The sequence below is a fragment of the Pseudophryne corroboree genome, chromosome 9 (genome assembly GCF_028390025.1).
Source record: "Pseudophryne corroboree isolate aPseCor3 chromosome 9, aPseCor3.hap2, whole genome shotgun sequence".
NCBI classification, from domain to species: domain Eukaryota; kingdom Metazoa; phylum Chordata; class Amphibia; order Anura; family Myobatrachidae; genus Pseudophryne; species Pseudophryne corroboree.
This window is the reverse complement of record NC_086452.1, coordinates 118,186,926-118,331,104: the sequence shown is the minus strand read 5'-3', so window position 1 is coordinate 118,331,104 and position 144,179 is coordinate 118,186,926.

Genomic DNA, 144,179 nt, shown 5'->3' with positions numbered 1-144,179 from the left:
GCCAGTATTTACCCTGCACAGAAACAAAATAACCCACCCAAATCTAACTCTCTCTGCACATGTTACATGTGCCCCACCTGCAGTGCACATGGGGGGTAATTCCAAGTTGATCGCAGCAGGAATTTTTTTTTTAGCAGTTGGGCAAAACCATGTGCACTGCAGGGGGGGCAGATATAACATTTGCAGAGAGAGTTAGATTTGGGTGGGTTATTTTGTTTCTGTGAAGGGTAAATACTGGCTGCTTTACTTTTACACTGCAATTTAGATTGCAGATTTAACTCACCACACCCAAATCTCTCTCTCTCTGCACATGTTATATCTGTCCCCCCTGCAGTGCACATGGTTTTGCCCATCTGCTAAAAAATTTCCTGCTGCGATCAACTTGGAATTACCCCCATGGTTTTGCCCAACTGCTAATAAATTTGCTGCTACGATCAACTCTGAATTACCCCCAAAGATGCATCATCAGTCACAGATGCTTCCATAATCCATCCTATTGTCGTGGCTGCAGAAAATAAGACACCAGAGCCACCGTCACTGCCTATGGGATCGGAGACGCAGGCTGAGACACTCCACGAAAATGGCCCGGACACGCCTGCGTTTCTACTGCCACTCCCCATTACCTCCTCCAGGCTCTTCTAGGCTATCAATCACTGCGAGCGACACTGCTAAGGTACCTTGGCACGTGCACAATGCGACTTAGACGTATGCATGGTTTACCGATAATCGCTCAACTCCGTAAATATCAGCATTGATATTGATTGATGAATAGAGGCATCTTTGACATTATTTGCATGTTTCAGGCTATACAGTAAAAATTCTATTATACCTATATTTTCTGCACACAACAAACATATAATTCATTGACTCTTTAGCAAATTATTATTAGGATCTTTCTCCGCCAGAGAGGTCACAAACCTCCAGTGACACTTTTCTATTGCATCTTGCAAACGAGCAATGTGCCGTGATCAGATTATATGCATTATCCAGTTCGGTCAGGGATAGGACAGGATGGATGCTCCTGCTGAGATTGTGATGACAGTCATTCTTAGAAACAAGCATTTATTACCATGACATCACCAATATATGCAAAGGCTTCTGGTCTAGGGGCCCTCAGGACATAGCAACGGCATCAAGAGGCACCCAACCAGTTAATACCTTTTTTATTCCTGTATCAGCAGATAGGGGAATCTGTGATCCCTGCTGTTAATGTACATCTGAATTGATGGATTAGCTGTCTTTGCATCCTACAAGCAGCAGTAAGGTCTTGCAGTTTTGCTTCCCGATATGATGACAACTAATCATTCAGAAGACGGCTATGCCAGCATTCAGTGGTCATGGTTTCAGATGTTTTGAGAAAGCAAATCACAACTGTAGATTCACCTAGTGCCTTCTTTTAGTCATAGATGTACTGTTGTTTCTCTTATGCATTACATCAGTGTAGGGCAGGTAGTTATCAAACAATGCAAACCTCCCAACATGACCCTCTCCAGGAGGGATACAATGCTCTGTTCTGGACTTCCCTCTTAATGTATGATTACCGGCACCTGTTTTGAACAGGTTAATGGATAAGAAAGGTGTGGCAGCACAGGTGATGGCAATCATATATTAAGAGGGAGGTCCAGAAACAGAGCATTCCGTCCCTCCTGGAGAGGGTCATGTTGGGAGGTATGCAATGGGCTGCAGCAGGAAGACTTGTTTCAGCCTATAAATTATGAGGCCCATTTGCCGTACACAGAGTGGCCGGTTTATTAGTTTAACCTGCTATTTCCATGTAAAAGACTGCTCAATCAATGACTACATGTGCACAATGCTATTTCATACCTCCCAACATGACCCTCTCCAAGAGGGACAGAATGCTCTGCTCCTGGACTTCCCTCTTAATGTATGATTGCATCACCTGTGCTGTAACACCTTTCTTATCCATTCACCTGTTCAAAACAGGTGCCGGCAATCGCACATTAAGAGAAAAGTCCAGAAGCAGAGCATTCTGTCCCTCCTGGAGAGGGTCATGTTGGGAGGTATGCTATTTAAAGGATGCTGGTAAAAACGGGTCAGGTGTGGGCCTGTAATCACTATTCAGGGTGTGCTACACAGAAAAGTGCATGGTGCGATAGAAGCAGGTGTGAAGGTACAGTAGGAGCAGGGGTAAAGGTGCGATTGGTGCAGGGGTAAAGGTGCGATAGGGGCAGTGGTGGAGGTACAATAGGAGCAGGGGTGAAGGTACAATAGGAGCAGGGGTAAAGGTGCGATAGGTGCAGGGGTGAAGGTGCAATAGGAGCAGGGGTGAAGGTACGATAGGAGCAGGGGTAAAGGTACAATAGGAGCAGGGGTAAAGGTGCAATAGGGACAGGAGTGAAGGTGCCAGCCAGAGCCCCTCTCCTTCCTGCTATGGCACCTTGTCTGCAGGTTATTGGTAGAATGATCAAGAGCTCAGTTGCTTCGATCGGTCTCGCTTCGGGAACTTAGGACACACCATTGGACCTAGGAGCAACCCTATGGCTGACCATCGCAACTGAGATGCCGGGCCACAAGTAGTGTGTCCGAAGACACAGCCGCTGACAGTGACAGGCCCCCAAAACGGTTGTGACACGCCTGCGTTTTATTCACCACTCCCCCAAACAATTCCTGGATGTCTTTCAAGCTGCGTCAGTAATGTGCAAGACCATCGCAGCACATGTGCAGTGCAGCTTTCGACGCATGTGCAGGCCACAAAACTTCGGTCATTTGAGAATGAATCTAAATGGTACCCATCTTTTGAATCAGGCCCTTGGTGTGGTAGTTGGCCCATTTTCACTAGCACAGTGAGGATTTGCATATGAAAAAGTAATGTGTCCCTAAAGAGTGTACCCCCACCCACAATGCTGAACCAATGGGTCTTTCCGATGCACTATATTCAGTCACCTAATAACCGAATGCAATGACAATGCGCAGTACCTTGTCAGGATGGGGTATGGCAGTCAACAAATCTAAAGGATTCCATTCCTGCAACTGATAAACAAGACGTTGTAGAAGAACACCAACACGGCATACTGGAGAACTGGAAAAACAATCCCAGTCTTATATAAGATCCTTTATCCTTCTGTTTCACAATGCTGGGAGGATTGGCCTATGGCTATAACCACACAGTCCTATGGATCTAATGCTATTCATTGCAGACTGGAGTGGTGGAAGTGTAACAGTGTGCCAAGATTAGGAGACTACATACAGGGACTCTGCCACTGAGCAGGTGCAAAATAAAATAAAAGGTAATTTTGTGTTCTGTAGCCAAGAAAGGCACTGGAATACTACAACCCATTATGACCTGCACACTGCACATAGGGTCAGATTCAAAGATGTATGCAAACCTAACATAAGCCATTCGGGGGCGGTGAAGGAGCAGCGATGGCTGGCGTTCCACAAAACAGGTGTGTTGGCCCTGTGTTCTGGGCATGCTGAAGCCATTGGCTGCGCCCTTTGACACACACACCTTCACTGGCCCCAACTGTGTGATAACACCAGCCATCATGAGTAACCCCAGGGTTACTCAGCTGACCAATGTTCATGCAGATGATTCAATACCGCATCTTCAGGCGCAGCAACAGTTCACAGAAACCAGCAGGTGTCTATTTGTGTCGGGTACAAAATTCGGCCAGTCACAATCCCGACAGAAGACTGACAGCAGGATCCCAATGGCCAGAATCCCAACACATTCCGTTGAGTATTTTCAACCTACTCCCAATCGTTTCCCTAATCCACACCACCCACAGCCTAACCCTAACCCCCCCCACAGCCTAACCCTAACCTCCCCCTCCCCGCAGCCTAACCCTAACCGCCCCCTCTCGCAGCCTAACTCTAACCGTCCCCTCTTACAGCTTAACCCTAACCCCCCCCACAGCCTAACCCTAACCGCCCCCTCTCGCAGCCTAACCCTAACCATCCCCCCACAGCCTAACTCTAACCTCCCCCTCTCGCAGCCTAACCCTAACCATCCCCCCACAGCATAACTCTAACCTCCCCCTCTCGCAGCCTAACCCTAACCATCCCCCCACAGCCTAACTCTAACCGTCCCCTCTTACAGCCTAACCCTAACCATCCCCCCACAGCCTAACTCTAACCTCCCCCTCTCGCAGCCTAACCCTAACCATCCCCCCACAGCCTAACTCTAACCTCCCCCTCTCGCAGCCTAACCCTAACCATCCCCCCACAGCCTAACTCTAACCGTCCCCTCTTACAGCCTAACCCTAACCGCCCCCCCCGCAGCCTAACCCTAACCTCCCCCTCTCGCAGCCTAACCCTAACCATCCCCCCACAGCCTAACTCTAACCGTCCCCTCTTACAGCCTAACCGTAACCGTCCCTCCCCACAGTCTAACCCTAACCCCCCCCTCCCCGCAGCCTAACCCTAACCTCCCCCTCCCCGCAGCCTAACCCTAACCGCCCCCTCTCGCAGCCTAACTCTAACCGTCCCCTCTTACAGCCTAACCCTAACCTTCCCTCCCCACAGCCTAACCCTAACCTCCCTCACCCCTGCAGCACAAGTCTTAATGCCTGTATACAAAGGTGTCTCTCCCCTTCCGGCGCTGATCCCTATGGATTTTCGGAGTAATGGAGCCCTTAATCTGGAAGGTGTTACTCTAGATGTATGGTTAAGTACATCAATTGTCAGAGTGGGTGGTTAAAAGTTGTGTTTATTACAAAACAATAACAGCACATATAAAAACATATACACATATGACAAAATAAAAATAGAACTGACTATGTGGGAAAAAGGAATCGTGCCCGTGGAGCCGCAGGTATGGAATGGCAGGGTACCCTGGGAAAATACCCTGCTTGTGGCTCCCAGTGTCTGTTTCCCAATCTCAGCAGAATCAGTCCTAAGGAGTCCGTATGAAGATGATGGCACCACAGGGTAATTTCAACGCATTTCGGGACAACCTGGTCCCTTCCTCAAGGCTGTAATTGATGTAAGTAACCATACATCTACAGTGATAACACCGTCCAGATTAAGGGCTCTATTACTCAGAAAATCCATAGGGATCAGCACTGGAAGGGGAGAGTCACCTTTGTATACTCGCTTTTGTCTATTGGGAGCATTTATAAGGAAGCTCCAGTACTCTCCCTGGCTTGCTAAAGATCCACTATACCACGCAGTGCTTCACTCCATCTTTTCTGTTTGCTAGTTTTAATTAGAGATGTGCACTTGAAATTTTTCGGGTTTTGTGTTTTGGTTTTGGGTTCGGTTCCGCGGCCGTGTTTTGGGTTCGACCGCGTTTTGGCAAAACCTCACCGAATTTTTTTTGTCGGATTCGGTTGTGTTTTGGATTCAGGTGTTTTTTTAAAAAAACACTAAAAAACAGCTTAAATCATAGAATTTGGGGGTCATTTTGATCCCAAAGTATTATTAACCTCAAAAACCATAATTTCCACTCATTTTCAGTCTATTCTGAACACCTCACACCTCACAATATTATTTTTAGTCCTAAAATTTGCACCGAGGTCGCTGGATGACTAAGCTAAGCGACCCTAGTGGCCGACACAAACACCTGGCCCATCTAGGAGTGGCACTGCAGTGTCACGCAGGATGGCCCTTCCAAAAAACACTCCCCAAACAGCACATGACGCAAAGAAAAAAAGAGGCGCAATGAGGTAGCTGTGTGAGTAAGATAAGCGACCCTAGTGGCCGACACAAACACCTGGCCCATCTAGGAGTGGCACTGCAGTGTCACGCAGGATGGCCCTTCCAAAAAACACTCCCCAAACAGCACATGACGCAAAGAAAAAAAGAGGCGCAATGAGGTAGCTGTGTGAGTAAGCTAAGCGACCCTAGTGGCCGACACAAACACCTGGCCCATCTAGGAGTGGCACTGCAGTGTCACGCAGGATGGCCCTTCCAAAAAACACTCCCCAAACAGCACATGACGCAAAGAAAAAAAGAGGCGCAATGAGGTAGCTGTGTGAGTAAGCTAAGCGACCCTAGTGGCCGACATAAACAACTGGCCCATCTAGGAGTGTCACTGCAGTGTCACGCAGGATGGCCCTTCCAAAAAACACTCCCCAAACAGCACATGACGCAAAGAAAAAAAGAGGCGCAATGAGGTAGCTGTATGAGTAAGCTAAGCGACCCTAGTGGCCGACACAAACACCTGGCCCATCTAGGAGTGGCACTGCAGTGTCACGCAGGATGGCCCTTCCAAAAAACACTCCCCAAACAGCACATGACGCAAAGAAAAAAAGAGGCGCAATGAGGTAGCTGTGTGAGTAAGATAAGCGACCCTAGTGGCCGACACAAACACCTGGCCCATCTAGGAGTGGCACTGCAGTGTCACGCAGGATGGCCCTTCCAAAAAACACTCCCCAAACAGCACATGACACACAGAAAAAAAGAGGCGCAATGAGGTAGCTGTGTGAGTAAGCTAAGCGACCCTAGTGGCCGACACAAACACCTGGCACATCTAGGAGTGGCACTGCAGTGTCACGCAGGATGGCCCTTCCAAAAAACACTCCCCAAACAGCACATGACGCAAAGAAAAAAAGAGGCGCAATGAGGTAGCTGTGTGAGTAAGCTAAGCGACCCTAGTGGCCGACACAAACACCTGGCCCATCTAGGAGTGGCACTGCAGTGTCACGCAGGATGGCCCTTCCAAAAAACACTCCTCAAACAGCACATGACGCAAAGAAAAAAAGAGGCGCAATGAGGTAGCTGTGTGAGTAAGCTAAGCGACCCTAGTGGCCGACACAAACACCCGGCCCATCTAGGAGTGGCACTGCAGTGTCACGCAGGATGGCCCTGCCAAAAAACACTCCCCAAACAGCACATGACGCAAAGAAAAAAAGAGGCGCAATGAGGTAGCTGTGTGAGTAAGCTAAGCGACCCTAGTGGCCGACACAAACACCTGGCCCATCTAGGAGTGGCACTGCAGTGTCACGCAGGATGGCCCTTCCAAAAAACACTCCCCAAACAGCACATGACGCAAAGAAAAAAAGAAGCGCAATGAGGTAGCTGTGTGAGTAAGCTAAGCGACCCTAGTGGCCGACATAAACAACTGGCCCATCTAGGAGTGGCACTGCAGTGTCACGCAGGATGGCCCTTCCAAAAAACACTCCCCAAACAGCACATGACGCAAAGAAAAAAAGAGGCGCAATGAGGTAGCTGTGTGAGTAAGATAAGCGACCCTAGTGGCCGACACAAACACCTGGCCCATCTAGGAGTGGCACTGCAGTGTCACGCAGGATGGCCCTTCCAAAAAACACTCCCCAAACAGCACATGACACACAGAAAAAAAGAGGCGCAATGAGGTAGCTGTGTGAGTAAGCTAAGCGACCCTAGTGGCCGACACAAACACCTGGCCCATCTAGGAGTGGCACTGCAGTGTCACGCAGGATGGCCCTTCCAAAAAACACTCCCCAAACAGCACATGACGCAAAGAAAAAAAGAGGCGCAATGAGGTAGCTGTGTGAGTAAGCTAAGCGACCCTAGTGGCCGACACAAACACCTGGCCCATCTAGTAGTGGCACTGCAGTGTCACGCAGGATGGCCCTTCCAAAAAACACTCCCCAAACAGCACATGACGCAAAGAAAAAAAGAGGCGCAATGAGGTAGCTGTGTGAGTAAGCTAAGCGACCCTAGTGGCCGACACAAACACCTGGCCCATCTAGGAGTGGCACTGCAGTGTCACGCAGGATGGCCCTTCCAAAAAACACTCCCCAAACAGCACATGACGCAAAGAAAAAAAGAGGCGCAATGAGGTAGCTGTGTGAGTAAGCTAAGCGACCCTAGTGGCCGACACAAACACCTGGCCCATCTAGGAGTGGCACTGCAGTGTCACGCAGGATGGCCCTTCCAAAAAACACTCCCCAAACAGCACATGACGCAAAGAAAAAAAGAGGCGCAATGAGGTAGCTGTGTGAGTAAGATAAGCGACCCTAGTGGCCGACACAAACACCTGGCCCATCTAGGAGTGGCACTGCAGTGTCACGCAGGATGGCCCTTCCAAAAAACACTCCCCAAACAGCACATGACGCAAAGAAAAAAAGAGGCGCAATGAGGTAGCTGTGTGAGTAAGCTAAGCGACCCTAGTGGCCGACACAAACACCTGGCCCATCTAGGAGTGGCACTGCAGTGTCACGCAGGATGGCCCTTCCAAAAAACACTCCCCAAACAGCACATGACGCAAAGAAAAAAAGAGGCGCAATGAGGTAGCTGTGTGAGTAAGCTAAGCGACCCTAGTGGCCGACACAAACACCTGGCCCATCTAGGAGTGGCACTGCAGTGTCACGCAGGATGGCCCTTCCAAAAAACACTCCCCAAACAGCACATGACGCAAAGAAAAAAAGAGGCGCAATGAGGTAGCTGTGTGAGTAAGATAAGCGACCCTAGTGGCCGACACAAACACCTGGCCCATCTAGGAGTGGCACTGCAGTGTCACGCAGGATGGCCCTTCAAAAAAATACTCCCCAAACAGCACATGACGCAAAGAAAAATGAAAGAAAAAAGAGGTGCAAGATGGAATTGTCCTTGGGCCCTCCCACCCACCCTTATGTTGTATAAACAGGACATGCACACTTTAACCAACCCATCATTTCAGTGACAGGGTCTGCCACACGACTGTGACTGAAATGACGGGTTGGTTTGGACCCCCACCAAAAAAGAAGCAATTAATCTCTCCTTGCACAAACTGGCTCTACAGAGGCAAGATGTCCACCTCATCATCATCCTCCGATATATCACCGTGTACATCCCCCTCCTCACAGATTATCAATTCGTCCCCACTGGAATCCACCATATCAGCTCCCTGTGTACTTTGTGGAGGCAATTGCTGCTGGTCAATGTCTCCACGGAGGAATTGATTATAATTCATTTTAATGAACATCATCTTCTCCACATTTTCTGGAAGTAACCTCGTACGCCGATTGCTGACAAGGTGAGCGGCGGCACTAAACACTCTTTCGGAGTACACACTTGTGGGAGGGCAACTTAGGTAGAATAAAGCCAGTTTGTGCAAGGGCCTCCAAATTGCCTCTTTTTCCTGCCAGTATAAGTACGGACTGTCTGACGTGCCTACTTGGATGCGGTCACTCATATAATCCTCCACCATTCTTTCAATGGGGAGAGAATCATATGCAGTGACAGTAGACGACATGTCCGTAATCATTGTCAGGTCCTTCAGTCCGGACCAGATGTCAGCATCAGCAGTCGCTCCAGACTGCCCTGCATCACCGCCAGCGGGTGGGCTCGGAATTCTGAGCCTTTTCCTCGCACCCCCAGTTGCGGGAGAATGTGAGGGAGGAGATGTTGACAGGTCGCGTTCCGCTTGCCTTGACAATTTTCTCACCAGCAGGTCTTTGAACCCCAGCAGACTTGTGTGTGCCGGAAAGAGAGATCCAAGCTAGGTTTTAAATCTAGGATCGAGCACGGTGGCCAAAATGTAGTGCTCTGATTTCAACAGATTGACCACCCGTGAATCCTTGTTAAGCGAATTAAGGGCTCCATCCACAAGTCCCACATGCCTAGCGGAATCGCTCTGTGTTAGCTCCTCCTTCAATGTCTCCAGCTTCTTCTGCAAAAGCCTGATGAGGGGAATGACCTGACTGGCAGTGTCTGAACTGACTTCACGTGTGGCAAGTTCAAAAGGTTGCAGAACCTTGCACAACGTTGAAATCATTCTCCACTGCGCTTGAGACAGGTGCATTCCACCTCCTATATCGTGCTCAATTGTATAGGCTTGAATGGCCTTTTGCTGCTCCTCCAACCTCTAAAGCATATATAGGGTTGAATTCCACCTCGTTACCACTTCTTGCTTCAGATGATGGCAGGGCAGGTTCAGGCGTTTTTGGTGGTGCTCCAGTCTTCTGTACGTGGTGCCTGTGCGCCGAAAGTGTCCCGCAATTCTTCTGGCCACCGACAGCATCTCTTGCACGCCCCTCTCGTTTTTAAAAAAATTCTGCACCACCAAATTCAAGGTATGTGCAAAACATGGGACGTGCTGGAATTTGCCCATATTTAATGCACACACAATATTGCTGGCGTTGTCCGATGCCACAAATCCACAGGAGAGTCCAATTGGGGTAAGCCATTCCGCGATGATCTTCCTCAGTTGCCGTAAGAGGTTTTCAGCTGTGTGCGTATTCTGGAAACCGGTGATACAAAGCGTAGCCTGCCTAGGAAAGAGTTGGCGTTTGCGAGATGCTGCTACTGGTGCCGCCGCTGCTGTTCTTGCGGCGGGAGTCCATACATCTACCCAGTGGGCTGTCACAGTCATATAGTCCTGAGCCTACCCTGCTCCACTTGTCCACATGTCCGTGGTTAAGTGGACATTGGGTACAACTGCATTTTTTAGGACACTGGTGAGTCTTTTTCTGACGTCCGTGTACATTCTCGGTATCGCCTGCCTAGAGAAGTGGAACCTAGATGGTATTTGGTAACGGGGGCACACTACCTCAAGAAATTGTCTAGTTCCCTGTGAACTAACGGCGGATACCGGACGCACGTCTAACACCAACATAGTTGTCAAGGCCTCAGTTATCCGCTTTGCAACAGGATGACTGCTGTGATATTTCATCTTCCTCGCAAAGGACTGTTGGACAGTCAATTGCTTGGTGGAAGTAGTAAAAGTGGGCTTACGACTTCCCCTCTGGGATGACCATCGACTCCCAGCAGCAACAACAGCAGCGCCAGCAGCAGTAGGCGTTACACGCAAGGATGCATCGGAGGAATCCCAGGCAGGAGAGGACTCGTCAGAATTGCCAGTGACATGGCCTGCAGGACTATTGGCATTCCTGGCGAAGGAGGAAATTGACACTGAGGGAGTTGATGGGGTGGTTTGCGTGAGCTTGGTTACAAGAGGACGGGATTTACTGGTCAGTGGACTGCTTCCGCTGTCGCCCAAAGTTTTTGAACTTGTCACTGACTTATTATGAATGCGCTGCAGGTGACGTATAAGGGAGGATGTTCCGAGGTGGTTAACGTCCTTACCCCTACTTATTACAGCTTGACAAAGGCAACACACGGCTTGACAAATGTTGTCCGCATTTCTGGTGAAATACTTCCACACCGAAGAGCTGATTTTTTTGGTATTTTCACCAGGCATGTCAATGGCCATATTCCTCCCACGGACAACAGGTGTCTCCCCGGGTGCCTGACTTAAACAAACCACCTCACCATCAGAATCCTCCTTGTCAATTTCCTCCCCAGCGCCAGCAACACCCATATCCTCCTCATCCTGGTGTACTTCAACACTGACATCTTCAATCTGACTATCAGGAACTGGACTGCGGGTGCTCCTTCCAGCACTTGCAGGGGGCGTGCAAATGGTGGAAGGCGCATGCTCTTCACGTCCAGTGTTGGGAAGGTCAGGCATCGCAACCGACACAATTGGACTCTCCTTGTGGATTTGGGATTTCGAAGAACGCACAGTTCTTTGCTGTGCTTTTGCCAGCTTGAGTCTTTTCATTTTTCTAGCGAGAGGCTGAGTGCTTCCATCCTCATGTGAAGCTGAACCACTAGCCATGAACATAGGCCAGGGCCTCAGCCGTTCCTTGCCACTCTGTGTGGTAAATGGCATATTGGCAAGTTTACGCTTCTCCTCCGACAATTTTATTTTAGATTTTGGAGTCCTTTTTTTACTGATATTTGGTGTTTTGGATTTTACATGCTCTGTACTATGACATTGGGCATCGGCCTTGGCAGACGACGTTGCTGGCATTTCATCGTCTCGGCCATGACTAGTGGCAGCAGCTTCAGCACGAGGTGGAAGTGGATCTTGATCTTTCCCTATTTTTGGAACCTCAACATTTTTGTTCTCCATATTTTAATAGGCACAACTAAAAGGCACCTCAGGTAAACAATGGAGATGGATGGATACTAGTATACTTATGGATGGACGAGCGACTGCCAACACAGAGGTAGCTACAGCCGTGGACTACCGTACTGTGTCTGCTGCTAATATAGACTGGATGATAATGAGATAAAAATAAAATATATATATATATCACACTAGTACTGCAGCCGGACAGGTATATATATATATTATGTAATGACGGACCTGCTGGACACTGTCTGTAAGCACTGCAGACTCCTAAAGTAAGCTACTAGTATCAAGAAGATAGAAAAAAAAACCACGGGTAGGTGGTATACAATTATGGATGGACCAGCGACTGCCGACACAGAGGTAGCTACAGCCGTGGACTACCGTACTGTGTCTGCTGCTAATATAGACTGGATGATAATGAGATAAAAATAAAATATATATATATATATATATATATATATATCACACTAGTACTGCAGCCGGACAGGTATATATATATTATGTAATGACGGACCTGCTGGACACTGTCTGTCAGCACTGCAGACTCCTAAAGTAAGCTACTAGTATCAAGAAGATAGAAAAAAAAACCACGGGTAGGTGGTATATGTCACAACTGAGGGCCTGAGCTGACGGGAGGCAGCCTCAGTTGTAGGGGCTGAGATGTAACGGAACCTGGGGGGTTGTATCAGACCCCTAGACATGTAAGTAACATGTAGAATAACTGCCCGAAGGCGTGACCACGACAACCAGGATAAAAGTCAATGATGTTTATTATGACAAACTCCGTAACACAGCAGCAGTAAAGGAAACATAAAAGTCAACAGAGGATAAATACAATTCCTGGGTACTACAGGGTGGCAAGGGCCACAGGCACTGGTAGTGTGAGACAGTTCTTATAATCTTCTAGTTGGAAAGTCCTTACCAGGCCTGACTGTAGCAATGGAGAGAACCCAGGATCGTACCAGCTGGTGTTCCAGGAAAGGCTGGGCTGCTGAAGATAAAACGGCTGCTGTGGATACTGGCTGGAACCAGACTGTTGTTGGTACGGAGTGGATACTGGCTGGAACCAGTTAAATAATAAACGAACTTGAGAGCGATGAAATAATAATACCGGTGGAGAGTGGTAAACTGCAGAAAGGACACCGGCCCTTTAAGAGAAGCTGTACACTGCTGGAAGCTGGGCTGGAAGCAGGTGATTGATAATGAAGTTTGGAGTTTGAGAGCGGTGAAATAATAATACCGGTGGAGAGTGGTAAACTGCAGAAAGGACACCGGCCCTTTAAGAGAAGCTGTACACTGCTGGAAGCTGGGCTGGAAGCAGGTGATTGTTGTAACTGGAAACAGGTGAGTCCAGAATGGATCGGAGAGTCAGGCTACACCGCAGATGGAATGCTGGTGCGGGTCTCTATAGCAGAAGTCTGGAGACAGGAGCTGGAACCTGGAAGACAACCACAGGAGACAAACTGGAACTAGGTTAGACAACCAAAGCACTGACGCCTTCCTTGCTCAGGCACAGCTTACTTATACCTGCAGCAAGGAAGGGGTTGGCTAGGCAATTATGCAAATCAACAATACAGACAGCAGATTGGTGGAAATGATCAGATGACAAAATCCAAGATGGCTGCGCCCATGCAGACACTTGGAGGGAAGTTTGGTTTGTAATCCATGTGAGAATTGAAACAGTAATGGCGACGCCGGCCACAGGAGACAGGAGACGCCAGACTGACAAGCGCACATTTAACCACGCGGGCACAGCGGAGGCCGCGGCTGATGAAATCACCACTCTGACATCCTGCATGTGGAAACTCAGGAACAGCGGGATCCGGTCCTGGAACGCTGAGCCAGCCTTAGGAGGCATCTGAAGGGTAAGTAATGGCGTCCAGATACCCGGATCGTGACAGCACCCCCCCCTTTAGGAGTGGCCCCAGGACACTTCTTAGGCTTTAAAGGAAACTTTGCGTGGAAATTTCGGACCAAGGCAGGAGCATGGACGTCTGAGGCATTGGTCCAAGAGCGTTCTTCAGGACCATAGCCCTTCCAGTCAATGAGGTATTGTAACTGACCGTAACGGAAACGTGAGTCCAAAATCTTGGCCACCTCGTACTCGACTCCCCGTTGAGTCTGAACTTTGGGAGCTGGAGGAAGTGCGGAATGAAACCGATTCAGGATCAGCGGTTTCAACAAAGAAACATGAAATGTCCTGGGTATTTTCAAGAAGGATGGTAACTGTAACCTGTAGCTAACAGGATTGATGACTTGTTCAATCTTGAAGGGTCCGATGTAGCGAGGTGCAAATTTCATGCTGGGAACTCTCAACCTCAAATTCTTCGTGGACAGCCACACACGATCACCCATCTTGAGAGCAGGAACCGCTCTACGCTTCCTATCGGCAAACTTCTTATACCTGAATGAGGCTTTAAGCAGGGCTGCGCGGACGTTCCTCCAGTTATTTGAAAACTGACGCAAGGTGACATCCACTGCTGGAACAGAAGTTGCGGGAAGCGGTTGGAATTCTGGGACTTTAGGGTGGAATCCATAATTAATGAAGAATGGTGTAGAAGAAGATGAGGAATGGTATTGATTGTTGTGGCTGAACTCGGCCCAAGGAAGGAGTTGAACCCAGTCATCTTGAGAGGAAGACACATATATATACGGAGGAAGGCCTCCAAGTCCTGATTCACCCTCTCGGTTTGACCATTGGTCTGAGGATGGTAAGCCGTGGAAAACTTTAACTTGACTTGGAGGGCTTGACACAAACTTCGCCAAAATTTGGCTACAAATTGTACTCCACGATCCGAGATGATCTCTTCAGGAAGACCGTGAAGTCGGAAGATCTCTTGTATAAACACTTGAGCCAACTTGGAAGCTGACGGAAGACCGGTGAGAGGGATGAAATGTGCCATCTTGGTGAACCGGTCAACTACCACCCAGATGGTATTAAACTTGTTGCAGATAGGTAGATCGGAAACAAAGTCCATCGACAAATGGGTCCAAGGTCGACGGGGAACAGATAATGGAACCAGTTGCCCCGCAGGCGACTGGCGGGAGACTATGTGTTGGGCACACTTTGGGCAGGAGGCAATAAATTCCATAACGTCCTTCTTCAGAGTTGGCCACCAGTAGGACCTAGAAATAAATTCAAGGGTTTTCTGAATGCCTGTATGTCCAGCAAAACGGGAAGCATGGGCCCAATGCATGAGCTTCTTCCTTAGAACTGGCTTAACAAAACTTTTCCCTGGTGGAGGCGTAGAGTCCATCCCTACCGTGGAGAATGCCAACGGATTAATAATAGGATGCTTGTCTGCAGACTCGGACTCATTTTCTTGCTCCCATGAGCGGGAAAGGGCATCGGCCTTACGATTCTGAGAACCCGGACAGAACTGGAGTTTAAAGTCAAACCTAGAGAAGAAAAGTGCCCATCTGGCCTGACGAGGATTCAGACATTGTGCGCCTTTGAGATATAAAAGATTTTTGTGGTCGGTAAGTATGGTGATTGAGTGGGAAGCTCCCTCCAACAGGTATCTCCACTCCTCCAGAGCGAGCTTGATGGCTAGCAACTCCTGATCGCCAATGGCATAGTTGCGCTCAGCTGGGGAGAACTTCCGGGAGAAGAAACTGCAAGGATGTAGATGTCCATCTTTGGCCCTCTGGGATAACACTGCTCCTACTCCAACGGAGGAGGCATCTACCTCTAAGATAAAAGGAGAGTCGGTGTCGGGCTGTTTCAGAACTGGTGCAGAGATGAACCGTTGCTTCAGAAGGTGAAAGGCCTGTGTAGCTTCCACGGACCACTTGGACGGATTAGCACCTTTCTTGGTTAATGCAGTGATAGGCGCCACAATGGTGGAAAAGTCTCGTATAAATTTTCTATAATAATTGGCGAACCCTAAGAACCTCTGGACCCCTTTGAGGCTTAAGGGTATAGGCCAATTCTGGATTGCTTGGAGTTTCTCAGGATCCATCTCTAGTCCGGAACCGGACACAATGTAACCTAGAAACGGAATGGTTTTAACTTCAAACACACACTTCTCCAATTTACAATAGAGGTGATTGACACGGAGACGGGAAAGAACCTCTTTTACCCAGAAACGATGATCTTCGAGATTATTAGCAAAGATGAGGATGTCGTCTAGATAAACCACGACATGGCGGTACAAGATGTCCCTGAAAATCTCATTCACGAAGTGCTGGAAGACTGCTGGAGCGTTGCTCAATCCGAAGGGCATGACGAGGTACTCATAATGTCCGTCACGGGTGTTAAAGGCGGTCTTCCACTCGTCATCCTCACGGATTCGGATGAGATTGTAGGCACCCCTCAAGTCCAGCTTTGTGAAAATGGTTGCACCACTAACTCTATCAAAGAGCTCGGTAATCAGGGGTAAAGGGTATCGGTTCTTGACGGTAATGTCGTTCAGACCTCTGTAGTCGATGCACGGACGCAGACCACCGTCTTTCTTCTTAACGAAGAAGAAGCCTGCGCCGGCTGGAGAAGAAGATGGTCGGATGAAACCCTTCGCCAGGTTCTCTTTGATGTACTCTTCCATGGAGTGTGTCTCAGGCAGAGACAACGGATAAGTTCGGCCTCGCGGTGGAACCTTCCCTGGAATGAGGTCGATTGGGCAGTCCCATTCTCTATGAGGAGGAAGGATATCAGCAGAGGCTTTACTGAACACGTCCGTGAAGTCTTTATATGGAGGAGGCGGAACATCAGATGACCTGGGGAAGGAAGAACAAACAGGAAGAACTTTGGCTAAACAAGTCTCAGCACAGGAGGGACCCCATGCCAGTATTTGCGTAGTCGTCCAGTCAATTGATGGGTTGTGGAGACGGAGCCATGGAAGGCCTAAAACCACTGGATGTGTGGCTCTTGGAATCACTAAAAAAGAAATATACTCAGAATGAAGAACTCCCACTCTCAGACGAACTGGAAGAGTCCTTAAGGAAATGACTGCGTCAAAAATCTTGCTGCCATCCACGGCAGTCAAAGAGATGGACGAGGACAGTCTCTCGGTGGGTAGGGACCACCGTTTAACATAAGCTTCGGTTATGAAATTCCCAGCTGCTCCGGAATCAAGGAGGGCAATGACGTTCCTGTAACGTTGAGCAATTTGGAGCGACACTGGGAGGTTACAGTCATGAGGAGATGGAGAGGAGATCATTACTCCTAGCCGGCCCTCTCCTTGGCGAGCTAGGATCTGGAGTTTCCCGGACGTTTGGGACAGGCCTTGATAGTGTGCGACGGAGCTGCACAGTAGAGACAGAGAGACTCAGAGAGACGTCTTCGGCGCTCAGCGGGAGATAGACGGGAACGACTAATTTGCATAGGCTCATCCTTGGATGGAGATGGTTGACGAGGAGGAGGAGCAGAAGATTTAGGAGTAGATGATCTTCCTCGCTCGGTTGCTCTCTCTCTGAAACGTAGATCAACCTTCGTGCAAAGAGAAATTAGCTCATCCAACTTAGAGGGCAAGTCTCTGGTAGCTAACTCATCCTTGATGCGTTCTGATAAGCCATGCCAGAATGCAGCATACAGGGCCTCGTCGTTCCATGCCAGTTCGGATGCCAGGATTTTAAACTGTATAAGATACTGTCCCACAGTACGTGTTCCCTGGCGTAAACGGAGAATCTCAGATGAAGCAGATGTTATCCGGCCTGGCTCGTCGAAGATGCGCCTGAATGTAGCTACAAAGTCAGTATAGGAGGATAGCAGGGGATCAGACTTCTCCCATAAAGGTGATGCCCAGTCAAGGGCTGAGCCACTGAGAAGGGAGATGATATAGGCAATTTTGGTACGGTCACTGAAGAAATTGCCAGGTAGAAGCTCAAAGTGGATTTCACATTGATTGAGAAATCCCCTGCAGAACCTTGGAGATCCATCAAATTTTGCTGGCGTTGGAAGATGAAGATGTGGACTGGAAATGGGTAAGGTGGGTGGGGTTACAGCTGGTGTCACTGTAGTGGACGCACCGGACGTGCCAGGTCCACGGAGGGTCGTTTGAATCCCATCCAGCCGTGTAGAGAGATCCTGGAGACAGCGGATGATGTGGCCCTGTGCAGCCTCCTGATGTTCAAGTCGGGCTGCCAGTTCTTGCATCGGCCTGGTCGCTTGATCCTGGTCTCCGGCTGGATTCATTAGGTCAGTGCTTACTGTCACAACTGAGGGCCTGAGCTGACGGGAGGCAGCCTCAGTTGTAGGGGCTGAGATGTAACGGAACCTGGGAGGTTGTATCAGACCCCTAGACATGTAAGTAACATGTAGAATAACTGCCCGAAGGCGTGACCACGACAACCAGGATAAAAGTCAATGATGTTTATTATGACAAACTCCGTAACACAGCAGCAGTAAAGGAAACATAAAAGTCAACAGAGGATAAATACAATTCCTGGGTACTACAGGGTGGCAAGGGCCACAGGCACTGGTAGTGTGAGACAGTTCTTATAATCTTCTAGTTGGAAAGTCCTTACCAGGCCTGACTGTAGCAATGGAGAGAACCCAGGATCGTACCAGCTGGTGTTCCAGGAAAGGCTGGGCTGCTGAAGATAAAACGGCTGCTGTGGATACTGGATGGAACCAGACTGTTGTTGGTACGGAGTGGATACTGGCTGGAACCAGTTAAATAATAAACGAACTTGAGAGCGATGAAATAATAATACCGGTGGAGAGTGGTAAACTGCAGAAAGGACACCGGCCCTTTAAGAGAAGCTGTACACTGCTGGAAGCTGGGCTGGAAGCAGGTGATTGATAATAAAGTTTGGAGTTTGAGAGCGGTGAAATAATAATACCGGTGGAGAGTGGTAAACTGCAGAAAGGACACCGGCCCTTTAAGAGAAGCTGTACACTGCTGGAAGCTGGGCTGGAAGCAGGTGATTGATAATGAAGTTTGGAGTTTGAGAGCGGTGAAATAATAATACCGGTGGAGAGTGGTAAACTGCAGAAAGGACACCGGCCCTTTAAGAGAAGCTGTACACTGCTGGAAGCTGGGCTGGAAGCAGGTGATTGTTGTAACTGGAAACAGGTGAGTCCAGAATGGATCGGAGAGTCAGGCTACACCGCAGATGGAATGCTGGTGCGGGTCTCTATAGCAGAAGTCTGGAGACAGGAGCTGGAACCTGGAAGACAACCACAGGAGAGAGACAAACTGGAACTAGGTTAGACAACCAAAGCACTGACGCCTTCCTTGCTCAGGCACAGCTTACTTATACCTGCAGCAAGGAAGGGGTTGGCTAGGCAATTATGCAAATCAACAATACAGACAGCAGATTGGTGGAAATGATCAGATGACAAAATCCAAGATGGCTGCACCCATGCAGACACTTGGAGGGAAGTTTGGTTTGTAATCCATGTGAGAATTGAAACAGTAATGGCGACGCCGGCCACAGGAGACGCCAGACTGACAAGCGCACATTTAACCACGCGGGCACAGCGGAGGCCGCGGCTGATGAAATCACCACTCTGACATTCTGCATGTGGAAACTCAGGAACAGCGGGATCCGGTCCTGGAACGCTGAGCCAGCCTTAGGAGGCATCTGAAGGGTAAGTAATGGCGTCCAGATACCCGGATCGTGACAGTATACAATTATGGATGGACCAGCGACTGCCGACACAGAGGTAGCTACAGCCGTGGACTACCGCACTGTGTCTGCTGCTAATATAGACTGGATGATAATGAGATAAAAATAAAATATATATATATATCACACTAGTACTGCAGCCGGACAGGTATATATATATTATGTAATGACGGACCTGCTGGACACTGTCTGTCAGCACTGCAGACTCCTAAAGTAAGCTACTAGTATCAAGAAGATAGAAAAAAAAACCACGGGTAGGTGGTATACAATTATGGATGGACCAGCGACTGCCGACACAGAGGTAGCTACAGCCGTGGACTACCGTACTGTGTCTGCTGCTAATATAGACTGGATGATAATGAGATAAAAATAAAATATATATATATATCACACTAGTACTGCAGCCGGACAGGTATATATATATATTATGTAATGACGGACCTGCTGGACACTGTCTGTCAGCACTGCAGACTCCTAAAGTAAGCTACTAGTATCAAGAAGATAGAAAAAAAAAACCCACGGGTAGGTGGTATACAATTATGGATGGACGAGCGACTGCCGACACAGAGGTAGCTACAGCCGTGGACTACCGTACTGTGTCTGCTGCTAATATAGACTGGATGATAATGAGATAAAATTAAAATATATATATATATCACACTAGTACAGCAGCCGGACAGGTATATATTATGTAATGACGGACCTGCTGGACACTGTCTGTCAGACTCAGCACTGCAGACTCCTAAAGTAAGCTACTAGTATCAAGAAGATAGAAAAAAAAAAAAACCACGGGTAGGTGGTATACAATTATGGATGGACGAGCGACTGCCGACACAGAGGTAGCTACAGCCGTGGACTACCGTACTGTGTCTGCTGCTAATATAGACTGGATGATAATGAGATAAAATTAAAATATATATATATATATATCACACTAGTACTGCAGCCGGACAGGTATATATTATGTAATGACGGACCTGCTGGACACTGTCTGTCAGACTCAGCACTGCAGACTCCTAAAGTAAGCTACTAGTATCAAGAAGATAGAAAAAAAAAAAAACCACGGGTAGGTGGTATACAATTATGGATGGGCGAGCGACTGCCGACACAGAGGTAGCTACAGCCGTGGACTACCGTACTGTGTCTGCTGCTAAGATAGACTGGATGATAATGAGATAAAATTAAAATATATATATATATCACACTAGTACTGCAGCCGGACAGGTATATATTATGTAATGACGGACCTGCTGGACACTGTCTGCAGAATGCGTTTATAAAAAAACACACCACACGACGAGTGTTTAACTTTTTCAGGCAGACAATCACAATATACTGGTGGTCAGCAGACAATCACAATACTGGTGGTCAGTGGTCACTGGTCAGTCACACTGGCAGTGGCACTCTGGCAGCAAAAGTGTGCACTGTACTTAAAATATGTACTCCTGCTATAACTGCTCCCCAGTCTCCTCCACAATTAAACTGTGTGAGCAGTGAGCACTCAGCACAGTCAGATAATGATATACAGTATTACATATGATGCAGCACACTGGGCTGAGCACAGATATGGTATGTGACTGTGTCACACTGTGTATCGTTTTTTTTCAGGCAGAGAACGGATTAATTAAACTGGTGGTCACTGGTCACACTATCAGCAGCAAGTAGTACTCCTCCTAATAATATGCTCCCCAAAATTTGTGTCTCTCTCTAGTACTCTAGTCTAAACGGAGAGGACGCCAGACACGTCCTCTCCCTATCAATCTCAATGCACGTGTGAAAATGGCGGCGACGCGCGGCTCCTTATATAGAATCCGAGTCTCGCGATAGAATACGAGCCTCGCGAGAATCCGACAGCGGGATGATGACGTTCGGGCGCGCTCGGGTTAACCTGAAGTTCGGGTGGGTTCGGATTCCGAGGAACCGAACCCGCTCATCTCTAGTTTTAATGCCTCCCTGCTGCATCCTAACCCTAACCTCCCTCACCCCCTTGAGCCTAGTCCTAAATTCCCCGACCACCATAATGTAGCCCTAACCTCCCCCACCACAGCACGCTAGCCCAAACCTCCCCCATCGCCGCAGCCTAACCCTAACCTCCCCCACCCCCACAGCCTAACCCTAACCTTCTCCACCCCTGCAGCCTAACACTAACCTCCCCCATCTCCGCAGCCTAACCCTAACCTCCCCCACCCCCGCAGCCTAACCCTAACCTCTCCCACCCCCACAGCCTAACCCTAACCTCCCCCACCCCTGCAGCCTAACCCTAACCTTCTCCACCCCTGCAGCCTAACACTAACCTCTCCCATCTCCGCAGCCTAACCCTAACCTCCCCCACCCCCGCAGCCTAACCCTAACCTTCTCCACCCCTGCAGCCTAACACTAACCTCCCCCATCTCCGCAGCCTAACCCTAACCTCCCCCACCCCCGCAGCCGAACCCTAACCTCTCCCACCCCCACAGCCTAACCCTAACCTCCCCCACCCCTGCAGCCTAACACTAACCTCCCCCATCTCCGCAGCCTAACCCTAACCTCCCCCACCCCAGCAGCCTAACCCTAACCTCCCCCACCCCCGCAGCCTAACCCTAACCTTCTCCACCCCCGCAGCCTAACCCTAACCTCCCCCACCTAACCCTAACCTTCTCCACCCCCACAGCCAGGGCCGGATTAACAATGGGGCTGATGGAGCTGCAGCTCCAAGCCCACGCTCCAAACAGGCCCCCAGCATCTGCAGATCTCTGTGCTGCAGTAGATAGGAAAAATAATTTCCTTCCTCTGCAGCCTGCAGCATTCCAGGCCCCGCCCCCTCCAGCCTCATTCCTCCCCCTCCAACCCTGCTGCGGCGCCTGTGAATCACATGCGCCACCAGCCAAAATTATATCTGAATACGATGGCGGCGCAGCAGAAGCGCACACGTCGCACAGTGACTAGCTGCCTACCCACGCGTAAGACATCGCGCCATGACATCACAAAAGTGCCACCCGCCACCACCGAGCACAGACTCATCAGCACAGTGACAGCACAGGGCAGCCAATGCACTGCAGTGTCATCCATCTGTGCTGCTCCGTGAAGGCGGCCAGACATCTCTTCCTCCTGACTGCAGTGAGCCAGTGACTGCGATGAGGCTTCAGACTGTCAGACCTACTGTACCTGTTGACTGCGGCCCTGTCCTGTAAGTTATACAATATGCTGGACTGGGGCACTGTTTATTAAAGATGCAGTTTTTATTTATTTATTTATTTATTTATGTGTATATATATATATATATATATATATATATAGTAATTTAATGTTTTTTTCAAGATATGATATTTGTATGTGCAAATATAAACATAAATAATAAAATATATATAAATGTATATCTATATATACAGTGTGTATATATATATATATATATATATATATATATATATACGTATCCAACGGCGGCACTCGAGACTCGAATAAAGACAACTTCACGCAGCTTTAGGGCCTAAGGCTGCGTGAAGTTGTCTTTATTTGAGTCTCGAGTGCCGCAGTTGGATACGTATGTTGCATACAGCCGTGCAGGCTGTGTTGTGGAGGGCCCTGGGCGCAGTAAGAATTGGTTATTCCAGTGGAGTGCCGGAGCTGGGAATTATTTATATCTGTGTGTCGACGTGGGGTGGTTTGTATATATACAGTGGCCAAGGTGAGGGAAGCAGGGGGAGTGAGTATTGCTGGGAGTGAAAGAACTCCAGGTTGAGCAAGGGAGGGAGAGTGTGAGAGGTGCTGAGGCTATGTGATGGAAGCATGCAGTGAGAAATGCAGGGAGTGAGAAGTAAGCAGGCCATGAGATGGTAGCAGGGAGTGAGAGGACCAGGGGTTGAGCAAGGGAGGGAGAGTGTGAGAGGTGCTGAGGCTATGTGATGGAAGCAGGCAGTGAGAAATACAGGGAGTGAGAAGTAAGCAGGCCATGAGAGGGTAGCAGGGAGTGAGAGGACCAGGGGTTGAGCAAGGGAGGGAGAGTGTGAGAGGTGCTGAGGCTATGTGATGGAAGCAGGCAGTGAGAAATGCAGGGAGTGAGAAGTAAGCAGACCATGAGAGGGTAGCAGGGAGTGAGAGGACCAGGGTTTGAGCAGGGGATAGAGAGTGTGAGAGGTGCTGAGGCTATGTGATGGAAGCAGGCAGTGAGAAATGCAGGGAGTGTGAGGTAATAAGCAGGCCATGAGAGGGTAGTATGGAGTGAGAGGGCCAGGGTTTGAGCAGGGGATAGAGAGCGTGAGAGGTGCTGAGGCTGTGTGAGCGAAGCAGATAGTGAGAGGACCAGGGGTTGAGTAAGGGATGAAAAGTGTGAGAGTTGCAGGGACTGAGTGAGGGAAGCATTGGGTGAGAGGGTAAAAGGTGTTGAGAGAGGGATGGAAGAAGTGAGAGGTGTAAGGGCACAAGAACAGCGTGTGTGTGTGTGGAAGTGGGGTGGAGTGTATATATACAGTGCCCAAAGTGGGGCGGTCTGTATATATACAGTGGCCAAAGTGAGGGAAGCAGGGGGAGTGAGATTCACTGAGGTTGAAAGAACCCCGGGTTGTGCATGGGATGGAGAGTGCGAGAGGTGCAGACGCTGGGTGAGGGAATCAGGGAATTAGAAATGCAGGAGGTGAGAGGAAAGCAGGGAATGAGGAGACTGGGCCTTGAGCAAGGGATAGAGATAGAGAGAGGTGCAGGGGCTATGTGATGGAAGCAGGCAGTGAGAAATGCAGAGAGTGAGAGGTAAGCAGGCCATGAGAGGGTAGCAGGGAGTGAGGAGACTAGGGGTTGAGGAGGGGATAGAGAGTGTGAGAGGTGCAGAGGCTTAGTGAGGGAAGCAAGGAATGAGAAAAGCTTGTGGTGAGAGGTACGCAGGTCTTAAAAGGGTAGCAGGGAATGAGGGGACCTGGGGTTGAGCAAGGGATAGAGAGCGTGAGAGGTGCTGAGGCTGTGTGATGGAAGCAGGGAGTGAGAGGACCAGGGGTTGAGTAAGGGATGAAGGGTTGAAGAACTTATCCCATCATTGGTGTAAATGAACTAAGGGCATAATTCAGACCTGATCGCAGCAGCAAATTTGTTAGCGAATGGGCAAAATCATGTGCACTGCGGGTGTGGCAGATATAACGTGCAGAGAGAGTTAGATTTGGGTGGAGTATATTGTTTCTGTGCAGGGTAAATACCGGCTGCTTTTATTACACTGCAATTTAGATTTAAGTTTGAACACCCCCCCCCACCCAAATCTAACTCTCTCTGCACATGTTACATATGCCCCACCTGCAGTGCACATGGTTTTGCCCAACTGCTAACACATTTGCTGCTGCGATCAACTCTGAATTACCCCCATGGTTTTGTCCATTTGCTAACAAATTTGCTGCTGCGATCAGTTCTGAATTTGGCTCTGAGTGAGGGAAGCATTGGGTGAGAGGGTAGCAGGTGATAAGAGAGGGATGGAAGAAGTGAGAGGTGTAAGGGAGCAAGGAGAGCGTGTGTGGAGTGATATAGTTACCTTGGATGAAGATATTGGCACATAAGGAGAGTGACAGACAAAAGAAATAGGTAAGGGAAAGAGGAAGAGACATGGAAAACAGAGAGCAGTGAACAAAGGGGGTAATTCTGAGTTGATCGCAGCAGGAACTTTGTTAGCAGTTGGGCAAAACCATGTGCACTGCAGGGGAGGCAGATTTAACATGTGCAGAGAGAGTTAGATTTGGGTGGGGTGTGTTCAATCTGCAATCTAAATTGCAGTGTAAAAATAAAGCAGCCAGTATTTACCCTGCACAGAAACAAAATAACTCACCCAAATCTAACTCTCTCTGCAAATGTTATATCTGCCCCCCCCCCCTGCAGTGCACATGGTTTTGCCCAACTGCTAAAAAATTTCCTGCTGCGATCAACTTGGAATTACCCCCAAAGGGTAGATGTTAAAGATACTGGGGGTAATTCTGAGTTGATCGCAGCAGGATTTTTGTTAGCAGTTGGCCAAAACCATGGCCCTCATTCCGAGTTGTTCGCTCGGTATTTTTCATCGCATCGCAGTGAAAATCCGCTTAGTACGCATGCGCAATGTTCGCACTGCGACTGCGCCAAGTAACTTTACTATGATGAAAGTATTTTTACTCACGGCTTTTTCTTCGCTCCGGCGATCGTAATGTGATTGACAGGAAATGGGTGTTACTGGGCGGAAACACGGCGTTTCAGGGGCGTGTGGCTGAAAACGCTACCGTTTCCGGAAAAAACGCAGGAGTGGCCGGGGAAACGGTGGGAGTGCCTGGGCGAACGCTGGGTGTGTTTGTGACGTCAACCAGGAACGACAAGCACTGAAATGATCGCACAGGCAGAGTAAGTCTGGAGCTACTCTGAAACTGCTAAGTAGTTAGTAATCGCAATATTGCGAATACATCGGTCGCAATTTTAAGAAGCTAAGATTCACTCCCAGTAGGCGGCGGCTTAGCGTGTGTAACTCTGCTAAATTCGCCTTGCGACCGATCAACTCGGAATGAGGGCCCATGTGCACTGCAGGGGAGGCAGATATAACATGTGCAGAAAGAGTTAGATTTGGGTGGGTTATTTGTTTCTGTGCAGGGTAAATACTGGCTGCTTTATTTTTAAACTGCAATTTAGATTGCAGATTGAACACACCACACCCAAATCTAACTCTCTCTACACGTTATATCTGCCTCCCCTGCAGTGCACATAGGGGGTCATTCCGAGTTGTTCGCTCGGTAAAAATCTTCGCATCGCAGCGATTTTCAGCTTAATGCGCATGCGCAATGTCCGCACTGCGACTGCGCCAAGTAAATTTGCTATGCAGTTAGGAATTTTACTCACGGCTTTTTCTTCGTTCTGGCGATCGTAATGTGATTGACAGGAAATGGGTGTTACTGGGCGGAAACAGGCCGTTTTATGGGCGTGTGGGAAAAAACGCTACCGTTTCCGGAAAAAACGCAGGAGTGGGCAGAGAAACGGGGGAGTGTCTGGGCGAACGCTGGGTGTGTTTGTGACGTCAAACCAGGAACGACAAGCACTGAAATGATCGCAGATGCCGAGTAAGTCTGGAGCTACTCAGAAACTGCTACGAGGTGTGTAATCGCAATATTGCGAATACTTCGTTCGCAATTTTAAGATGCTAAGATTCACTCCCAGTAGGCGGCGGCTTAGCATGAGCAAATCTGCTAAAATCCGCTTGCGAGCGAACAACTCGGAATGACCCCCATAGTTTTGCCCAACTGCTAACAAAAATCCTGCTGCGATCAACTCAGAATTACCCACTGTAGGAACATTTGAGACATTTTGGAAAGATGAAAACAGCGAAAAGCTAACATGTTTTAAATATAACACATACTGCTAAAAAGCATCTAAAATGAATACTGTGTTTTTAAAACACCTAAGCCCCCCCGCTGTTTTATTAAAATTTCCACAGCTCCACCTCTAAATTCCTACATCGAGCACTATATATATATATATATATATATATATATACACACTGCTCAAAAAAATAAAGGGAACACTAAAATAACACATCCTAGATCTGAACGAATGAAATATTTTTATTAAATACTTTGTTCTTTACATAGTTGAATGTGCTGACAACAAAATCACACAAAAATGATCAATGGAAATCAAATTTATTAACTCATGGAGATCTGAATTTGGAGTCACCCTCAAAATTAAAGTGGAAAAACACACTACAGGCTGATCCAACTTTTATGTAATGTCCTTAAAACAAGTCAAAATGAGGCTCAGTAGTGTCTGTGGCCTCCTCGTGCCTGTATGACCTCCCTACAACGCCTGGGCATGCTCCTGATGAGGTGGCGGATAGTCTCCTGAGGGATCTCATCCCAGACCTGGGCTAAAGCATCCGCCACTCCTGGACAGTCTGTGGTGCAACGTGGCATTGGTGGATGGAGCGAGACATGATGTCCCAGATGTGCTCAATTGGATTCAGGTCTGGGGAACGGGCGGGCCAGTCCTTAGCATCAATGCCTTCGTCTTGCAGGAACTGCTGACACACTCCAGCCACATGAGGTCTAGCACTGTCTTGCATTAGGAGGAACCCAGGGCCAACCGCACCAGCATATGGTCTCACAAGGGGTCTGAGGATCTCATCTCGGTACCTAATGGCAGTCAGGCTACCTCTGGCGAGCACATGGAGGGCTGTGCGGCCCCCCAAAGAAATGCCACCCCACACCATTACTGACCCACTGCCAAACCGGTCATGCTGGAGGATGTTGCAGGCAGCAGAACGTTTTCCTTGGCATCTCCAGACTCTGTCACGTCTGTCACATGTGCTCAGTGAGAACCTGCTTTCATCTGTGAAGAGCACAGGGCGCCAGTGGCGAATTTGCCAATCTTGGTGTTCTCTGGCAAATGCCAAACGTCCTGCACGGTGTTGGGCTGTAAGCACAACCCCCACCTGTGGGCGTCGGGCCCTCATACCACCCTCATGGAGTCTGTTTCTGATTGTTTGAGTAGACATGCACATTTGTGGCTTGCTGGAGGTCATTTTGCAGGGCTCTGGCAGTGCTCCTCCTGTTCCTCCTTGCACAAAGGCGGAGGTAGCGGTCCTGCTGCTGGGTTGTTGCCCTCCTACGGCCTCCTCCATGACTCCTGATGTACTGGCCTGTGTCCTGGTAGCACCTCCATGCTCTGGACACTACACTGACAGACACAGCAAACCTTCCTGCCACAGGTCGCATTGATGTGCCATCCTGGATGAGCTGCACTACCTGAGCCACTTGTGTGGGTTTTAGGGAGGTCATACAGGCACGTGGAGGCCACACACACTACTGAGCCTCATTTTGACTTGTTTTAAGGACATTACATCAAAGTTGGATCAGCCTATAGTGTGTTTTTCCACTTTAATTTTGAGGGTGACTCCAAATCCAGACCTCCATGGGTTAATAAATTTGATTTCCATTGATAATTTTTGTGTGATTTTGTTGTCAGCACATTCAACTATGTAAAGAACAAAGTATTTAATAAGAATATTTAATTCATTCAGAACTAGGATGTGTTATTTTAGTGTTCCCTTTACTTTTTTTGAGCAGTGTATATATATATATATATATGCTCTGTGATGCAGAGGGGAGGGAGATTGAGTTGGTTGAAGGTAGGTGGGTAGCCATCCATTCCATGGTGCTAGCCACCTCCCACGGCACATACCACACCCCACAGCACTGGTCACTCCCCCATATTAATAATTACACCCCCGCCAGGCTGGTCATGCCCCTTGCGGCGGTGCGTGATAGGCCCATTATAATTTTCATCTCCAGGCCCATGAGGACCTTAATCTGGCACTGCCTGCCCACAGCCTAAACCCCCCCCCCCCCCCCCCCTAGTGCCTAAACCTATCCCCAACCCCTGTACTTACCTCTGGGAAAATTGGTATTCTGACCATCTGGATCCCGCTGTCTGTATATTAGCTGTATTCCATCTATTTATACAAGATGCCTCCTGTCACTTTAGCATATTATAGCACAGCTGCTGCATACAAAGAAGCAGCGGATCCATCTCTGAATCAGGCCCATAATTGTGATGTCATTTTGGAATGTTAAATAATATTCTGCAGTAAATATTAACATAAAAGCTTAAACATACATAAAAATAAAACGCACAGAAAAACAAAACTCACACTGGACAATAATGACTATTGCAAAAAATAAATAATAGGGACATTTAAAGAGGTGTGGGACTGCTGCTGCTGCTGCCATTCAGGGTGCTAGGTCTGTTTCCAGCTTGCTATATAGAAAAGTGCACGGCGCTTCCTTAGGATGCGTCCTGAGCCCATCTTCCTGCTCCCCACGCCTGCTGTATCCACATGATGTCACAAGGGGTGGGCGGGTGCCAGCCCAGAGACCTTCTGCGTCCTCCTATGGCACTGTGTGTGCCAGCTAATTTCCAGCAACTATGTTAGAATTGACTGGCATCCATTAACTGCACACCTTTCAGTCTATATGGAGGTAATTCAGAGTTGATTGCAGCAGCAAACTTGTTAGCAGTTGGGCAAAACCATGTGCACTGCAGGGAGGGGAGGGGGGCAGATATAACATGTGCAGTGAGAGTTAGATTTGGGTGGGTTATTTTGTTTCTGTGCAGGGTAAATACTGACTGCTTTATTTTTACACTGCAATTTAGATTTCAGCTTAAACATACCCCACCCAACTCTAACTCTCTCTGCACATGTTATATCTGCCCCCCCCCCCCCTGCAGTGCACATGGTTTTGCCCAACTGCTGCTGCGATCAACTCGGAATTACCCCCATGGTTTTGCCCATCTGCTAACAAATTTGCTGCTGCGATCAGGTCTGAATTACCCCCTATGCTTTAGTAGCCTGAAGATATTTGGAGAGGTAATAGGGGACAACATGACTATTAGGTAGCTGTACATTATGACATGCCTACACAAGAAAAAAGGGGGGCTCAGGATTCTAAATTCAGTATATAGAGACAGACGCTTGTTACATTTCCAGGTCACTACTAAAATAAAAGAAACACGGTTATACTGCTTTCAGACCAAAGTTTGGGGTCCAGCCTGGGTTACTGAACACGGTTTGATGCCGTGTCCAGCTGCTTGAAACTGTGTTCACACTGCAGGCTGGATCCAGGTTATTGCCGGGTTGTGCCTTTGCCGGAGGTTGGAGATGACTTCATCTCCAAGCGTTGGTGACCTGACTCTGCATATTTTTAGTGTGACCCGAGACAGATCACCCACGTTGCATTTTCTCACTGAAGATTACTTGGGTCCAGGGCCATCCTAACAAATTGGTACACTGGCCAACTGCCCAGGGCGCCACAATTGTAGGGTGGGTGGTGGTCACACAATCAGAGCTGCGAGGCAGCATTCTGTACCTGTCTCCGAGCCTACAGCCAGACAGTGAATGCCTACAGCATGCTGATTGGTGGATACGCTGGAGCTATCTACCAATCAGAGTGCTGACAGCCATTCACTTTATGGCTGCATGTGGATAAATGGCACAGAACTGCGGGGGAAGGGGGGGGGGGGCATCTTATGATTTTTTTTTGTGTTAGCCCTTTGACACCAAGCCAGGACCCAGGTTGCCCTGGCAATATCCTGGCTCGGGGGCTTGGTCTACTTGGGCACCAAGCAGATTGAAAGCAAGTTCTGGGCCACAAATGTAGATCATCCCAGCATGGTCCTAATCATGCATGAAAATGCTGAGCTCTCCTGGTTGCCTACAATTATAGCTAGTATATACATGAGAGGAGACCTGAAAAAGAGGTTATTGTGGGGTTATTGTTTGGGAGTGTTTGGCAGGAGCTTCTGTAACCAACACAGCTCAACTTGTTAATGTTCCATGACCTGTGGTGTCTGTGGAGCTAAAGGGAAACAATGTGATAAAGTCTATATTCCAGGGTCGTGATATCCATGCAGGGGCGGATTGGGATGGAAAACCAGCCTGGGAAATTTATGGAAGCAGCCCTAATAAGAGTGCAGTATGATGAGGGGGTATGGTCTGTTGAGGAGGGTGCAATCCCTCCTCATAGGGCCTGATTGTACGCAATTGTGCCTTCTGTGCGTCTTTTGCTGTAGTTGTGTCTGAGATCAGGGCAGATTGGGAACTAAAACTGGCCCTGTAAACATTTTTAGTAGTGGCTCAACATGGGTAGCAAAAGGAGTATAACATACCGTGTAGCTATGGCAGCCTCACTGGATGGCAGAGTTCTTGTAGTGCAGAGATGGAATAACAGAATGAATGGGGACAATGTAGTGTACTGAGTGTAGTAGACTGCCTTTCATGTGGGGGGTGGGGCCACATGACAACATGCTAGCCCCACAGACACGTCAGCCTACCAGGAATCTTCCTGGTGAGCCCTATGGCCAATCCACCCCTGGTACTATATACCTGCCTGCAGCTGAATGCATTATGATGTCCCTGTGGTACTGTCTAGCTTTCTGCAGCTGAATGCATTGTGATGTCTATATTCCAGGGTCTGCAGCTGAATGTATTGTGATGTCACAAAGGTACTGTCTAGCTGCCTGCAGCTAAATGCAATGTGATGTCACAGAGGTCATTTCTAACTACCTGCAGCTGAATGCACTGGTACTTTCTAGATGCCTGCAGCTGAATCCATTGTGATGTAACAGTGTACTATCTAGCTGCCTGCAGCTGAATGCATTGTGATGTCCAAGTGGTACTTTATAGCTGCCTGCAGCTGAATGCATTGTGATGTCACAGAGGTACTGTCTAGCTTGCCTGCAGCTGAATGCATTGTAATGTCACAGAGGTACAATGGTTCTCCGAGATCCGAACCCCCCCGAACTGCACCTATTTTACACGGTTCCGAGGCAGCCTCGGATCTTCCCGCCTTGCTCGGTTAACCCGAATGCGCCCGAACGTCATCATCCCGCTGTCAGATTCTCGCAAGATTCGTATTCTATATAAAGAGCCGCGCATCGCCGCCATGTTCACTCGTGCCCTGGAGATTGAATGGAGAGGACGTGGCTGCGTTCTCTCTCTGAAAAGCTCCGTATCTGTGCTCAGTGTGTTGCAAATATTTGTGCTCGGTGTGCTGCAAATATCTGTGTCAAGTATACTATCTCTGTGCTGCATTATTGTGAGCAATATATAGTAGGACAGTGCAGCATTTTGGTGACCAGCAGTATACATATAGTACAGTACAGTAGGCCATTGCTGTATCTTGCAGCTCTGTGTCACTTCTAGTATCCTGATCAGTGCTCAATATCTGCTGCATTGTTGTGACCAGTATGTATACTGTACTGTGCAACGTGTGTTATATACCTGGTGATTTTATACATCCTGTAATCTGTACTGAGCGATGTGTGAGATACACCTGGGGATTATACACCCTGTATACTGTACTGTGCAACGTTTGTGATACACCTGGTGATTATACACCCTGTATACTGTACTGAGCGATGTGTGAGATACACCTTGGTATTATACACCCTATATACTGTACTGTGTGATGTGTGAGATACAGCTGGGGATTGTACACCCTATATACTGTACTGTGTGATGTGTGAGATACACCTGGGGATTATACATCCTGTAATCTGTACTGAGCGATGTGTGAGATACACTTTGGGATTATACACCCTATATACTGTACTGTGTGATGTGTGAGATACACCTGGGGATTGTACACCCTATATACTGTACTGTGCGATGTGTGAGATACACCTAGGGATTATACACCCTATATTATTATTATTATTATTATTATTATCCTTTATTTATATGGCGCCACAAGGGTTCCGCAGCGCCCAATTACAGAGTAGACAAATAATCAAACAGGAAAACAGCAACTTACAGGTGATGACAGTATAGGACAAGTACAGGGTAAATAAACATAGTTACATCAGCAGATGACACTGGAATAAGTATCAGGTGGCAGAAGACTGCTGGATGTGGTACAGTTGAAGATTATTAAAGTAAGACGAAGGATAAGCACATGAGGGAAGAGGGCCCTGCTCGTGAGAGCTTACAATCTAAAGGGGAGGGGTAGACAGACATGGGTGACACAGATGGGGTACATAGAGAACGTGGAACAGAGGGTTAGGATGAGATTTGGCTGGGTTTGGTAAAGAAATGCACCCCCAGAAGGCACAAGTTAATACTTAACATTGCAACATTGTACTGGGTTATGCAGGAGAAAATTAAAAATAAGGGAAAATAAAAATTAAAAAAAATAATCGATAACTTCTACCGCTTTCAAAAAGGTCAATGAAAGTTGAAATAATGGACAACTACCTCATGGAAGCCAGACACAGTATACCAAACAGTACTTAGCAGAGTTAGGAATGAGTGCTATGAAATACAGTAACATTTTGTCATAATATTTCAGAAACTGCATGGCTGGTCTCTTGCACTCTTTTGCTCTAATAAACCACCTGCTTTAGGATTTATATTCAAAAACATTATGTCTCCATAATCCCAAAAACATCAGTCTTCTTGGAAAGTGGTTTGTTCCTTTGTAAGGGAAAGAGAACAAACGTTCTCAAACAACGGTTTCTCAATTTCTTTTTCCTCTGGGAAGGGATTGTGGATTCGCAGGAATATCTGAGCATTTCTGTAATCAGAAAGCAGCGACTTTCTACAAATGTTTACGAATAATTCCAGTGATTTTGTCATTTTCTTCCAGTGATTTGGACCAATAATACCATTGATTAGAACGAATAATTCCAGTGATTTTGTCATTTTCTTCCAGTGATTTGGACCAATAATACCATTGATTAGAACAAATAATTCCAGTAATTTTGTCATTTCCTTCCAGTGATTTGGACCAATAATACCATTGATTAGAACGAATAATTCCAGTGATTTTGTCATTTTCTTCCAGTGATTTGGACCAATAATACCACTGATTAGAATGAATAATTCCTGTGATATTGAGGTGTTTGTGTCGCTTAGCTTAGCCGTCCAGCGACCACAGTGCACCTCTTTTTCTCTTTTCTTTGCATCATGTGCTGTTTGGGGCCAATTTTTTTAAGTGCCATCCTGTCTGATACTGCAGTGCCACTCCTAGATGGGCCAGGTGTTTGTGCCGCTCTCTTGGGTCGCTTTGCTTAGTCATCCAGCGACCTCGGTGCAAATTTTAGGACTAAAAATAGTATTGTGAGGTGTGAGGTGTTCAGAATAGACTGGAAATGAGTAGAAATTGTGGTTATTGAGGTTAATAATACTATATTCTATGATTTAAGCTGTTTTTGAGGGGTTTTCGAAAAAAAACACCCGAATCCAAAACACACCTGAATCCGACAAAAAATTTTCAGGGAGGTTTTGCCAAAACGCATCCGAATCCAAAACACGGCCGTGGAACCGAATCCAAAACCAAAACACAAAACCCGAAAAATTTCCGGTGCACATCTCTAGTGTATACAGTGTTTGGCTGTCTGTGTATATGCGACTGTATATGTGACTGTGTTTACAGTATCGGTTGTCTGTGTATATGTGATAGTGTGTATAATGTATGTGACTGTATATATGGTACTGTGTACTTTATGTGTGTCTGTATGTGTGCATATGGGGCTGTCTGCGTATATGATATTGCGTGTGTGATTGTTTGTGTATATGTGGCTATGTGTGTGGCTGTGTATGTAAATTTGGCTATTTATAAGTGTGTCAGTGTGCGTTTGCATACGTGGCTGTATGTGAACAGGGGGCGGTGGCACACCATAGTCTATTTTGCCTCCAAGCATCTAGATTGAATATACGCTGCTGGTTTAGATCCCTGCAGATAAATGCATTACCTATCACAGTGGTACTGTCTAGCTGCCTGCAGCTGAATGCATTCTGATGTCACAAAGGTACTGCTTAGCTGGCTGCAGCTCAATGCATTGTGATGTCACAGTGGTACTGTTTAGCTGCCTGCAGCTGAATGCATTGTGATGTCACATTGGGAATTATGAAGTCACAGAGGTTCTGTCCAGCTGCCTGCAGCTGAATGCATTGTAATGTCACAGTGGTACTGTCTAGCTGCCTGCAGCTGAATGCATTGTGATGGAACAGTGATACATATGAAGTCACAGAGGTACTGTCTATCTGCCTGCAGCTGAATGCATTGTGATGTCATAGAGGTGCTGCCTGCAGCTGAATGCATTGTGATGTCACATTGGGAATTATGAAGTCACAGAGGTTCTGTCCAGCTGCCTGCAGCTGAATGCATTGTAATGTCACAGTGGTACTGTCTAGCTGCCTGCAGCTGAACAGATTGTGATGTCACAATGGTACTGTCTAGCTTCCTGCATCTGAATGCATTGTGATGTTACAGTGGTACTTATGAAATCACAGAGGTTCTGTCCAGCTACCTGCAGCTGAATGCACTGTGATGTCACAGATGTGCTGTCTAGCTGCCTGCAGCTGAATGCATTGTGATCTCACACTGGTACTGTCTAGCTGCTTGCAGATGAATGTATTGTGATGTCACAGAGGTGCTGTGCCTGCAGCTGAATGCATTGTCATGTCACAGTGGTACTGTCTAGCTGCCTGTAGCTGAATGCATTTTAATATCACAGCAGTACTGTTTAGCTGTCTTCAGCTGAATGCATTGTGATGCCACTGTGGTACTGTCAAGCTGCCTGTGCATTGTGATGTCACAGTGGTACTGTCTAGCTGCCTGCAGCTGAATTCATTGTGATGTCCCAGTGGTACTGTCTAGATGCCTGCAGCTGAATGCATTGTGATGTCACTGTGGTACTGTCTAGCTGCCTGCAGCTGAATGCATTGTGATGTCACAGAGGTGCTGTGCCTGCAGCTGAATGCATTGTGATGTCACAGATGTGCTGTCTAGCTGCCTGCAGCTGAATGAATTGTGATGTCACTGTGGTACTGTCTAGCTGCCTGCAGCTGAATGCATTGTGATGTCACAGAGGTGCTGTGCCTGCAGCTGAATGCATTGTGATGTCACAGAGGTGCTGTGCCTGCAGCTGAATGCATTGTGATGTCACAGATGTGCTGTTTAGCTGCCTGCAGCTGAATGCATTGTGATGTCACAGTGGTACTTTCTAGCTGCCTGCAGCTGAAAGCATGTGATGTCACAGTGGTACTTATGAAGTCACAGAGGTTCTGTCCAGCTGCCTGCAGTTGAATGCATTGTGAAGTTACAGAGGTACTGTCTAGGTTTCTGCAGCTGAATGCATTGTTAAGTTAGAGAGGTACTCAGCGGAGGATTGGGATGGAAAACCAGCCTGGAAATTTAAGGAAGCAGCCCTAATGGGGGTGGGGGTGTTGGGGAAGGGGGGTGGAATCCCTCCTAATAGGGCCCGATTGTATGCAATTGGTCCTTCTGTGCGTCTTTTGCTGCAGTTTTGTCAGAGTCCAGGGGCAGATTGGGAACTAAAAGTGACCCTGATATTTTTTGCAGAAGTGGCCTGACATGGGCAGCACAGGAGTTATAACATATCGTGTAGCCATGGCGGCATCAATTGATGGTAGAGTTGCTGTATTGCAGAGATGGAATAACAGGATGAATGGGGACAATGCACTGTACCGAGGGCCTAATTCAAGGTTGATAGCAAAACAATATTTTCCTCTAATTGGCAAAACCATGTGCACTGCAGGTGGGGCTGATATAATATGTGCAGAGAGAGTTAGATTTGGGTGGGGTGTGTTCAAACGGAAGCCTAAATTGCATTGTAAGTGTAAAAATAAATCAGTCAGTATTTATCCTGCACAGAAACAATATACCCACCCAAATCTAACTCTCTCTGCACATGTTATAGAGGAAAATGTTGTTTTGCAATCAACCTTGAATTAGGCCGAGTGAGGTGGGCTGCCTGTCATGTGGGTGGGTGGGGCCACATGACAACACACAAAACAGGTCCCACAGACACATCAGCCTACCAGGAATCTTCCTGGTGAGCCCTATGGCCAATTCGCTCCTGTAACTATCCATGCATATACAAGGCAATACAGGGCCGATCATTTGCTGCAAATTTCAGCCTTCTGCTGCCCAGGGCACAAGGCTGATTGGGTGACATGGTTTCTGAATTGTGGAATACCAGGATAGGAGCCTGAATATGTGGGAGTTGCCACACTTGTTCTGCTGCTAGTTTCCTCCTTGCACATCATGATGTCACAATCACTTAGGGAAAGGGAGGGGGTCAGCGCAGGCCGGGTGCCTGTCCTGGTCTCTGAAGTGCTTTGTATGCCACTGTAACCACTATATCATAGCTGGATTGCAGTGCATAGAACACTTACCACCCCTGGCAATGTGCATATGCAACGTCAGCAGTGCAAAGATAACAACAAATGGGTTATGGGGCAGTAGGAGACGATGTCATAGTCAGATGAATTGGCAGACGCAGATCGGAACTGCATGGAGCTTGATGCAGTTATGATAAGCTGGGTGGTGGCGGGGAAGTGACTCGAGTCAGCGGGCATGACAGGGAACGAGAACCAGGGTTGCTCAGAAGTCCTATGGTGCAGCCATTGGTTCGATGGTGCACCTTAGAGCTGCAGCCGATGGATGTCTCAATAAACAGCCCATCCGCTGCAGCATTAGCTTAATTTCACATTAATAAAAGTCGCATCTGCTACTGTAATGGTTAGCATACTAAGGTCATGGGTTCTCACCACGGCCTTAACTGTGTAGAGTTTGTATATTCTCCATGTGCTTGCGTGGGTTACCTCCGGGTACTCCAGTTTCCTCCCACTAGGTTAATCGGCTCCTGACGAAAACAAAAAAATCATAAACCCTAGTGTGTAAGTGTGTGTATGTACATGTGTTTAGGGCAGACTAGATGGGACAAGTGGATCTTTCCTGCTGTCAGATTCGATGTTTCTATGTTACTGCTTAGTGTTCATCTCTGTATCAGGCCCTTTGCAACTGCATCTCTTTCCTGATTGGTTGAGAGTCTTCCAGGTTTGATGAATATGACACTGATGTTATCATTACGCCATGTTCTTATATCCAGGTATGAACTCAATAGCACTATTCTGTAACATTCTGGAACAAGGGGTTGTTGTATCAGCAGTGAAACGAGTATTCCAGTCCAGAGGTTGCCTATAGCAACCAATCAGTATTGAGGTAGCATTTATAAAATACACTATATAAAATGATAGGATGCAGCTGATCAGTTGCTATGGATAACTTCTCCACTGGTCCAATTTTCTATTATTTTCACTGCTTCGTACATCAATCAGGCAACAGATCGGTGACTTTCCTTGTGGAATAATGGTTGTGCATTCCTCCTGCACAATTCCACACAAAGGTTGACAGAATCAATGTTAGGATGCATACAGGCCATACTGGTCATACGTGGTGGCCCAACATCCTATTAGATAACTTTATCCACGTTTCCATTGTATCTGCACTGCCCATAGAAGTCAAGCCATTATACAACCAAAAGTTGTATTGATGTTCATAATGTATAACAACCCAGTATAACATTTCTTGCATTGCGAGGCCTGTATAGGCAGCTGCAGTGATTACAACATATTTAATTTGATGATTCATCATTTGTTAAGTTAATCCCTTGATTAGTACACAGAGCTTTGTTAACTGTTGTATTAAGATGTGCATGCGTTTTAACATACATTGGGGGTCATTCAGACCCGATCGCACGCTGCATTTTCTTGCTGCCGTGCGATCGGGTCTGAACAGCGCATGCGTGTGGTCCGCAATGCGCAGGCGCAGTGGCCGTCGGCAACGGCTGTCGCCGGGGAGCGACGGACTGTACGAAGAAAGCGTTCGCATCGGCGAACGCAAAAGAATGACAGGAGGAGGCCGTCTGGGGGTATCAACTCATTGTTTTCAGGGAGTGTCCAGAAAAACGCAGGCGTGCCAGGCTGTTTCCAGGGAGGGTTCCTGACGTCAGCAACATCCCGGATCGTCGCAGCGGCTGAGTAAGTTCTGGGCTGTGCAGAAACTGCACAAACTTTTGTTTGTGCAGCTCTCTGCACAGCCATTCGCACCCCTGCACTGCGATTGCCCCCTCCCCTGTAGGCGGCGATTACCTGGTCGCAGCGGTGCAAAAAACAGCCTGCGTGCGACCAGGTCTGAATTACCCCCAATATCAGGCATACTGTGAAAATGCACTAGGAAAAATGTCTTTCTTTGGCATTGTTTTTGTAAATGTCCCTCTTTGTTCATTAACCTAACGAAGTATATTTCAATCATATTTAATTAACTTAAAAACAAAGTAAAAGAGTGTTTACAAATATATGTATACAAATCACCATATTGTGATAGAACTGACACATTTGTATGTACTCTCATTATCACAGTGAAAGTTATTCATCTTTGTACTGCTAAGAAAAACTAAAACAAATATTTTACAAACATGCTTTAGTTAAACAATAAAGCATTATTTTTTGCAATTATTTTCCTGAGATGGCATTACAAAGAGGTACAGGGCAAAGGTTTCACCATTTTGGGCAGCACAGTTGGTGCTCCATTGTTAGGGTCTGGGTCATCTGCAGCAGCGGTGAGTATGTTGTGTTGTGTGGGCAGAGGTGTAGCTAGGCGCCATGGTGCCCGGAGCAAGGGTATGTTTTGGCGCCCCCCTCCCCTGTACTGAATTGGGGGCCTAGCCAGCATGTGGTGGCATGTTACATTTGAAAAGAAACAATATTTAAAAATCCTAAGTTGGTGACAGGGCCAGTTCTAGACCATGTGGCGCTGAGGGTGAAAGTTGCCTTTGGGTGCCCCCCATGTTTAAAATAGGGTCAGTGCGTACCAAATGCTTACAACAACATATAGGGGCATGGCAGTATGGACGGTGTAATGGTTATTAGGATTACTGCCTCACAGCACTATAAAGAAGGTGGGCAGAACTCCGGCATGTGCCGGCTGTCAGTGTCTTCTGCTGTCACCTCTGGCCTGCCCTGTTCTCTACCTAGTCTCTGAGTCAGTATGCTTCTCCTCCTCCTGCTCTGTGGCTGCCAGTACAGTGGCCCATGGGAATGGGAATGGCGGGCAACAGCGCGCCCTCTAAATTTTTCGGCACCCGGAGCCTCCCTCGCTACACCCTTGTGTGTGAGTGTGTGAGCCCACTGCTGTGCAATGTCATCCCCCCAGAGCCAGCCTCTGGGAGAACTACATCTCCCAGCAGCCCTTGAGCCTCCCAGCAGCACTCCCCAGCGGCAAGATGGAGGGGAGACCGCCGGGAGCCACGGAGACCAAAGGATAGCACCAGTCAAGTATCTTTTTTTTACTTTTCACACGCCGCAAGATTTTCAATGTTTTTTATTGGATGCCACGTGTATTAGGAGCACTCACACACTATAAACCAAAACTGGGCGCAAGGTTTTATACCTCACTAAACCTCGCGCCCAATTGAATTCCCCTCAGAGTGTGTAGGTGTATGCTGTATGTGGATATTGTATCATTGCTATCTATTTGTTGTTATACAAGAACATACCTCCCAACTGTCCCGATTCCAGAGGGACAGTTCCGCTGTTCAGACCCGCATGTAAGCCGCAGTGTCCAGCGGGAAAGAAGGGGCAGGTTGCGAGAGCCTGTGATCACCGCTTCTCCGCTTTGCAAGAATTGTTTGTTATACAGAAAGTGCCTCTGTAGGCAGTTGTTCAGCATGCCTGCAACTAGTAAAGACACACTTATGCAGCTCTCCAGAGTCCTGTGGTGATTTACACACAGACCACTTTACAGAGTGTTTTGCTTTTAATACGACTGCCTTTTTAGGGTTAAACACGGCGAGAAGCAGCAGCCATTTATAGCCCCAATCTCAGTTATAACCGTATTCTATATACCATCTCATGTGAAGGCCTTTATGTACTGGTGCCATCTTAGTTCGGGTGGCCTGTTATGTGTCATCTCTTTACAGGAAGCCACTGAGATGTAGTCTGCCATATATACGACAAAACTCCTACAGCCAAGAGTCCTTGGGAGCAACCGTGTGCTCAGTGGTGTCCAGGTTTCCCGCTCATTGAGCCCATGTTCTGAAACAAGATAGGATAATTCATATCCAAACTGACCAGGCTGACAGCCTAAATATTCACAAAGGTGTTACCTGGCAGGCTGTCCACATTTAACAGTATAGTAAAAGAAAGGTCCATAAAGCCACCTCTCTCCCAGAAGAACGTCATTACACTGTCGGTAGCCACTGCCAGGCTGTGCCTCTGTTGTTGCGTGGGCCGGGAATATGTATTAGCAACTATCCAGGGAATGCCTGGCTTGTGTTGACAGTCATCTGGTTGCTATGAAGCCAGCTGTCATGGTTACCTGAGTACAACAGATGAGACTGCCTGGAGGTGGTGTGGTTTGAGAGCAGGGAGGGGGAGAGAATGACTGCTGGGCTGTCAATGGAAAAAGCGATATGGCTTGTCACGGGGAGGGATAGTTTTTACTGATCTACTCTTGGAAGAAGAGTTGCTCAATGGTCTCCCTAGTAACAGAGCTTCTATTTTCAACCACTGATATCTTTACTATTAGGACCCATGAGTGCTTTTCTACACGCTTCCAGTTATTTCATGACAGACATTAAAGGGTCATTTTGCTGTAATTTCCTGCAATGCACAAAGCATTAGAACAGTCATAATGTTCTAGATTGTGAGCTCTGAAAATCAGGATATTTATGCAGCTCTGATTCTCTGTGATATTTCTGTATCTGTGGATGATTTATTGCTCACATACAACATCATGGTTAATGAGAGAGGAGCTGTATAATTTACTTGGTTCTCAGCTCCACTGCAGACATGTGTTCATCCTTGATTCAGCGCAAGGGTCTATGTAATAAGGCAATATAGAACAGCACATTGGGGGTCATTCTGACCCGATCACAAGCTGCAGTTTTTCGCAGCGTAGCGATCGGGTCAGAACTGCGCATGTGCCGGCGCCGCAGTGCACCGGCGCATGGCCGCCCGTCGCTGCGCTACGATCGCCTCTGCCTGATTGACAGGCAGAGGCGGTAGATGGGCAGGAGGGGACGAAATGGCGGCGCTTGGCCGCCATTTCGAGGGCGTGGTCCGGCCAACACAGGCATGGCCGGACCGTGTGGACAGTGGCCCGCAGCGGCTGCGTGACGTCACACACAGCCGCTGCGGGCCGGGGAGCGATGAGTAGCTCCCGGCCAGCACGCTAAAGCTGCGCTGGCCGGGAGCTACTCTTGAAGTGCAAAGGCATCGCCGCTGTGCAATGCCTTTGCACTTCTGCGAGGGGGGGCCGGACTGACATGCGGGGCGGGCTAGCCCTGTGCTGGGCGTCCCCCCGCATGTCAGGGAAGAAGATCGTAGCTGTGCTAAATTTAGCACAGCTACGATCAACTCAGAATGACCCCATTATTTCCACTCTTTCCCCTATATTTGTGGAGGCCATTTGTCTTACAACTAGTTTGTGCCCCATCCTTTTACCCCAATTACTTGTTGAGTGTGCGACCCTTCTCCTTGGAAGGATGCGGCCGCAAGATGATTGACAGCAGCGGGCATTCGCAGTGCGGCGTCGCAGCATTGGGGGGCGGGGTGGTACGGGACGAATGGGGGCATGCTATGACTACGTGATGTCACACACAGCCGCTCCAATTTAAAAAATGGTGGCCGACCGCCTGACAGCACAGCTAGGCTTTGCTGCCAGGGGTTGACCTCAGTTTGATGGTAGGCAGCCCGTCACACATGCTGGACTGCCTTGCCCTGTGCGGCCCCCAGCATGTGAGGAGATGGACGTAGATCTGTCTGCGTATGCAGCGATCTGCATCCATCTCTGAATCAGGTCCTGTGTGTCTGTGCTCGGAACATTACATTGTAAACCCCACTGGGGAAGGCAGATGCCTGATGTACTCTCATTGTGCAATGCCACAGAACATGTTGGCGCTATACAAATAAAATAATAATATACAGCTTTAGACTGCACATAAAAGTGTGTATATTGCCATTACTCATGTGTCCTTTTTACGCACATTGGGGGTAATTCCAAGTTGATCGCAGCAGGAAATTTTTTAGCAGTTGGGCAAAACCATGTGCACTGCAGGGGGGGGGGCAGATATAACATATGCAGAGAGAGTTAGATTTGGGTGGGTTATTTTATTTCTGTGCAGGGTAAATACTGGCTGCTTTATTTTTACACTGCAATTTAGATTGCAGATTGAACACACCCCACCCAAATCTATCTCTCTCTGCACATGTTATATCTGCCCCCCCTGCAGTGCACATGGTTTTGCCCAACTGCTAAAAAATTTCCTGCTGCGATCAACTTGGAATTACCCCCATTGTGAATGCTAGGAGTGTTTCGTTACAGATACTAGAATCTTGTTTTGCTGCATGTCTTGCTGTCTGTGCTGCAGATTGTATCTTTGTGGCAGTAAAGAGGTCACCTGTTTATGTTCTATGTTAATAGGTTCATATTGGACTTTGTTCACAGTGGCTAGAGAGAGATAATGACATGTGTCAGCCAAGTGCACAAGATACAGCACATTGTAAGCAGATGGGAGGAGTTTTACAGAGAACACTAGTTATAGGCTCACTCCAAACTGTTGTGTGCTTATAAGTGTCACAATCACAAACCCTCCTCCAAGTCTCATTCCTTCACCCTATTGGAATAAACCTCTGCTGTGAGTTTTCGGAAAGGGTCCAAAGTACATACTGTATTCTCACCTTTGTGTTTTATTGCTAGGTCATCATACTTCAAAAGCAATGTACACTCTTCCATAAACATCTTAGTGATAATTGGTGGACCCCTTTCTTTGAAAGTAAAGCATTCACAAGCATAACCAGAAATAACGACACTGAGACTTGAATTTGGCAGAAAATTGCTAGCTATTTATTTGTCCCTAACCATTGGGAAACCTGTAATAAAAGAGATTAATTTAATATGCCGCTCCAGCTGGCATATGGTGGCGGCCCAAAAGAACGGCTCCTTAATCTAAATTAACTTAAATAACTAAATCCTATAAATTTACTAAAAGCTTACCATAAACCGGTAATAGGTGACAACTCAACCCCCACAGTGACTACCCACCGCTCCTGGGTGCCCTGCCGCTGCCTTCCCGGATGGGTGGTCAAGCGGCCATAAGTCGATGGAGGTGAGTGCACCTAAACCACAACAAACTGTAAAACACTACAGTTTTCTCTAACATACGAAACTGCCGTTCTTTTCCGCCAATAAATAGCCAACGATAAAACAGCCAACAACTTAAAGCCACAGCACCACGTGCCACTATTTCCAACTACCAGGGCGGGTGGGTGGGAAACCGAGTCACCAAGAGACTTAAAATGGCTTCACCTTCCCTATATATATCAAGCCCTCCCCCTCAAAGGCTGTACTTTCCTTACAGCTAGGTCCACCCCTCCCCAGATGTTTAACCCTTTCCTCTCCTATGCAGTCAATACTCTCTTCTAAACATCTTAGTGATAATTGGTGGACCCCTTTCTTTGAAAGTAAAGCATTCACAAGCATAACCAGAAATAACGACACTGAGACTTGAATTTGGCAGAAAATTGCTAGCTATTTATTTGTCCCTAACCATTGGGAAACCTGTAATAAAAGAGATTAATTTAATATGCCGCTCCAGCTGGCATATGGTGGCGGCCCAAAAGAACGGCTCCTTAATCTAAATTAACTTAAATAACTAAATCCTATAAATTTACTAAAAGCTTACCATAAACCGGTAATAGGTGACAACTCAACCCCCACAGTGACTACCCACCGCTCCTGGGTGCCCTGCCGCTGCCTTCCCGGATGGGTGGTCAAGCGGCCATAAGTCGATGGAGGTGAGTGCACCTAAACCACAACAAACTGTAAAACACTACAGTTTTCTCTAACATACGAAACTGCCGTTCTTTTCCGCCAACAGCGAAAGACTCATCTCCAAAAATCTTTCGCACCGCCACCATAAACCTACCCTAACTCCTGCAAAGCGAAACCTAGATCCTCCAGAAACAACATCATCCCCTCATTGGATAGATGTACTCCATCGCGCCGGAAAAGGTGGCTGTCTCTGAACCGTATCCTCGGGTGGCGAACCACCCTCCCACCGTGGGACAGCACCCACTTTGCCACAGCTCCGTTCACCTTTTTCCGGGCCTCATCAATCCGGCGACCATCCGCCACACCCCTCCAACACAATCTCGGCACCATCATGGAAAAAACCAACACACAATTGGTCCATTGCGCGGTCACACTTGCCAGATCCTGTATCATGGCCCACCGCAGCTCCAAGGATGTCCTCTTCCCCAAGTCGTTGCCACCTAGATGGACAACCAAAACCCTAGAGACTCCATGCTCTCTGGCCTGACTCACTAACTTACTCCTCAGCTCACCCCACATCATTCCTCGCCAGCCGAGCCATCTGACACCCTGAGATCCAAACAATGCCTGAGACCCTTCCGAGGCCACAAACCTGGCCGCCCAGTAAATGTAAGAGTGGCCAACCACCCAAATGGGCAAACAGTCTTCGAACCATCCTGAAGGGAAAAAAGAGGGGTAGAATTGATTACTAAGAGGCTTATTTAATGTTTATACTGAAGGATCTGCCAAAAAGAAAAACTTTAGATCTCGCCATTGCAGCAGTCACGGCCTAGCCGACTGCACCATGTTTCGTTGCCAATTTTAAACGCAATTAAAGACACAAAGGGGGAAATCAAATAAAACAAACGAAATAAAAAAAGGGGGGGGGGTATAAAACGGGAAACACATGTAATAACTCAGCTGGAGGTGAACGTAAAGACCTGCTGAGGGACTCTGATTAGACCAAATTAGCCGAATTATAGATTAGAATTCAGTCCGTCAAGTCAGGCAAAAAATCGCAAATAACTCCAGACCCCCGCCGCCGGCTCATGCCAGCAACGGCGAGTAGCTAATCCCTGAGTAGGATAACAAAAAACGGGGGAACAAACATTAACAAACGCACAAATTCATGAAAACACAGAACTGAAACAGCATAACGAATTGCAATTAACAATGCCCCCAGCGCCGGGCGCCCTCTCAAGTGACAGGGCGAATATATCGCTTATAACTGGACGACTTCCATCGCCCTACCGCCTGGATCTCAGTTCTGGAGAAACCCGCCGCAGCTGCCGACGTCGCCGCGCCTATCCGAAAGGAATGGGTACCGAAAGCAGCAGGCGAGAGGCCCAAGCCCGTCAGACAGCGACCCAGCATCCACCGGAACTGGTATTTTGTGACTGGCAGCCCGTCATAGTGCAATAGCCATGACCCCTCCTTAGCGGGTCGTACTCCCAGATATTGCATTGCCAGACCCACTGGGCAAACGCTTACCTCTAGCGCCGGAACCATCGTAACCCAGCGCCCTCTGCCCACTTGATCCGTCTTGGATCGCCGCAATCTGCACAGCAAGGACCTCTCACCCACTACTACGTCCCCGACCAGCATGCGCGATTCCGACCTCTTGGAAGGCGCTACCAATTCTGAAACTCGAAAAGCCCCGTGGTAAGCCATAGAGAAGGCTAAACGGAACAAAAGCGCCTCAAACCTGGACGACGCTATTCGCCCCACTGCCTCGATGACGGCCGGCAACAAAGCCGCATCGATGGGCCGCCTACTATCCGGCGGTGTCGGCGCAACTCGCGCCCACCCTTTCATAGCCTTCCGTAAAACCTCACTTTTTGTTACATCCGGGACGCCTCGCAGCTTGCAGAAGAATGAGACGCCAGCTAAGTACCGGGCCACCACCGCTCGCGACCTACCCGAAACGTAGAGCTGCCACATAAAAGAGAGCATCAGCCGATGCTTGCTCTTACCTTGATGTTGACGACTCTGAACAAACGCCTCCCACTCGCTCCATGCTTGTCCGTACGCCTTGAGCGTGGCCGGCGCTACAGACCGCAACGCTAGACCTTCCAATCCGGCCCGATCACCTGCCAAACATAATCAGGACAGTGAAAACCCTGCTTTTCGGCCTCGGGTGCCAAAACCCAAAACCTCTCCCACTGTCCCCGCGACAATGCATCTGCGATTTCGTTTTCCAAGCCGGGAACATGCTGCGCCCGGAACCATAGATTCCTACGCAAGCATGTCAAAAGCAAGTGCCCAAGCACCCTCAGAACCACTAGCGATTTCGCCCTCTGGTTATTAATCGCATGCACTACGCCCAGATTGTCGCATCTAAACACTATGCTGCGATTAGCCAACCGGTCTCCCCAAACTTCCAGGGCTACCATAATGGGAAAAAGTTCCAGTAGCAACAGATCCCTTGTAAGACCCTCCCTATGCCAGCTTTCTGGCCAAGATGCCACACACCACGATCCCTCCAAAAAACAACCAAATCCATAGGCACCTGCGGCATCGGTAAACAGCTGCAATCGGTCGCTGCCTACGGCTGGTGCTTGCCATATGCTCACACCGTTGAAATCCTCCAGGAACGACGCCCATACGGCCAGATCCCTTTTTAATTCAGAGGACAATCGAACGAAATGATGAGGCCTGGCACACCCCGCCGTTGCCCTTTCGAGCTTCCGGCAGAAAACCCTGCCCATCGGAATTACCCGACAAGCAAAGTTAAGCATGCCCAGCAAGGACTGCGCCTGACGCAGCGTGACCTTACGCGAGCCTTTGAACCGGCAAATGGTTTCGCGGAGCTTCGACACTTTGTCCTGAGGCAAGCGACACTCCCCCGCCACTGTGTCGATTTCAATCCCCAAGAACGATAAACAGGAGTCAGGACCTTCCGTTTTGTCCTCGGCTACAGAAACACCGAAGTGGTAAAAGAGAGCCTGGGTGCTAAACAACAAATCGGCGCACCTCGTGTCGTTCGCCGGACCTGCGCATAGGAAATCGTCGAGGTAATGTGCAACCCCGTGGCCGCCTGACGTCGACTCCACACACCAATGAAGAAAAGTGCTAAAGCGCTCGAAAAATGAGCATGAAACGGAACATCCCATCGGCAGACATTTGTCGATGAAATACTCCGTCCCAATCCGGAAACCCATGAAGCGGAATGAGGCAGGATGCAATGGCAATAATCTAAAGGCTGACTCAACATCGATCTTAGCCATGAGGGCCCCGCTCCCGTAGCTGCGGACCATCTCTAGCGCCTCGTCAAATGACTGATACACCACCGAGCAAAAGGCCGGTGGTATTGCGTCGTTGACCGAAGCCCCCGGCGGGTAAGACAGATGCTGTATGAGTCGAAAAGCGCCCGGGGACTTCTTCGGAACCACCCCGACCGGGGAGATGACCAAGTCATCCACCGGGGGTGATCTAAAAGGCCCCCCCATCCTGCCCAACCTGATCTCCTTATCTACTTTCTCCCGCAGGACGGTAGGCAATGCCCGTGCTGACTGGAGATTTCTCTGCGCCCGCACTGATACCTCGCTTGCAACAGGCAAGCGAAAACCAAACTTAAAACCGTCTAACAAAAACTTAGCATCATCTCTATTTGGATACATATGCAGCCATTTGCCCATCGTTGCCAACTTAACTGGCGTTGGGGCTCTGCTGAGCGGTCCCGCTCGCGGTCTGCTTAGAGTAAGGCTGCTTCCCCTTGCTTCCCTGTCGCCCCCCTTTGAAACAGGAGGAGGCTGGGTGGGCTCCCCCACAATGGTGGCAGGAGTGACGAAACCGACACTGCTTGCCATAGGAACATGTTCCGCTGTTAAATGCGAAGCATTTCCCCCGAGTGGCAGACCGCCCGCCCCCGCGAGCGGCCAACCCGCCTGTCCTGGCCATTCCTCCGTCCGCGGCCGCCCCCTGGGCTGATGACCCCGCGCGACGCACCCCTGTCCCCTGTTTCTGGGGCTCCGCCTCTTGTTGTGACGCCCGGGTCACCTTGAGCCAGACCTCCACGTCTTTGAAACCAAAATCCATAACCCGCAGCCCATCCTGTTTCTCCCGAAACTCTTGGTCGTACTGGCGCCATTCCGAGCCTGCGGACGTGCGCTGCATGTCATGCACTAGATGAAGGTACCGGATGATTTTCATGTGTTCTTCCGGCCTATCCTCCAAATAGCATGCCGCAAACACCCAAAAACCGGCCAGCCAATTATCAAAAGACCGGAAAGCTTCAGTGCCCATGCCTGTCTTAGCGGCCGCCGCTTTGTAATCCCTCTTCATGGCCCTCGTCAAGACGAATAAGTCCACGAAGTCACCCCTACATATTTTCTTGCGGCAGCTATCTCGCAGCCCCCTCATAACTGCGGTGTATTCGCAGCGCACTACTCCCGGCAGATCGCGCCGCTTCTTTGCCCTACGCTCCTCTACACTCATTCGCCTGCGTCGCTTGCGCCTCTTCTGCTGCCTTGCCGCTCTTTTGGCAAGTTTCTCGGCCTCCTTCCTTGCCCTAGCAGTGCTATCCGCGTCGGACGCCTGCGACGCTAAAGAAGAGGAGGACGCGGAGGAAGAAGAGCTTCGCGAACTCGAGCTAGTGGTGGAAACCGATATAGATTGCACCAACTCACCGGATGCTATCGACCTCTCCGACCCGGATCCTTCGTTATCCTCCAGCCAATCCTCGTCCGCCACGGAGTCCGCCCCATCTCTTTCGCTTCGGTCCTCTGTGGAAGACAAAACAGAAGAGGGCCCGGCCCACGCTTGTGGCGCACGCCGGGCACCCCGTGCGGAATGCGCGGTGACTGTGCGCCCCCGCTCCCTTTCTGGTCCCAGCTCAAGCTCCGCCGCGGCGGCCCCCAGCTCTCGGCAGGCCCGTGCTATTCGCTGTGCCGCTGATGCTCTACGGTCGCCAGACCCTCTGCGTCCCGCAGACTGGCCCCCATCCCGCGCGGCGCGACGCCCGGAACCGCCGCCCGATGGGTGGCCGGTCCTTGGTTGGGCGCGAGCCCGCGCCCGCTGACTGCTTGATGCGCCCCGGGGACCCTGTTCGTCGTGCTCTAAGCCGAAAGCAAGGGCACCCCTGACGGCTCTGCCACTCTCAATTGCAGAGCCTGCTTCCTCCCTTTCTGGGGAAGCAGAAAAATCCCCTGACCCCGCGGAGGACCCACTGTCGGGCTCAGCGGCCCGTGCCGCGGCCCTGCGGCCGCTGACCCACTCCCTGTCTTCCAGCCTACCGCGGGGCCTGCTGTGACCCGCGGTATCTACGGGGAACTGCTGCCCCCCCGTGCGTGCTCTCCCGCGTGCCACCGGGCCCGCGGAGGGCGCACCCGCCCGCTGGCCCCGGCCATCCCTTGCCGCTGGTGCTGCACCCCTACTGCCCCTTGTCGCCACCATGCGCCCAGCGTCGCCAACTTGAGGCGTACGCTGCACCCCCCTCATGTGTTCCCTCCCCCTGCCGTTTGCCGGCATACGGGGAGAAGGAACGGGTGATACGTCTGCAGGGGGCTCTGCTGCGCGCGCACGTGTGCGGCCTGCAGCTTGCGGAACGAGCGTGGGCGCGCGCGCGCCTCGGGCGCGCGTCCCACGTCCTCCCGGCAACGGCCTGCCGCCATGCTCTTCCTCTTCGGCCGCCGCGCGGGCTTCCTGCATAGGCCCCGCGCGGCGACCGCCTGCTCCCGCACCAGCCCTCTCCCCCCGCCCGGCACGAACCCTCGGCCGCGGCGAGGAAGGAGAGGTGCTTTCCGCCGCTGCCGGGCGCTCACCGTAGCGCGCATGCGCGCGCCCGCGGGCGCCCGACCTGCTCCCGGGTACGGCGGCTCCCGGAGGGGACGGCCGCCGCCCGCTGGTCCTCGGGTGGCTTGAAGGGACGACCGGTCCCCCACGCCACCCTCGTCCTGCCGAAATGCTCCTGGCCCCCGGCGGCGAGCCCGCCCGGCCCCCGCTGCCTACGGCCGTGGGTGTAGAGGCCCTAGAGGACGGAGCCCCGTCCCTCAGGCCACCCACCGCCTCCTCAGGGCCCGCTCGGACATCCGAGCTGTTGAAACGAGCCGGGGCCCTTAACACTCGCCGGGGCCTAGCAGCCATGTCAGCAGGCAGACCAGGTGAGAGGTATAGATAGGGGGGGAGAGCAGCCACGGATTCTGAATAAACAATGTGCAAGCAAGAGACAAGGGAAACAACAGTTATTGCTGGCACTGCAGCACTCACCAAACCGAGTCACCAAGAGACTTAAAATGGCTTCACCTTCCCTATATATATCAAGCCCTCCCCCTCAAAGGCTGTACTTTCCTTACAGCTAGGTCCACCCCTCCCCAGATGTTTAACCCTTTCCTCTCCTATGCAGTCAATACTCTCTTCTTCTGCTTTATATTTCTGCTAGAATTATTATCTTTTATTTATGTTATGCTTATGCTACTCACGTAGCTTTTTACAACCCTAGAATGTCTTCATACACACAGTTTCTGCTTCGGTGAATACTACAATCTGTATTCCCTAACCCAGGCACACAGACCAGGGCCAATGTAATCTGAGGCAAACTAACCTATCAGCATACGTCCCAACTGTCCCGAATTTCGCTGGACAGTCCGTTTTTTGGGGGGCTGTCCCGCTGTCCCACCCGCGGGCTGCAGTGTCCCGTGGTCGGAGCAGGGGGGGGGGGGGGCAGTTGGGTTGGCTTCTGTTACTGCTGCTCTGCTTAGCGCTGCTGTATGGAAGCAGGAAAAAAGCTCTTTCGTTAATGATAGATAACAGGAGCTGTATTTCACATACACAATGAGTTAAACCTTAAAATCCGTTGTTAAATGGCCCCATACATTTAAATGGTTGGCAATGGGTGACTGGCAGGCCCACCTATGCTGCATAATGGGTAATCCTATCCTGCTCATAGTGGCAGTGCAAAACCCTTTAGTCTAGAATGCAGTCTTTAATGGGCAGGTGCGAACGAATGGGATCAGTGTTGTTTCCATTACCGCATTATTGTTTTCCCCACTTGAGCTAAGGCCTCAGAATTTCCTGATCACCCCAGTCTTTCATCATGGACAGGACAGGAGAAACATCATCCAAACAGATTGTGATAATTTTTTTTAAACAATACTCATCAAATGCAATATTAGCATTCATCTAACACACATGTTAAAAGTAATTTATTTGTATACCTGTGTACAGCAGGGGTAGGCCCATGATGATGTGTTTGCCTTGTCATGTCTCCTGCACCTCCCACCTGGTTGCATCTATGGGATTCTGCCGGAGTCTCATAAATCAGTATGCCTATTGGAGCTTGGCCTATGGGCTACCTATCGTCATAGAGGAATCTTAGGCTCAATCTCAGGAAGCTGGATTGTGAGCATGCACAGTGGACCTCATTCAGATCCAATTGTTGCGCTGAGAAAAGCAAAGTACCGATTATCGTATTATGCGCATAAGCAGGACCTGTTCTGCGCTTCTGTGTGACCGCATCCTGTGACACAGTATGGGGCGGGGAGGGGGCGGCAATGGCCTGAAAAGGAAGTGTGTCATCGCTGTTTAGGGAGAGGGAAGAAGTCAGGGATCTATGTCTTTGCACGGAGATTTCCTGGCCTCTGCGACGGGCGGCTTGCATGCCACCATGGGTTCCACAAGCCGCCCGTTGGCTTCCATGTAAGCAGCAGCAATAGGCACTCCAACCATATCTAAACCAGACCCAGTGTCTTCTTAGGACTTTTGCTGAAGACTTCACAATAGGGAAAGTGCTTTGCCGGGACAGCCTTCGGCAAGTCTAGTATGATAGATAAAATCTGAGCTGCGAATTCAATTGTTATTTATCAGGTGAAAGCCTCATAAATAGGCTTCTTTGTACAGTGTGCTTTGATAGAGTTACAGTCACTACATAAGATAAACCTTCCCCCGCTTTCACAGCTTATTCCCAAATATGGTCATTGGTGCTAAACTGAAACATTTTGATATGTTCTGAATGCTACATGCAGTTCATTTATATAAGGGCAATTGTATTTTAGGCTAAATGGTGTTGAAGGGATGCGACTAGTAGTCCAGTTTTAATTAGTGCAGTAATTATAGTGGCACATGTGGAACAAGGACTGGTAATCCCACAACATGGGTGGTAGTTGTCGTCTATTTGAGACAGTGCTCTACTCAATACCAGCATAGTACACAGCATAATGTACTGACTGTAATAACACTATTTATTTTATAAATGAAATACATATGTTGTCAGATATATGTAATGGACACTTCTGCATCCCGTTTCCTGGCAGAGAGAACTGCAACATCTGGAAATGTGGAAACCACAAAAATGCAATTATCATACACATAGTATAGATCCTGCTACGAGAAATCTGCTGTGGCTGCCAATGAATTGAGAGTAGGGGAGCGTCCTGGTGCCCTGTGGTCTCCTAAAGAAACCACTAGAACATCAAAGGTAATTCTGTAAAACTGCATGCTATATGGGGGCCTACTCATCAACCTTATCTACCAATTTATAATATACTTAATGCAGGAGATATCACAGATATGTTCTGCATTAGTTAATATTTATTGAGGGAAGTGTCTAGTATGCAAAATACACATTACATCATAACAAAACTCTGTCCTAAACAGAATAGGAGTGTACCCATGGAGGAGGGAGATGGGCTTGTTCTATGTTGGCAGGTGTACTATAAACTTATTATTTGGACTCACTATCGGGCGGCTTATGGCACCCATGCCATGCAAGCCGCCTCTTGCAGAGGCCAGGAAACCTACCTGGCCTCTTCCCTCTCCCTAAACTGTGGCAACACGCCTCTGTTTTCGCAAACGGAGGCCATTGTCGCCCCCTCGCCGCCCCATAGATGGCAGCAGATTGTCAAACGTGGATAGTATGCTTCCGATCTGCGTTCTGCGTCGAAGGACCCATTTGTGCATCGGTACTTTGGGTGCAGCTCCAACCACATCTGAATCAGGCCCACTGTGCATTGCACTTCTAGTCCACAACATCATGGAGGCTCCATGATGGAAGGCAAGGCTGGGGTAATTTGTAATGATGGCCATTGGTTTGTTCCAATGGTCGATGGTTTCGCAATTGATGGTGGAGCTCTGCTGCTTCCCTAGCATCGATGGCAATGATCTGATGGTGGCAAGCAAATTTATTTTGTTGGCATAGTGCTAAGCTCCGCATCCACTGTCCTCCGCCTTCCTTCATTAATTGGACTTCCGCATTCATGTGTCCCATAGTAGTGATGCCCAAATTGCTGATGGTTTTCTTTCAATGGTTTCCCAACACCAATGGTGCCCATCCTTAGTAATTTGTTGAGAGACTTCCCTGGAATCAAATGGCTTAGTGCATTATAGGCGTTAGTGATGGAGTGAGAAGGGCAGCATCCTTCCCTACCCCCCCTTCCCCCACCCACCCATGACCTGCACACCCTGGCGAGTGCTATCCTGGCCAACAAATAGCTACGGAGGCTTATATATGAATGGAGGCTTGGTATTGACATGTTCCTTACTTAGACCGTCATTGAACCTCATCATTCAGGATACTTAGCTATCCTACTAATGGGCTACAGGACTGGTGCTGTTCCTGAAGCTCCAGACTCACTATGGAGAGTATAAGGTCTGCCCTCCCACACAGCGAGTTAGTTCTAGTGATGAGCGGATTCGGTTTTACTCGGTTTTACTCGGTTCTCAAAACCAAATCTTATTGGCTATCCAAAACACATGACATCAGTGAGCCAATAAGATTCGGTTTTGAGAACCGAGTAAAACCGAGTAAAACCGAATCCGCTCATCACTAGTTAGTTCCCCAGACTGTGACGTCTGTTACCTATCAGTGTTACGCATTTATAGTTCTTTAACCATATTCAAAAATATAAATCAACTGAATTGCAAAACATGCACCAAACTGTCTGCCCTGGTTGAACACATTTTAGTCTGCTGAATAGTCGATTGAAGTTAAATTCTACAAATATTTAACTTCATTTTACTGCTTTCAAAACAAATACTGGGTTTTAGCCACATTAAATAAAGGTTCAAATGTAATACAGGGTGAGTCTCCCTTATCCAAAATGCTTGGGACCAGAGGTATTTTGGATATCGTATTTTTCCGTATTTTGGAATAATTAGATACCATAATGAGATATCATGGTGATGGGACCCAAATCTAAGCACAGAATGCACTTATGTTATATATCCACCTTATACACACAGCCTGAAGGTAATTTTAGCCAATATTTTTTATAACTTTGTGCATTAAACAAAGTGTGTCTACATTCACACAATTCATTTATGTTTCTTATACACACAGCCTGAAGGTCATTTAATACAAAATTTTTAATAACTTTGTGTGTTAAACAAAGTTTGTGTACATTGAGCCATCAAAAACAAAGGTTTCATTGTCTCACTCTCACTCAAAAAAGTCTGTATTTTGGAATATTCCGTATTTTGGAATATTTGGATATGGGATACTCAACCTGTAGTTATATTTTGTGTAGATTAAAGAACTGCATTTATTTTAGATAAACATTATGGGGGTCATTCCGAGGTGTTCGCTCGCAAGCTGCTTTTAGCAGCTTTGCACACGCTAAGCCGCCGCCTACTGGGAGTGAATCTTAGCTTATCAAAATTGCGAACGAAAGATTAGCAAAATAGCGAATAGACACCTCGTAGCAGTTTCTGAGTAGCTCCACACTTACTCGGCATCTGCGATCAGTTCAGTGCTTGTCGTTCCTGGTTTGACGTCACAAACACACCCAGCGTTCGCCCAGACACTCCTCCGTTTCTCCAGCCACTCCCGCGTTTTCCCCAGAAACTGTAGCGTTTTTTCACACACTCCCATAAAACGGCCTGTTTCCGCCCAGAAACACCCACTTCCTGTCAATCACATTACGATCACCAGAACGAAGAAAAAACCTCGTAATGCCGTGAGTAAAATACCTAACTGCATAGCAAATTTACTTGGCGCAGTCGCACTGCGGACATTGCGCATGCGCATTAGCGACTAATCGCTCCGTTGCGAGAAAAATATAACAAGCGAACAACTCGGAATGACCCCCTATATTCAATCTGCCAAAGCTTTATAACCAATGTCAATGATTTTGATTCATGTTAACGAGATCACAGAATGGAAATACTATACTACTACAATGTATAAGCTACTGTATCACACATTTAACAATATTACATTTAATAAAGGACCACTAGAACTATTACTTCTTTCCAGAGCACTGAGATAACGGACATAACGATGCCCTGTACCCACACTGTGCCTTGTAAATGCCTGCAGACAGTTCTGTGTTTGATGGGGTGTACTATGTTATACCAACGCTTGGGATCCCGGCGCCCAGCATACTGGCGTCGGGATCCCGAGCGCCGGCATGCCGGCAGCGGGGCGAACGCAAAAGAGCCCCTTGCAGGTACGCTATTTATTCTCCCTCCAGGGGTGTCGCGGACCCCAAGAGCGAGAATAGTTGTCGGTATGGCGGCTGTTGGGATCTCGGCATCGGTATGCTGAGTGCTGGGATCCCGACAGCCGGCATATCGAACGCCTCCCGTTTGATGAGGGTGTAGTTATGTGACCGCCGGTCACAATACCGACACCTACATCCCAGCGCATCAAAATCCCGACAGTCGACTAGCAGGGACTATTCCCACTCTACCACGACACCCATAGAGTGGAAATAGAACCTGTGGCGAGCGCAGCCCACCACCGAGCCCGCAGCGTGGCAAGCGCAGCGAGCCTGCAAGGAGCTGTGTTGCACTGGCCTCCCCCTCACCGGCATTCTAATCCCCAGGATCCCGGCGTCGGTATGGTGACCGGCGGGATCCCAAGCGCCGGTCACCCATACCCAACCCCATGTGCCTGATTAACATAACTATTGTATATATGTGTATTTAATGACAAATAATTATTTGCAATCTACAATGTATCAACTTATAGAGTTCCATATTTCCCCAGATATGTAAAGTCCCTGATTTTCAGTGCTTGGTTCTAGGCAGTGCAACTGGGGCAGTAGACCCGGCGCTCTCACACAAAAGGGGCACTGACAAACTAATTAGCATCCCTGCCATGTTCCACCTGCTGCCCCTAATCATGGTGCAGAAGCTTGGTGTGTTCTATGCCCATTGCTTGCACTCAGACAGAGTTGAGCAGTCTTAATTGCAAGCAATGTTTGCCCAAAAGTCTTGTGTGTGGGCCGTGTGGTGTAAACAATGCTACAGGTTAAGCAAACACTTTGGACAATGAAGCTTTTGTGTATACTTAGTACTTTTTTAAGATGACCTCTAGGAAATCTGGAGTAGTATGAGTTGGAGACGTGGAGGGTGTAGCACTGTGAATTACTGCCCCCTCTCCCAGCACCTTGAGCAGAGGGGTCACAATGATGTCATTCATTGCAGAAGTGAGTTAAATCCAGGTGGGTTGTCTACTCTTCCAGGAGCTCAGGAGAACGCTTCCAAATTTGAGAGTGTTCTGCACATTCCATGAGAGTAGATGAACATATTTAGTGACACGGGCCCCCTGTTGCTACGGGGCCCCCAAAAATTTAAAACTGGCCTTGTCAGTAGTAGCCTTGGTGTTTTATCACTGCTTTATAAGGCAGAACTTACTTTCAATACTTTAGTTGCTAAGATACAGTTCTTTATCTTTCCTTAACATTTACAAGTTTAAATGTATTATGTATAAAATATAATGATATTATCGTTATGTCCACTAGTCGCACAAGTTAGATATTTGTCGTGCAGAATACCCATATAGATTGTTTCATGCGCAATAGAGTCACCTGTTCAACCACAGTGTTCCTGGATAGAGTGTAAGCTCACGTGCAGCACCCTCTTACCTCTCTCTCTGTGTTTATACCCAGTCTCGTTTTATTACAGTGTTTGCTTCCTTGCTTCCAGTTGTAAAGTGCAACTGAATATTCCAGACTATATAAATAAATGTTAAGACTAGTAATAAAAATAATATCATTCCAAATGTTGGCAAGTATCGGACTCCCTGATTAAACAAAGACCTACACACACAGTGCTGTCTGGCAATGAATGGGTGATATACACGTCAGCTTGAGCTCCTGCCTGCATTCCATTTGTCCAGAAAACAGGGTGGGAACACATGACCCCAGAAAACCTTCCAGGGAGGAGAGGTCTGTAACAGAGAGGAGTGGGCTGTAGCAGAGAGACACACACATGGACAGCCAGAACAAACAGGAAACAGGTAATGAAGGAAGGAAGGGAGGGCACAGCCAATAAAGGAGGAGCCGGGAGTTTTTTTTTTTTTTTTCCTGCAGGGTTAAAATTGAAACCAAATAAATTGCAGCCAGAAGTCAGACACAAAGGATCCGGCTGTGAATGTGTGTAACAGAGGTCTGATTGTGCTCAGCTGCTTCTCAGGCTACAAGGGTTGGGGGTGAGGGAGGAAAGGCGGCTGCTGGTGAAATCATTAAACACAAACTTATGTAAAGAAAGTGCGTATATGCCATTCATAATGTGGTTTCAACTTTTTTCAATTGTACGTAGTTTATATCAAGTTTAGATTGATACATTTAACAAGTTTTCACGCGCAAACATTTTGTATATCCCCTGATTGTTTTTTACTGCCTTTATCTTGCAGTTTCAGCATTATAATATGTGTTTATTGCTGGATATGCAATTGGCAAATTGCATTTTTGTTCTAAGTGGTAGAAAAAAACGCCTACCTATGCCAAGGGCGGATTAAGGTTTGTGGGGGGACCAAGGGCAACTAACTTTAGGGGCACCCTACCAATAACATTGTCAATAAGATATACTGGCGATGTTATTTAAAAGTATAATGTGTAAAAACTCCCATCACCATAAATGTACCATAAATGTATTTGTAGTGGCCCAGTTCATGTTATGCAACAAAGAAACCCCAGTTCACATATGCCACAATTCCCCCCCAATGTGTGGGGGCCCCCGTCTGCTCTGTTGTTAATCCGCCCCTGCTTAGCTCTCTCCCTTCCCCCCCCCCCCCTCCATCCAGAAAACATGGCAGCCATATGTGCGGTTGTATACTGTATTTTTGTAAACTTGCTTTAGGTGAAATTGCATGCTAATGGCTATATAATAAAATTACTCAAAGGTGCATAACTGCACTAAAATCATAGCAGATGTTAAAAACGCTCACTTTGCATTAGTACTAGTATTATTATTATTATTATTATTATAAGTCTAAAGCATACTTGGTAGGTATTTGAGAGATTTGGTAGTCTTCAGGATGTTGGTAACTGTAAACAACCCTCAATAATGCTAGAGCTTCAAAACTGCAAACTCACTATACCAACAGCAGCATCCCATCTTCTGGAATCAAGGCAGCAAGTCCGCTCGCCATGCATCGGGCCCGGTGTCTCACTTTACTTGCCACAGGTTCTATTCCCACTCGGTTGGCGGCATGGACCCACCAACCGAGTGGAAATACCGAGCGTTTGTCTGGATTTCGGGCGCTGATATTTCACTGGCTGACGGGATTCCAGCGTTGGTCTCCTGAACACCAGGATCCCGACAGCCGGTAGGTATATTGATTGCATCCCCTGGGGACCTGGAGAGTGTTTCTCGTATCTATACAGGTATTGGACAAAATAAATGATAGAATACCATTTAGAAGGTTATTGGGCCTGTAGGCATACTGAGCCTCCTTCCTGGTGGTGGTCCACGTGAAACACTGTCTTAAGGTGCATACACACACTGAGATTTTAACTAAGAGCCAATTTTGACTATGCAATTTCCCTCGAACTCCCCGCAGCCCAGAACCACCGATATTGACCATATACAATTTTGACTATACTAGAAATTAGATTGTACATAATATAGTCAAAATTGCCTTGCCTGCACATTTTAATTTTTCTTGCGATACCGACCCCACGGGATCGCGCATCGGTATCGCAAGCTGTATACACATCGTGCGATATGTGCTAACTTTTCTTACGATTTTGACTATATAGTCAAAATCGGAAGCACACATCGCATCGTGTGTATGTACCCTAGGACAATGGGGCTGATTTATCAATGAGTTTTATCATATGCAACCAGTTTTAAAAATGGTGCTCCAGCCAATAAGCTCTTAACTGTCAAGTGTTTGACAAATGACAGTTGGAAGCTGATTGTCAGGAGCACCATTCATCATACACAAGTTTTAAAACTATGATAAAACTCATTGATAAATCAGCCCTATAGTTCTAAAGTACCCCATGAATGCTCGGTGGTGATTAGATCTGCTGATTTAGAAGGCAGTAAGATACTGCATAGGGATAAAACCAGTATCATGCCCATCTAGCTGGTGGATGTGGGAATTGCTCAACTGCCATGGCAAATTTTGATTGGTAAATTGCAAAATGACAAATAGATTTTCAAATATGTTATAGTGTACATATGATGCACCAAGGTTCTTTCTAAAGCAAAGATTACACTCCGTGAGTTAATTGTAAGTTTACATGAATGCCCACCCCCACCCCCTTCCTTCCCTGATCCTTAACACCACACACCCACACCCACACACATATGCTTATCTAAATGTAAAAACCCAATTGTTTTTAGGAAAGATCTGCCTCCTTTTATAATCTGGTCAAATGAGAAACATTCTCCATGCATTGCTAATAACCATAGGCTGACATATATATGGCTGGCTGATGGAGTGTTGTAATGCAGCAATACACTCTGCCACTTAGTTATGATGTGCTTGAAATGTGTTGGCTAAATGTAGTACAGCGGAGAGTGGTATCCGGATGATAGATCTACAATGTCTAGGTAGACACTCAATAGGTCGACTCCCTATGGTCAATATGCATGAGGTCGACAGGTACAAAAGGTCGACAGTCACAGGCGTATCTAGAGAGGTGGGGACCCGTGTGCAATCTCCGTGTGTGGGCGCCCTCCGCCCCCGTAGCCGGCACTGCCGCTGTTAGCACTCTGACCACTGAGACTCTGGCACAGTACCAGAGTCTACAGCGCATGCGCAGGGGTGGTCTTCTGTATGCCGACTGACGGGATCCCGGCGCACAGTATACCGGCGCCGGGATCCCGACAGCCGGCATACCGACACTTATTCTCCCTCGTGGGGGTCCACGACCCCCCTGGAGGGAGAATAAAATAGTGTGACGCGCAAAGCGTGGCGAGCGCAGCGAGCCCGCAAGGGGCTCATTTGCGCTCTCCACACTGTCGGTAAGCCGGCGGTCGGGCTCCCGACGCCGGTATGCTGGTCGCCGGGAGCCCGACCGCCGGCATATCGTAGTGAACCCCATGCACAGGACTCCGAAAAGTGGCCGCCGCGCCATATTTTTGGAGTCCTGCGCATGCGCTGTAGACTCTGGCACTGTGCCAGAGTCTCCAGTGCTCAGTGCGCTATCAGCGGCGGTGCCGGCTACGGGAGAGGAGGGGGCGCACACACGGTCACCGATGGACGTCGGAAAGGTAAGTATAGAAGAAATGGGTGCAGTGTGTGCGGTGTGGGCCCCCTCTGCACCCAGTGGCCCATGTGCACTGCACACACTGCACTCATTATAGATACACCACTGTCGACAGTGCTTGAAGTCAACAGGTACAAAAGGTCGATAGATACAAAAGAAAGACCTGACAGTGGTCGACACCAAAAGGTTTTTTTGGTTTTTCACATGTTTTTCCAACATTTGCTTGATTTACTATAGACATGGACATCTATTGGAAATAGTAACCTGTGGCGAGTGCCACAGTAGCGGAGCGAAACTACCTTGCCAGAAGTGCGGCGAGAAAAGTGAGCCTGCGAGGGTACACATTTGTACTGATGGTGATCACATAACATGGACTTTACAAGATGTTGTTTAAAACCCCCCACAAAACGTGTGTCGACTATTTTTGTGTAGACCATTGACATGTTGACAGTTTCACTGTTGGTGTTTAGTACCTGTTGACCTAAACCACTGTGTCAAAGTCGAAAAATATTGTAATACATATCCCTTGTACTAACCCCTCATGCACATGCACACTGCTCGTGCACCCGGTCCCCCATGCGTACACATATCCGCAAGTTGCGTAAGAGACGCTCCGGCGACTCGTGCGCATGATATGTGTATTTACGGCGGAGTTTGTGAGCGTGCAGCGTGCGACTCGAACATAGCATATTTAACCCAAATAGTGCATTTTGTAGATATAGTTCCCTTAGATCATGTCAGCGAGTAATGTTAGTTTAAACAGTTCCTGGACAGAGAGATTCATCTTTGCATGATAGGAAGGGTCAGATGAAGGTTGGTAGGTGATGTCTAGTATCCAGCTGTAGGGTATTTTAAGGGTAACATTCCGGTGTTAGGAAAAGATCGCTTGCTCCTGCGTATAGTTATGTACAGAAGTAGGTTATGAACATTAACTGTATTTGCTGTAAATTACACATGCGGCGGGAATCCAGAGGATACCTCCCACCAGAGCAGTTGGGAAAGGACATCGCCTACCTGTTCAAATCCACCTATGACCTTTGCTGTAGTGTAGAGACACATCCCTGTGTCCAATGAACAATGAGATTACAGTGACCATTGTATTGTGAATGTATGTTGTGTATAAAAAGACCACTGTTGCCTGGCCAGACACAAGACTCTGAAGGCTTTCTCCCTGATAGCTGAGGACTGGTCCAGGATGCGCTTGCGAACGATTCCCCACGTATGTATATTCTCTGTAGCCATTATTCTCTATTATTCTGTTTAGATTTCCTTGTTAGCCTGTAGTGTATAACTTGTATCTGTTTACCCCTTTTCTCTGAATAATCCACTGCGGTGTTAGAGCCCAGTGGTTTACCACAAACCGGTGTTGTGTTTTCACTTTCCTGCAAAGGGCTTTCTTAGCGTCTTAATCGCTATAAGGTGTATAAGCATTGTTAAGGTTTTAAGGTATCACATCGTTGCAGTACTAGGCTGCTAAGGTTTAAAGTATAAGCACATCCTTACACTGTTTCATTACTTAAGGTTTACTGTATATCACTCTGTGTGCATCCGCGCCGCGTGTACGTTGAAACCACGCACAGCGTCTGATACGCTACGAGCGTATCAATACGGTACTCAGTACGCCAATAGCGTGCTTAGTACGAAGCGTGAATCCGTGTGCGTACGTGTCGCTCGTGCGTCGCGCCCACGGCACAGCGTCTGATACGCTAAGTGCGTATCCATACGGTACTCAGTACGCAAATAGCGTACTTAGTACGTAGTGTGTGTAATAAGTCTAGCGGCCATAGCGGCTCCACGGTAATAGCGAGTCTAGCGGTATAGCTTTATGTTTTAAGATAATATTAGACATTATCAACTGTCAACCTTTTATCTGTCTACCTTTTGTACCTGTCAACCTAATGCATGTCAACCAGATGTTGTCGGCCTATTGACTGTCTACCTAGACACTGTAGCTCTATTATACCACACCCCGGAGAGCATGGTGTTTATGGCGTAAGGTCTGGCATTGGCTAGTGGGGAATATGTGAGGCTTTTTATTGCTTACGTCGCTCCATCACTCTTGTGTTAAACTATGTTAATACTGTTCACTATTCTTTATTAAAGCAAATATAAAAGGTGTTCCAGCTTGTAAGATTCATACTGGTATATGTAAAAATAACCATAGCAAGACACAATCTGTGATGTTTGTACCTTGTGTACATTCAAAGTGCACAATGCGTCAAAATTAATTGAAATCAGGCCCATTGTATTTATTTAGACAGAGAACGGTTGGGAACTGCAAATCAGTCATAATTTCCCTGATTACCCTATGGATCGCCAATCAGACCTGGCCAGCGATTGGTTGTGGTCAGCAGATCTGCGGTGTCGGCCGCGCCGGGGGCTTTACTTTTTCATCATTGTGTCTGTGTACTACTCACTTGCCTCAACTACCTCATCCGTATCACACCTGCATCTGTGCCATCTTACTACATTTTCTAAAGCTTCTAAAAATGGAAAGTGGGGGTGTTGCCCATAGCAACCAATCAGATTATGTTTTTCATGTCTCTTGCATTCTTGAAAATGATAAACAGAATTGAACTGGTTGCGGCAACACCATCATTTTTCTTACACCCTACCTAGAATGAGAAATACTAAGCTACAGCCACCTGAACAGGGACGATTTGTCACCACAGCGTCGCCATGCAAACATAGGTTACATTACAAACAATATAATTGTATTATTTTGAAGTCTTGACTGGTATCCTCTTCACTTGGTCATTTAACCCTCTCTTGTTTGTTGTAAATGAATATGTGATTAGGTAACAATGATATTACAGCAGGGAATAGCAATATTTTATTAAATGTACTTGTGAAATGTAATATTGTCACAGGATTAGTGAAGGATACTGTTGTTATTTTTTGAAAAAAAATTATATGTACAAGTGAAATCATTTACAATCCTCTAGTGTCAACACTGTTCTCTGTCTGTGCTGTAAGACACGGTAGGGGGGCTCACCTTATTTCTCTTTCCCCCACTATGAAATAAGTGGGATATTCAGCCGACTGTAAGGTTGCTGTTCCCAGCAAGTGGCACAGCTCGGTGTTTGGAGATTTAAACTGGAAGGAATCCAAGAGGCATTTCTATACCTCAGGCATTATTTCAGCAAACACCACTATCTCACCTGCTTCCAGGCTGAAGTTAACATTTCCATGGTAACTTAACACCCACCATCTCTCCCTGATCACCTACTAATCTGCGGCAACACTGCTTGTAGAGTTTTATTTCCTGAAAAGAAGGGGTTCATTTATCCACGTCTCCCGCCAGGCAGACATATTATAGAAGGGGATTTGTCACATTAGGACATTTGTTTTTTACCCTTTTGCAATGATTGTGCAAGTGGGAGATTTTGTGGTTAACCACTGACGTCTAATAACGGGAACATCTAAAAACGGAAGATCCAAAAGACCTTTTTTATTTTTGTTTTTTTTGAATGGATTATGAGGGATGATTTTAGCTATTTTTGGGGGGTGAAATTAAGAGTTTCAAGTTGGGAGTTGTTTTTTTTTGTACATGCTTTAAGGTTACAAAGTTATGTGCCCTGGAATTCCCAGACTTGCAGGTTGAAAAATCATCAATGACACTACACACATGCGCCAGATGTGTGACACAGGGAACTCCTCACCATAGACACCTCAGTTACTTGTAAGTCATATTCTTATTGTTTTCTTCCTTGTTTCTTCCTGTAACTTCGGAGCATGACTCCCAACCCCCTTAAGACAATGGCAGAGCTGTAGAGAGAGACCAGTGTCATCAGAACCAGTGAGCCAGGGAGATGAGGGAATCCTGCACTCCTCTGGCTTCCTGGATATGGGCCTTTTCTGTCAAGTTATGATTCATCACAGGAGTATACAAGGCAAAACCCATACCATGGCATAAGTGCAATAAGAGGTTGGGGGAAGAAGGGAAAGTCATCACTGCGGAGCCCTGGAAGGGAGGTGGGAGCCCATACTACAGGGAAGGGAGTAAGAGCTCTTCAAGAGGTGGAGAGTCCCCGTATCAGAGAACCTGAAGTTACTGAAAGTGGGAGTCCCCACAAACCAGAGACTGCTAAAGAGGGGAGAGTCCCCACATATCAGACAGACACTGCTAAAAACGTAAGAACCCCCACATACTAGAGACTACTGAAGAGGGGAGAGCCCCAACATACTAGAGACTACTAAGTAGTGGGGACAGGTTAGTCACCACCTACCAGATACTACTAAAGAGGGGAAAATCCCCACATACCACAAAGAAACTGCTAAAGAGGTAAAACCCCAAACATACTAGAGACTACTAAAGAGGGGAGAGCCCAAACATACTAGAGACTACTAAAGAGGGGATAGTCCCCAGGGTGGAGATAGCCCACATACCAGAAAGAGTGGAGATAGCCCACATACCAGACAGAGACTGCTAAAGAGGTAAGAGCCCCAACATACTAGAGACTACTGAAGAGGGGAGAGATCCGACATACTAGAGACTACTAAGTGGTGGGGACAGGTGAGTCCCTACCTACCAGGGACTACAAAAGAGGAGAGAATCCCCACATACCACACAGAGACTGTTAAACAGGGTGAAAGCCCTGACATACTAGAGACGACTAAGGAGGAGAGAGCCCTGACATACTAGAGACAACTAAGTGGTGGGGACAGGTGAGTCCCTACCTACCGGGGAGAGTCCCTGCCTTCCAGAGACTACTAAAGAGGGGAGAATCCACACATAGACTGCTAAAGAGGTAAGAGCCCGATATACTAAAGACTACTAAAGAGGGGACAACCCCAGCATACTAGAGACTACTAAATAGGGGAGAGTTCCCACCTACCAGAGACTACTAAAGAGTGGAGAGAGGCAACATTACCAGAGATTACTAAAGAGGGGAAAACTAAAGAGGTAGAGAGCCCACATACCAGAGACTACCAAAGATGGAGGGGGGGGGGGATCCACATACCAGAGACTACTAAAGAGTGGAAAGAGGCGACATTACCAGAGATTACTAAAGAGGGGAAAACTAAAGAGGTAGAGAGCCCACATACCAGAGACTACCAAAAATGGGGGGGGGGGGGGGAATCCACATACCAGAGACTACTAAAGAGGGGTAGAGTCCCCACATGCCAGAAATTACTAAAGACAGGAGGGTCCTCACCTGCCAGAGACTACTAAAGAGGGGACAGTGCCCACAGATCAGAGACTAAAGACGGGAGAGTACTCACATATCAGTGATTACTAAAGAGGGGAATGTCCCTACATACAAGAGATCACTAAAGAGGGGGAGAGTCCCCACATATCAGAGACCACTAAAGAGGGGAGAGTGTCCATATATCAGAGACTTAGTGATCACTAAAGAGGGGAGAGTCCTCACCTACCAGAGGCTACTAAAGAGGGGACAGTGCCCACATATCAAAGACTACTAAAGACAGGAGAGTATTCACATATCAGTGATTACTAAAGAGGGGAATGTCCCTACATACAAGAGATTACTAAAGAGAGGGAAAGTCCCCACATACCAGAGACCACTAAAGAGGGGAGAGTGCCCACATGTCAGAGACTACTAAAGAGGGAGAGTCCCTACATACAAGCGATTACTAAAGAGGGGACAGTCCATACATACCAGAGACTACTAAAGAGGGAAGAGTCCCTACATACAAGAGATTACCAAAGAGGGGAGAGTCCTCATTTACCACAGACTAATAAAGTGGGGAGAGTGCTCACATATCAGAGACTATTAAAGAGGGGGAGAATCCCAACATACCAGAGACTACTAAAAAAGGGGGAGAGTCCCCATGCACAATGGGGGTCATTCCGAGTTGATCACACGTAGCAACTTTTTGCTGCCTGTGCGATTAACTAGATGCCACCTATGGGGGCAGTGTATTTCTGCATAGCAGGGCTGCGAATGCTTGTGCAGCCCTGCTATGCAAAAAAAGTTTCCTGTAAAACAAGACCAGGGTAAGAGTTACTTACCGTGTGCGATCGATCCAGCGATGCAGGTCCCGGAATTGACGTCAGACATCTGCCCCCCAATCGACTGGACACACCTGCATTGGACTCACCACTCCCCGAAAATAGTGAGTTGCCGACCGGATCCGCCTTCCTCCTGTCAATCTTCTTGCGGTCGCAGCTGCAACTGCTTTTTTCGCTAGCGGCGTCACTGCGTGGCGACGGCCGTCGCCTGCCAACGACGCGTCTGCGCAATGCTGCCGCCGCGCATGCGCAGTTCCGACCCGATCGCACGGCTGCAAAGAAACGCAGCGTGCGATCGGGTTGGAATGACCCCCAAAAGCTCTAAGGGCAGTTGATGGAAGTCACTGTTGGGATAGTTGAGTGAGACACGGTGATGGTGGAGTAAAGAGGTGATGTTCAAGATTATTACAGTATGTGCCCTTTAATGATATGTTGATAAGCAGCTTTCTGGAGTGATGGTTATTTTTGTAACCTTAAGTCATGCTGGAGGAAGAAGCAATAAAGAGTTTATTTTGTAATGAAAGATCGTCTGGCGTCCAAATTATTCCAACATCATTTTGTTCTGCACTGTATTTGTCACATTCTCTACCTATATCAACAATTGTGCTTTGTGACTTTCCTATTAAATCTGCCTGAGCGTGCACTCCTTGTACACTGGGCAGTGGGCACCCGCACTTATAAGCATCCCGGGTCAGAGGAAAGTAATGGAGAAGAGGTTTACTACCAACACAGCACCTCACATTAAGGCAGATGTATTAACCTGGAGAAGGGATAAAGCAGTGATAAGCACAAGGTGATAACACACCTGCCAGTCATTACGGATTTGAAAAATGACAGTAGCTGACTGGCTGGTGCATTATCACCTTGCACTTTATCACCGCTTTATCCCTTCTCCAGGCTTAATACATCTGCCCCAATATGTGCACCATGACAGGGCCTTACAAAGTGGCACCCATTGTGGGGCTAAAACCCTGATCCTGACTCGGATGCGCAGACTGGGAACATCAGCTGCTTGTGCCAATATCACAACTGCTACTACCTATCCATCAGGTCCAAAGACAGAAATATTGTCATTTGTTCTCAACTCTGAATGAGCCCAAATAAGTTTAAACTTTAGGCCATGAAAATCGATCAAAGACGCCCTTTGATCTGTAACCATATGGATGCATGTGCAGCTGACTAGGATGCGCAGCCTGGAAACATCGGCTGCTTGCTCCAATGTCACAACTGTGACCACCTCTACATCAGACCCTTACTGGGTTACTGTGAGATGCGCACATCTTAAGATACATGGGGGGTCATTCAGACCTGATTGCGGTTTTGCTTTTTTGCTCAGCAGCGATCTGGTATGAACTGCGCATGCTTAGGCAACGCAATGTGCAGGTGCGAGGTCCCCCAAGCAAATGGGAGTGTAGGACAGCGGCGGGATGGCCAAAGAAAGTGATCGCACCGGCGATCGCAAGAAGATTGACAGGAAGAGGCCGTTTGTGGGTGTCAACTGACCGTTTCCTAGGAATCTCTGGAGAAATGCAGGCGTGTCCAGCCGTTTGAAGGGAGGGTTCCTGACGTCAGCTCCGGGCCGGATCATCGCACTGGAAGAGTAAGTCCTGAGCTGTGCAGAGACTGCACAAACTTTTGTTTGTGCAGCTCTCTGCACATGCATTCGCACTCCTGCACAGCAATTCCCCCCTCCCCCTGTAGGCGGCGACTACATGGTCGCAGCAGTGCAAAGAACGCCTGCTTGCGACCAGGTCTGAATTAGGCCCATGAAACGCAAACTTGTTAGAATATGGCCGCATCAAGATAGGCTTTAAATGTTCCTTGATGTGGCCCCATACTATATACTCCAATCGTCATCAATTTTATGATGACCGCCATTTTAAATGGATATAAAAAAAGAAAGTAAACTTTAAAAGTAGGGTGACAGCAGGGGGTTGACTCTGAATCGGACATAGCCATGTCTTTATATTAATGCAGTGGTTGGCATCTTAGACCACAGGTGTCCACTTGGCACACTTGAGTGATGAGTGTTGAGACAGACTATTAGTTCATTAGTAAGTTAGTTAGTTAGTTAACTACCAGGGTAGCAGGGGTAGCTGCTGTCAGGCCCACGAGTAGCTGCTATTTGTGCTGCTCCAGGCACTGCTTATCAAAAGTAGAATAGTATGCTGTATGAGGTAAGAAGAGGAAGCTGAATGAACACGCTGCTGGGTGATTGCCTACACTGCAAAGCACTTGAAGCCCTAAACTGTAGATGTTCCCTTTTCTCTGAGCAGGAAGTGCAGATCAGCATGGGGAGAAGCAGCAGACAGCAGGGCAGTTTGCAGTGAGGACGATGACGAATTCATCATGTTAACATAATATACTGAACCCAGCAATACAACACGATCAGCCAGATAGACAGTTAAGTCAAATAACATCTGTCACGTGCTAGACTCTCTTCTTTCCTGCTGTCTCTCCAGTTTGTCCCAGAGGTCCGTAAGGCTCTGCCAGTGTCAGGTCTCCCAACATTGTGCTGCACAGTCTGTCTCCACACCGGAGTTCTCTCAAAAAACGGCATATGGGCGCCACCATATGGAACCCAGTCACCTGTTCACTTTCAGCCAGCCAGAGTGCCACATCTGCTGAGCTGACCGCAGTGTCCAATCAGAGGACAGCAATCCCTATAAAAGGGTCTACTGGTGCACTAGCCAGTTGTTCGTACAATGTTGATCTTTCAGACGCCAACTTGGTCTCTTGCAGTCTGCAGGATACTCAGTTTCTCCTGCCTAGTCATTGCCGTCAGCATTCCAGTTCCAGTCCGATTCAGTCATCCGGTTCCAGTCCGGTCCAGCATTCTGGTTCCAGTCCCGTTCAGTATTACAGTTCTGCATCTGGTTCCAGCCAGGTTCAGTCATCCAGGTCCAGTCCAGCCCAGCATTCCGGTTCCAGTCCGGTTCAGTCATCTAGTTCCAGTCCAGTTCAGTCACTTCCAGTTCCTGTCCTGCCACGCATTCCGGTTCGAATCCGGTTCAGCACTCTGTTTCAGTCATCCGGTTCTAGTCTGGCTCAGCATTCTGGTTCCAGTCCAGTCCGGCTCAGTTATCCAGTTCCAACTCAACTCAGCATTCTGGATTCAGTCCTGTCCAGCAATACGGTTCCAGTCCGGTCAGTCTCAGTCCGCCACTCAGCGTAAAGTGGATTCCAGTTTCAGTCCCGTCCAGCAATACGGTTCCCAACTGGTCCAGTGTAGCTGGTCCCAGTCCGGCATCCAGACACAATTGCGTCTTGCTGAAAGAGCAATCAGGATTACGGGCGTCGGTATTTTGACGCTGGCATTGACCTCTGTCGAGATTTAGACGCCGGTCATATGACGTCCATTTCAACTGCCGGGATCCCGTCCTTCAGTAAATTAACTACATTCCCGATCTGCATTACCAACACCAGCCCCAGGAGCAAACGCAGTATTTGTAGTGGGGATGTTCCTCCTGTGAGCGGACTTGTGAGTTTGTGTGTGTGTGTATATATATATATATATATATATATACACACACACACATATATATATACACATACACATAATTTAGAAACACATATACATATACAACTACATGGAACATATATACACAAACACTCACATATCATGCATACATATACACAAACACACACACACACACACACACATAAAATACAAACATATACACACAAACACACATTGTGGCGGTGGTTTCTTTTTCATAGGGTCTGATTCTGAGTTGGATGTAGTAACAGTCTTCCTTGTGTCTATTGCTGCAGTTGCATCTGTGACTTTATGCTAATGACACTACAGTGCACTTCCCTGGTGTACATCCGTGCTTCCAAATATGCAAGGATTGAGATGCCCACTTTCAGTGTCTACAGATGCTGCAATCATTCGTTCTGCGTCTTTAGACACCACCATCGATCGCACCATTGATACTTTAATCAGCCCTATGCTAGGTGTAGATCATCCAAGTATGGCCTCCAATGTAAACAATTCAACGTCTCTATATGCAACCACTTTCAGCAACACACCCACACTACATTATACGTTACATCTGTGTCTGATTAGCCAACGCCCTGTAACCGCACAGGAATGCCCAACACATTTCTAATACACTTCTTGGTGCATGTGTCTGATTCTGTACTGTATCTCTGTACAAACACCATCGCAGTACATGAATGCTCTGTGCAACTCATACGCAAGCGCAGATGAAAAACATTGCACAAGAAAAAAATAAAATACATCTGCCCCCACAGGAAAAAACACACACATTGGCCCCCACAGAGAACAATAAAACTAATTGCCCCCCACAGGGAAAAAATAAATAAAATGTATAATATAGCTTTTTGTATTACAATTCGTTTCAAATTTCTACTGCTGTTTGAAAGACCCAGAGACACCAATAGGTTTTATCATTCTTGGCTGTAACATCTATATATATATTAATTAATTTATTAACATTTATGTAGCACTAGCATATTCCATTGCACTTTCTTTCAAAGTTGGGCAGGGATGGATGGGAACTGAAAGTGTCCCTGGAAAAATTTGCAGAAGTGGCCTAATATGGGCCGTGTAACCATGGCGGCAGAACCCCCCTTACAAGTCAACATTAAAACAGGCCCCACATGCGCATCGGCCCACAGAGAATCTTCCCTGTAGGACCTATGGACAATCCGCCCCTTAACTCATACACACATACATATAAACACAAACATAAACTTATAATGACTTAATGGGATGTTTTCCACCTGGGCTAAAGTAATCCACCTGGGCTAAAGTAATAAGTGGAATAACCCAGGGTTCCGTGCTGGGGCCACTATTGTTTAACATATTTATAAATGATCTATGAGAAGGACTGGAAAGCACAGTGTCAATTTTTGAAGATGATACTAAAATATGGGGTGTGCTTCATAGGGTCGACCACACTTAGGTCGATAGTGTCTAGATCAACTACTATTGGTTGACAGTAACTAAGTCGACACACAAAATAGGTTGACATGAGCAAGATCGACATGACAAAAGGTCGACATGAGTTTTTTTTTTTTAAATTGTCTCGTTTTCTTCGTAGAGTGACTGGGAACCCCAATTAGTGCACCGTGTCCTCTCGCATGGCTCGCTTCACTCGCCATGCTTCGGGCAAGGTGCCTTGCTCCACTACCGCTGCGCTCGACACAGGTTACCGCTCCCAATTGTAGTCCATGTGGATCGTAAAGTATGAAAAAAATAAAAAAATAAAAAAATTGTGAAAAACTCATGTCGACCTTTTGTCATGTTGACCTAGTGACTATGTAGACCTAGAAACCCTGTCGACATAATGCATGTCGACAATAGTGGTCGACTTAATGGCTGTCGACCTAAGTATGGTCGACCTAGAACGGATACCAAAATATGTAGGGTAATCAATTCAGATGTGGATGTGGAGTCTCTACAGAGCGACTTATTTAAACTGAAAGTTTGGGCAATGTGGAGTATGAGGTTTAATGTGGAAAAATGTAAAGTTATGCACTTTGGGACTAAGAATACACATGCACCTACCAACTCAGATAAAAAAATCAGTGGATATAGCCTTTAACCAGAATAGAATAGGGAATATAATATAATTCATGTTGAACCTGATGGACAACTTGTCTTTTTTCAACCTCATCAACTATGTTACTACTGGCGGAACTCCGGTTGCCGGCCATGGGTCCATGGCAAGTTCAAAAACAAAATTGGTTTGTCAGGGGATTGGGAAGGGGGGGGGGGGTTCTGGGTACTCTGAACCCCCCTGCGTGAGCTTTTGACAGCTAGACAGACTTCACTTTAGTTCTTCTAATATTCATTTATCTTCAGAGCCATCTGCACCCAGCTGTTCTCCTGAGCATTCAGCTACTTACCCTCAAGATGAGCAGGGAACTGTGTTGGAAGAGCACCAGGACCAGGCTCAGTAGGGACATTCATCAGTCTTGAGTGTGCTCCCCACATTCTCATACCCACCCGTACTAGGGCCCTCATTCCAAGTTGTTTGCTCGCTAGCCGCTTTTCGCAGCAGTGCACGCGCTAAGCCGCTGCCCTCTGGGAGGGAATCTTAGCTTAGCTGAATTGCGAACAAAGTATTCGCAATATTGCGAAAAGATTTTTCTTTGCAGTTTCTGAGTAGCTCGAGACTTAATCTTCCAGTGCGATCAGTTCAGTGCTTGTCGTTCCTGGTTTGACGTCACAAACACACCCAGCGTTCGCCCAGACACTCCTCCGTTTCTCCAGCCACTCCCACGTTTTTCCAAGAAACGGCAGCGTTTTTTCACACACACCCATAAAACGGCCAGTTTCCGCCCAGAAACACCCACTTCCTGTCAATCACACTACGATCACCAGAACGATGAAAAAACCTCGTATTGCCGTGAGTAAAATACCAAACTTCTTAGCAAATTTACTTGGCGCAGCTGCAGTGCGAACATTGCGCATGCGCAGTTAGCGAAAAATCGCACCGATGCGAAGGAAAATAATGAGCAAACAACTCGGAATGAGGGCCTATGATCTTAGCAAAATAATGTTATCCCAATTTCCTTCGGCCACTGGTTACCTGCAATTTGTTTTATTTCCTCCCTGTTTTTTTCTTTTTTCTCTTCCACCTCCACTGATTGCACATCCTGCCATTGTGCCCTACATACAGGGTACATCATACTACTACACAAGTGTCAGTTTTCACATACATGCACTGGGCCCTTGTATGGCTCACCTCCCACAGTGTAACTTTCGAAGTGCGCCCAACATGGCTGCCTCATCTGGTACGCTTGTGGATGGGATGAAAAATACATAGACCTGGTGGTTTTGTTGGAACCCTACTCTGAACTTTAGGACTCTGAAATCACCCCCATTTTGTGTCATATCTTCTAAGGGAAGACTATTCCACCCTGGGTAATCCTAAACTGTGCGTCCAAGATGGCTACCGCACCTGGTACCTTGTGAGGGTGGAATAAACAACCCTTGGAAGTTTTTACCCAAAATGCCTACACCAATCATGCATTATGCTTCTGTGTGCTTAAGGTTTTCTTTTATATCTGTGTGGCTTATCCATTGCTGTATTACTTAAATCTTCTGTATTATGTGCATTGTTTTTGATGTCTACAAAGCGCCTTGAGTCCTGTTGGAGAAAGAGCGCTATATAAATAGAATTATTATTATTATAATTATCATTACTTCTCTCCATGCGTAGGAATCTATTAAGCCACCTACTGTAGCTTCCTGTGTGTAGCCTCTAGCCCAGCTCCTAGCACCCAACCCTAACTGGGTACAGACAAATCCTCGAGCTTGACAAGTTCCTACAGCTATCATGAAACCTTAATCTTTAATCTTAATGTTTAATCTTTCTCTGGGATCCTCAAATGTTTAGATTTTTATTTACATCATTGCTGAATGTGTAGTGCTGTAATGCTTTTTAAGCAGATGTTTTCTTTTACACTAGTTCTTATCATTTGATTGTAAGCTTGTGAGCAGGACCCTCATACCTCTTTAGCTGTCAGTTACAGTATTATCCAGTTTTGTTTTATTGCTGATTTGTTTCCAATTGTAAAGCGCAGCGGAATATGCTGGCGCTATATAAATACATGTAAATAAACATGATATCATATGAACAGACTAAAGGGCCCAATAGACTACAGCGACATGTCTGACCCTCATGTCGCATAAGATTTCCCTTGAACCGCCCGGGCGGCAGGGTCGCATAAGATACATCGTATGCGGTCCTTTTGCATACGATGTATCTTATGCGATCCCAGCCATGCCTACGGGAACCGACATATCACGAGTGCAGCACTAACGATCTAGGGGATCTGATCCAATGCTCTTGGTACAGCACATCGGATCGGATGTAAAACACATCCAATTTGCCACTTTTCATCCGATTTATCGTCCCAAAAGGTCAAAATCAGATGAAATCGGGCATTATCGTTGTAGTGTATGGGGCCCTTTAGCGTTTCTGTTTGATTGATTGTCGTCCTCACCCGATACAGGGAGCAAGTTTCATTTTTTCACATGTTGCAATTATTTGTATATCATTCTACTTGCCATTATTGGTATTAATGCGAATTAAATGGGACATGAGAAGCCTTTACTGAGATATCCATTGTGTGAATTAGAAAATAGATTAATACAGTAGAGTAACCTAGTGAAAATAAAATGCTCTGTTTCATAAGAATAAAATCAAGCTGTCCACAATCCACATACTTATTTATCTAGAGAGGGAGGTCTGTCGCTTCTTGCTAAGTGCTGATTTCCATTTACTACTGCGGCTTGCTTCTTCCTCCACATTTGCAGCTGTGGTTTCCCTCTTATCTCTGAGATCACAGACAGAGCAGGAAGAGTGGGTTGAAATTAGACAATTGCCGTAAACATGTGTGTGTATATTTGTGACGTGTTTCTTCAGTGGCGATACTACTGGCTGGCAAAGGCGGATTTGTATGATTATTTGAGGCTGCAGAGGGACTCTCTCAGGGGCAAATGCAGGATTTGTGAGGGGGGGATTATATATATATCTATATATATATCTATATATATATATATATATATATATATATAGCCGAAACGGGCGTTGGGAGCTGTAACTGGGTTGGATGTACATCCCCAGTTTGGACTTTATACGTGAGGTGACATAATATGCCTTGATATGCTACTGCTAAATATGCTGATTTTGCACAGCTTTGCACATATGTCGTGAATGACATTAAATATGGATTAAAGGAGTTCTGTTTTCGTCTTACACATAGCTCCTGCTGGAGCCTTATGGTGTATATGTTTTATATATATATATATATATATATATAAATAAAATGTTGAAGATTTTTGCACAGTTTTGCACATATGTCGTGGATGACATTAAATATGGTTTATAGGAGTGCTGGTATATACAGTATACATATATATATACAGATGGAGCCCTGCTCATCTATCCCTCTAATAGGATTAACTGAGCCAGTGTTGTCGGACTTAATCCCCTGCTGTAATGACTTAATCCCCTGTGCTAATAAGCCTTGGTGCACCATGGTGCAGCAGAGAAGGCTAGATGAGCGAGGCTCCATCTGTATATAGTAGAAAAAATAGGATTTTAATTACATACCAGCAGGTGTTAAAGTAAGCCGAAACGGGGCAGAACTGCTTTCCGTCAGTTCCACTTGGAGACGGAACGCAGTTCCGCCTCCTCCGGCTCACCTCACCCGATGTGTGCCAGCGCCGCACAGGGAGATGCTGGGCGCCCGCTGAGATTTTGTTACCAGCGGCATCCGGCTCTCCCTGCATAGCGGAAGCCGGTGGCAGGAGCTCAGTACTGAGCTCCGGCTTCCGGCTCAGTGCGCACTATGAGAGAAACGTCATGACGTCTCTCTCATAGTGCTGTGGAGCCAGATGCCAGGAGATCACAGCGGTCGGACGTGAGGTTTGGTAAGTATGGTGGATTTAAAACAAAACATGTGTTACTATTTGCAGCGCGGCTACAGGTGGCTAACCACTGGGGGCAATCTACAGGGGGCAAGCTACAGGGGGATAATCACAGGGGGGCAAGGTAAGCTACAGCGGGATAACCACAGGGGGCAATCTACTGGGGGCAAGCTACAGGGAGCAAGCTACTGGGGGCAATCTACTGGGGGCTATACTACAAGGGGGCATTACTCCTTGGGGCAAACTACTGTGGGCAAACTACATGGGGATAAACTACTGGGGGCTAAACTACTGGGGGCTAAACTATTGGGGGCATTACTTCAGAGGGGCTAAACTACAGGGGGCTAATCTGCAAGGGGGCATTACTACTGGGGGCATAACTACAGGGGCTAAACTACTTGGGGATACTGATTGACCAAACTGAAGGTCCTCAGAGGCCAACGTATCGAACTTGTAGAACTTAGCAAACGTGTTCAAACCAGACCAAGTAGCTGCTCGGCAGAGCTGTAAGGCCGAGACACCCCGGGCAGCTGCCCAGGAAGAACCCACCGTCTTAGTAGAGTGGGCATGTACAGATCAAGGAACCGGCAAGTCTGCTGTATAGTAAGCATGCTGGATAGTAAGCTTGATCCAGCGAGCAATAGACTGCTTGGAAGCAGGACACCCAATTTTATTGGGATCATAGAGTACAAACAGCGAGTACGATTTTCTGTGACGAGCTGTCCGTTTGGCATAAATTTTCAAAGCCCGCACAACATCCAGGGACTTTGAAGTGAAGTGGAAGAGGTGTCAGTAAGCACCGGAACCACAATAGGTTGATATGAAACACAGACACCACCTTTGGAAGAAATTGCTGACGAGTTCTGAGTTCAGCTCTATCTTCATGAAAAATGAAATAGGGGCTCTTGTGAGACAACGCCCCCAATTCCGACACACGTCTTGCCGAAGCTAAGGCCAGCAATGTAACGGACTTCCACGTAAGTAACTTTACATCAACTTCCTGTAAAGGCTCAAACCATTCAGATTGTAGAAACTGCAATACCACGTTGAGATCCCAAGGTGCCATGGGAGGCACAAAGGGCGGCTGTATGTGCATAACCCCTTTCAAGAATGTCTGAACCTCAGGGAGGGATGCCAACTGTCTTTGTAAGAAAATGGACAAGGCCAAGATCTGGACCTTTCAGGAACCCAGGCGTAGGCCCACATCCACTCCTGACTGCAGAAAAAGCAGAAAACGACCCAGCTGAAATTCCACCGTAGGGAATTTCCTGTTTTCACACCAAGACACATAAGTACTCCAAATCCGGTGGTAATGTTTAGACGTTACCCATTTTCTGGCTTGGATCAGGGTAGGAATTACCCTGTCCGGAATGCCTTTCCGGGCTAAAATTTGATGCTCAACCGCCATGCCGTCAAACATAGCTACGGTAAGTCTTGATAGACGAACGGCCCCTGTTGCAGAAGATCCTCTCGAAGAGGTAGAGGCCACGGATCCGCCAGCAGCATGTCCAGGAGATCTGCGTACCAAGCCCTTCTTGGCCAATCCGGAGCAATGAGAATTGCGTGAACCTTTTCTCTTTTTATTCTTTTGAGAATTCTTGGGATCAGTGGAAGTGGTGGAAACACATACACCAACTGGTAAACCCATGGAGTCACCAGAGTGTCCACCGCCACTGCCTGTGGGTCTCTCGACCTGGAACAATACCACCTGAGTTTCTTGTTGAGACGAGAGGCCATCATGTCGATTTGTGGAATTCCACACTGACGTGTTAAGCACCCGAACACCTCCGGGTGAAGACCCCACTCTCCTGGGTGGAGGTCGTGTCTGCTGAGGAAATCTGCTTCCCAGTTGTCTACTCCCGGAATGAAGTCCGCCGACAACGCCACAGCGTGTTTTTCTGCCCAGAGGAGAATCCGTGTTGCCTCTGACATTGCTGCTCTGCTCTTCGTTCAGCCCTGTCCGTTTATGTACATTACTGCCATCACATTGTCCGACTGAACCTGGATTGCCTGATCTTGAAGAAGATGGGCTGCCTGCAGAAGGGTGTTGTATATGGCCCTTAGTTCCAGAATGTTGATTGGAAGAATGGTTTCCTGATTTGACCATTTTCCTTGGAAGTGTGCCCCCTGGGTGACTGCTCCCCAACCTCTGAGGCTTGCGTCTGTGGTTAGCAGAATCCAATTTTGAATCCCAAACCTTTGGCCCTTGGTCAGGTGAGAAGTCTGGAGCCACCACAGAAGAGAAATCCTGGCTTTTGGTGACAGATGAATCCTCTGGTGCATGTGTAAATGCGATCCGGACCATTTGTCCAACAGGTCCAGCTGGAAGGGTTTTGCGTGAAACCTTCCATACTGCAGTGCCTCGTAAGCGGCTACCATCTTTCCCAGAAGGCGAATGCAGAGATGCACCGATATCCTGGTGTGTTTTAGAACATCCCGCACCATTGACTGGATCACCACTGCCTTTTCCAATGGAAGGAACACCTTCTGTTATGTACCTCCGTATCCAGTATCATCCTCAGGAACGGAAGCCTCCGAGTTGGTTCCAAGTGAGATTTTGGTAGGTTCAGAATCCACCCGTGATCCTGGAGTAGTCGAGTTGAGAGGGCAATGTCATCCAATAACCGCTCCCTGGATGGTGCTTTTATCAGCAGATTGTCCTGGTACGGAATAATGTTCACTCCCCATTTGCGGAGGAGAAACATCATCTCCGCCATTACCTTGGTGAACACCCTCGGAACCGTGGAGAGGCCAAAGGGCAGAGCCTGGAACTAATAGTGACAGTCCTGTAAGGCAAATCTGAGATAAACCTGATGAGGCAGCCAGATCGGGATATGAAGGTATGCATCCTTGATATCCAGAGACACCAAGAATTTCCCTTCCTCCAGACTAGAGACCACAGCTCTCAGATACTTCATCTTGAATTTGAACACCCGTAAGTACTAGTTCAACGACTTGAGGTTGAAAATGGGTCTCACCGAACCGTCCGGTTTCGGTACCACAAACAGGTTGGAATAATAACCCCTGGACCGTAGCTGAGGTGGAACTGGAACAATGACCTGAGTCTGTACCAGTTTGTGAATTGCATCCTGTAAATTTATACTTGCCTCCTGAGAAGCTGGTAAGCCTGACTTGAAGAATCTGCGAGGTGGAAGTTCCTGAAACTCCAGTCTGTACCCCTGGGCTCAGTATTCTAATACTGCCCCCCTTTTTTGCTATGACCCCCTGGTACCGCTGAGGCAAGCTGGAGTCCTTGTGGAGGGGCTGCGTTTCCCTGCCAGTCTGTCTGTGTAAAGCTACAGAGGAAAAATGGCGCTGGTGAGCTGCTGGGTCCGCTGTTGCCAAACAGCACTGTCTAAAAATAACAAACAGAAAAAATAAATGTAGAAAACTCTTCAGAAGCTTCTCTAAGCGTGACCGGCTCCTCCGGGCATATTTTCTAAACTGAGTCTGGTAGGAGGGGTATAGAGGGAGGAGCCAGTGCACACTATTGATTTCTTAAAGTGCCCAAGGCTCCTAGTGGACCCATCTATACCCCATAGTACTAATATGGACCCCAGTATCCTCTAGGACGTAAGAGAAAATATATATATATTGGCATATATATTGCCTATATGTTGCATATATATTGCCAATATGAAACACACACACAGTCAGACTGGAAATTTACACACACCGACAGCCCTCCCTCACACACCCACTCAGACTGTAGATTACACACACCCAGACAGCCCCGTCTCACACACACACACTCAAACTTAGGCCGCAGACAGATTACCACACACAGACCCACACTGTCCCTTACCCCCCACACCTGTAGCAATGGAGGGGTTAGTATTATCTGCAACCCTGTACTAGAGATGAGCGGGTTCGGTTCCTCGGAATCCGAACCCGCCCGAACTTCAGCTTTTTTTACACGGATCCGAGCGACTCGGATCTTCCCGCCTTGCTCGGTTAACCCGAGCGCGCCCGAACGTCATCATGACGCTGTCGGATTCTCGCGAGGCTCGGATTCTATCGCGAGACTCGGATTCTATATAAGGAGCCGCGCGTCGCCGCCATTTTCACACGTGCATTGAGATTGATAGGGAGAGGACGTGGCTGGCGTCCTCTCCATTTAGATTAGAAGAGAGAGAGTGAGATTGAGACAGAGACACTTGATTTACTGGAGCTTAGGAGTACTAGAGAGAGAGTGCAGAGTTTACTAGTGACTGACCACTGACCAGTGACCACCAGTGCAGTTTTATTTAATATAATCCGTTCTCTGCCTGAAAAAAACGATACACAGTGACTCAGTCACATACCATATCTGTGCTCAGCCCAGTGTGCTGCATCATCTATGTATAATATCTGACTGTGCTCACACAGCTTAATTGTGGGGGAGACTGGGGAGCAGTTATAGGTTATAGCAGGAGCCAGGAGTACATACATATTATTAAAATTAAACAGTGCACACTTTTGTTGCAGGAGTGCCACTGCCAGTGTGACTGACCAGTGACCTGACCAAACTGACCACCAGTATAGTATACTATATTGGGATTGCCTGAAAAAGTTAAACACTTGTCGTGTGACTTGTGTGGTGTTTTTTTATTCTATAAAAAACTCATTCTGCTGACAGACAGTGTCCAGCAGGTCCGTCATTATATAATATATACCTGTCCGGCTGCAGTAGTGATATATATATATATTTTTTATATCATTATTTATCATCCAGTCGCAGCAGACACAGTACGGTAGTTCACGGCTGTAGCTACCTCTGTGTCGGCACTCGGCAGTCCATCCATAATTGTATACCACCTACCCGTGGTTTTTTTTTTCTTTCTTCTTTATACATACTACATCTCATTATCATCCAGTCTATATTAGCAGCAGACACAGTACAGTACGGTAGTCCACGGCTGTAGCTACCTCTGTGTCGGCACTCGGCAGTCCATCCATAATTGTATACCACCTACCCGTGTTTTTTTTTTTCTTCTTTATACATACTACATCTCATTATCATCCAGTCTATATTATCAGCAGACACAGTACAGTACGGTAGTCCACGGCTGTAGCTACCTCTGTGTCGGCACTCGGCAGTCCATCCATAATTGTATACCACCTACCCGTGGTTTTTTTTTCTTTCTTCTTTATACATACTACATCTCATTATCAACCAGTCTATATTAGCAGCAGACACAGTACAGTACGGTAGTCCACGGCTGTAGCTACCTCTGTGTCGGCACTCGGCAGTCCGTCCATAATTGTATACCACCTACCCGTGGTTTTTTTTTCTTTCTTCTTTATACATACTACATCTCATTATCATCCAGTCTATATTAGCAGCAGACACAGTACAGTACGGTAGTCCACGGCTGTAGCTACCTCTGTGTAGGCACTCGGCAGTCCATCCATAATTGTATACCACCTACCCGTGGTTTTTTTTTTCTTCTTTATACATACTACATCTCATTATCATCCAGTCTATATTAGCAGCAGACACAGTACAGTACGGTAGTCCACGGCTGTAGCTACCTCTGTGTCGGCACTCGGAAGTCCATCCATAATTGTATACCACCTACCCGTGTTTTTTTTTTCTTTCTTCTTTATACATACTACATCTCATTATCAACCAGTCTATATTAGCAGCAGACACAGTACAGTACGGTAGTCCACGGCTGTAGCTACCTCTGTGTCGGCACTCGGCAGTCCGTCCATAATTGTATACCACCTACCCGTGTTTTTTTTTTCTTTCTTCTTTATACATACTACATCTCATTATCATCCAGTCTATATTAGCAGCAGACACAGTACAGTACGGTAGTCCACGGCTGTAGCTACCTCTGTGTCGGCACTCGGCAGTCCATCCATAATTGTATACCACCTACCCGTGGTTTTTTTTTCTTTCTTCTTTATACATACTACATCTCATTATCAACCAGTCTATATTAGCAGCAGACACAGTACAGTACGGTAGTCCACGGCTGTAGCTACCTCTGTGTCGGCACTCGGCAGTCCGTCCATAATTGTATACCACCTACCCGGGGTTTTTTTTTCCTTTTCTTTATACATACTACATCTCATTATCATCCAGTCTATATTAGCAGCAGACACAGTACAGTACGGTAGTCCACGGCTGTAGCTACCTCTGTGTCGGCACTCGGCAGTCCATCCATAATTGTATACCACCTACCCGTGGTTTTTTTTTCTTTCTTCTTTATACATACTACATCTCATTATCAACCAGTCTATATTAGCAGCAGACACAGTACAGTACGGTAGTCCACGGCTGTAGCTACCTCTGTGTCGGCACTCGGCAGTCCATCCATAATTGTATACTAGTATACATCCATCTCCATTGTTTACCTGAGGTGCCTTTTAGTTGTGCCTATTAAAATATGGAGAACAAAAATGTTGAGGTTCCAAAATTAGGGAAAGATCAAGATCCACTTCCACCTCGTGCTGAAGCTGCTGCCACTAGTCATGGCCGAGACGATGAAATGCCAGCAACGTCGTCTGCCAAGGCCGATGCCCAATGTCATAGTACAGAGCATGTCAAATCCAAAACACCAAATATCAGTAAAAAAAGGACTCCAAAACCTAAAATAAAATTGTCGGAGGAGAAGCGTAAACTTGCCAATATGCCATTTACCACACGGAGTGGCAAGGAACGGCTGAGGCCCTGGCCTATGTTCATGGCTAGTGGTTCAGCTTCACATGAGGATGGAAGCACTCAGCCTCTCGCTAGAAAACTGAAAAGACTCAAGCTGGCAAAAGCACCGCAAAGAACTGTGCGTTCTTCGAAATCCCAAATCCACAAGGAGAGTCCAATTGTGTCGGTTGCGATGCCTGACCTTCCCAACACTGGACGTGAAGAGCATGCGCCTTCCACCATTTGCACGCCCCCTGCAAGTGCTGGAAGGAGCACCCGCAGTCCAGTTCCTGATAGTCAGATTGAAGATGTCAGTGTTGAAGTACACCAGGATGAGGAGGATATGGGTGTTGCTGGCGCTGGGGAGGAAATTGACAAGGAGGATTCTGATGGTGAGGTGGTTTGTTTAAGTCAGGCACCCGGGGAGACACCTGTTGTCCGTGGGAGGAATATGGCCGTTGACATGCCTGGTGAAAATACCAAAAAAATCAGCTCTTCGGTGTGGAAGTATTTCACCAGAAATGCGGACAACATTTGTCAAGCCGTGTGTTCCCTTTGTCAAGCTGTAATAAGTAGGGGTAAGGACGTTAACCACCTCAGAACATCCTCCCTTATACGTCACCTGCAGCGCATTCATAATAAGTCAGTGACAAGTTCAAAAACTTTGGCCGACAGCGGAAGCAGTCCACTGACCAGTAAATCCCTTCCTCTTGTAACCAAGCTCACGCAAACCACCCCACCAACTCCCTCAGTGTCAATTTCCTCCTTCCCCAGGAATGCCAATAGTCCTGCAGGCCATGTCACTGGCAATTCTGACGAGTCCTCTCCTGCCTGGGATTCCTCCGATGCATCCTTGCGTGTAACGCCTACTGCTGCTGGCGCTGCTGTTGTTGCTGCTGGGAGTCGATGGTCATCCCAGAGGGGAAGTCGTAAGCCCACTTGTACTACTTCCAGTAAGCAATTGACTGTCCAACAATCCTTTGCGAGGAAGATGAAATATCACAGCAGTCATCCTGCTGCAAAGCGGATAACTGAGGCCTTGACAACTATGTTGGTGTTAGACGTGCGTCCGGTATCCGCCGTTAGTTCACAGGGAACTAGACAATTTATTGAGGCAGTGTGCCCCCGTTACCAAATACCATCTAGGTTCCACTTCTCTAGGCAGGCGATACCGAGAATGTACACGGACGTCAGAAAAAGACTCACCAGTGTCCTAAAAAATGCAGTTGTACCCAATGTCCACTTAACCACGGACATGTGGACAAGTGGAGCAGGGCAGGCTCAGGACTATATGACTGTGACAGCCCACTGGGTAGATGTATGGACTCCCGCCGCAAGAACAGCAGCGGCGGCACCAGTAGCAGCATCTCGCAAACGCCAACTCTTTCCTAGGCAGGCTACGCTTTGTATCACCGCTTTCCAGAATACGCACACAGCTGAAAACCTCTTACGGCAACTGAGGAAGATCATCGCGGAATGGCTTACCCCAATTGGACTCTCCTGTGGATTTGTGGCATCGGACAACGCCAGCAATATTGTGTGTGCATTAAATATGGGCAAATTCCAGCACGTCCCATGTTTTGCACATACCTTGAATTTGGTGGTGCAGAATTTTTTAAAAAACGACAGGGGCGTGCAAGAGATGCTGTCGGTGGCCAGAAGAATTGCGGGACACTTTCGGCGTACAGGCACCACGTACAGAAGACTGGAGCACCACCAAAAACTACTGAACCTGCCCTGCCATCATCTGAAGCAAGAAGTGGTAACGAGGTGGAATTCAACCCTCTATATGCTTCAGAGGTTGGAGGAGCAGCAAAAGGCCATTCAAGCCTATACAATTGAGCACGATATAGGAGGTGGAATGCACCTGTCTCAAGTGCAGTGGAGAATGATTTCAACGTTGTGCAAGGTTCTGATGCCCTTTGAACTTGCCACACGTGAAGTCAGTTCAGACACTGCCAGCCTGAGTCAGGTCATTCCCCTCATCAGGCTTTTGCAGAAGAAGCTGGAGACATTGAAGGAGGAGCTAACACGGAGCGATTCCGCTAGGCATGTGGGACTTGTGGATGGAGCCCTTAATTCGCTTAACAAGGATTCACGGGTGGTCAATCTGTTGAAATCAGAGCACTACATTTTGGCCACCGTGCTCGATCCTAGATTTAAAACCTACCTTGGATCTCTCTTTCCGGCAGACACAAGTCTGCTGGGGTTGAAAGACCTGCTGGTGAGAAAATTGTCAAGTCAAGCGGAACGCGACCTGTCAACATCTCCTCCTTCACATTCTCCCGCAACTGGGGGTGCGAGGAAAAGGCTCAGAATTCCGAGCCCACCCGCTGGCGGTGATGCAGGGCAGTCTGGAGCGACTGTTGATGCTGACATCTGGTCCGGACTGAAGGACCTGACAACGATTACGGACATGTCGTCTACTGTCACTGCATATGATTCTCTCAACATTGAAAGAATGGTGGAGGATTATATGAGTGACCGCATCCAAGTAGGCACGTCACACAGTCCGTACTTATGCTGGCAGGAAAAAGAGGCAATTTGGAGGCCCTTGCACAAACTGGCTTTATTCTACCTAAGTTGCCCTCCCACAAGTGTGTACTCCGAAAGAGTGTTTAGTGCCGCCGCTCACCTTGTCAGCAATCGGCGTACGAGGTTACATCCAGAAAATGTGGAGAAGATGATGTTCATTAAAATGAATTATAATCAATTCCTCCGCGGAGACATTGACCAGCAGCAATTGCCTCCACAAAGTACACAGGGAGCTGAGATGGTGGATTCCAGTGGGGACGAATTGATAATCTGTGAGGAGGGGGATGTACACGGTGATATATCGGAGGATGATGATGAGGTGGACATCTTGCCTCTGTAGAGCCAGTTTGTGCAAGGAGAGATTAATTGCTTCTTTTTTGGGGGGGGGGGGTCCAAACCAACCCGTCATATCAGTCACAGTCGTGTGGCAGACCCTGTCACTGAAATGATGGGTTGGTTAAAGTGTGCATGTCCTGTTTTGTTTATACAACATAAGGGTGGGTGGGAGGGCCCAAGGACAATTCCATCTTGCACCTCTTTTTTCTTTTATTTTTCTTTGCGTCATGTGCTGTTTGGGGAGGGTTTTTTGGAAGGGACATCCTGCGTGACACTGCAGTGCCACTCCTAGATGGGCCCGGTGTTTGTGTCGGCCACTAGGGTCGCTTATCTTACTCACACAGTCAGCTACCTCATTGCGCCTCTTTTTTTCTTTGCGTCATGTGCTGTTTGGGGAGGGTTTTTTGGAAGGGACATCCTGCGTGACACTGCAGTGCCACTCCTAGATGGGCCCGGTGTTTGTGTCGGCCACTAGGGTCGCTTATCTTACTCACACAGTCAGCTACCTCATTGCGCCTCTTTTTTTCTTTGCGTCATGTGCTGTTTGGGGAGGGTTTTTTGGAAGGGACATCCTGCGTGACACTGCAGTGCCACTCCTAGATGGGCCCGGTGTTTGTGTCGGCCACTAGGGTCGCATATCTTACTCACACAGTCAGCTACCTCATTGCGCCTCTTTTTTTCTTTGCGTCATGTGCTGTTTGGGGAGGGTTTTTTGGAAGGGACATCCTGCGTGACACTGCAGTGCCACTCCTAGATGGGCCCGGTGTTTGTGTCGGCCACTAGGGTCGCTTATCTTACTCACACAGCTACCTCATTGCGCCTCTTTTTTTCTTTGCGTCATGTGCTGTTTGGGGAGGGTTTTTTGGAAGGGACATCCTGCGTGACACTGCAGTGTCACTCCTAGATGGGCCCGGTGTTTGTGTCGGCCACTAGGGTCGCTTATCTTACTCACACAGCGACCTCGGTGCAAATTTTAGGACTAAAAATAATATTGTGAGGTGTGAGGTATTCAGAATAGACTGAAAATGAGTGGAAATTATGGTTTTTGAGGTTAATAATACTTTGGGATCAAAATGACCCCCAAATTCTATGATTTAAGCTGTTTTTTAGGGTTTTTTGAAAAAAACACCCGAATCCAAAACACACCCGAATCCGACAAAAAAAATTCGGTGAGGTTTTGCCAAAACGCGGTCGAACCCAAAACACGGCCGCGGAACCGAACCCAAAACCAAAACACAAAACCCGAAAAATTTCCGGCGCTCATCTCTACCCTGGACATCATTCGGAGTCATACAAAAGCCCCTTCCATGCCACCGATTCATACTTCACTCCTGCGCCCGATGATCTTCAGTAAGCTTTAGCGGGACCGGAAGCTGCCGCTGGGGAGACGCGGCCTGCTCACCTGCACCTCGTCTTTTCCTCCGGGATCTTGGCGGCTGGTGTTTATAGGCTGCATGTTGAGGGAAGGGGAGGGAGCCGCTGTCTCAGTGCCGCACTACGATGCTACATCAACGCTTTCTCTCGGGACTCTTAGCGGTCTCCCTGATGGTTCTGCAGGCCCAAAGCCCTCTATCCCTCCTCCTCCGCTCTGACAGGTCGCTAGGTGACTAGCGGCCGGCTCCTCACTCACTGAGCCAACCAAGCATCCTCACTCATCTGCCTGGCCAACTCCGCCTGTCACAGAGGGGGGGGGGGGGAAATTGGTGCGCTGCAGTAGTAGATCAGGTTAGCAGGGGGGGGGGGTTTCTAGGTACTCAGAAACCCCCCCTGCGTGCGCTAGTGCCTCTACAGTTTAAACGGTATACAGGGGGAGATGTATCAAACCTTGGAGAGAGTTAAAGTACTGACCAATCAGGTTCTAACTGACATTTTAAAGACTGTGTTTGAAAAATTACAGTTAGGAGCTGATTGGTTGGTACTTATCTCTCTCCAAGGTTTGATACATCTCACCCACAGAACACAGTTGTCGATTCAAACCAGTATATCAGAACACATTTATGTATCACATTGCCAGACTGGGTGTGTTAGCAATGGATAACTGTTAGTAGCAGATAATTCAGGACATCTTACATTGCAACAGAAGGCATTACATCCCACTGCCAGTATCTACTTTTCTTTCTTCTACAAAGTTTATTACCAGCATAAAAAACACATATTAATAATAAGAGTGCAAATAGACATTTTGGTGAAACCCCCACTCGCCAACTACTTATCACCCAAGTCCTGTCCAAATAAACACAATGACATAACTTTCCCCTAGGTAATGAAGATGGCAATATTTGATATGCTTGGTTCTAGTATTGATCTTCTTGCTGTGTGGGTATTGATCATAATGCATGTCGACCATTAATGATCGACCTATTGTCTGTTGACCTATAGACCAGATACTTGCTGTGTACAAGCTTGAGACACTCATGGTTTTCTTCATATATCATTGGACTTTCAGCTTTGACTCTCCAAAATGCTGTAACAGCTGACATAACCGAAATCACCTCTTGGTTTACATAAGCTGCTGAAATATATTTTACTTGTGCAGCTGATGATACAACAGACACTGGATACCCACCGGGCCAGGAAAATCTTATCTGACTGATCAAATAACCAATAGTTGACTTCCAGCCAGTGGAGTCACCAGTTTAATTTGTGTCCACACAGCTTCCACATTTATGATCAAATTTGCTGATATCTTCAAATTCATGTATTGCTAATGTTTAATATGACTTTCTGTACTCTATACCAACCTCTGTCATGAGGCTTACTCACATATATACAGAGAGTCCCCATTATGGCTTCTATAGATTGTAAGCTTGCGAGCAGGGCCCTCCTACCTCTATGACTGTTTGTTATCACCCAGTTTGTTATATCATTGTTATTTTCAATTGTAAAGCGCAACGGAATTTGCTGCGCTATATAAGAAACTGTTAATAAATAAAATAAGTATCTAAATATGTAGTTATTGCCACGTCCACTGTTTGTCTGTATTTCCCATTGTTAGGTATAAGATATTCTTCCAATTGCAGGAAGGCTGCATCCATCAGTGTGGATGGACCTTTCATGTTTCTCTTATCCTAAAGCGGTTGAAGATTGAGCTGATGTTAGCACTCTGGTTGAGTACAAACATCCGTCTTCCTCTCTATCAATCTGGCTTCTATGGTAAAATATTACGTCTCCTAGACTGCAAAGCTTTACTTTGTAAAGCTGGTACAGCTAATTTTCAATCTTTACATTTGGTCATCTCAGGGCCGAAACCAGGATTTTCAGCGCCCGGGTCAAGGCAGTAATTTGGCACCCCCACCGCCACCACCACCCCACCCCCCACAAATGAAAAAATACAGAAATAAAATAAAACAAATTATAATAAAAATACAAATTAACAAAAAAATATAAAAAGGCATAAATGTATGGCAGGTGTATAATGTACAGCAATGAGTACACTGCCATCCATCTATCACAGACACTAGTGCAGCACATGATATGAGGACAGTACACTGACAGTTGATGGAGGCAGCTGCAGCCAGGCATGGGTGTATGGTGCAATTAACTGACCTGGAGATGCTGCTCATTACACGGCAGGTGTGCCTGCCTGCCAGCTGGAACTTGTAGCCCCCCCCCCCCCCCCCCCCATGTTATATAATGCACGAATGCAGCAGCTGCCTACCTCTGGCGCCCGGTGTCTCTCCTCCTCCTGTTGGCTGGGCAGCCACGGGGAGCAGTCCTCACCCACAGCCGACTGCTGTTCACCGCACCTGGCTCTTCCTGCACTCCTGCTTGCTGCATACGAAGCCCGGAGTGAGCCCAGGGCAGCCGGTGCTGATTGGCTGCTGTCATCACCCAGGCCCGGGGCGTCACTGCGGAGGCGGCGGCTCTCCCAGACAGCGGCTGACAGTCAGTGCCCGGTACTGGGCTGGCCGTGGCGGCGTGTAAACTGTGCACCAGTCTCAGCAGTTTATTCAGTCCAGTGCATCCGGCTCCTTGCAGCCACAGGGGGAAGGGGGTGTTAAGGAGTTAAAGTGACTGTCCTGGCACTCCCTCTGATCCAGCGCCCGGGTCACATGCCCCCCTAGCCCCCCCTAGTTACGGCCATGGTCATCTTGAATTTGTGGGCACTCTTCCTATAACAAAACTTTTGTACATCTTAGAGTTCCATGCTATGGTTGATTGACCTCTCTACATTGGTGTTTCTATAATGGGTGCAGTGTGTGCACTGGGTCCAGGGGGGCCCACACCGCACACACTGCACCCATACATTATACTTACCCTCCGGAGTCCTGCGACGGTGTCACTGCTGTGCGGGCACAAATCACTCGGAAAATGGACGCCGCGGCCATTTCCGAGTGACTTGCGCATGCGCACTGGAGGTGTCCCTGGGAATGAGGCGCGGCCGACATGTTCCTGGAGACCTGCGAATGCGCAGTAGACTCTGGCATTATGCCAGAGTCTACTGCTGCTGGAGAGGAGGGGGCCCGTGACGGAGGCTGCACGCGGGTCCCGTCCTCTCTTAAAGCGCCCCTGCCTCTCTAACTTGCAGAGAAGATGATCGTCTCCTTTCCCCACCTACCTTAAGATTGTGACATATAGATCTCTTCAATGACACCTTTGGGGAAGGCTGTATTGATACAGGTTGAGTATTCCTTATCCAAAATTCAAAATCACCCATTTTTGGTTCCCCTACTGAGATAATGACATATATATGTATATATTATATTATATATCTATATAAGATATCTGTATATACACATAATATTATTATTATTATTCTTTATTTATATGGCGCCACATGGGATCCAAAGCGCCCAATTACAGAGTAAACAAATAAGCAAATCATGAAGACAGTGACTTACGGTTCAATACAATATAGGACAAGTACAGGGTATATAAACATAGCTGCTGTTAAGTTTGATTAGCTTACAAGGAAAAGCAATACCTAATTACACTGTGGTTTGGACCGCTGCGGCCGCTTACTTAAACAATAACCCCTAAGATGTGTATGCACATTGCGTATACGCGCCGACACGCTGTGCGCACAATACAGAGACACGTGTGGCTGAATACACCTTATTTCCCAAACAAGAATGGAATGCGACACCAGTAGTTTAATGTTATGTTGTGGTCCAACACATCAACAATATTTACTCAAAAAGATACAAGTAGAAAATACAACAATATTACAGAGAATAGCTACAACCCATAGTACATACGTTTGTTTGCCAGCGCTCCCAGATCCAGGTCTCAGTCAGTCTTAGCAAGATGACCTCCAGAGAATAGACTGGTACCTGGTCAGGGAGCCTCTCTTTTATACAATGGGTCCAAAATACAATACAAAGGAAATGTAAGCTCTTCTTCCATAGGTCAAGGGGCAGGTCATTTACAGTACATGAGGGGTCATAGGTTGGTTTGAATGTGTGGGCGATGCCTGGTCCAGGTGTGCTTGCAGTTCTCCACCACCAGGTTCCCGCCGAATATCATGAGTACACTATTTACAGTATTTGTGAACATTAAATTTCTGCGCATATCTATGCGCAGAAACATGTGATTAACTGCACATAACAATCGGAATATAGGGGGTCATTCCGAGTTGATCGTAGCTGTGCTAAATTTAGCACAGCTACGATCATGTTCCCTGACATGCGGGGGGACGCCCAGCACAGGGCTAGCCCGCCCCGCATGTCAGTGCCGGCCCCCCTGCAGAAGTGCAAAGGCATTGCACGGCGGCGATGCCTTTGCACTGCAGGAGTAGCTCCCGGCCAGCGCAGCTTTAGCGAGCTGGCCGGGAGCTACTCCTCGCTCCCCAGCCCGCAGCAGCTGCATATGACGTCACGCAGCCGCTGCGGCCCGCTCCCCCTGTTCGGTCTGGGCACGCCTGCGTTTACTGGACCGCGCCTATGAAACGGCGGCCAAACGCCGCCGTTTCTTCCCCTCCCGCCCATCGATCACCTCTGCCTGTCAAACAGGCAGAGGCGATCGCTGTCCTGCTAAGGCCTTCAGCCGTCCGACATGCGCAGGCGCATTACGGCGCCGGCGCATGCGCAGCAGGGACCCGTTCGCTCTGCTGCGTTAAAACGCAGCGAGCGAACGGGTCGGAATGACCCCCATAGATCACAAAATTCTGCACATCTGGATACCAAACACTAAGGGTGTGTACACACGGTGAGATCCTTGATATGCCGATTTTTACTTGCGATTTCCCTTGAACTCCCTGGAGCCCAGATAGTACAGATTTTGACTAACTTTTTTTGAGATATGGACTATGTGTGCTTACGATTTTGGCTTATGTGAGATGTCATTGACATGTGAGATGAACTAGATAGTACACCGATCTAGCAAGGATTGACTTGCCTGCACAGTCTATCTTTTCTTGCGATGCCGACCTGGCGGGACCGCGCATCGGGATCGCAAGGTGACTTTCACCTTGCGATCTGCACTAACTTTTCTTGCGATTTTGACTATATAGTCAAAATCGATAGAAAATATCTCACCGTGTGTACACACCCTAAGTCCTAACCTTGTTCTGTCCCCTAACATCCTGTATAGCTGGATATCTCCATTGTTCTATCCTCTGAGTAAACGTAACTTGCTGGCAATGTGTGTGGAGACTATGGGGTATATTTACTAAGGTCCCGATTTTGACCGAGATGCCGTTTTTTCTTCAAAGTGTCATCTCTGTAATTTACTAAGCAAAAATCACGGCAGTGATGAGGGCATTCGTAATATTTTGGAAGTCCTAGGTAAAAATCACGAATCAATACACCATCGGTCAAATACGCCTGCAATTTGGTAGAAATCGGGAATTTACTAAAAAGTGCAAAACACAAACACTGCCGACAATAGCCAAACACTGCCGTGATGAAATACAAATCGTGAAAAAGTGCTAAAAAAAAACAGACCTGCTTTTTTATCCCGTGTTTGTATAGGCATGCACGGATCCATGAGATCCGTGCATGTTTTTCAGTGGGAAGGGGTGGGAAATGTTTTAAGTTTAAAAAAAAAAATGCGTGGGGGTCCCCCCTCCTAAACCAAACCAGCCTCGGGCTCTTTGAGCCGGCCCTGGTTGCAAAAATATGGGAAAAAAATTGACAGGGGTTCCCCCATATTTAAACAACCAGCACCGGGCTCTGCGCCTGGTCCTGGTTCCAAAAATACGGGGGACAAAAAGCGTAGGGGTCCCCCGTATTTTTGAAACCAGCACCGGGCTCCACTAGCTGGACAGATAATGCCACAGCCGGGGGTCACTTTTATACAGTGCCTTGCGGCCGTGGCATCAAATATCCAACTAGTCACCCCTGGCCGGGGTACCCTGGAGGAGTGGGAACCCCTTCATTCAAGGGGTCCCTCCCTCCAGCCACCCAAGGGCCAGGGGTGAAGCCCCTGTCCCCCCCATCCAATGGGCTGCGGATGGGGGGCTGATAGCCTTTGTTGAAAGTTATGAATATTGTTTTAGTAGCAGTACTACAAGTCCCAGCAAGCCTCCCCCGCAAGCTGGTACTTGGAGAACCACAAGTACCAGCATGCGGCGGAAAACCGGGCCCGCTGGTACCTGTAGTACTACTACTAAAAAAATACCCCAATAAAGACATTACACACACACCTTGAAAGTATAACTTTAATGCATACATACACACTACCATATACACATACTTACCTTATGGTCATACGAGGGTCGGTCCTCTTCTCCATGTAGAATCCATGGTGTACCTGTTGAAAAAATTCTACTCACCAAATCCAGTGTAGAGGGCTCCTCGGATAATCCATTTGTAATCCACGTACTTGTAAAAATGAAAAAACGGGACACCCGACCACAAACTGAAAGGGGCCCCATGTTTTCACATGGGACCCCTTTCCCCGAATGCCAGAAACCCCCTCTGACTGATGTCTAAGTGGGTTTCTTCAGCCAATCAGGGAGCGCCACGTTGTGGCACCCTCCTGATCGGCTGTGTGCTCCTGTACTGTCTGACAGGCGGCACACGGCAGTGTTTCAATGTAGCGCCTATGCGCTCCATTGTAACCAATGGTGGGAACTTTGTGGTCAGCGGTGAGGTCACTTTCAGTCAACCGCTGACCACAAAGTTCCCACCATTGGTTACAATGGAGCGCATAGGCGCTACATTGTAACACTGCCATGTGCCGCCTGTCAGACAGTACAGGAGCACACAGCCGATCAGGCGGGTGCCACAACGTGGCGCTCCCTGATTGGCTGAAGAAACCCACTTAGACATCAGTCAGAGGGGGTTTCTGGCATTCGGGGAAAGGGGTCCCATGTGAAAACATGGGGCCCCTTTCAGTTCGTGGTCGGGTGTATGTATGCATTAAAGTTATACTTTCAAGGTGTGTGTGTAATGTCTTTATTGGGGTATTTTTTTAGTAGTAGTACTACAGGTACCAGCGGGCACGGTTTTCCGCCGCATGCTGGTACTTGTGGTTCTCCAAGTACCAGCTTGTGGGGGAGGCTTGCTGGGACTTGTAGTACTGCTACTAAAAACAATATTCATAACTTACAACAAAGGCTATCAGCCCCCCATCCGCAGCCCATTGGATAGGGGGGACAGCCTCGGGCTTCACCCCTGGCCCTTGGGTGGCTGGAGGGGGGGGGAACCCTTGATTGAAGGGGTTCCCACTCCTCCAGGGTACCCCGGCCAGGGGTGACTAGTTGGATATTTGATGCCACGGCCGCAAGGCACTATATAAAAGTGACCCCCGCTGTGGCATTATCTGTCCAGCTAGTGGAGCCCGGTGCTGGTTTCAAAAATACGGGGGACCCCTACGCTTTTTGTCCCCCGTATTTTTGGAACCAGGACCAGGCGAAGAGCCTGGTGCTGGTTGCTTAAATATGGGGGAACCCCTGTCAATTTTTTACCCATATTTTTGCAACCAGGACCGGCTCAAAGAGCCCGAGGCTGGTTTGGTTTAGGAGGGGGGACCCCACGCAATTTTTTTTTTAAGTTTAAACTTTTTTTTTTTTTTTTTTAAAGGTGCACAATGAAGCCCTGCACGGATCTCTCAGATCCGGACGAGATTCATTGTATTAAAGTCGTCAGTGTTTTACAAGTCACTCACGTAAAACACTGCCTAAAAAAACGAATGACATCGACATCGGAAAAACCGAAAATGCAGAATACGGCAGCTTAGTAAATTAGTCGTAATCAATTCAAAAAGTTGCATATTTACACTTTCGATGTCATTCGTGATTGAACTTTGACCTCAAACGGGAAAATACGATTCTTAGTAAATTTACCCCTATGTGTAAATTGTGCACTATATGAATTGAGTATTAATTATGTCTTTGTAGCTTGACTCTGCATGTGCGCATGCTACCGTATATACTCATACCACGCACCAATGCGCAAGGCTCGTGAACCACTGCACGTGGTGTGCGGGTAGGCGTATGCACTGCGAAAACCCACACGCACAGAGGCCACTCTGTGTGGTGTTTGCACGTGACGTGTGTGTGTAATATTTTCGACTTCGATACTGCATCTGTAAACAGCACTGAAATATGTATCAGGGTGGCAGAAAAAAACGAAAGATTTGGTGCCATCAAAGGGAGTATTGAAAATATATATAATATATATGTAATATATATGTCATTATCTCAGTAGGGGACCCAAAAATGTGGGATTTTGAATTTTGGATAAGGGAAACTCAACATGTATTGTCTTTATAGCTGCTACACCCATCAGAGGCATGGAAGTAGTTTTTAGCAACTGGAGCAAGAGTAGACTTATTACTTTCACCATATGTTTGGCAAATATCCTTTAGCTTGTAATGATTCCCTGATGACCATAATCCTTACCCAAATCTTGTGTGTTTATGTTTAATGCTATTACTATTCATCCACAAGCCTACGTTTGACATGTTCTAACAGGAGCTTGTTGGAGTAATGCAGCTTTATGAAAGTCTTTTCTTTCTTGTAGTCACTCTACATTTTCTAAGGTGCTTCATATGGTAGCCGGATGGTAGGTCGACGCTACTTAGGTCGACCTATTGGTCAACATGCATTAGGGTGACATGGACAGAAGGCTGACATTGTAAAAAGGTCGACGTGGCAATGGTCGACACAGAAAAAGGTCAAAGTGGGTTTTTTTTTATTAAAAAAAAAATAATTTCCAACTTTTTCATACTTTACCATCCACTTGGACTACGATTGGGAATAGTAACCTGCAGGGTTATCCGGATGACGCTGATCTTTGTGTGACTACATAAACAGATTAAAACACTTTAAGATGTCACTAAACAATGATAATCACATAGAACAGAGGTTCCCAAACGCGGTCCTCATGCACCCCAACAGTCCAGGATTTAGGTATATCCATGGCTCAGCACAGATGGTTAAATCAACTTGACTTAGGTGATAATTAAGTCACCTGTGGCCAAGCATGGATATATTTAAAACCTGGACCGTTGGGGTGCCTTGAGGACCGCGTTTGGGAACCTCTGACATAGAAACATCATTTGTAAATACAGGGTTAGCTCTATTTGAATGTCATAACCAACAGGTAAACACACTTAGGAGATAACATTTTATATAATAAGAACAATTTATTTAGCACGTTAAAACGTGTTCATTTGGAAACATGGTATAACACAATGTATTTAATTAAAAAGAGGTTTTCCAAGACAAGTTGGATCATACCCGAAAACATGGTGAGGAGCCTGCAGGTGGATTGGAACAGGGTGGCCAGCTTCACCCTGCTAATGGCTCCTGAGCGGTCACTGTTTAGGTGTCCAACAAGACTGTCCACAAGCATGTGTTGATGAGGTCCTTGGTAGGGTATCCAACGCATTTCGGGATGTATGTCTCTTCCTCAGGGCTTGGATAATGCTTGTGTGCAAGGAGCCCACTTAAAATAGGTAGCTAATTGATTGAACAATTGACAAAAAAAAAGAAGTACTTTCGGTCCGTCCGGAAGTTACCAGAACCGGAAGTGGGTGGGCATCTTTGAGTCCTCATTACCCCAAAATTCATATGATAAGATCGACAGGGAAAAATCAACAACATAAAGATCGACAACACAAAACATAGACACATGAAAACATCAACAATGAAAAACTTGACAAATATAAGACCGACATTAACAACCTAGACAGTATAGAAATCGACGGACATATCATAGACAGGTATAGGATCACCAAAAATAAAACTGACAATAAAAAAGGAAGACAGTTTTATATCAACATGTAAACAAACGATCTACAGCTTATAGTTTGAAAACTGAATAGGCAGACAGGTAATAGATCGAAAATAACAAGTTAGACAGTTAATAGAACGACATGTAAACGATAGACATGTTATAGAAAGACAATACAAAAAAGTATACATCATAGATGCTGCCCAACTAATACTGGAACCCCCAATGGTACTTTAAGCCATGGTACTACAAGTCCCAGCTAGCGCTTTCATCCCTGCAAGCGCTGCTAGCAATGCAAGCCCCAACAGTCACCCTGCAACCCTTGTCCTCCATGACTTCCCCTATGCGCCCTGCTATTTCTGGAGGCCTGGAGCTGGGCGCATCTTTAACCCAGCAGTTACAGGTCATCTGCTTTAAGACACTGCCCCGCTAATAGCCAGAGCGGCCCTAGGCATAGGCAAACTAGGCAAATGCCATGGGGCACAGGCAGCTTATGGCGATTAAAATGCTATGCGGCATGCCTATGTTCTGTGTGTGACTGCGGCTGTATCTGCATTCGAAATGCTACGTCACAGCGTATCCCTGGAAATCACTGTAACATAGCATTTCACAGAATACAGCCATGCTGCATATCATTTTAATCAGCAGAAGCTGCTAGTGAATCCTAGCCACATAGCAATGTAAATAAGACACATTTGCGGCAAAAAAAGGTGCCCGACGTTAGCAGAGTGGCTAGCTGACTCACGCCAGGCATCTTCTGCTGCAGGGTGTATTGAGGCAAGATTTATGAGGACACATCTGTATCCAAGCAGAGGCAGAGGTCACAGTGTTAGCGGCCATGTGAGTGCTGTGTGCGGGTGGGTTGGTTGTGCAGTAGTGTTCGGGGTATTATGTGTGTCATGTGTATAAATGCTTTAATAATGTGCAGCATATGTGTAAGGGACATTATGTGTGTCATTATGTGTATAAGGGCATTAATAATGCATATGTGTATGGGACATTATGTGTATAAAAGCATTAATAAAGGTTGGCATAATGTGTAAGCTGCATTATGTTTATAAGGACATTAATAATATGTGTCATATTTGTAAGGGGCATTATGTGTATAAATGCATTACTAATGTTGTGTGGCATTATGTGTATAAGGTGCTCTACTGTGTGGCGTAATGTATAGAAAGGGCACTACTGTGTGGTGTAATGTGAATAAGGAGCACTTCTGTGAGGAGTAATGTATATAAAGTGGTACTACTGTGTGATGTAACGTTAATAAGGGACTCTATCGACGTAAATAATGGACTCTGTCGCATGATATAATGTGAATAAAGTTGCACTACTCCGTGGCTTTTCAATTGGGGGTACTATTGTGTGGCCATGCACAATAGTAAGCAAGAACACGCTCCTTTTTGGGCTGTGTACCGAATGTGCGCACTGTTCCTGTTTAAAATATAGGGGGTAGGAGCACCAAAATGAGGACTGCAATGGGTGAGGGGTGATGGTGCTGGAAAAGGTGTGCAGGGTCAGAGGCGGAACTAGCAGCGGTGCTAGGGGGCACCAGCCAAAATCTTGCCTAGGGGATCATATTGTTTAGGGTATGGCTCTGCTAATAGCTCAACCCCAACACTACATTAAACCATGGTACTACAAGTCCCAGCTATCACTTTCATCCCTGCATGCACTTCTAGTACTGCAAGCCCCAGCAGCTACCCTACAGCCCTTGTCATTAAGTGATGGGCACCCCCAGTCCCTTGTGTCCTCCACACACACACACACACACACACACACACACCCCTCCTCAATGCAACCCACATTTTCTGTTTTTTACACTATTACAGAGTCAATAGTATATTGGCATCAGTATGTCTCCCGTGATTCCTTTTCTAAACCAAATTAAAGATCATAACTTAACCCCCCCCCCCCCCGACCAGCTACACCAGTATCTCCTTTAAAAATGTTTGAACCATCCCACTTTTTTCATAACAAAGCATTTTCATTTGGTCCAATAAACAAAAAAAAGGGTCTTACACTACACTAAGGGGTCTACCTACACTAAGGGGGACATTTACTAAGCAGTGATAAAAGTGGAGAAGTGAGCCAGTGGAGAAGGTGCCCACGGCAACCAATCAGCTGCTCTGTATAAGTTTATAGTATGTAAATTAGAAATGTTTCGTCAATGCTGATTGGTTACCATGGGCAACTTCTCCACTGGCTCACTTCTCCACTTTTATCACTGCTTAGTACATGTCCCCCTAAGTCCTATAGAAAGCATTTTGTAACACAGGTGTACATAATATAACTTGATCCATTACATACCCTCCAACTGTACCTTTTTGCCAGGCACAGTACCTTTTTTGTATGGTCTGTACCGATTTTTGACTCTCCAAATTCCCATTGAAAGTATAAGAAAGGCGGCGTGATCACGTCGCCTTTACCCATGGCCACGCACCCTTTTCCTCATTTGTACCGATTTGTATATGTAAAATGTTGGAGGTTAAGCCATTATTCGGCTCAAGCATTCTGTGATGTATCCAGGGGCAGATTGGGATGGAAAACCAGCCCGGGAAAACTCGGTAAGCAGCTGGGGTCTGCTGAGAGGGACGGGGCCTGTTCAGGCGGCGGGATCCACTATTGGAAAAGGGGTTTGAAGGTTGTTTACAGGGGTGCAAACTACGTGTGGGGGGGGGGGGGGGGGGTGCTGGAAGCTAGCTACAGTATGTGGGATGCACACTAGGGTAGGGGGGTTTGGAGGATGGCTACATGGATGCACACTACACCCGGTGGCTGGAGGCTGGCTGCAGGCAGGAGGATTTGGATGCTAGCTACAGGGCGGCATACTAAGGGGGTGGCTGGAGGCTGGCTACAGGGTGAGCACACTATGAGGAGTGGGGTTTGGAGACTGACTACAGGGAGCACACTATGGGAGTGGAGTTTGGAGGCTGGCTACAGGGAACACACTATGGGGAGTGGAGTTTGGAGACTGACTACAGGGAGCACACTATGGGGAGGGAGGTTTGTAGGCTGGCTACACGGGTACACACTACAGGGGGTGGCTGGAGGTTGGCTACAAGGTGAGCACACTATGGGGAGGGGGGTTTGTAGGCTGACTACAGGGGAGCATACTATGGGAAGGGGGTTTGGAGACTGGCTACAAGGGAGCACACTATGGGGAGGAGGGTTTGGAGGATGGCTACAGGAGAGCACACTACAGGCAGTGGCTGGAGGCTGGCTACAAGGGCGCACACTATGGTGAGGGGGGTTTAGAGGATGGCCACAGACGAGCACAGTATGGGGGGGTATGGAGGCTGGCTACAGAGGAGCACACTATGGGGAGGGGGGTTTGGAGACTGGCCACAAGGGAGCAAAGTATGGGGAGAGGGAGTTTGGAAGATGGCTACAGGGGAGCACAGTATAGGGAGGAGGGTATGGAGGCCGGTTACAGGGGAGCACACTATGGGAAGGGGGTATGGAGGCTGGCTATAGGGGGTTACACTGACTACAGGAGGTGGCTGCAGGCTGGCTACAGTGGTAGGTGCACACTACAGGGGTTGGAAGGTGCGAACTGGAGTGCATGCTGCGGGCTGGGGTTGGGGAGCTGGAAGCTGGCTACAGTAGCTTACACAAGCTTTCCTGCACGCTGTGCCTGCTGCTGTCAGGAGTTGGGACTGAGAGAAGGAAGACTCAGAGCGGCACGACTCGTCACCCGGCCAGCCAAGAGCAGCCAAAACCCCATGGGAAGTTACTGCCTGGGTGGGGGTGGAGATATATGTGTGGAATGGAGGCTGCACATTACACTGTCTGCAGAGCACATCATTTTATACTGGTTGTGTATCCCCTCACATTACACCAGTGTAGTGAGGTGCAGTGAGGTCAAGATTAATGCAAAAATGATATTTATAAGTTACAAATATATTCTTTGTATTATTCTAATAATTTTTATAGTCAAAACTCTGGAGCATACAGAAGTATAACAGGAGAGGCTCTTCCACCCCAGGCTACCCTGACCGTATGTCACTGCACCAATGGTGGTGCCACTTGCAATATAGCAGCAAAGATGGCCATTATTGTACACCAACATGGTTCCTAATAAAAATGAATTATAGTATACTCATCATGTTACATCATATAGATTAACGTGGCCGACCTATTTAATTTCTAACTAAACACAGCCAAACTCGCCATGCAAGGGGACACGGTGCACTAATTGTGGTTTCCGATGACTGTACGGAGTAAACAACACAAAATAAAAACCCACGTGGACCTTTTCCGTCTCGACTATTTTTTACCATGTCAATCATTTTCCCATGTTGACCTGTTGTGTGTCGACCTAGTCACCCTCAACCTTTTCCAGGTCCACCCTATGAACCATACTCCTTCATATGTAGTCCTGCGTCTGCCTGTCCCTGATCATCTTAGTTTGATTTCAATTTTGGATTAAATACAATTTATTACTGAGGTTTGCCCTTTTCTCACATATATTTTGTAGTTTTGTATTTGTGTGGCATACTGGAATGTTAGGAGACAAGAGATATTGGAAGTTTCAAAAGCCATTTAATGCTTATCAGTGAGTGGGGGAGTTTTATGGCCCCAAAACCAGTTCTGGCAGACCCTGCCACATCTAGGGGGTTAGGACAGGAAGCGCAGGGGAATTTTAGTAAAAGGAACAAAGCACAGTACAGTTCAGTGTGAGCTGAGGACTGAGATGGAGGGCACAGGCTAGTGTCCAGGAGAAACGCAGTCTGGGGACTGTGGAACAAGCATCTATAACTCCACAGTCCCTGGCATTATGGAACAGCATGTAGGTGCTGCTAGGAAGAGAAAGAGATATCCAGATTTGCAGTGTGAGAGAAGTTACAGGATGAACAATCAGTGGAAGAAATAATAAGATTTTACTTACCGGTAAATCTATTTCTCGTAGTCCGTAGTGGATGCTGGGGACTCCGTAAGGACCATGGGGAATAGACGGGCTCCGCAGGAGACAGGGCACTTTAAGAAAGAATTAGGAATACTGGTGTGCACTGGCTCCTCCCTCTATGTCCCTCCTCCAGACCTGAGTTAAGGAAACTGTGCCCGGAAGAGCTGACAGTACAAGGAAAGGATTTTGGAATCCAGGGTAAGACTCATACCAGCCACACCAATCACACCGTATAACTCGTGATAAATTTACCCAGTTAACAGTATGAATAACAACAGAGCATCAAATAACCCTGATGCAACCATAACATAACCCTTATTTAAGCAATAACTATGTACAAGTATTGCAGAAGAAGTCCGCACTTGGGACGGGCGCCCAGCATCCACTACGGACTACGAGAAATAGATTTACCGGTAAGTAAAATCTTATTTTCTCTAACGTCCTGGATGCTGGGGACTCCGTAAGGACCATGGGGATTATACCAAAGCTCCCAAACGGGCGGGAGAGTGCGGATGACTCTGCAGCACCGAATGAGCAAACACAAGGTCCTCCTCAGCCAGGTTATCAAACTTGTAGAACTTTGCAAAAGTGTTTGAACCTGACCAAGTAGCCGCTCGGCAAAGCTGTAATGCCGAGACCCCTCGGGCAGCCGCCCAAGAAGAGCCCACCTTCCTTGTGGAGTGGGCTTTTACTGATTTTGGAAGCGGCAATCCAGCCGCAGAATGAGCCTGCTGAATCGTGCTACAGATCCAGCGAGCAATAGTTTGCTTTGAAGCAGGAGCACCCAGCTTGTTGGATGCATACAGGATAAACAGCAACTCAGTTTTCCTGACTCTAGCCGTTCTGGCTACATAAACCTTCAAAGCCCTGACTACATCCAGTAACTCGGAATCCTCCAAGTCACGAGTAGCCACAGGCACCACAATAGGTTAGTTCATATGAAAAGATGACACCACATTTGGCAGAAATTGCGGACGAGTCCGCAATTCTGCCCTGTCCATATGGAAAACCAAATAGGGGCTTTTATGTGACAAAGCTGCCAATTCTGACACACGCCTAGCCGAAGCCAAGGCTAATAGCATGACCACCGTCCACGTGAGATATTTTAACTCCACGGTTTTAAGTGGCTCAAACCAGTGTGATTTCAGGAAACTCAACACCACGTAAAGATCCCAAGGTGCCACTGGAGGCACAAACGGGGGCTGAATATGCAGCCCTCCCTTTACAGACGTCTGAACTTCAGTTAGAGAAGCTAGATCTTTTTGAAAGAAAATGGATAGGGCCGAAATCTGGACCTTAATGGACCCCAATTTTAGGCCCAAAGTCACTCCCGACTGTAGGAAGTGAAGGCAACGGCCCAGCTGGAATTCCTCTGTAGGGGCATTCCTGGCCTCACACCAAGCAACATATTTTCGCCGTATACGGTGATAATGTTTAGCCGTCACGTCCTTCCTAGCCTTTATTAGCGTAGGAATAACCTCATCCGGAATCCCTTTTTCTACTAGGATCCGGCGTTCAACCGCCATGCCGTCAAACGCAGCCGCGGTAAGTCTTGGAACATACAAGGTCCCTGCTGCAACAGATCCTGCCTTAGAGGCAGAGGCCATGGGTCCTCTGTGAGCATTTCTTGCAGCTCTGGATACCAAGTCCTTCTTGGCCAATCCGGAACAATGAGTATTGTTCTCACTCCTCTTTTTCTTGTGATTCTCAGCACCTTGTGTATGAGAGGAAGAGGAGGAAACACATAAACCGACTGGAACATCCACGGTGTCACCAGTGCGTCTACAGCTATCGCCTGAGGGTCTCTTGACCTGGCGCAATACCTCTGTAGCTTTTTGTTGAGTCGGGATGCCATCATATCCACCTGTGGCAGTTCCCACCGACCTACAATCTGCGCGAAGACTTCTTGATGAAGTCCCCACTCTCCCGGGTGGAGGTCATGCCTGCTGAGGAAGTCTGCTTCCCAGTTGTCCACTCCCGGAATGAACACTGTTGACAGTGCTCGTACGTGATTCTCCGCCCAGCGAAGAATTCTGGTGGCTTCCGCCATCGCCACCCTGCTCCTTGTGCCGCCTTGGCGGTTTATATGAGCCACTGCGGTGATGTTGTCTGATTGAATCAGCACCGATTGGTTGCGAAGCAGGGTCTCCGCTTGACTTAGGGCGTTGTATATGGCCCTTAGTTCCAGGATATTGATGTGAAGGCAAGTCTCCTGACTTGACCACAGCCCTTGGAAACTTCTTCCCTGAGTGACTGCCCCCCACCCTCGGAGGCTTGCATCCGTGGTCACCGGGACCCAGTCCTGAATGCCGAACCTGCGGCCCTCGAGAAGGTGAGTACTCTGCAGCCACCACAGAAGAGACACCCTGGCCCTGGGGGATAGGGTGATCAGCCGATGATTCTGTAGATGCGATCCGGACCACTTGTCCAACAGATCCCATTGAAAAGGTCCTCGCATGGAACCTGCCGAAGGGAATGGCCTCGTATGACGCCACCATCTTTTCCAGGACTCTCGTGCAGTGATGCACCGACACCTGTTTTAGTTTTAAGAGGTCACTGACCAGTGTCATGAGTTCCTGAACCTTCTCAGTCGGGAGAAAAACCTTCTTCTGGTCTGCGTCCAGAATCATGCCCAGGAAGGGCAGACGCATCGTAGGAATCAGCTGCGACTTTGGAATATTCAGAATCCAGCCGTGCTGTTGTAACACTTCCCGAGAGCGTGCTACACTAATCAGCAACTGCTCTCTGGACCTCGCCTTTATGAGGAGATCGTCCAAGTATGGGATAATTGTGACTCCTTGCTTTCGCAGGAGCACCATCATTACTGCCATTACCTTGGTAAATACTCTCGGTGCCGTGGACAAACCAAACGGCAACGTCTGGAATTGGTAATGACAATCCTGTACCACAAATCTGAGGTACTCCTGATGAGGTGGATAAACGGGTACATGAAGGTAAGCATCCTTTATGTCTAGAGACACCATAAAATCCCCCTCCCTTGCGATGACCGCACTGAGCGATTCCATCTTGAACTTGAACTTTTCAAGTATATGTTCAGGGATTTTAATTCAATATGGGTCTGACCGAACCATCTGGTTTCGGGACTACAACATGGTCGAATAATAACCCCCTCCTTTTTGAAGGAGGGGAACCTTGACCACCACCTGTTGAAGATACAATTTGTGAATTGCAGTTAACCCTGTTTCCCTCTCGGGGGGGGGGGGGGAGCCGGCAGGGCCGTCAGTGAGGAGGCATCTTAGTCCAGCTTGTATCCCTGAGACACAATATCTATTGCCCAGGGATCTAACAGGGAGTGAACCCACTTGTGGCTGAACTTACGAAAGCGTGCCCCCACCGGGCCTAGCTCCGCCTGTGGAGCCCCAGCGACATGCGGTGGATTTTTGTAGAGGCCGGGGAGGACTTCTGTTCCTGGGAACTAGCTGTGTTGTGCAGCTGGTTTCCTCTGCCCCCGCCTCTGGCAAGAAAGAACGCACCTCGGACTTTCTTGTTTCTTTGTTCGAAAGGCTGCATTTGATAATGACGTGCTTTCCTAGGCTGTGCAGGAATACAAGGCAAAATATCAGAATTACCAGCTATAGCTGTGGAGACCAGGTCCGAGAACCTTTCTCCACACAATCCTCAGCCTTCCATATGCCACTTAAGTTGGCATCATCTGTCCATTGCATATTCTACAGGATACGTCAAGCAGAAATCGACATAGCTTTGCCTCTGGGACCCAGTATACTCATGTCTCTTTGGGCATGTTTTATGATATATATCTCTAAAGACAGCATCTTTAATATATATCTATATATCTATATATCTATATATATATCTCTCTCTCTCTCTCTCTATATATATATATATATATATATACATACTAGGGTCTCAATTTCTGCTGATAAGGTACCTGTCCACGCCGCCACAGCGCTATAAACCCATGCCGACACAATCGCCGGTCTGAAAAGTGTACCAAAATGTGAACGCTATCTGCAGGATCCCTGAGAATAGCTAGGGCTACCTTTTGGGCAAACGTGACACCCTAGGGGAAGATTCCCATCACATCCTGGCCCTAGTGGGGAAAGGATACTGCCTGAGAATTCTTTGTGGGAAGCTGCAGTCTCTTGTCTGGAGATTCCCGCTCTTTTTCCTCATGAGAGGAGGGAAATTTACCTCAGCTTTCTTCCCCTTAAAATGTGTACCCTTGTGTCAGGGACAGATGAGTCATCAGTGATATGCAAATCATCTTTATTACAATAATCATATATTGAATACTTTTCTGCCATTTTGGCTGTAACTTTGCATTATCGTAGTCGACACTGGAGTCAAACTCCGTGTCGATATCAGTGTCTATTATTTTGGATAGTGAGCATTGTGAGACTCTGAAGGTCTCTGCGCCATAGGGACAGACATGGGTAGATTTCCTGTCTGTTCTCTAATCTTTTGTGCAATAAATTCACCTTAGCACTTACACATATCCAAACAGGTGTCGGCGTTGTCGACGGAGACACCCTGTCACACACATATTAGCTCCATCTCCTCCTTAGGGGAGCCTTTTACCTCAGACATGTCGACACACACGTACCGACACACAACACACACAGGGGATGCTCTATTTGAAGATAGTTCCCCCACAAGGCCCTTTGGAGAGACAGAGAGAGAGTATGCCAGCACACACCCCAGCGCTATATGACCCAGGAATCACACAGTAACGTAGTGTTAACCCAGTAGCTGCTGTATATATTGTTTTTACGCCAAATTTATGTGCCCCCCCCCCCTCTCTTTTCTCCCTCTTCTATCGTGCTTCTGCAGGGGAGAGCCTGGGGAGCTTCCTCTCAGCGGAGCTGTGGAGAGAAAATGGCGCTGGTGAGTGCTGAGGAAGAAGCCCCGCCCCCTCAGCGGTGGGCTTCTGTCCCGCGATTTTGTGTAAAATAATGGCGGGGGTTCATGCATATATACAGTGCCCAACTGTATATATGCCCACTTTGCCAAGAGGTCTCTAATTGCTGCCCAGGGCGCCCCCCCCTGCGCCCTGCACCCTACAGTGACCGGAGTGTGTGGGGGTAATGTGGGAGCAATGGCGCACAGCTGCAGTGCTGTGCGCTACCTCATATGAAGACTGGAGTCTTCTGCCGCCGCTTTTGACGTCTTCTTGCTTCACACGCCGGCTTCTGGCTCAGCGAGGGGGACGGCGTCGCGGCTCCGGGATCGGACGACCAAGGGTGCGTTCCTGTGTTCGATCCCTCTGGAGCTAATGGTGTCCAGTAGCCTAAGAAGCATGACCTATCCGCAGTTAGTAGCTCTGCTTCTCTCCCCTCAGTCCCACGTAGCAGAGAGCCTATTGCCAGCAGATCTATCTGAAAATAAAAAAATCCTAACAAAATACTTTCTTATTAGCAAGCTCAGGAGAGCTCACTAAACAGCACCCAGCTCGTCCGGGCACAGATTCTAACTGAGGTCTGGAGGAGGTACATAGAGGGAGGAGCCAGTGCACACCAGTATTCCTAATTCTTTCTTAAAGTGCCCTGTCTCCTGCGGAGCCCGTCTATTCTCCATGGTCCTTACGGAGTCCCCAGCATCCACTAGGACGTTAGAGAAAAAGGGGATCTTCACCTTCAGGGGTACCCCAGAAGCAGGACGGGAGGTGTGAGTATGTGGGAGAGGACGAGCTGGGTGAGTGGTAGGAACCACGTTTGGCGGAAGGCCCCCAGTAACGTGTCCATGAGAGATCCCGTTTAGATAGAGCCCTTAGCGAATGGGGGAGAGCACACGGAAATGGATCTCAGTTTGCGAAAGCCGCACTACTGATTCCCAGAGACTGCGCTGGTATGTACTGTACTGTAATGCTGTCACATCATTGTTAATGCTGTTATTGCCAGTGAAGCAAATGAAAGGAGATGTAACCTGATGTAACCCATATGAATATTGTGCTGTTGAGAAGAAAAAGAAGTTAAATGTTATTGTCGTGATAACCCTGTCTGATCTGTGAATAAACTGCTTGCTTATGTGATGAGACGGCCTGGTGTGCAATGCTTTTTAAAATCACTGAAGGACCGGCCGCTGCCCGGCTATCACATTTGCATATATGATCATTATCTATACTAGGAGGGATGACACTGTGGGCAGAGGCGGAACTACCGCCAGTGCAAACAGTGCGCTGCACTGGGGCCCGCCTCTGTCCAGGGGCCCAAAGCATGTAATGAGTCAAACTGACTCATTACATGCCGCTGTACGCTGCGGGCAACCGCTGCCCGCAGCGCACAGCCGTCCGGAGAGAGGAGAGGAGCAGCGGTACGGGGGAAGGAGGAGGAGGGAGGTGGAGGAGGGAACCGCAGCAGCGCTTTGTTACTGGTGGAGGCGCTGCTGCTGCTGCCCCTCTGCTTCACTATAGGCTGTCTTCCGAGAACAGCCTATAGTGAAGCAGAGGGGCAGCAGCAGCAGCAGCGCCTCCACCAATAACACAGCGCTGCTGCGGCTCCCTCCTCCACCTCCCTCCTCCTCCTTCTCTCCTGCCCGGGAATCGTCAAGCTGCACCGAGGAGCCTGAGCCTGCGGAGAGGGTAAGTATAATTCTTCTTTCTTTCTTTCTTTCTTTCTTTCTTTCTTTCTTTCTTTCTTTCTTTCTTTCTTTCTTACTTACTTTCTTTCTTTCTTTCTTTCTATCTTTCTTTCTATCTTTCTTTCTTTCTTTCTTGGGACTGCCTGCCGCAATGTGTAAAAATGGGGGACTGCCTGCCGCAATGTGTAAAAAGGATGAATCTGCCTGCCGCAATGTGTAAAAAGGGGGAATCTGCTTGCCGCTATGTGTAAAAATGGGGGACTGCCTGCCGCTATGTGTAAAAAGGGGGAATCTGCCTGCCGCAATGTGTAAAAATGGGGAATCTGCCTGCCGCAATGTGTAAAAATGGGGGACTGCCTGCCGCTATGTGTAAAAATGGGGAATCTGCCTGCCGCTATGTGTAAAAAGGGGGAATCTGCCTGCCGTAATGTGTAAAAAGGGGGACGCTGTCTGCCGTAATGTGTAACAAGGGCACGCTGTCTGCCGTAATGTGTAACAAGGGCACGCTGTCTGCCATAATGTGTAAAAAGTGGACGCTGTCTGCCGTTATGTGTAAAAAGTGTACACTGTCTGCCGTAATGTGTAAAAAGGGGACGCTGTCTGCCGTAATGTGTAAAAAGGGGGACGCTGTCTGCCGTTATGTGTAAAAAGTGTACGCTGTCTGCCGCTATGTTTAGCAAGGGCACGCTGTCTGCCGTTATGTGTAAAAAGTGTACGCTGTCTGCTGCTATGTGTAACAAGGGCACGCTGTCTGCCGTTATGTGTAAAAAGGGGACGCTGTCTGCCGTTATGTGTAAAAAGTGCACGCTGTCTGCCGTAATGTGTAAAAAGGGGGACGCTGTCTGCCGTAATGTGTAAAAAGGGGACGCTGTCTGCCGTAATGTGTAAAAAGAGGAATCTGTCCGCTGTAAGGTGTAAAAGGGTCTCTACCTGGTGTAGTAGTGCTACTGTGCGGCGTAATTTGAATAATGGAGACTACTGTGCACTGTTTTATGAATTGGTATTATTTTGTGGCCACACCCCTTCCCCACAAAGCCACGCCACTATGTATTTTTGCGCGCGCCCACGGCGCGCACTGTCCCTGTTTTGCATGCAGGGGTGGGGCTCCGATGCCGTTTCTTGCACACAGTGCTAAAATGTCTCTAGTTACGGCACTGTTGCTAGGTATCCATTTCTCTGGCCCTGAGCAGGTCCCCCTCACCAGATCCTCTCCAGGGGTGAGGGGGTGGACTTGGATGGGATGTGGGGGAGGGGGCCCAAAGCATTTTGTCGCACCTGGGCCCACCGCTCGCTAGTTCCGCCACTGACTGCGGGCATGTGATAAGCCTAGACTGGAGTATAATTATGTGACTTCTGCCGACAAGTAATTGCTCTAGTGCACAGGTTCTCAAACTCGGTCCTCAGGACCCCACACAGTGCATGTTTTGCAGGTCTCCTCACAGAATCACAAGTGAAATCATTTGCTCCACCTGTGGACCTTTTAAAATGTGTCAGTGAATAATGAATACACCTGTGCACTTGCTGGGTTACCTGCAAAACATGCACTGTGTGGGGTCCTGAGGACCGAGTTTGAGAACCACTGCTCTAGTGTATGTGCGAGTATTTATGTGTATAGTATTTTTTTATTATTATAATTTCTTATTAAGCAAGAAAAAGCTTTAGTGTTGGCTTTTTTATTTTGTAAATTTGACACTACAAAGAATTTGTGGTAAAAATTCCTAAATAAATACTTCCTGATTCCATGATGTACAGTAATTATTCCATGATATACAGTGCCTGTGTGCAGGCAAAGTTTCCATTGCAGGCAGGAACTTGTTTGGGATGCAACTAAAAAAGAAGTGATATAGGTTACTGAAATGTTTAGGAATTCTTGTTTTCTTCTTAGTACTAAAATCTAATACATCAGACACTTTGCAGCTGGACTGAACAATGGGGGTCATTCCGAGTTGATCGCTCGCTAGCTAGTTTTAGCAGCCGTGCAAACGCTATGCCGCCGCCCACTGGGGAGTGTATTCTACCTTAGCAGAAGTGCGAACGCATGTGCAGCCGAGCTCTGCAAAAAACGTTTTTGCCGTTTCAGAGTAGCTCTGAACCTACTCAGCGCTTGCGATCACTTCAGCCTATTCGTGTCCGGATTTGACATCATACACCCGCCCAGCGAACGGCCAGCCACGCCTACGTTTTTTCAGACATGCCTGCGTTTTTGCAAACACTCCCTGAAAACGGTCAGTTGACACCAGAAACGCTCCCTTCCTGTCAATCTTTTTGCGGCCGTCAGTGCAACTGAAAGCCTCGCTACTACCTGTGCACAACCACAACGGGCTTTGTACCCGTAGGACGCGCGTGCGCATTGCGGCCCATATGCATGCGCAGAAATGCAGCTTTTTAGCCTGATCGCTGCGCTTCGAACAACGGCAGCTAGCAATCAACTCGGAATGACCCCCCCATGGGCCTAATTCAGAGTTGATCGTAGCAGCAAATTTGTTAGCAGTTGGGCAAAACCATGTGCACTGCAGGGTGGGCAGATATAACATGTGCAGAGAGAGTTAGATTTGGGTGGGGTGTGTTCAAATTGAAATCTAAATTGCAGTGTAAAAATAAATCAGCCAGTATTTACCCTGCACAGAAACTATATAACCCACCCAAATCTAACTCTTTCTGCACGTTATATCTGCCCCCCCTGCAGTGCACATGGGCCCTCATTCCGAGTTGTTCGCTCGCAAGCTGCTTTTAGCAGATTTACTCACGCTAAGCCGCCGCCTACTGGGAGTGAATCTTAGCTTATCAAAATTGCGAACGACGTATTCGCAATATTGCGATTACACCTCTCTTAGCAGTTTCTGAGTAGCTCCAGACTTACTCGGCATCTGCGATCAGTTCAGTGCTTGTCGTTCCTGGTTTGACGTCACAAACACACCCAGCGTTCGCCCAGACACTCCTCCGTTTCTCCAGCCACTCCCGCGTTTTTCCCAGAAACGGTAGCGTTTTTTCGCACACACCCATAAAACGGCCTGTTTCCGCCCAGAAACACCCACTTCCTGTCAATCACACTACGATCACCAGAACTAAGAAAAAGCCGTGAGTAAAATTCCTAACTGCATAGCAAATTTACTTGGCGCAGTCACACTGCGGACATTGCGCGTGCGCACTAAGCGGAAAATCGCTGCGATGCGAAAAAAAATACCGAGCGAACAACTCGGAATGACCCCCATGGTTTTGCCCAACTGCTAACAAATTTGCTGCTGCTATCAACTCTGAATTACCCACATAAAACGTGGATTGAATATCATCCCATTATCTCATTCTCCTCAAACATTCCAGGTCCTCATCCGTTAATAACATCCATGTCTAGTTTAGGCCGGTCTGCTTCTTTATTTCCATGTATAGTGTTTTTCATGGCTACCAGTTCCTCTCCCTCTTCCTTTCCCATCCCGATATCATCCTTCCTCTTGCTGCCACACTCTGCCAGATATCCTTAGGGGCGTGCAATGCTTTCCAGCAACCTCTGACTCTTGGCTGTGTGCCTTGCCGTGCTGGCTGCTTCTTGCATTAATCTGTCACTAAGCCGCTGTCATCTTAGAGACAGACAGTTATGTCTATGAGACAATCCTCTCCTCCCAGGTGCACAAACCGCAGCGATGAGTGAGGAACAGAGGATTGGAACACTGCTTAGAGGATGCATTGGTGCATTAGTCGGATATTAGGTATTAGGGCCCAGAATCACTATAAGCCTGTGCTCCATGGGTATGTGAAGAAGAATATATACTATTTTAAATATGCTATTTACAATACCCTTTTAATTAAAATAAGTACATATTAAATTGTTAAAATTGCTGCTTGTGGAAATGAAATGTGCTGATGACAATAAAGTACTCTATGGCTCTTTAATTCCCCTCTGTTTAGAAACTATGGGGGTAATTCAGAGTTGATCGCAGCAGCAAATTTGTTAGCAGTTGGGCAAAACCATGGGGGTCATTCCGAGTTGATCGCTCGCTAGCTACTTTTAGCAGCTGTGCAAACGCATTGTCGCCACCCACCGGGGAGTGTATTTTCGCTTTGCAGAAGTGCAAACGCTTGTGCAGCAGAGCGCCTGCAAAATCAGTTTGTGCAAAACAAGACCAGCCCTGTAGTTACTCTTCATGTGCGTTGATTCTAACGATGGAGGCACGGCTTTTGACGTCACACACCCGCCCAGCGTTCCCCCAGACACGCCTGCGTTTTCCCCGACACGCCTGCGTTTTCCCCGACACCCCTGCGTTTTTCTAAACACTCCCTAAAAACTGTCGGTTGCCGCCCAGAAACGCCCACTTCATGTCAATCTTCCTGCGTTCTGCCGTGCGACTGAAAGCTTCACTAGAACCTGTGCAAAACCACAAAGGACTTTGTACCAGTACTTCACGCGTGCGCATTGCGGTGCATCCGCATGCGCAGAAATGCAGATTTTGAGCCGGATCGCTGCATTGTGAACAACGGCAGATAGCTGTGAACTCGGAATGACCCCCATGTGCACTGCAGGTGTGGCAGATATAACATTTGCAGAGAGAGAGAGAGAGTTAGATTTGGGTGGGTTATTTTGTTTCTGTGCAGGGTAAATACTGGCTGCTTTATTTTTACACTGCAATTTAGATTTCAGTTTGAACACACCCCACCCAATCTAACTCTCTCTGCACATTATATATGCCCCCCCCCCCCCCCCCCTGCAGTGCACATGGTTTTGCCCAACTGCTAACAATTTTGCTGCCACGATCAACTTTGAATTAGGCCCTGTGGACAGATTGTACATTTTGCATTTAACCAGTTCTATCGCTGTAGAAAACAACAGCAGGCTGTAGGGCGATCTGGCCATTGGCGTTTCTATAATGGGTGAAATGGGTGCGGTGCACACAGGCTCCTGGGTCCAGTGGGGCCCACACCACACCCATTGCACCCATTTTAATACTTACCTTTCCGGAGTCCAGCGTCGGGAGCTGTGATCGCGCCGGAAATCGCAGCCAAAATGGCCGCTGCACATGTGCGGTAGCCAAATTGGTCTCCGGATCATGGCGGGCACCATGTTTCCGGAGACCGGCCGCTGCGCATGCGCAGTAGACTCCAGCACAATGGCGTGCAGAGGAGGGGGCCCACCCGGAGGTGCACACCTCTGTAGAAACGCCCCTGGATCTGGCACCTTGCTTCAGGTAAGATGGAATCTACTAAGCCCCTATTTGCAAAATAGGATACTTCCCACTATCCCAAGAGTTGCAAGAGACATTTTCTGGTACCAGGTTATAAAGCTGCTTACCAATTTCCCAGATTTGCCTGCTAAGCAATTGGGTCTGATCCATTGCCCAGCCTGAATTGTGTGACATTACATTTTCAGTGAGAGGAGTTTGTAATGGATGTTATAATGGTAAGGGGGCACTGTAATGTGGCACACTATGAACTGGGGACACTATGTTATAATGTGAATTGGGGATAATGTGTACTGGCAGCCCTACAATGTGACATCATGTAAACTAGGGAACTACAATGGTTCATAAAATAAACTAGGGCACTGCTGTGAGGCATAATATTAAGTAGACAACTACAATGGTTCATAAAATAAACTAGGGCACTACTATGGGTTGGGTTTGATTTGCCACATTTGGGATGCCGGCAGTCAGAATACTGACCGCGGCATCCTGGAGTTTGGAATCCCGACAGAGAAAGGTAAGTGCACTTACATTCCCCCTTGGCCCCCTAACCCTCCCCCCTTTGCGCCTAACCCTAACCCCTTGCGGTGCCTAACCCTCCCCCATTTCCCCCCTGCAGCCTAAACCTAACCCCCCAGGATTCCAGCGTTGGTATTCTGACCGCTGGGATCCTGACAGCCGGGAACATGACCGGATCCCCACTACTAAGAGGCCTAATATTAACTAGGGCCCTACTATGGTTCAGAAAATAAATTAGGGTACTATTATGGGACGTTAAATTAACAACTGCTGTGGCCCCTTTAATATGTTGCTTTGGGTCCCGCAAAATTCTCATTATGCCCCTGCTCAAGGCACTTAACAGACAGTAAGAACATGAGGTTTAGATTTCCATGTACAGTATTGCTAATACCCCTTTTCCAGTAGCAGGGGATGCGCAATGACCTGGGTTTTTTGTTAGTGTAAACTGCTCCTCCTCAAAAAAAACATGGGCTGAGTGACGCGGGAATCGCAAAACGGGAATGACCCGGGTAATTGTGCAGTGGAAACGGACATTACCGGTGTTTTCAGACCCAAGTAATGCTCATAGACACTGATTGTTGCTTCTGGGGCACAGGCCTCCATTGCTGCAATGCTGTGAGCAGGCTCCACCCCTCCCTTTTGTTCCTTTGGTTTTGTTATGACTTCATCTTGTTGAGCCAGAAAAAAAATCAATTTTTAATGACATCAATATACTTTAACAGAGTTTACCCGGGTTCAGTGGAAACAGAGCCGACTCGGGAATAACTCGGATTTGAAGTGAAATGAAAATGGCGTATGAAGACAGGGTCCAAGCACCAGGGCACAGAGCACTAGGCAAGGCAGCCATGTCGGCGCATTACATTGATTACAATGTGCGATAAGCAGTACATGGAAATAAAACATACAAGGATGAAATGAACAGGGTGGGAGTAGAGCATAACAATTGTGACAGTAATGATTCATGGTTAGATACTTGTTTAAGCGAAGAAGTAGTCTGGGAGAGACTAAGCAAAATTAAGATTAATAAATCACCCGGCCCTGATGGACTTCACCCGAGGGTTCTTATGGAGCTTAGTTCACAACTAGCACGACCCCTATACTTGATTTTCAATAGTTCAGTTAGATCAGGCATGGTACCGAAGGATTGGCGTATAGCTGAGGTAGTGCCATTATTTAAAAAGGGATCCAAAAATCTTCCAGGAAACTACAGACCAGTTAGTTTAACATCTATAGTGGGGAAAATATTGGAAGGAATTCTAAGGGACGTCATACAGGAGTATCTAAAGTCCGCTAGGATTATTAGCAAGAACCAGCATGGGTTTGTGAGGGACAGGTCATGTCAGACTAACTTAATTAGCTTCTACGAGGAAGTGAGCAATAATCTTGATCAAGGAAAAGCGGTGGATGTGGTCTTCCTAGATTTTGCAAAAGCCTTCGATACAGTTTCTCACAGGAGACTGATGATCAAATTAAAGGAGATTGGCCTAGGAAAAACTATTTGCACATGGATAAGCAGCTGATTGGATAGCAGGGTACAGCGAGTAGTGGTCAACGGGAAGTCCTCAACCTGGTCCCCAGTAGTCAGCGGAATACCACAAGGGTCCGTACTCGGACCACTACTGTTCAACATATTTATCAATGACCTAGAAATAGGCCTGGAAAGCACAGTGTCAATCTTTGCAGATGATACTAAACTGTGTAAGGTAATTAATTCAGAATTGGATGTGGAGTCCTTGCAGAATGATCTATCTAAACTTGAACTCTGGGCGTCTAAATGGAAAATGAGGTTCAATACAGACAAATGCAAGGTTATGCATTTTGGGACTAAAAACAAACTTGCATCCTACATATTAAATGGGGAACGCCTAGGGGAAACAGAGTTGGAAAAATATTTGGGGGTATTCATTGATAATAGGCTTAATAACCGTACACAATGTCAAAACGAAGTAAAGAAGGCAAGTAAGGTACTAGCGTGCATAAAAAGGGGAATTGAGACAAGGGACTCGGATGTAATCATGCCGCTGTATAAGGCATTGGTACGTCCACACCTGGAATATTGTGTTCAGTTTTGTGCACCATTGTATAAAAAAGACATCAGTGAACTCGAAAGTGTTCAAAGGCGAGCTACTAAATTGATTAAAGGCCTAGAAGGACTGGACTATAAGGAAAGACTTATTAGGCTGAATATGTATACACTAGAAAAGAGGCGCCTAAGAAGAGATATTATTAATATCTTCAAATATGTAAAGAGACATCACAAAGAGTTATCAGAGGAATTATTTATTAAAAGAACACAGTTTAGGACACGTGGGCACTCGCTGCGACTGGAGGAGAGAAAGTTCTGAACGCAATGGAGGAAAGGGTTCTTCACTGGCAATCAGGATGTGGAATTCCCTACCAGGGAAGGTGGTAATAGCGGACTCTGTCATTGGATTTAAAAAAGGAATGGATACATTTCTGAATGAAAAAACTATCCAAGGTTATAATACTTAAAATATCAACGTGGTTAATCCGGGGGTAACATGAATTATAGTAGCTAACTAGTCATAAAACATTATTCAGCAAGTATGTGGAATCATCACAACTTAAAACAGGTTGAACACGATGGGCAATTTGCCTCTATTCAACTTCAAATACTATGTTATACTATGTTATACTATGTTAACAGTGACTAACAGGATACCCACTGCATAAATAATTCAATGGGTGTGTGCACTCAATATCATTAATGACCCCCGCCCTCGTCTGAACAGTCCAGGCGAGGGAGGACTTTGTTAACAAGGGCCATGCTGCAGCTACAGCATGGCCCCTGCTCCCCCCGTCGCTCCCTTCACGCCGGCATCGGCAAGTCTTTATGAACTTGCCGATGCCGACACCCCGCCAGGTCCCTGCCGCAGCCAATATCGCCAGGCACACACATCAGGTAGTGTGTACCCGGCTTTACATGCAATGGGAGATTACAGAGAAAGGAAAAAGAACAGGTGCAGTCCATGATGTGGCAGTAAGGAGAGAAAGGGACTAATTCAGACCGGGTGTAGTATGTCTGACCGGCGGTCAGGAGACCGCCGGTTAGCATACCGACGCCGGCATCCCGGCGGGGAGGGGCGAGTGCAGCAAGCCCCTTGCGGGCTCGCTGCGCTCGCCATGCTGCGGGCTCGGTGGCGACCGCAGGTCGCCACGGGTTCTATTCCCACTCTATGGGTGTCGTGGACACCCACGAGTAGAAATAGTCCCTGTTGGTTGGCATGCCGACTCCCGGGATAGTGAGGGGGCGGGATGTCAGTGGAGGTCATGTGGCTGTCGGTCTCCCGACCGCCGGTCACATGAATACCACCCATTCAGACCTGATCGCTCGCTAGGGTTTTTTTTGCACTGCTGCGTACAGATAGTTGCCGCACATAGGGAAGTGTATTTTCACTTTGCAAGTGTGCGATCGCATGTGTAGCAGAGCTGTACGAAAAGATCTTGTACAGTCTCTGAGTAGCCCAGGACTTACTCAGCCGCTGCGATCACATCAGCCTGTCCGGGACCGGAATCGATGTCAGGAACCCTCCCTGCAAACGCTTGGACACACCTGCGTTTTTCCAACCACTCCCTAAAAATGGTCAGTTGTCACCCACAAACGGCTTCTTCCTGTCAATCTCCTTGCGATCGACCATGCGAATGGATTCTTTGCACAAACCCATCGCTGAGCGGTGATCCGCTTTGTACCTGTGCGACGCACCTGCGCATTGTGGTGCATATGCATGCGCAGTTCTGACCTGATCGCAGCAAAAAACGCTAGCAAGCGATCAGGTTTGAATTACCCCCAAAGTGCAATGCTAAATACACATTAGAACATAAAAAATGGAGTAAAATCGGGATAACACAAATTATGTTAATAACCAAATGATATATAAATGTCCTGATCTCATGGGAGTGGTGCAGGCGGGTGTGAGGACGTGGGGAGAAGATTTATGTTCCAGCAGGACAGTGACACAAAGTAAACAGCAAATGCTACCTTAGAGTCATTTAAACACAAACAAAATATTTTCTGGAGTCACCAAAGTACTGATGTTATCAAGAATCTGTGTGAACAGCCTACATGATTAAGAAATCGATGATCCCTAACACTAATGTTCAGCAATTATTTTTGTCTGTAATCTGCTCACAAAATGACACGTAATCTGAAAGAGTACTCATCACTATGACCCCAATACATTGCAAATGGTTTTACAACATTATCAATAAAATGATCAGTTTACTTGTTTACTTAATGAATTAAGAGCCTAATTCAAAGTTTGTTTATTTATTTATTAACAGTTTCTTATATAGCGCAGCATATTCCATTGCGCTTTATAATTAGAACAACAGTAATAGAACAAAACTGGGTAGAAACAGACAGACATTGGGGGTCATTCCGAGTTGATTGCTAGCTGCCGTTGTTCACAGCGCAGCGATCAGGCTAAAAATCGGCACTTCTGCGCATGCGTATGGTGCGCAGTGCGCACGCGCGACGTACTTTCACAAAAGCCGATGTAGGTAGGTTTACACAACCTCTAGCGACGTTTTTCAGTCGCACTGCTGATCGGTGAGTGATTGACAGGAAGTGGGTGTTTCTGGGTGGTAACTGACCGTTTTTGGGGAGTGTGTGTAAAAACGCAGGCGTGCCAGATAAAAACGCAAGAGTGACTGGGGAAAACGGGGGAGTGGCTGGCCGAACGTAGGGCGTGTTTGTGAAGTCAAAACAGGAACTACACAGAGTGACTGAAGTGATCGCTAGCTAGGAGTAAGTCTCGAGCTACTCTGAAACTGCACAATTTTTTTTTGTAGCAGCGCTGCGATCCTTTCGTTCGCACTTCTGCTAAGCTAAGATACACTCCCACAGGGCGGCGGCTTAGCGTTTGCACTGTTGCTAAAAGCAGCTAGCGCGCGATCAACTCGGAATGAGGGCCATATGGCCTAATTCTGAGTTGATCGCAGCAGCAAATTTGTTAGCAGTTGGGCAAAACCATGTGCACTGCAGGGGGGACAGATATAACATGTGCAGAGAGAGTAGATTTGGGTGGGGTGTATTTAAACTAGAGATGTGCACCGGAAATTTTTCGGGTTTTGTGTTTAGGTTTTGGGTTCGGTTCCGCGGCCGTGTTTTGGGTTCGAACGCGTTTTGGCAAAACCTCACCGAATTTTTTTTGTCGGATTCGGGTGTGTTTTGGATTCGGGTGTTTTTTTCAAAAAACCCTAAAAAACAGCTTAAATCATAGAATTTGGGGGTCATTTTGATCCCAAAGTATTATTAACCTCAATAACCATAATTTCCACTCATTTTCAGTCTATTCTGAACACCTCACACCTCACAATATTATTTTTAGTCCTAAAATTTGCACCGAGGTCGCTGGATGGCTAAGCTAAGCGACCCAAGTGGCCGACACAAACACCTGGCCCATCTAGGAGTGGCACTGCAGTGTCACGCAGGATGGCCCTTCCAAAAAATACTCCTCAAACAGCACATGACGCAAAGAAGAAAAAAAAGAGGCGCAATGAGGTAGCTGTGTGAGTAAGCTAAGCGACCCTAGTGGCCGACACAAACACCTGGCCCATCTAGGAGTGGCACTGCAGTGTCACGCAGGATGGCCCTTCCAAAAAACACTCCCCAAACAGCACATGACGCAAAGAAAAATTAAAGAAAAAAGAGGTGCAAGATGGAATTGTCCTTGGGCCTTCCCACCCACCCTTATATTGTATAAACAGGACATGCACACTTTAACCAACCCATCATTTCAGTGACAGGGTCTGCCACACGACTGTGACTGAAATGACGGGTTGGTTTGGACCCCCACCAAAAAAGAAGCAATTAATCTCTCCTTGCACAAACTGGCTCTACAGAGGCAAGATGTCCACCTCATCATCATCCTCCGATTCATCACCGTGTACATCCCCCTCCTCACAGATTATCAATTCGTCCCCACTGGAATCCACCATCTCAGCTCCCTGTGTACTTTGTGGAGGCAATTGCTGCTGGTCAATGTCTCCACGGAGGAATTGATTATAATTCATTTTAATGAACATCATCTTCTCCACATTTTCTGGAAGTAACCTCGTACGCCGATTGCTGACAAGGTGAGCGGCGGCACTAAACACTCTTTCGGAGTACACACTTGTGGGAGGGCAACTTAGGTAGAATAAAGCCAGTTTCTGCAAGGGCCTCCAAATTGCCTCTTTTTCCTGCCAGTATACGTACGGACTGTCTGACGTGCCTACTTGGATGCGGTCACTCATATAATCCTCCACCATTCTTTCAATGGAGAGAGAATCATATGCAGTGCCAGTAGACGACATGTCCGTAATCGTTGGCAGGTCCTTCAGTCCGGACCAGATGTCAGCATCAGCAGTCGCTCCAGACTGCCCTGCATCACCGCCAGCGGGTGGGCTCGGAATTCTGAGCCTTTTCCTCGCACCCCCAATTGCGGGAGAATGTGAAGGAGGAGCTGTTGACCGATCAAGTTCCACTTGACTTGATAATTTTCCCACCAGCAGGTCTTTGAACCCCTGCAGACTTGTGTCTGCCGGAAAGAGAGATCCAACGTAGGTTTTAAATCTAGGATCGAGCACGGTGGCCAAAATGTAGTGCTCTGATTTCAACAGATTGACCACCCGTGAATCCTGGTTAAGCGAATGAAGGGCTCCATCCACAAGTCCCACATGCTTAGCGGAATCGCTATGTCTTAGCTCATCCTTCAATGTCTCCAGCTTCTTATGCAAAAGCCTGATGAGGGTAATGACCTGACTCAGGCTGGCAGTGTCTGAACTGACTTCACGTGTGGCAAGTTCAAAAGGTTGCAGAACCTTGCACAACGTTGAAATCATTCTCCACTGCGCTTGAGACAGGTGCATTCCACCTCCTTTGCCTTTATCGTGGCCAGATGTATAGGCTTGAATGGCCTTTTGCTGCTCCTCCATCCTCTGAAGCATATAGAGGGTTGAATTCCACCTTGTTACCACTTCTTGCTTCAGATGATGGCAGGGCAGGTTCAGGCGTTTTTGGTGTTGCTCCAGTCTTCTGTACGTGGTGCCTGTACGCCGAAAGTGTCCCGCAATTCTTCTGGCCACCGACAGCATCTCTTGCACGCCCCTCTCGTTTTTTAAATAATTCTGCACCACCAAATTCAAGGTATGTGCAAAACATGGGACGTGCTGGAATTTGCCCAGATATAATGCACGCACAATATTGCTGGCGTTGTCCGATGCCACAAATCCACAGGAGAGTCCAATTGGGGTAAGCCATTCTGCGATGATCTTCCTCAGTTGCCGTAAGAGGTTTTCAGCTGTGTGCGTATTCTGGAAAGCGGTGATACAAAGCGTAGCCTGCCTAGGAAAGAGTTGGCGTTTGCGAGATGCTGCTACTGGTGCCGCCGCTGCTGTTCTTGCGGCGGGAGTCAATACATCTACCCAGTGGGCTGTCACAGTCATATAGTCCTGAGTCTGCCCTGCTCCACTTGTCCACATGTCCGTGGTTAAGTGGACATTGGGTACAACTGCATTTTTTAGGACACTGGTGAGTATTTTTCTGAGGTCTGTGTACATTTTCGGTATCGCCTGCCTAGAGAAATGGAACCTAGATGGTATTTGGTACCTGGGACACAGTACCTCAATCAAGTCTATAGTTGGCTCTGAAGTAATGATGGATACCGGAACCACGTTTCTCACCGCCCAGGATGCCAAGGCCTCAGTTATCCGCTTTGCAGCAGGATGACTGCTGTGACTTTTCATCTTCCTCGCAAAGGACTGTTGGACAGTCAATTGCTTGGTGGAAGTAGTAAAAGTGGTCTTACGACTTCCCCTCTGGGATGACCATCGACTCCCAGCAGCAACAACAGCAGCGCCAGCAGCAGTAGGCGTTACACTCAAGGATGCATCGGAGGAATCCCAGGCAGGAGAGGACTCGTCAGAATTGCCAGTGACATGGCCTGCAGGACTATTGGCATTCCTGGGGAAGGAGGAAATTGACACTGAGGGAGTTGGTGGGGTGGTTTGCATGAGCTTGGTTACAAGAGGAAGGGATTTACTGGTCAGTGGACTGCTTCCGCTGTCGCCCAAAGTTTTTGAACTTGTCACTGACTTATGATGAATGCGCTGCAGGTGACGTATAAGGGAGGATGTTCCGAGGTGGTTTACGTCCTTACCCCTACTTATTACAGCTTGACAAAGGCAACACACGGCTTGACAAATGTTGTCCGCATTTCTGTTGAAATACTTCCACACCGAAGAGCTGATTTTTTTGGTATTTTCACCAGGCATGTCAATGGCCATATTCCTCCCACGGACAACAGGTGTCTCCCCGGGTGCCTGACTTAAACAAACCACCTCACCATCAGAATCCTCCTTGTCAATTTCCTCCCCAGCGCCAGCAACACCCATATCCTCCTCATCCTGGTGTACTTCAACACTGACATCTTCAATCTGACTATCAGGAACTGGACTGCGGGTGCTCCTTCCAGCACTTGCAGGGGGCGTGCAAATGGTGGAAGGCGCATGCTCTTCACGTCCAGTGTTGGGAAGGTCAGGCATCGCAACCGACACAATTGGACTCTCCTTGTGGATTTGTGATTTCGAAGAACGCACAGTTCTTTGCTGTGCTTTTGCCAGCTTAAGTCTTTTCATTTTTCTAGCGAGAGGCTGAGTGCTTCCATCCTCATGTGAAGCTGAACCACTAGCCATGAACATAGGCCAGGGCCTCAGCCGTTCCTTGCCACTCCGTGTGGTAAATGGCATATTGGCAAGTTTACGCTTCTCCTCCGACGATTTTAATTTAGATTTTTGTGTCCTTTTTTTTACTGATCTTTTGTGTTTTGGATTTTACATGCTCTGTACTATGACATTGGGCATCGGCCTTGGCAGACGACGTTGATGGAATTTCATCGTCTCGGCCATGACTAGTGGCAGCAGCTTCAGCACGAGGTGGAAGTGGATCTTGATCTTTCCCTATTTTTGGAACCTCAACATTTTTGTTCTCCATATTTTAATAGGCACAACTAAAAGGCACCTCAGGTAAACAATGGAGATGGATGGATACTAGTATACTTATGGATGACGAGTGACTGACGACACAGAGGTAGCTACAGCCGTGGACTACCGTACTGCGTCTGCTAGTATAGAGATGATAATTAATGATATAAAAAAAATATATATATAACTACTGTAGGTATATATAATATAATGACGGACCTGGTGGACACTGTCAGCAGACTGCTAAACTACTAGTATGAAGAAGATAGAAAAAAAAACCCCACCACAGGTAGGTAGGTATACAATTATGGACGAGTGACGACACAGAGGTAGGTACAGCCGTGGCCTACCATACTGCGTCTGCTAGTATAGATAATATACTAAATATATTACTACTGTAGGTATATTATATAATGACGGACCTGGTGGACACTGTCAGCAGACTCCTAAACTACTAGTATGAAGAAGATAGAAAAAAAACCCCCACCACAGGTAGGTATACAATTATGGACGAGCACTGACGACACAGAGATAGCCACAGCCGTGGACTACCGTACTGCATCTGCTAGTATAGATAATATACTAAATATATTACTACTGTAGGATTATAATGACGGACCTGGTGGACACTGTCAGCAGACTCCTAAACTACTAGTATGAAGAAGATAGAAAAAAAAAACCCACCACAGGTAGGTAGGTATACAATTATCGATGAGCACTGACGACACAGAGATAGCCACAGCCGTGGACTACCGTACTGCGTCTGCTAGTATAGATAATATACTAAATATATTACTACTGTAGGATTATAATGACGGACCTGGTGGACACTGTCAGCAGACTCCTAAACTACTAGTATGAAGAAGATAGACAAAAAAAACCCCACCACAGGTAGGTAGGTATACAATTATGGACGAGCACTGACGACACAGAGATAGCCACAGCCGTGGACTACCGTACTGCGTCTGCTAATATAGAGATGATAAAGATGATAGAGATGAAAAAAAATAATATAACACTACTGTAGGTAAATATTTATATAATATAATGAATGACGGACCTGCTGGACACTGTCAGGAGAATGCGTTTATACTATAGAATAAAAAAAAAAAACACCACAGGAGTGTTTAACTTTTTCAGGCAGACAATATACTGGTGGTCACTGGCAGCAAAAGTGTGCACTGTACTCCTGCTATAACTGCACCCCAGTCTCCCCCACAATTCAGCTGTGTGAGCAGTGAGCACTCAGCACAGTCAGATATACATAGATGATATATCATGCAGCACACTGAGGCTGAGCACAGATATGGTATGTGACTGTGTATCGTTTTTTTTCAGGCAGAGAACGGATTATAAATAAAACTGGTGGTCACTATCAGCAAAACTCTGCACTGTACTGAGTACTCCTAATGCTCCCCAAAATTAGTAAATCAAGTGTCTCTCTAATCTATTCTAAACGGAGAGGACGCCAGCCACGTCCTCTCCCTATCAATCTCAATGCACGTGTGAAAATGGCGGCGACGCGCGGCTCCTTATATAGAATCCGAGTCTCGCGAGAATCCGACAGCGGGATGATGACGTTCGGGCGCGCTTGGGTTAACCGAGCAAGGCGGGAGGATCCGAGTCTGCTCGGACCCGTGCAAAAAAGGCTGAAGTTCGGGCGGGTTCGGATTCCGAGGAACCGAACCCGCTCATCTCTAATTCAAACTGAAATCTAAATTGCAGTGTAAAAATAAAGCAGCCAGTATTTACCCTGCACAGAAACAATATAACCCACCCAAATCTAACTCTCTCTGCACATATTCTATCTGCCCCCCCCTGCAGTGCACATGGTTTTGCCCAACTGCTAACAAAAATGCTGCTGCGATCAACTTGGAATTACCCCCATGGTTTTGCCCAATTGCTAACAAACCAGTGGCGGATCTTGCCACGGGCAAGCAGGACTTTTGCCCGGGGGGCCGCCTTCCGGAGGGCGCTGGCGCCTTCCGGAGGGCGCCGCACCGTGGCAAGATCCGCCACTGCTGCCCGCTGTGTCCCTGTCCGCCTCCGCTGCCGTCCCCGTCCCCATCCCCGTCCCCGTCCGCCTCCTGAAGGGAACTAGACGCTATGCGTCTAGTTTCCCTTCCTGGAGAGTAACTTTGCTGAGCGGTGCGCGATGACGTCATCGCGCACCGCACAGCAAAGGTCCTCTCTACGAAGGGAACTAGACTCAGTAGATAAAGACAACCTTTCTGTCAAACTTGACAGGTACCACACCCCCTTTCTCCTAGGCTCCACCCCCTTTTAATATTAAATGATAGTGTTTTATATCGCTTAATATAAAATTTTATATAAAATTTTATATAAATTTATAGTGTTCGATATTAAACCGTATTAAAAATTTTCGCGTAACACCAGTCGCAGAGTGTCACGTAACACCAGTCGCAGAATGTCACGCAACGCAGCGCGTCAAATCAGGCGGATGAAAGACGCATATTACACAGTGTTAAAACCAGGTAGTTTTAGCGGCATTGATAAATATTATGGGTCGGTTAAAAATAAATTTAAAAGATCCGACGTAAGAAAGTGGTTACAAGAACAAGACGCATACACGCTGCACAAGCCAGCAAGAAAAAACTATAAAAGGAACATGATTTGTGTATCGGGTATAAACCAACAGTGGCAATGCGATTTGGTCTCGCTGATAGATTTGTCAAAATACAACGATGGCGTTAAATACATATTAACAATCATCGATATATTCAGTAAGAGGGTGTGGGGTGAAAGTCTGACCGCTAAGAATGCAGCAACGGTCGCTAATGCTTTTGAAAAAATATTCCAGCGCGGCGATGTGCCGATGAAGCTACAAACCGATAATGGTAAAGAGTTTCTAAACAGAAACCTAAAAAAGGTGTTAGAAAAATACGGTATAAATCATTTCACGACCAATAACGATGTGAAAGCGGCTGTTATAGAGCGCTTCAATAGGACTTTAAAAACACGCATGTGGCGCTATTTCACGGCAAAGAATACCTACAGATATATAGACGTTTTACAAGACTTCATACGCAGCTATAATAACACATACCATAGAACGATTAAGTGCGCTCCAAACGATGTGAATGACTCTAACGCATTGAGTGTCTTCAAAACGACCTACGGTGATTACTTTAGAAGTAAGAAAGCCCCAGTTTGTTTAGGAATCGGTGACCACGTCCGTATTTCTAAATATAAGGACATATTTCAGAAAGGTTACGAACAGAGCTTTTCTGAGGAGATTTTTGTTGTACATAGTGTGAACACTAAAGGGATTAAACCGCTTTATAAGTTGGCAGATCTGTATGGTGAAGTTATAACAGGTAGTTTTTACCCCGAAGAGCTTCAAAGCATACCAAAAAACTATAACAGAGTTTACAAAGTGGAAAAGATTTTAAAAAATAAGACGGTCAGAGGCCGTAAATACGTGTTAGTCAAGTGGCGCGGGTACCCCGCAAAATTTAACAGTTGGGTCGCAGCATCGGTGATAAAAGACATATAAAGATCATCAGTATCTAACAAGACGAGCGATGGATGACAAGTCGTTCTACATAACCTTACCCAGCAACGCATCGGCTGTTACCTTCCCGCAAAATAAGATTTCTAACTATACGACAAAGTTGGCTAAACCGATAGACTTAAATGGCGAATGGGAAGTGGCACTTACTGAGATACAATACCCGCATACGTGGAATACATTGGATTTACAAGATTGTAGACTGCAATTATCATGGGATGGAACGGCGGAACAGCCGGTGGCGAGAGTCGCGAGTTTGTGCATTAAACCCGGTTTTTATGAAACAATCGAAGCGTTACTGAACGTAATCAACGCTGAAATTGTACAACTGAAACTGGACGTTGGATTAAGACTAACGTATGATCCATTTGCGCGCGTTGTAACATGTGACAGTAAACTGTTGTATCAAATCCACGCCGGTTCTAAGCTGACATGGATACTGGGTTTACAACCTAAAACTAATATTTCTAAACCATGCGCCGACATCAAAGGCGGCCAATATACGATGTACGTGTACACAGACATTATCGAACACCAACGGGTCGGGGATAGTTATGTACCGCTACTTCGCACTGTTGAAATGAAGGGTTATAACAATGAGGTTGTCACAATACGATACGAGAAACCCGATTACGTACCATTGTGCAAAACACATTTTGACACGATAGCCATAGAGATAAAGAACGACCAAAACGAGAACATGGCATTTAAGTCACAGGATTGCTCTGAAACAGAAACAAGACACATAGCTGGTAATCCTGTGATATCAGATATTGATGACATAAATGGGCAAGAGCTTATTACAAACTGTGTAGAGTCAACGACACAAGATCCGCAGAATAGTTCTGATGAAGTATTATCAGCCGTTGCAGGAATACCTGGTAATACTACAACGGTTGATTGTGTAACATCAATGCCCAATATTTTTACAACGACAGCCCTGGTACACGCATCGGCTGATGCTTGTGTACCGGCGCGAGGGCTAGCGCCCGACATAGTTGATGAATGTCAAAATTCAGAACAATTAGGCCAAGACGCTGAAATACAATTTTACGCGTTGTTGGGTAAGATACGGGAAGATGTTGAGAACATGGGCGTAAAAGCCGGATATTTGTTAAAACACATTAAAGGTGTGTGCCACGGTAGTAAATGTAAACAAGACATTGTTAAAGAAGTTGTTGAGACGTATATGAATGTCATGTCAAAATACATAGATCGGTCGGTTAAGACAACTGAATTTATTAAAGCCAACATACATCATTTTGCAGAAATAAATGAAACTGAGCCGTGACTAGGCATGCTAGGCAATGGTTTGAAACGTGTTTTAAATTTAAATGCCTGTAAAAAAAACCCACGAATTAAACCTTGTTTAACATACAAGATCTCACAGTTATTCCGACGCGCAAAGGTGAAACAGGCTGTAACAACATTAACCAGATCGAGAAAGCGCAAGCGGCACAGGGAACATGCGGTAGGTGGTCAATTGAGAAAGCGCAAGCGGCACAGGGAACATGTGGTAGGCGGTCAGCACAGTGCGAGGCATGTAGATTTAGATCAATCCCCACCCCATGCATTACCGAATGACGAATCACAGGCTGACAATATTGAGCGCAATGCAAGCCCCATATATGATGATGCAGTCAGTGTTGAGTCACCCGGTAATGACGAAGGTCGGCAACATGTATACTTAGAAGCAATTAACCGCTATGAACGACAACGACCGAATTTCAGAGCCGTTGAGTACCACAATCACTATCGGTTTGTTAATTTGGACAGGGTTATATCATTTGTAGAGGGGGTGCGAGCCATTCATACTGCGATACAGACCATGCTCGATGGCGTCCTCGCAGGTGCGGATCCTGCCGACCGTGTTCAGCTTAGATTGGAGGGTGGTGGGTTACACAATGCCATATATTCGCATCGTAAGCCGCAAGAAACATTAGACGCTGCCAGTTTTTTTAATCAGATTACAAACACGCTTCAAAGTAACGCTGAATTCTTATTATCCACAGGCTTAAGATTTGTGATCAGTATTTTTAGGAACAGGGCAGGGTCTGGCTTGACTGGGAGGAGTTTACAACGCCTGCCCCAAAGTTTAATAATAAATAAGAGAAAGAGATACCTCTATGACTACAGAAGCATAGGTAATAACCTGTGTTTGGCCGCTAGCGTCTGTAAACTTCTGGATAAAGGTAACAATGCCGATGACCATGTAATACAGGAGAGAGCGATCCAACTACATAAAGCTTTGAATCTTCCGCTTGATAAAGCGGTCAGCTTTAGCGCTGTTGCAATTTTTGAAAATTATTTAAACGCTTCTATCAATATCCTCTATTATAATCAAGGGGATTGGAAATATTACTGTACGGACAAACGTTACAAAGACACACTGTTTGTGTTATATCACGATTGTCACTTTTATGGGATACTCGATATCAAAGCGTTTCTTGGAGCCCGATATTATTGCGTCCGTTGTCATAGCGCTTACCATCATAGAAATAATCACGATTGTCTTTTCTTTTGTAAGGCTTGTCACAGGCCGGCTTGTATTGACGACGGTGTGACGGCGTTAAGGTGTTCGGTGTGTAGGGTATTTTGTCGATCAAACGAGTGTTTAGAGCAACACAAAGCTTTAGCTCTTGATCACAAAATATCCTGTCTTGAACATGTATATTGTGACAAGTGTTGTCTCTACAGGCGAACAGATCATAACTGCCGAGGCCTAAAGTGTCCCATTTGTAAGGTATTCGTTGATGGGTTTTCGAACCATTTGTGCTATATACAAACCATCAAGTCGGAAGAGCCCACAAAGAAATACATCTTTTATGATTTTGAGTGTATGCAGGAGACGGGTGTGCACATACCAAACTACTGTTACGCTTTAACATTAACGGGGGAGAAAGACTGGGAGTTTAAGGGTGTTGCGTGTATCGAAGACTTTGTAAAGACGTTCATGAAACCAAAATTTGCGCATTACACATTCATAGCCCATAATGCGGGTCGCTATGATGCGTATTTTGTGCTGCGCCAGCTGATTAAGGAGAAATTAAAGATGGAATTATTATCTAGAGGCGGCAACATAATGTGCATCACGGTAAAAGATTTGAAGATAAGATTTATCGACTCTTTAAATTTTTTACCCATGCGGCTTAGCAAGTTACCAAAGGCGATGGGATTTGACGGTACCAAAGGTTATTTCCCACATTTTTTTAACACAGCTGATAACCAAAATGACATAGGAGCTATGCCGTCAATAGAGTATTTTGGTCCACAATACATGATGCCTGATGAATTATCTGAGTTTACAGCTTGGTATAAACAGTGTGTACACAAACCGTTTAACTTTCAAAAAGAGCTCGTACGATATTGTAAAGACGATGTGAAAATATTACAAAAAGCTTGTGATGCTTTCAGATCTGCTGTTATAGCCATGACAGAACAGGAGTTTCTAATAACAAAGAAAAAAAAAAAGGTTGTGGTTAAACGTCACATCGAGGCTTTTCAATTAGTTACGTTGGCGAGCGTATGCATGGCCATGTACCGGTGTAAATTTTTACAGGAAAAGACACTGGCGCTTGTACCGGGTGATAACTATCACAAGACGCAGAAGCGTTACTCAACGCCCGCCATACAGTGGTTAATGTACATAGAACACAAAGAAGGGGTGAGTATAAGACACGCTTTACAAGGGGGTGAGAAGAAAGTTGGTAAATACAGCCTGGATGGTTATGCCGTGATTAACGGAACACCCACTGCATTTGAATTCCAAGGTTGTTTTTATCACGGCTGTGGTGCTTGTTACAACGCCGATGATAAAAACAAACTGACTAAAACGACCTACGGTCAATTACACCACAAGACGCAGGTAAAGTTGCACTACCTTAAACGTTGTGGATTTCAGATACGTGAAATCTGGGGTTGTGAATGGAAGTCTATGCTAGATTCTGATGCGGATCTACAGGCTTTTCTGAAGGGTAAAGAATTACCCGAACCCTTGGAGCCACGTGATGCTCTTTATGGCGGGCGCACAAACGCCATAAAGCTGTATCACAAAACAGGCTGTGATGAAAAAATACACTATTTTGATTTCACCAGCCTCTATCCGTATGTTAATAAAACCAAAACGTATCCTATACAGCACCCACGCATTATTTATAAGGACTTTGGTGATGTCACAAAGTATTTCGGTTTTGCCAGGGTTAAAGTTTACCCACCTCGTGGCCTATTCTTTCCGGTTCTGCCGGTTAAAATGGGCGGCAAGTTAATGTTTCCATTATGTCGCACATGCGCTGAGTCTGGACAGACTGAGCCGTGCGTTCATGATTCAGAAAAACGTGCGCTCATCGGTACATGGTGTACCGTGGAACTAAACTTGGCTGTAGAAATGGGGTACAAGGTATGTAAAATCTATGAGGTGTGGCATTTTGATGAGAGATCTGACAAATTGTTTTCAGGCTACATTAAAACGCACCTCAGGGATAAACAAGAGGCCTCTGGTTATCCCGAATGGTGTACAGACGCCGAGAAACGCCAAGAGTATATAGACGCCTATCAAAAAAATGAAGGCGTGTCTTTACGACCCGAACACATAGAAATCAACCCCGCTAAAAGACAAATTTCAAAATTGTTTTTAAATTCCTTATGGGGTAAATTTGGTCAACGTAGCAACATGCCCAATACGTGTCTAGTGACCGACCCCGACAAACTTTTTGAATACGCGTTCTTACCGTACTATGACGTGTCCGCTTTGGATTTTATTGACGATGATACAGTTATGGTAAATTGGAAGTATGCCAAAGATCATTACACCAGGGGTGCAATTTCAAATGTAACTATAGCCATCTTTACAACGGCTTATGCACGTGTTGAACTGTACAAACTACTGTATAGATTACAAGATAGATGTCTTTATCACGACACCGATTCTGTAATTTTTGTCAGTAGACCCGGTGACTGGAGCCCGCCATTGGGTGATTATTTAGGCGAGTTGACCAGCGAACTGCCCACAGGCACACATATAACAGAATTTGTCTCAGCCGGTCCCAAGTCATACGGCTATCGACTAAACAACGGAAAGACCTGTTTAAAAGTTAAAGGTATAACGCTCAATGTTGATAATGCGCAGCACGTTAACTTTGACAGCCTGAAAGAACTGGTCTTAGATTATCCTTTAAACCCCGAAGGCGATGACCAGAAAAAGGTTGTGATCCGTCAACCCGGTATAGTACGTGTGAAAAAGTGCTGGCAGATAGAGACGCGTACTTTGCAGAAGACGCAAAGGTGTGTTTATACTAAACGGTCTCTTACGGACAACTTCACAACACTGCCGTTCGGCTATTAAGATGGACACCAGATTTCAACACCCTTTCTCATGTATTTTAGCGGGGCCGTCCAATTCGGGTAAAAGTTATTTTGTCAAAACGCTGTTGCAACACGCTGCAACACATATGACTCATGTACCTGATAATGTTGTTTGGTTTTACACCTGTTGGCAACCTATATACGACCAACTTCTGCGTGATTACCCCGGTACGCGCTTTATAGAGGGGTTACCAGAGTCTTTTAGCGATGATCAACTTTTTCCCCCTGATAAGGTTAATTTAACAGTGATTGATAATTTGATGGACGCGGCAAGTAATAATTCTGAGGTTGAGAAGGCTTTCACAAAGTATGTACATCATCGTAATCTCAGTATCCTGTACCTTGTCCAAAACATATTTTGTCGAGGTAAAAAGAGCAGAACTATACATTTAAACACAAAATATATGGTCCTGTTCAAAAACCCCAGGGATAAAATGCAGGTGGGCATTCTGGCTAGACAAATGTACCCATCGAAACATCGTTTTTTTCTCGAATCCTATGATTCCGCGACGGCGGCCCCTTATGGGTATTTGCTGGTTGATTTAAGAAACAACGCTCTTGACGATTATCGTTTACGAAGCGGCTTATTCCCACCAGACACGCCTGTCGCTTTTGTCATTAAGAAGCGTGGTTCTATAAAGCTATAACAGTACAACCTTTAGTCATTTGTTGTCATTCTAACAACGGTGAACATGTCGGGGCGGATAAGACGTAATTGGGTGCTTTTAAAAACGTTAATTAAAGCAACACCATTCCAAAGAAATGCTATTTTATCCAACGCTTCAAACGATTTAGTCACAGCTATTTGTGAGATAGCGCTCAACACGCTTAAAGGTAAAATACCGCTGTCTCAACGCCAGTTGAACTACCTTAAAAAGAAGCGAGCGCTTATAAAATCACTTTGTAATAAGAAATGTGCCATTGGAAAAAAGAAGAGGTTGGTTAAACAGTCGGGTGGTTTTATCGGTTCGCTGCTTGGTTTTGCTATACCACTAATTACAGGACTATTGTCTAATCGTTGATGGAGTACGCTGAGAAAATGTATCTGGTACCTCAGAATCAGATAGACCGTTTACATAATAAACCGAACAGCGACGACATACGTAAAACAGCAACGCATGGTCTAGATGTAGAGATCGTGAAAATACTACAGAATAATGATTGATCAGAATATGAAAAAGCAAAGCGATATACAATGTTGTTGCAGAGATACCTGGTGTTGAGTAAACAGGCTGATAGTGAAATGTCAACTTTAGCTCTTTTATCACCCGTTGCAAAATCTGTTGATGAATCAAATAATACGACACAGCCTATTGCCCCCGATGCTGTTTATCATGAGCTTTTGAGCGGTGTTAATGACCGGTATAAGAAAAACTGTGAAATACTATTGAGTAAAATGACACGCTCTAAACACATCACAGACTGGAACAGTAAAGGGGAGTTTCTGTACAAAGGCGTCACTGTGCCTGGTTCCAACATGTTAGATTTAATAAGAAGCATCACGCAAAGTAACGGTGTGTCGATCCGTAATATACCGAATGGTTGGCCTGAATTTATGCGGGCAATGTCTGAATTGAATATTCCCTCAACCGTCATAGCCAATGCGGGGAATAGAATGTGTTTAGAACGATTAAAAGCTGAGAAGCAGGATGACTCTGATGGCGCTGTGACATCGCCCATGTCGTTACAAACCCTTAACAAAGGTCGAATAAATGTTTTAAGTCCCCCAGGTTTAACAACACCGCACGGTTACTTACTGCCTAGGAAAAGATCCGTAAATCTATTTCAGGATTCACAGTGGCTGAAACTATAACATATAACTAATTTATATTATTTTTATACACTGTATTTTGTGTTGGTATTTTGCGCCACAATGTTTAACTTATGTCAATAATATTTTATGTAATGTTTTAAATGCTTCTTTACCGTGTTATATATATATATATATATATATATATATACATATATCAATAAAATATGCTTATGCTTTATAAAACAACGTTTTGTTCTTTGTTTCTATTGCTGTAAACGGAAGAAATTTCAAGCACACGATATAAAGTTTAATAAACAACGTTGTTTATTAGAAAAACATCATAGATATGACGCGTTGTACATAAAACGTATCAAACAGAATGTTGATTACAAGTTACACAAACAATACAACGTTGTGCGTAACACGCTTCACACACAGCGTTGTGCGTGAAACGTTTTATGTACAACGTGTCATAGTTATGACACGTTGTACATAAAACGCTTCACGCACAGCGTTGGTTACAAGTTACACAATTCTGTATATATCTATATGCATAATGACTCAGACAATGGCTTCTTGGGAGTCGTCTTACAAAATTTGAAACAAAACAATCATTACGTTTTGTGTCATCACTAAAACGGGCCAGTACATCCACATATTTGTATTTTTTACACATGTAAAATATAAAGTATATGCAATATTGACCGCAAACGGTACTGTTAAAATTTTGCAACTGTATATTTTGGTGATAAACACTTTTTGAATTCAAGTTTAAAAAATGTATAATTGCCTTTGGGAATAGGGGGCTGTCAGGGGCTAACCCGTAAGAATCAAAAAAGTAACATTCACGTTGTTCGTTAAAATAAGCGGCCAACCAGTGCTCACCCGGCTGCCCGCTGCTATGCGTATTGATTACAAACGCGCAGGGATATTGCGACAGTTTACTGACCGGTAACATATCGCACGGATACGTTCCTTTAAAAACATGCCTTGTGCTTTGCACGGCATACAGAATACAGTTTATCTGTAATGTGTTCATTTTTTCAGCAGCGTAGTGTTAGTTTATTTCATTTATAGATAATCGTACAGCACATCGCGCCTTTGATTAATCTCGATGATGTTATCAAATAGAGCGTATATTATCACATTGACTGTCCGGTCCAACGCTTCTGCAAAGCGGAATTCGGCACGTAGATTGCCTGTTCTTATCAGGGAAAGGTGTTCTCCACACTCCTGTTCTGGTGAAAGGTCAAAAGCAAATAGCGTGTAGCCCCTGAGGTACTCTTCGCGGTCAATCAGTATACCATTGTCAGATTTCTGCTTATTTGTGATCTGTATGAGTGACATATACTCTCTTACAGCATTACCGCTTTCAAAGTCGGGTTGAAATGGCTTGGCGGGGTGCGGCGTTCCATCCAGATAAAGGGACGCAAAACTTACATTTTTATGTTCAAAGCACAGGGGGTTCCGGTTATGGATTCCTGAAAATGATTCGTTATCCACGAAACCGGCTATAACTGTTTTCGGCACTTGTCCTAAAAATAAATTTTCTAGATTAAATACTCTACTGCCTGTTGGTACGCTGTAGATTTTCATCCCAACGCGGTCAATCGCGTATTTCGCGTTACCGTTTAACAGAGCCTGCGCGTGCCCAATCCGCACGGCCGGTGAGACCTGAACTCTTTTCACGAACAGGGATGCAGCTGTGATCTGTATTTTAAAGGCATCCGCCTCAGACGACATTAAGCAGAATGCGTCTTTGTTTCTGGTTAGTTTAATCTTCAGATCAACGGCGTTTAAAATTAGTTTATGTTGATGGAAAAGGTCGCAGTGAAGCGGGCCTAGCAGTTCAACAGTGCGACTCTGCGCTGTTGCGCCTGCTCGTTTTTTGAATCCCGTATTCGGGCCGTCCAGCGCCGTGTTGTTAAATTCACCATCCACATCTTTGTAAAATAGTCCTGTTGTGTGTTTTGTTGACAATGCGTCCGAGCTGTAATTTAATATAGTCTCAATGTACGCGCGGTATGCGTAAAGATTGTTGGATTGTGATATGAGCCTGTCGCCCAAAGTTACATCCACTTGGTTGAATAAAGTCGCTATTGGGTAAATAATAAGCGCGACCCGCGCACCTTGCGGTATCGGCGTGTTATCGGTTCGTACGATCTTACATGTCACGTACAACAGCGTATTGTTCAGATCGTAGTAGTGTTCACCGCTGGCTGCTATATAAAATTCAAGCGGAGCTGTGTCGGATAACGCCGCTAAAGGTTGAACTTCGACGTATAGACTTTTCTCTATGCTAGTTTGTGTCGGGGGCACGTCAAAAAGATCCAGCTCTGTTTTTGCACATTCAACGGATTCGTGGTGTATGAAAGACATGTTTAAAAAATATCACCAACGGCACTCTTCGGCTTTCTCTTCTTCTTTGAGTTGCGTCGTCTCTGTTTTTTATTTAAAAAGGGTATGTCCCAAGGCGGAAGCGTTATCATACGCTTCCGTTTTCTTTTAGACACGCCTTTTCTTGTATATATTAGTCCTGAACCGTCTTGCTTTGCTTGGTTCGCCTCGTGTATCTTATTCACAACGGCCATTGTGGCTTGCCCGATAACATCTTTCGCTATATTACGAACCGCTGTCTTCATATGCGGTTTAGCCAGCTCTAAACCTCTCCGGAAAAGAGGAACAGCTTTTCTGAAAAGACTTCGAAAAATACCGCCTAAACCGCAGCCGTACATGTATGCGCTGCCGTGAAAACCTGGTAATCCATTACCGGCTTGAGATTTATAATATTGCGCATAGAGTCCCGGATCGCCATAATTTTTAACAGCGACCATTCTGCTTAGTTAATAAAATTCAGTTTTGCGGCGTCAGAAGTGTAGCTTCACGATCGCTTTCCCAAACTTAAATGCCATGTTCTCGTTTTGGTCGTTCTTTATCTCTATGGCTATCGTGTCAAAATGTGTTTTGCACAATGGTACGTAATCGGGTTTCTCGTATCGTATTGTGACAACCTCATTGTTATAACCCTTCATTTCAACAGTGCGAAGTAGCGGTACATAACTATCCCCGACCCGTTGGTGTTCGATAATGTCTGTGTACACGTACATCGTATATTGGCCGCCTTTGATGTCGGTGCATGGTTTAGAAATATTAGTTTTAGGTTGTAAACCCAGTATCCATGTCAGCTTAGAGCCGGCGTGGATTTGATACAACAGTTTACTGTCACATGTTACAACGCGCGCAAATGGATCATACGTTAGTCTTAATCCAACGTCCAGTTTCAGTTGTACAATTTCAGCGTTGATTACGTTCAGTAACGCTTCGATTGTTTCATAAAAACCGGGTTTAATGCACAAACTCGCGACTCTCGCCACCGGCTGTTCCGCCGTTCCATCCCATGATAATTGCAGTCTACAATCTTGTAAATCCAATGTATTCCACGTATGCGGGTATTGTATCTCAGTAAGTGCCACTTCCCATTCGCCATTTAAGTCTATCGGTTTAGCCAACTTTGTCGTATAGTTAGAAATCTTATTTTGCGGGAAGGTAACAGCCGATGCGTTGCTGGGTAAGGTTATGTAGAACGACTTGTCATCCATCGCTCGTCTTGTTAGATACTCAATGATCTTTATATGTCTTTTATCACCGATGCTGCGACCCAACTGTTAAATTTTGCGGGGTACCCGCGCCACTTGACTAACACGTATTTACGGCCTCTGACCGTCTTATTTTTTAAAATCTTTTCCACTTTGTAAACTCTGTTATAGTTTTTTGGTATGCTTTGAAGCTCTTCGGGGTAAAACTACCTGTTATAACTTCACCATACAGATCTGCCAACTTATAAAGCGGTTTAATCCCTTTAGTGTTCACACTATGTACAACAAAAATCTCCTCAGAAAAGCTCTGTTCGTAACCTTTCTGAAATATGTCCTTATATTTAGAAATACGGACGTGGTCACCGATTCCTAAACAAACTGGGGCTTTCTTACTTCTAAAGTAATCACCGTAGGTCGTTTTGAAGACACTCAATGCGTTAGAGTCATTCACATCGTTTGGAGCGCACTTAATCGTTCTATGGTATGTGTTATTATAGCTGCGTATGAAGTCTTGTAAAACGTCTATATATCTGTAGGTATTCTTTGCCGTGAAATAGCGCCACATGCGTGTTTTTAAAGTCCTATTGAAGCGCTCTATAACAGCCGCTTTCACATCGTTATTGGTCGTGAAATGATTTATACCGTATTTTTCTAACACCTTTTTTAGGTTTCTGTTTAGAAACTCTTTACCATTATCGGTTTGTAGCTTCATCGGCACATCGCCGCGCTGGAATATTTTTTCAAAAGCATTAGCGACCGTTGCTGCATTCTTAGCGGTCAGACTTTCACCCCACACCCTCTTACTGAATATATCGATGATTGTTAATATGTATTTAACGCCATCGTTGTATTTTGACAAATCTATCAGCGAGACCAAATCGCATTGCCACTGTTGGTTTATACCCGATACACAAATCATGTTCCTTTTATAGTTTTTTCTTGCTGGCTTGTGCAGCGTGTATGCGTCTTGTTCTTGTAACCACTTTCTTACGTCGGATCTTTTAAATTTATTTTTAACCGACCCATAATATTTATCAATGCCGCTAAAACTACCTGGTTTTAACACTGTGTAATATGCGTCTTTCATCCGCCTGATTTGACGCGCTGCGTTGCGTGACATTCTGCGACTGGTGTTACGTGACACTCTGCGACTGGTGTTACGCGAAAATTTTTAATACGGTTTAATATCGAACACTATAAATTTATATAAAATTTAATATAAAATTTTATATTAAGCGATATAAAACACTATCATTTAATATTAAAAGGGGGTGGAGCCTAGGAGAAAGGGGGTGTGGTACCTGTCAAGTTTGACAGAAAGGTTGTCTTTATCTACTAGACTCATAGCGTCTAGTTTCCCTTCGTGGAGAGGACCTTTTGCTGTGCGGTGCGCGATGACGTCATCGCGCACCGCTCAGCATTCAAGCGGCGCTTTTAATGTACAGGGGGCGTAATTGACCACGCCCCCTGTATTAGGCCACACCCCATTTCCTGCCCGGGGCGCAGAGCGCCCTTGAACCGGCCCTGTAACAAACTTGCTGCTGCGATCAACTCAAAATTACCCCCATGGTTTTGCCCAATTGCTAACAAACTTGCTGCTGCGATCAACTCAGAATTACCCCCATAGAGGTAGGAAGGCCCTGCTCGCAAGCTTACAATCTATACAGTTGTACGCTAATGCAATTGCAATTGTGATTTTCTAGACAAGAGATTTTCAACCTTTTACAACTCGCAGCACACTGAACAAGATTTAAATATTGCCAAGGCACATTCAAATATAATGGTGATGCATGGTGCAGTTGTGTGTCCTAGGATGTCATGTCGCAGCTTCTCCATAGGTAACACCTGAGCCACATCTGAGAAAACCAGAAGAGCCCAACACTGCCCGGGCCCAAAATTAGAACTGGCTCTGCAGTCGCTAAACCCACCAGTATTGAACATTCCTGGGCCTCAGTAGCGGCAAAACACTGACTGGCCTGGCTCAGCTTCTATGGCGGCACACCTGGGGGTAAATTTACTAAGATGGGAGTTCTTTTTAAGATGGGATGTTGCCCATGGCAACCAATCAGATTCTACTTCTCATTTATCCTGCACCTTCTAGAATATAATACCTGGAATCTGATTGGTTGCTATGGGCAACATCTCATCTGAAATAGAACTCCCATCTTAGTAAATTTACCCCCTGGAGACTGCTCAGGGCAAACTAGTGTGCCACGGCACAGTGGTTGAAAAACACTGTTCTAGACTATGGAACGGGCGGTCTTCAGTATGCCGGCGGTCGGGCTCCCGGCGACCAGCATACCGGCGCCGGGAGCCCGACAGCCGGCATACCGACACTTATTCTCCCTCGTGGGGGTCCACGACCCTACGAGCGCAAGGGGCTCATTTGCGCTCGCCACACTGTCGGTAAGCCGGCGGCCGGCCTCCCGGCGCCGGTATGCTGGTCGCCGGGAGGCCGGCCGCCGGCAGATCGTAGTGAACCCCTATGGAACTGCTAGTGTTAGCAAGTGAAGCTGCCACCCACAAATGAAAAGAGCCGCCCACCGGAGCACTCGCAAACCCATTCACAACTGCGTACACATTCACAGCCTATAAACAACAACAGCGAACATCGACTGCTGGAGTACTTATTATTATACTTTATTTATATCGCGCCACAAAGGATCCGCATCACCCAATTACAGAGTACATAAATAAAAAACGGGACAATAGTGATTTACAGTTGAAGACAATATAGGACATGTACAGGGTAAATAACACTGACATAAGTATCAGGGTGGCAGAAAACTGCGGGATTAGGTGCCGTTGAGGATGTTTAAGTAAGAGAAGGATAAGCATTAAGCACACGAGGGTAGGTCTATGGCTACCCAGACTGGCTGCGGCAGTAGCGACACAGGTGCCAACTTTCTCTGCATACATGATCGCAGCTGACGTCAGATACTTCCTCCGAAAACGGCCATGACATGCGTTATTGCCACCACTCCCCGCTACCACCCCCAAATGGTCACTTCCCGTCAATCACTCTGCAAAGAAATCCTCACTGCAAGTGGAATTGCAAAGGCTCCTTTACACATGCGCAGTCTGCCGGCAATCGCTCAACTGCCAAAACATCAGCATAGCGTGCAACTCAGAATTAGGCCCTAAGGCAGTAAAGAAACATAGTAAACACATCTAAAAATAAAACAACACACAAGAAGAGTATTACTATTCAAGGTGTAGATTTACCATGAAAATCAAACATTTGTTTTTCTTCAAGTATAGGGAGCTCAATGAATTTGCAAGTTCAAAATTCATATTCCTGTAGTGATTGTTATTTACAAAGAGAGGACAAATCTGCTACAGTACAACCACATGATCACTAGCACACAGTGCAAGCCGATGTTACAATGGGCTTAATTCAGAGATGTATGTTAATTCATAACTCCCAACTGTCCTGATTTTCGCGGGACAGTCCCATTTTTTGAGACTGTCCCGCTGTCCCGGCCGCAGTGTCCCGCGGTGTGTGTGTGTGGGGAGGGGGGGGGGCAATTGAGAGGCTCCTGCACTCGCTGCCCTGCTTAGCAGAGCAGCGGTGAATAGGCACAGCGTCTATTCACAGGAAACAGAGGAAAAGAGGGCATGCCAGCAGCTCACAGAGCGCTGGGCATGCCCCCTCAGTGACGGCAACGGGGGACTTGACTTGTGATTGCGGCACTCCCGGGAAGTCACACCCCCTTTCACATAGGCCATGTCCCCTTTTCCACATGCGGGCGCAGATTTCCCGCTTGCCGTTTGACAAATGTTGGGAGGTATGTTAATTTAATGTTAACGTATATTTTCAATGTTTTAATATCTGCACTGCGCATAAGCAGATCTGGGTCTGTGATGTTGCTCACAGAGCCCCAAAAGTCGCAGCTGGATTGAAAGGCTGCTGGCGTTTCGGGGCAGTGACGGGCAACGTTCCGGAAAATGGGGACATGTCAGATGGCGTGCCGAAGTTAGTGGTTGTATCCTTGGATGCAGCTTCACTGACTATGGCAGCGTGATGTCACAGGACATCTTGAGTAACACATCAGCTTTTGCAAATTATATCACAGGTGCTGCGTACAAAGGGGGTCATTCCGAGTTGACCGTAGCTGTGCTAAATTTAGCACAGCTACGATCATTCACACTGACATGCGGGGGGGGGGGACCCAGCACAGGGCTATCCCGCCCTGCATGTCAGTCCCCCCCCCCCCCCCCCCGCACAGCGGTGATGCATTTGCACTTCAAGAGTAGCTCCAGACCAGCGCAGCTTTAGCATGCTGGCCGGGAGCTACTCGTCGCTCCCCGGCCCGCAGCAGCTGCATGTGACGTCATGCAGCCGCCGCGGACCACCCCCCCAACGGTCCGGCCACGCCTGCGTTGGCCGGGCCGTGCCCCCAAAACAGCGGCTTAACGCCGCCGTTCAGCCCCCTCCCGCCCAGCGACCACCTCTGCCTCAGAGGCGATCGCTAGGCAACGACGGCTGCCATGCGCCGGCGCATGCGCAGTTCCGACCCCATCGCTGCGCTGTGAAAAACTGCATCGAGCGATCGGGTCGGAATGACCCCCAAAGACCCATCTATAGCGTCCATCTCTGAATCACACCAATAGCTGCAGTCGTAGGAGCTAAGCAGCCAATTGACCTGTCAACTTATTAAAACAAAGAAAAATAAATAATAATCACAATAATAAAAAGCTCTCTTATAAGTACAGCAGAACATGAGCAAAATGATTTCTTCCAAAAGATTGACATACTGCTGACGTTTGTGGGTGGTGACGGGCATACGTGGAAGCTAGTGGCTGCGTGCGTCCTTGAAAGCAGCTTTACTGGCTCCGTCAGCATGATGTCACCAGACATCCTAAGTACAAGTCGCATCAGCTGTGCGACTAACGTCTACCTCTGAATCTGCCCCAGTGCTACCAAAAGTATTTAACATTTTCACCATTTTTTGGTGCAGTATTTACTCTTTTTTTTTTATTATCTAAAAATATTGGAAAGGACTGTTGGTCACAGAATGAAATTACCATTCATATATCCAAAGAGTTTTGCTGTGTGTACCTGTTAGCTTTCATTGATTTATTACAGTATGAAAGCTATGTTTAGAACAGGGGACTTGTACCTGTGTCTGGGCTAAGTGTGAAGAGACTGAAGAATGACACAAGCTCATTTGCATATTTCCGCCCCACTCTGACTTGTGATTTCTAGGAATTCATGTTATAAAGTAAACGTGCTTGGTCTATTTGTCGTTACCTGACTTTGTTTTGGATCTGTATTTGTATTTTTTAAATCTTAAAAACAGCTACAATCACAGAATTTGGGCCTGTTGTTGTTCCTACATTATTATTATTAACCTCAATAGCATTAATTTCCACTCATTTCCACTTAACTTTGACCACCTCACAGCTCACAATGGGGGTAATTCAGAGTTGATTGCAGCAGCAAATTTGTTAGCAGTTGGGCAAAACCATGTGCACTGCAGGGGAGGCAGATATAACATGTGCAGAGAGAGTTAGATTTGGGTGTGGTGTGTTCAATCTGCAATCTAAATTGCAGTGTAAAAATAAAGCAGCCAGTATTTACCCTGCACAGAAATAAAACAACCCACCCAAATCTAACTCTCTCTGCACATGTTATATCTGCCCCCCCCCCCCCTGCAGTGCACATGGTTTTGCCCAACTGCTAAAAAATTTCCTGCTGCGATCAACTTGGAATTACCCCCCATGTGCACTGCAGGTGGGGCAGATATAACGTGTTCAGAGAGAGTTAGATTTGGGTGGGTTATTTTGTTGCTGAGCAGGGTAAATACTAGAGATGAGCGCCGGAAATTTTTCGGGTTTTGTGTTTTGGTTTTGGGTTCGGTTCCGCGGCCGTGTTTTGGGTTCGACCGCGTTTTGGCAAAACCTCACCGAATTTTTTTTGTCGGATTCGGGTGTGTTTTGGATTCGGGTGTTTTTTTTAAAAAACACTAAAAAACAGCTTAAATCATAGAATTTGGGGGTCATTTTGATCCCAAAGTATTATTAACCTCAAAAACCATAATTTACACTCATTTTCAGTCTATTCTGAATACCTCACACCTCACAATATTATTTTTAGTCCTAAAATTTGCACCTAGGTCGCTGGATGACTAAGCTAAGCGACCCTAGTGGCCGACACAAACACCGGGCCCATCTAGGAGTGTCACTGCAGTGTCACGCAGGATGTCCCTTCCAAAAAACCATCCCCAAACAGCACATGACGCAAAGAAAAAAAGAGGCGCAATGAGGTAGCTGTGTGAGTAAGATAAGCGACCCTAGTGGCCGACACAAACACCGGGCCCATCTAGGAGTGTCACTGCAGTGTCACGCAGGATGTCCCTTCCAAAAAACCCTCCCCAAACAGCACATGACGCAAAGAAAAAAAGAGGCGCAATGAGGTAGCTGTGTGAGTAAGATAAGCGACCCTAGTGGCCAACACAAACACCTGGCCCATCTAGGAGTGTCACTGCAGTGTCACGCAGGATGTCCCTTCCAAAAAACCCTCCCCAAACAGCACATGACGCAAAGAAAAAAAGAGGCGCAATGAGGTAGCTGTGTGAGTAAGATAAGCGACCCTAGTGGCCGACACAAACACCGGGCCCATCTAGGAGTGTCACTGCAGTGTCACGCAGGATGTCCCTTCCAAAAAACCCTCCCCAAACAGCACATGACGCAAAGAAAAAAAGAGGCGCAATGAGGTAGCTGTGTGAGTAAGATAAGCGACCCTAGTGGCCGACACAAACACCGGGCCCATCTAGGAGTGTCACTGCAGTGTCACGCAGGATGTCCCTTCCAAAAAACCCTCCCCAAACAGCACATGACGCAAAGAAAAAAAGAGGCGCAATGAGGTAGCTGTGTGAGTAAGATAAGCGACCCTAG